This window comes from Phodopus roborovskii, unplaced genomic scaffold (genome assembly GCF_943737965.1).
Source record: "Phodopus roborovskii unplaced genomic scaffold, PHOROB, whole genome shotgun sequence".
Classification (NCBI taxonomy): Eukaryota; Metazoa; Chordata; class Mammalia; order Rodentia; family Cricetidae; genus Phodopus; species Phodopus roborovskii.
Window position 1 is genome coordinate 4,387,368 of NW_026126511.1, and position 121,896 is coordinate 4,509,263.

Here is a 121,896-nt window from a genome sequence, read left to right on the forward strand (position 1 = left end):
TGAGCACCGGCGTCAGCAGCCACTTGTTGAATCTTTCATCCATGGTCCCGCTCTCAGGCCGGCAGGTGGGGCGGCGGCGGCGGCAGCGGCGCGGCAGGGCGCCCGCTCGGAAGTTTCGGGGACTCCGGGGCGCGGCTCCGAGCCCGCCGCTCCTCCATGCCCCTGCCGCCGAGGAGCGCGGCTGGCTGGCTGGCTGCCCCGCCGCACTCCGGGGCTGGCGCAGCCGGGGCCTACGAGCGAGCGGAGCCGGGAAGACGGGCGCCGGCGGCGGCGTAGGGCTCCTCGGGATCCCCGGGGCGCCCGGCTCGAGCCGGCTCCTCTTGCGCCCGGGCGCGCGGCTCTCAGGCGACGCGGAGCAACCCGCCGCCGGCCGGCAGACGCTCAGACGCAGGGGCGCCGGGTTCGGGTCCCGCACCTGCCCGGGGCAGCTGCAGCGGCGAGCAGGGGAGCTGCATGAAGCTCGCCCAGGCGCGGGCCAAGGGCAAAGGCGCGGCCCGGCTCCCGCAGCGCCAGCCCTCCGTGTGCACCGCGCCCCGCGCCTTCGCCCGCCGGTGCCCGGGTGCCCGGAGCCCGCCGCAAGTTTGCAAAGCGGCCCCTGGGCGCCGGCGAGCAAGACGCCTCTGCGGAGCCGCCTCCCGGGCGAACCGCACTACTGCTCCGGGTCTGCCCGCCCAGGCGCAGGCAACGCGCGCACACTCGCTCCCGCGGGCTGGCACCGCCACAACCCGCCAGCCGGTGTGACTGGAGCCCTGCTACCCGCAGCACAAAAACCTGCCCTAGGTACGGAGCATGCGCCAAAGCCTTCCTCAGCCCCGGAGGAGTTTCCAGGGGAGGAGTCCGCGCCTCTGCGGGGCTCGCGGGAGGCAGCTGGGGGTGGGAGCCCTTCCTGCCTGGAGCCTGGAGATCTCAGCTGGCGGTGGAGGAGAACAGGCCCCACTGAGGGCGTTGCTAGCGATCATCTGATTCCTCTACATCGCAACGTTGGCCGCCTTCTCCGTGTGAGAGTGGACAGAAACCTGGCTGGTCTTGTTTGCAGGAATAACACCCCTAAGGCAGGAAGTCCCACACACACAGGGATTTGTCCTGTCCCTCCTCAGCATGGCCATGGCTCCAGACCTCATTTACTGTCTCCCCCAAGACATGATTCAAACTGATGCTCAAGTTTGTGGCAAGCCTTCCTTAGCGATTGATTTAGCAGGTCCAAGGCTACAACTTCATTCAACCAGCAACCTTTAAGTGCTTGCTGTGTAAAGGGCATTGCGTTTGCTGCATACTTTGTTTCCTTCACCACTAGGCCAGGCCAGCCTGCAGCCAAGGAGTGTAAGAGTCATCTCCCAAAACTCATCCTGACACACTGTGATTTCTTTAACGGTCAGGACAAACCTTTCCCAAGTGAAACATAAACGCCGTCTCTCCTCATCTGTTTCTCAACAAAGTCCTTCTTCGTCCACAGACGTGCTTAAATTTTTCATTTTTTCGAGGGGGTAAATTTTGAAGTTGCCCCAGAATCCAATCTTTGTTTGAACACAATTTATGACTTCAGATAATGGATGGACATGAAGGGCAGTTGTGTTGAAATTTGGGACAATCATATCCACCAGCTATGGTACTCCATGCTCTCGCATGGGCTCACCTTTCTTCCTGTCTCTCCTGGGGTGCTGTGTGGGATGTTATTTCTTCCTGAGAACGGTGCTGGAATCTTCTGTCACGTCCCCGTGTGGAACCATAGGTTAAAATCCAGATCTCTTTTGGGAATACTGACACTTGCTCATCAGAAGTTATTTTTATTGTTCTAGACAGGTGGAATTCTACCCAACAAACCGTTCCTCCTCTGCTTCCGGCTTTTAACAATTACAACACATGCCATACCATTCTTGATACTGTAGAAGTCTACATCTCTAAGAGGGGTGTTGGCTAAAATAAATCAGCTTCTCAAAAGCTTTCTGGACTCTATTTTCTCTCACTCAAGTTTAAAGTCTTATTAATCATCATCTACACTCTAAAACAAGAAACTGTTGCTTTTGAAAGAAGAGCCCAATAAAGCCCAGGAATTATTTCCAAAATCCATCGAGTTGACAGAGGGTTTCTTGTTTGTTCGTTTTTGTTTATTTTGCTATTAAGGCTTGGGAGATCATTGAAACAACGCATGTACAAGGTTTCAATTTCCAGAGCTACATTTTTCTTTTTTGAAGTTGTATGTGATGACCAGTATCTCAGCACCTCTGCTAGAGAAGCAGAAATGAGAGACAAACAGAGATCATCAGGACTCTGCTGGCCGTCAGCTTCGTCTACTTGTCAAGTTCCAGGCCAGTGATAGACTCAGTCTCAAATAAGAGGTGGATGGTATCTGAGGACAACATCCCAAGCTGTCCCCTGGCCTTCACATGCACAAACACACAAGAGCATGCTCACAAACTCACACACACATACACACACTCTCTCACACACTCACACACACACACATTCTCACAAACTCACACACACACTCACATACACACATTCATACTCACACACTCACACATTCACACACACACACTCTCTTCAGGTAAAAAGTCATTATGACTTTGTGCCTTTGTACACTATGTTATTGGGAAAATACCATATTTTCTAGAATACTGCTTTATAGCTCGTGGCTAAGTAGAGCCTTTATACCCAAACGGAGTGAGTGTTGGTGATAATTTACACAGTGGAAAAACACTTCCCTAGCCATCTTTTCCTTGGCTCCTCAGAACAGCACTCTAAGGAGATTAAACACGCACACACTCACACACACACACTTGCACACACACTCACACACACAATGGGTGAAGTCTCGTTTTAGAGACAGGAACCTGAACCAAGAAAAGTGAGGGAAAAACAAAGTCAAGTTGGAAGCTTCTGGTACCCTGAAGTCATTCAAATCGCCACCGATGTAATGCAGGAGACAGCAGCAACACAGCTCAGAATTCCCCCTCTCCCCTGCAGAACAATTCAGCTATCTTCCCTCTCCCTGTGGCTTGCTAAGCAAAACAGAGTCCTTCACACCCTGCAATGTTATAGTGTCTAGCCATAGTTCCCAGATAAACATGGGAAAGGCGGTTCCAATGGCGTCATTATTAAAACAGAACACTTAAGATAATTTCCAAAGAAAATGCTGTAAAAATACAACAGCTCAACAGCTGTGTTGTTGATGACTTACCTCTCCATAAGCACACATACCCTCATAACAGTGTTCAAAAACATGCTACAATGCTATAAAAGTCTTTTTTGTTGGTTTGTTTGTTATTGTTGTTTGTTGTCTTTGTTTTCAGTAAAATAGCTGATGGGGTACCACTGTTTTCTTGGGGTAATTGGAAGAAAATCAATGCATAGGTCGGAGGCAATTGAGGAGATAATTCAGGCATGTGCTGGGGAATTCATTTCTAATGATAGGTAACTTCCGTAGGGTGCACAGCTTTTCTGTCCCAAGTGTGATCTCTCTAGTACCACAGTAGAACGTGTTGTGAACCCAATCAAAGCTCTTAAACCACGCAATAAACAAGCTTCCTTATCTATAAGGGCAGACATCGCATTCTGCAGAAAATGAATAGAAACTTTCTAAAACTGAATGCTCTCCAGGTGAAAGGAAAAAAACATATTTGCATTCAGTCTACTATAGTTACTCCAGGATGACACCAGCTGGCAATTGTTTCTGGCTAACAGATTGCAGCTACTATGATTCCTACATAAATTATTAAAATAATAAAAGTAACATTTTTAAAAAACAGCTTCCTTCCACTTCCTCTGCAAGTCTAGCAATAAGTGTAACGCTTATTGCTGTGAGGCAAATTTTTTCACCTAATTTTATGCCTTAATAAGCTTTACTACAATTATCTTCTTGCCTGGTTCTTTATCCACCTTCACTTCATTTTCTCTTCATCCGTTCTTCCCAAATCCTCTCAGACCTGTTACCAGCATTGCACGATCCCCAACACACACACATCAAGCCAAACTTTTGATCAGAACAGTCCTCATTTAATCAAATGGTAGATAAAAATTGCATCGCAGCTTCTTCCTTTTCCCATTGGTAGAAGAAACTGCCTTTGAGGACACCCTGGAGAGATCAGAGATCCAGACAGTCCCAGAGAATAGTGTTGGATCCCCTGTGCTTGCAGGCGGGAATGCAGAGGTGAGCATGCCCTTCGATGCATGTGAAAAACAAAATAGATCACATCTCTGGTTGGCTGTATGAATCTCCCTTTCCAGAGTGAGTCGGGGGTGGAGACAGGAGGGCAGTCCTTCAGAGGACTAATGGTTCTTCCAGAAGAACTGGGTTTGATTTCCAGCGCCATATGATGTTTGCAAAAGTCCAGGAAATCTAACACCCACTGTCCTATGCAGGCACTGCAGACACAACTGTGCACACACACACACACACACACACACACACACACACACACGCCATTTTTAAAAGGGAATAAAGAATAAGAAGTGTTCTTGTCTCCTGAAATGATTTCTTCTTGATTTTGTAGACAAGCCTTGCCCCCAAGTCCCTTAGTTACACAGTTTGCAAGTAACACAAGTTTCTTCCTTAGGAAGTTATTAGAGGCATTTGGAGAGTCAGGAAAATTACAGGCAGAATTGTGATCTAGACTAAATTTATTCCAGTTCCCTATATCATTGTGACTTCGAGGCAACTCTGTCCCTGCATATTGCATTTCAGAATTCCTATTTATGTGAGTGGATAATATTTTTTTTTGGCTTTGTTGTATAACCTTCCTCACCCACCGTAGATAGCAGCCTGTCAGGGAAGCCTGGAAACTGTTATCTGTATGCATAATGTATGTTCATCAACTCAGTATAATGTAAGTAACGAACTAGTGTTTTCATGGTAGACGTGCAGTTATTTCTTCAACAAGAATTTGTTGAGCATTTACCATATTGCTTTGGATGCTTGAGCTACACCATGAAACAAGACCAATCAAGAGCTACATCCCAACAGAGGGAGAAGTGATGAAGAAATAGATGAAATTAATTCGTTTAATCCACAATATGCAACGATGTGCATATGTAATACATAAAGTGCCAGGAACATTTTGATACTTGGCTTACATTTGGAAGCAATGATAATACTGATGTTTACTCTCAAGAATTTAAATGCCAGAAAAATAAAAACAGTACAGAAGAAACTAGAAAGAGACTGGGAAATTGATCATATTAAGGCTGGTGGGATATTATAAAAGCTTAATTCTGAGAAGAGGGGAGAGTCGTGGAGGTATGTGAACCATCTATAAATAGTCAATCGGACTGTTTTATATTTTTGGGATAGTGGTCAAAAAAGAAACAGAAAGGCCAGTTAAGCAACCATTCCAGTAACCATAAGAGAGATGGCTCCGGTTAAGACTAGCAGAAGAGGCGGTGGCGGGTGAGACACAGGCCACTAGAGGATGGAACTGTCCCCAGTAGGGTGCCTACCAAGATCATTACAAATACTGGAGGAGACGCGATGAAGCCGATGTAAGGCGGAGAGCAGGCAGCGATTGCACTGGACAGGGGAAAGAGTATTGTTTCCTGCAGCTACTTCCTGAAGGAGCAGGATGCACCAGCCACACCAGACACCCACAAACAGCTTGCTGCACAGACCTCTGCGGTCAGGAAGAGTTTGGAACTTGGGAGGTGTTAGGTAGAGAAGGACACTGGGGAGGTGGGGGGGGGACACATCACCGGAAATATAAGAGTGAGGAGCTGCAGGCAAGCTCAAGGAGGAGATTGTTGGGAAAGCAGCAGACCCTGTTAAAAGTCAGTGGAGATGTCCAAGAAAGCAGTGATCAGGGCTTGGACCGCAGAGGTAAAAGTGAAGAAAGCAGTTTATCAAGTTACAAGTCCGCAGACCTGGGATGGGGAAGTGTGAATCCCCTCACTTCCCAACAACAGGACAGAAATTCCCTGGGGGTGGAGGGAAATGGAGCTATTGAACTTAAACTGAGGAGACATTTCTCCATCTTTGGGGCAGTCAATAGCTCCCTTTGGCTTTTGCCCAGATCTAAGCTGGAGGGACATGTAACGTTTTCCCACTGGCTGAGGGAACTATGATTCATGGGGTGCTTCTGTTTCTTATAGCCATGCCCCGAATCCCACCTGGATTCAGATGCCATTTTAGTTTTGCTGTTGTCGTTGTTGTGAAGAGACACCACGACCACTGTAATTCTTACAAATGAAAACATTTAATTTTGGTGGCTTCCATTTTCTGAGGTTTGGTTCATTGTCACGGTGTGACATGGTGGGGTACAGGCAGACACCTGGCTGGAGAAGTAGCCAGTGTCCTTCATCTTGACTGGCCGGCAACAGGAAGAAATCTGAGGTACCAGGTGTAGCTCAAGCATAGGAGACCTCAAAGCCCTCCTCCACAGCGACACTCACACAAGACCACACCTCCTAACAAGGCCACACTCCCTTTGAGTGGCCACTTTCTTTCAAACCCGCACAGGGGATACTCCCTATAACCTCAGCTGTGAGCCTTCCTTGGTGAACTGGGAAAGCTCTGCTAGCTTTTTCTGCTCTTTGATGGCCTGTTCTCAGGAACTCACTGGTAGAAAACTCTGTGATTTCCCTACCACCAGATGCAGCCCTCATCTTCACCAAACAATTTTTTTTTTAGCTTTAGAATACATAAAAACATTTATCATACTCCTTACACACAGGAACTAAAATGTGTTTACTTTAACCTTTACCATGTTTTCCTTAGAATATATTACCACAATAGAGTTTGAGTTAAAGAGCACACGTGACTAAGTGTGGATAAAGAGACTATCTAAACTTCTCTCAAATTGTGCTGGTCTAGTCTTAATAACATTGAGCGAATGCTTATTTTCCACTATAACCTGAAATTTGGTGCAATATATATATATATATTGCACCATATACATACATATATACACATACATACATACACACACACACACGCACGCACGCACACACACACACACACACACACACACACACACACACATATATATATAATACGTGCTTCAAAAAATTGGCCATGGTTGTGCAGGGGCTATATTGATATTGATCTCCTCTGTATTAGTATACTGAAGAACCTAGCACATGAACAAATATTTGGAAAGGGCCTCCTTAGGTATTAAGAAAGCAGAAGAAGGTACTAACTCAGGGAAGAAAGGAAACCAGCTCAGGGCGGGGTGGGAGGGGACACAGATGACAACTAAGAACAAAGAGATGTAAGTGTGAAGAATCCATGGTGACTCCTACCACACTGTACGCCAAGTGTAACAAGAGAGTAATGGGACAGCAAATGCACACATCAGATAGCTCAGGGAACCTGGTAGCTGGAGGCCAGGTTTGAATTCTATATTAAAGATATAAGCAGGGTGGTTCTAATGCCGGGTAGCAAATCACACAGACAGCTCCGGAAGCATTTGTTGGCACAAAATAGCAAGAAAGCAATTGGTAGGGTCTAAAGGGGAAATGAGATATCAAAATAATCATACACTAGGAACAATAAATAAATAAATATGTAAATAAAGGATCGCAGGGATGGAGCCAGTAAGTGTTAGTGACGAAGTGTAAAGAAATAAGCAGAGGTAGAAGGCTATTGAAGGTGTCTCGGCATGTCCTGACTTGGAATGTTTCGCAGACACTGATGTCATTAATATGGATGGTAAAAACACGTATAGGATTAGGTGCAAAAAAAAAAAAATCAGTGTGGATAATTATTAGTTCTCTTAGCAAATTAAAATGTTTGCATTTTCCAAATGGGTTTGGGCTTCAAAATGTTTACATTTCATTTTAACAAAGAAAGCTTTGAAAGTACTCTTCAATTTTTCAGCAGCAAGACAGATAAACTTAGTTTAATTACAAGCTTGGGAAGGAAAAGTCTAGGTAGAAGCAGATTTTTGCAAAGACTATTTTCTCTCTCCTAATGTTTTTCAGGATGCCCCTCTCTAGTACACACATATAATCCATATATGTGGGTGTATATTTTCGATCACAAGAAATCAAAGATCTAAAGTGGCTTCTAAGGGATATATATTTGGACATTTGCTCTTTGCTCCATTAGCACGGTATTTCTCAACAGCACAGGAAGCAGATGGTCTGAAAGCTCCCCAAGGACAGATGTTAAGTAGGACTCTTACCTTGTTACAGCTACAGCACTCAGCAGAGAGATTCCTTTGCACCTAGTAGGCATCTGAGTAAACATTCCTCCTGACATGCCAAGAAGCAATTAGGGAAAGTAGCTTGGTGGATAAAGTGCTTGTCCTGCAATCCTGAGGACCTAAGTTTGATCCCTGGTACCCATGTCAAGCTGGAAGGCTTTTACAGGCACGGGCGATTCTCGTTCTGGGAGAGACAAGGTGGGAAAACAGGAAGGCCCATGGAGTTCACTGGTCAACCCATCTAGAGGGACTGGTGAACTGTAGAGTCAGCGAGTCTGAGGAAAAGTGAGAGAAAAGAAAAGGAAAATAAGATTATACAAGAAACAATGCTTTTAACTGAAGTTTTACAAGCTCCCTGCCAAGAGGTGCCTATCTACAGTTCTCACTCACATTTTATCTAAGGTGAAGTGATTTCGGATTTTCTGGGTAAATCTTTCCATGTGTTCTCACTACTGGTAACTGGCTCTTCAGTGTGACCTTTCCCTACCATTTAATCCCATGATCTTCAGGAAATGTTGATGAATTATACCACACAAAAGCAAAATTCTATTGTGTGTGTGTGTGTGTGTGTGTGTGTGTGTGTATGTATGTATGTATGTATATGAGAATATCTGCATTCATTGGCCAGTCACCTTGCCATGGAAGTATGTTAGTTATCTGACAAAAATAGTTTTGCTATCTAACAGTTACAAATGCAGAATATTATTATTTAATTTTTTTTGTTTTTATTATACGCTAAATGTTTTTTTTTTTTTTTAATCAATAGTTTAGTGTGACTAAACCTGGCCACTGAAACCCAAGTCAAAATCCTAAATACAGCCTCAGCACTGTGTACCCATTGTTTTTCAATTAATTAATTAATATAAGTATTTGTTTCTCAAGTCATGCTGTGAGATTCATGTTTTTTTATGCAATTAGTTCTTAATTGTTCTCCAGACACCCAAAGTCACTGCACTTTCTCTGCACAAAAAAGTCATTTCAGAGAAGCTGCTCCCTTGTGTCCCTCCCTCCACTGACGTAGAAATCTACTGAACATTCTGTCCTGCGAATTACCTTTGAGTGTTTAATGCTAGTTCTTCCAAATTATTGTTAGTTGAATGTTGTTCTAAGAGCTAGAACAGGATCTGGTGAGGACTAGGGGAGGCGGTCATCAGAGTTCTAGAGTCGGTTGTCATTATTTTCGGCTTGTGGGTGGTTTGCTTGAACTGGGTAGGGGACCATCCTGTGACCACATGAGCACGTCTCCATCTCTACCATCCTGTGAACATTTACCTTAGACACAGAAATGACGTAAAAATATCTCTTGCCTCTGACATAAGAAAATTGAGACATCTGATTTTGGGGAACTGCTGTGAGGAACTCGGTTTGCTAAATACATAGCAAGGTAGAGATGGAGGTGTGCTCGTGTGTTGGTGATGGCAGAGAGAGAACGAGACGTGCTCATGCGTTCACGGCTCTTTTCACTCTAGGGCCTAGAGTAGAGGCTATGTGCATAGACTCCATAATCAGCTCCCCTCCTCTGCATTTAATAACAATCCAGAGACCCCACCTATCAACATAGGTGTTCATCCATATGTCTGTGTGTGTGCACGGGCGCGCGCGCACGCACACACACACACACACACACACACAGAGAGAGAGAGAGAGAGAGAGACAGAGAGAGAGAGAGTTTCTCTGTTTAGACGCCTTCATTCAGGAAAACTGTGTTCTCTTCTGGGTAACTCAGTCTCCTCTTCCACACTCAGCTAAAATGTCTCTTCCAAAGAGAACCAGGTCCCTATTCCATACCAGGTTCATTATCTCCTCCAACGTTGCAGGTTACTAGAGCCGTAGGACTCTATTACCATAGTGCGTATTTAAGTTATCTTTATGTGACTCGCTCTTATGGGAACCTGTGACTTCTTTGCATGATGATGATTGCATTTGTTTGTTTCCATGTGTCTGTGTTTGGGCTTGAGCGTGCCATACTACAGGGGCCATTTGGTTACCTCTTTTGACCGGTGAATTCCAAGTACCAAGTTTTCCTGACCATTTATATGTGTGTTGATCCATCTGTAAAGGTCATAATCCCAGGGTGATGTCCAATGGCCACCAGTCTTCTCTCAGCCTACGGAATGTGCACGGAAGGTATGATTGGTGTGATATAGAACAGATGGTATGTTACAGTATGAGCTGACCTAAACAACCCCATTCTTTAAAAGCAAAATATCACCGCCAGCTGGCTTCAGAGAAAAAAGTTAGAGAGATACCTGTCTGCTGACCTTCAAGAAACTGGATACTGCCCACGGTGGGAGCCACAAGGCAAGGGGCTGAGACACCCGGAAGAAAACAGGGCCCAATCATCCACGTCAAGAAACTGAATTCTGCCTAACCCTGAATTATTGTAAGCAATTCTCTCAGCGCCTGCACACGTGAAATCAATCAAACTGAGACCTCGGTCTCAGCATTGAGAGACCCTAAGTAGAAAGACCAGGGACGTACCCCTATGGGACTATGAAGCAGTAAGTAGTTTTTAAAAGCCTGATTACTCTGATGGTCATTTGTTCTATTGCAATAGGAAACTATGTACTGAGTTAGTGCCACGTGTGCAATAAAACACGAGTTGCTTAATTGACGGTTCATTAGAATTAGCAAATAAGATTATTAAAAACAAGAAAAAGGAAGGGAGGAAAGGAACAGGAAGGGAAGAAGGGAGGAAAAGAGGGAGGGAAAAGTAAGGGGAAACAGGGCAGGGCAGAGAGGAAAAAGGGGGAAGAAATACACTGTCTAGGAGAGCAGGTGTTCCCCTGATTGATGGGCCTTGCTCGGCTGAAGGAGCGAGGCAGACATATTATGCTGGCTTCAATTAGTTTCTTTCTGATCATGTCTCCTAACTTCCATCCCATCCCTCATCCCTAATCTTCTGGTGACCCGTTTGTCATTTCTACCTTGACTCCAACTTGTCGGGGACGGGGGAGGGAGAGGCACAGCCCTAACAACTGTCAGCTGGTAGCTGGACTCAATGCTGCCAGCTAGGCCAACGTGTCTTCTCGTTGAATATAAATGACATTATACTGTAGTAACATCATCTGGGCGCTCTCTGCAATTACAAACAAGACAGGGACAGGACCACGTCGTAAACACCATCATAAACATAACAGGAATGTAAAGGTCAAAACAGAAGCACCATGGAGTGTGTGAACTACTCCGCAGTCATGAACTCCGAAGAGTTCTTCATGAACCTCAGATGCAATTCTGTATCAGTAGAGACATTAAATTACTTGGGGGTGTCAATGTAAACCACTGCTTCTTTGAGTTCTCCCCCAAATAGCTTGTCACCTTCGAATCTTATCCTATGACCTTCATAACTGCTTGTCTCGAGACGATCCTTCTGGAGAGCAGCAAGAAATAAATCGGTCTTTGTCTTAGTGTGCCCCTGGTGGCTCCTGCCTTGTCCGGCTTCTACACAGCTGGGGGTATCTATGTTCCTCTTACAAACAATGCCATGGATGAACAGCTCATTCTTGGGACCTGTCAGTCAAAGTATCTGACTCAAAGGGTTGGCGTCTAATAGTCAAGTGCCCTCATCTCCAATGGGAACACTTGAGGCTTGTCTAGAGCCGGCTTTCTCTGTCTACTCGTAGGGCTGACTTGATATCAAGTCAGAGCGATACTGATTTGATCATAAATCGCTGTGTAATTTCTGCTTTTCTTACTCCTCTCTCTACCCAACTCCTCCTCCCCATTTCTACTCCCTAAGGTCCAAAGGTACAGATCTTGTTTGGGCTCTGGCTCGCCTTTGTTCAGATATTTTGAGAAGGGCAGAGGCAGAAGTTCCTTGAGTAAACAAATGTCTGACTACATAAAGCATGTAAATTTGGGTTGGGGCCAAGGGCTAGAGTGTAGTGGCTATTGGTTTTATTTAAAACAAAAACGTAATGTACCTATGGGCTATGCTAAGAATAAAGGCATAATAGAATCCAACAAATAAGTGTGGCTAATAGGATATATGGTTGAGGTAGAGTTAGATTTGATTGACAGTCCAAGGTTTGTTCCAGGAAAACACCACACCGAGGAGGAAGCTCTTGGGGACTGGTACAAAGAGTCTTTGGGTGTTGCTTGCTCTGAACCTGAAATTCTCACCTTTTGGTAAGCGATGCCCTTTGTATTTAGGACAACTGCTAGATTCCATGCCACGCTCCAGGGTTATTAAATGAGAATCTCGGGCACAGGGAACAATGTGATGCAATGTGTCAGAGGTGAGGATCACTGCCTAAACAATTCCAGCCTTCTTCCTTGTCCCATGGCTGCCTAGCTCCTCCTTTGTGTGGAACATCCAAGCACCTGCAGGCAGACGGTGATATGATAGCCAGCTTCTTTAAAGGTCAGTGTTAAGATAGCCAACCTGAGGCGGCTCCTTTAAGGGTCAGTGTAACGACTTTGTTCATGATGGATAACAGCACCATGCTTTGTAACAATGTTAAGTTCTCAACATGAAGAGATGGTGTGTCCCTCAGAATTGGATATGTACTTCTAGTACGCCATGACCCCTCCCTGCTTTCTTAAAGAGCTACCGCTGATATATCCACTTCACTGTGGACACTCCCAGTCATCCTCCACAATTTTCCTTTCCTTTGGGTTTGCATTAGTACCTAGTTTAGGGCTGACCATCAACAGAGACCTCTTACACAACAGAATGCCCCCTGACTTTCAAATGGCTTCTCCTTATCGTCAGTCCCTCCTTCATCCAGCACCACGCTGAAGCGGGGATCACGTGTACAGTTCCAAAATGACTTGAGCTCCCCCTCCTACCTCCTACCAGAGGTTCCCAAGGCCCCATCCTCATCCCTTCCGGCTTCCACCAAATGCCTGCCCTGCCTATCTGTCAACGCTACTGCCCAGGCCTCCCTACCTCTGGCACCATGTTTGAGAATTGTTTCAGCGTAAAGCCCTAAAGCAATGTGCACAGAGGAAGCCTGCTTGTGTGTGATCATTAATACCCTTGTGCTGTGTTCTGAGACGAGGTCTGAGCCCCTGTCCACAGCCACTCCACCTCACCCTCTTCCTCTGCCTGGATCATGCCACCTTCTTCCCTTGAGCTACATATTCCTCATAAAGGACGATGAATGAGCACCCCCGTGTGGTCTGGGGTCAAGCTGACTGCAGCTCCCTGCAAAAAGCAGCCTATTTCCCAACATTTACGTTTTGTCTTTAAAAACTTCGTGCTAATGCGCCATCTCATTCCACAAAACACTTGGACAACATTTCCACGGGCTATAAGATGTTTTCTGCCTGCACTTTGGGCTATAAGATGTTTTCTGCCTGCACTTTGTATTAAAAAGGATACTCGAGGATTGCCTCTGTCGCCTGGTTTTTCATGATCCTGGACGCTCTGCCACTCTGCTGTGAGCCTGTTTCACAAGCAGGCTACGCGCACACACTGTATGTTCCTTGTTGGTACTAATCATTTCACATACACAAAGAAATGTTTATAACACACAAGTAGAGTTTCTAAAATCTAGCACCCAGCTTAAGAGACAGCCCTTCCAGCTCAGAGTGTGCTGCTCAGAGAGCGTTTGTGCTTACATTTTCTGTCTTTCTGCTCTCTCTCGCTCTCGCTCTCTCTCTCTTTCTCTCTCTCTCGCTCTCGCTCTCGCTCTCTCTCTCGCTCTCTCTCTTTCTCTCTCTCTCTCTGGCTTGCTTTGCAGTGCTGGGGAGTCAGATCCCTTCTCTGTTTCTCAATCTCCTGTGCAGTTGTGCAGGCCTGGCCGTAGATAGGGATCCACAAGTGCTACACCCCTGAGCTGTCCCTAGCCCAGCTTTCAGTCCCTCTGCCTTCTGTGTGGTTTTAAAACTACACACGTGTCTTGTCTTTCAACAACACATCATTTTGTTTAATCTTCTTAAACTTGTGTGAGCGGAGTCAGTGGAAGCCCTTCTACCCGCTCGCCTGAACTCTGCCTTTCACTAAGCCATGTGGGCATTTGTAGATATTATTCATTTGTTTCCTTTGGAGTCTCATTATGTCTTTCAGACAGTGTCTCAAATCTGAATTTATTCATCTTTTTTTTTCTTCACAGAGGACACAGAGACAATAAGAAAGCTAAGAAACAAAAATACAAAAGCATAAGGAGCCATTCTTTCTGAAGTAGAGGGCTGTTAACTACTTCTAATTACCAAGTCTGATTACATATATTTCTTAGTTCTCAAATAATTAGCATTGGACAATTCTTTGAGGGGGAAAAAAAGAGCAACATTAACCCTGTCCTGTGCACATTCTCTAAAGTCACTTTTTTCCTGTTGTTTTATTTTGTGAATACATGCGAACCTGTAATAACTTATTTACTGAAATGAAGACTTGTATCCCTGGAGGTGTCCAGGGTTTCCCATGTGGCTGATGAAATGTGCAACTTTAGTTTCCAGTGTTGTACTATGGAAACAAAACTTTACCCACAAAGGAGCTTTTAAACAAAACCTATGTATTAGATAAAGTACAAGAGAAAGAAAAAACAAGCAAACAACAAAAAGGATGCTGCATTTGATGAGAGAAATGTGCATTGTCCCGTGGATACTGCGTGAGCATCCTCTAAGTGTGAGGCAGACTTTGAGTAGGCTTTAGTGGAGTGCACAGTGAGGAGGACTGGACTCCCACCTAGGAAGAGCCTGCACACGTCCTGCATAGGAAAAGACTTGCAGGCAGAGCCTATCATTTTCCCTCTTAAATTTTCTGGGATTGCCTACGGGAGGCCCCTGCAAGATAGGGCCCATAAACATTCCATCGAGAATGGGATGGAGCCTATGAGCCCTGCCTGTCCCCAAGAATATATGAGCGATTGACATTTGCTGGGAGGGAGGGAATTCTCCTCTGCGGTGTAGCCATCCACGAGTTGTCCAAGCTCCTATAACTGCAAGTGGCACTTGGTTCCTTTGTTTCTGTCAGTGCCCCATTTGGCTAAGTGTGTGGCTTATTGATGTCTTTTCAGGAAAAGTTCACAGAACATCTACCCACTCGTGGGCTGTGGGTGATGAGAGACTTGGAGGAATGACAAATTGCAGAAGTAGAAACTAGAAAGAGAAAGACTTCAACCCAAAAAGTCAGAGAAGGCTCGGAGAGAAAGGAAGCATCCAGGCTCTGGAAGAGTAAGAGGGTTCTACTCATCAGGTAGCACGGAGGTTCTGGTAGCCGCTAAAGCAGAGATGCACAGGCTCAGAGTTAGGAAGGGGAGACGAAAGGTTCTGAAACTGATGCATCCTCTCGTTGGCTACAATACACAATTTGGAGGACAGAAGAAGGATGGCATTATAAAATAACTGTCAAACTGCTTGTCTTGTGTTCCAGTGGCTCAGCTTTTCCTCCAGATAGACCCAGCCACTCATGTTGATAATAAATAAATTACAGGTACATACACACATGCATGCATATCTTCACACATGTACATGTGTGTGCACACACCCACATATGTGCATACACACACCGTCCTGTTGTTCAGTAGTTCAGTTGGAATTTAAGACAAGACAGCAACATCCTGCATCCTCTACCAATATTTCCTGTAAATGCGTATGACATTGCTGTGCCCTGTCTCCGGAAATCCCAAATATCAGTTAGCTCTGGACATTTCAACGCCCCTCCTCCCTGTCCATTCCCTTTGCCTGTGCACTGCTGGCCACTGCCTCTCTACCCTATTCCCTGTTTCCGGATGTTTTCTTCCAAGTGTGTCCTCTCTGTAACATCAAGATCTACCTGGCTCCCAACTGTTCTGTTTTTCTCCTGAGCTGCAAAGGAGCCCTAGTATATTCAGCCAACACAAATAAACAGGGGGGGGGGGGGGTGGATACAATGGAGAATAGGAGAGGAGAAAGGAAAGAAGAGGAGGAAAATGAAGGGGATAAAAGAAGGCCCTTCCCTAAAAATGGTGTTGGGGGCCAGAATGTACTACAGAGCAAACAAAGCATCGCATTTACACTTTCATCAGAACCAGTCTTTAAACCACATTCCGTTCCAGCCACAACTGGAACACTGGGGAAATGTAAAGAAACTCAAGCCATCAGGGCCCTCGACACACTGATTCATATTCACTTACGTTGCTATCTTTCCCTGTTATCTGACTTCAACTTTAAATCCCCCAACGGTCACCTCTACTATCTTTCTAGGTTTGTTAACTTGTCTTTGAGATTGGGTTTATTTTATTTTATGTGTCTGTGTGTCATATGTGCTCCTGGTGAGCGCAGATTCCCTTAGAGGCCAGGCGGGGCGCCAGATATCTTGGAACTGGAGTTGTGAGCCCATAGGTGCCAGGAACTGAATACAGGTTTTTGGGCAAGGGCAGCAAATGGTTTTAATTGCTAAGCTGTGTCTCCAGACCACATTCCATTTTGTTATGCCCCGTTCCCAATGCCTCTGCTGCCTGTTAATTTCAGCCACATGCATCGCTTCTTGTTGACTTTCCCCTTGGGTGAAGTAGTCAGGCAGACTATGTTTTGAACATTCATGGGTCAACCTGCACAATGAAAACACAGAGCACATAAAACAGCTGTCAACAACTCTACAAATTCTGTCTCTTGGATTGAGACCACAGGATGCACCTGCAGATAAATGTTATTGTGTCTTTTTCCCCCTTTGCACGTACCTATTAAGCAAAGAGATATTGTAGCCATTGATTGCTACAAAGTCTGCTAATAACCAACGGCATCAGGTGCATGCAAGTAGAAGATGCTTAAGCACAACCAGCTGCTGCCAGGAACCATCCCCCAGAGCCTCTCCACCCTGATTCTTTACTCTTACAAATACAGGAGACAAGAAAAGTCGGTGCAGAACTAATGTAAAACCCAGGGGGCAGAAAGTAATAGGAAACTCCACCACTTAAGCCTCCTGGATCTCTGGAGAAAATCACTTCTAAATAATTACACTACATTTTATTAGCATCATCTCCTCCACAGCCAAGAAACACATTTTTGTTTTTATTTATTTCTTTTTACTAATAAACAAAAGAGAAACCAGAAATAGTAAAATTAAAAGAGCAAAGCTTGCATTATGTGTGGATTAGATCACAGTCAATCTTTTTTTTTTTCTTTCTTTCTTTCTTTTTCCTCCCTAAAATCACTCACTAAAGAATCAATGCAACTATTTGGAAATAAGTAATTCACAAATTCAAGCGTTTTCTAAATTAACAAATTCTAGACAGCTGCCATGGAAGTCTTCTCTCTGTTGCTTCTCACAATTGCTTCTAGTTTTGTTTTGTTAGAATATTTTACTGAGCACACTTACAGGAGCAATGGCTGTGAAGTAACTACAGCACTGTGTGCATTTCAACATCGCTTATAAACATTTCTTGGCAGCTGCCATTCCTAAAACGCCATTCACCGGCACAACTTGAATTATTAAGAATACCAATGACATCTTGGAATTTGAGGATCGCCGATTAACGGGGTCTTTTTAGGGGATGAGAAGGAGGGAGAGAGTATGTGTTTACATTCCCTGACGGAAGAAAAGTGGTTTTAGGTGATTGGAGTAAGATCTGAAGAAAAAAAGAATTAATAGGATCTTGATGGAAACTGTTAATCCATACAGAAATATTCTCTCTCTAGGAGAGGATCTGGGTCCTGTGCTATTTGGATATACTTAAAGTATCTACAGGACGAGTAAATGAACCAATGGGAGGTACCCTCATTCAGATCACAAGTAGTAACAGCAATTTAAAAGTGACCATGAGCGCGGGAGAGTTGGACAGGGGTTGGGAAGAATGGGAGGGGTGTGGTGGCGGTGCTCACAGATGAAATTCCAAAATCAAAAAAAAAAAAAATCCATTAGAAGGGTGACCATAACCGAGGTCCAGTGTTTACCTCGAGTTTACAACAAGGCTCAAGACAACCACTCTCTAGCCTGTGTACCTTTGGCAGTAGTTCTTGGAAGTAAGCCCTGCAAGGAGATGACAGTGATCTTAGATGCAGGACACTCTGTGTATCTGTGTTCTTCTGCTTCTTGCTTGGTTGGTTTGGTGTGGGAGCAAAGGAGAGTAGTGGGATGTGGTTATCATTTTTATTCTACTGAAAGCAACCCATGTGACAATGCTGGAATCTAACCCAGGTCCTCTGGAAGAGCAACCAGTGTAGCCACCGAGCCCTCTCTCCAGCCCTAACACTTTTTCATTGGACCCTTGGTTGATATAACAGGGCTGATGCCAAAGGCACGCGGGCTAGGTAAAGATGCTATCGAGCCTGACTGAAAAATTTGAGATAAATACTGTGAAGCACATCCGTGCATTCTTCCAAGCAGTGTCTTTTTAAAAGCAAACCCTTCAGCATTTCTCTCTTTCAATTTCATTTTCCACGTAGATGCCATGAATGCTTCCAAGGTTATTAAATACAATGAGGCAGTGGCTCCAAGATCCAACTCCAATGCACAAACTGACTTAGCAGAGCCCATTCTCTGTGGAGAGATACCATGCCCAGCCTAGATACAGGGGTGTTGGGGTGGAGAGGTACCTTGGTCCTGCTTCAACTAGATAATGGAACAGACTTAATAGACTTCCTAGGGGAGGCCTTACCCTCTCTGAGGAGCAGAAGGGTGGAGGGAAAAGAGTATAGGGGAATGGGAGGAGAGGAGGGGAACTTGGATTGGAATGTAAAAAATAAATTAAAAAAGGAGAATTTAAAAAAAAAAGACATAGTAGTCTCTGTGTTTGAACTATTCTGTAAGGAATGTTAAGAATCAGATTATCTTAAACTTTTGTCTCATTTGCTAGTAGATCACTTCAGCAAAATATTCACATTGAAACAAACTTGTTTAGAAATTAAATCCTTCTTTGCCCCCAACATATACTATTCGGAGTAGAATTCGAGCCATTAGCAAAGAACTTGTTTGATCTTCAGACTTAAATATTCACACATAATCCTGTTTATCCTATTTGCATTTCAAATAATTAATTTGCATAGCTCCTAAACTGAATGTCTTTTTATTAATTTTTAATTACTTTTAATTGTGGTAGGATGTACATAACATGAAATTGGTCTGGTCTTGAGTAAGTCCCTTGACCTCTTCTGTTTCTAGGAGCTCATTAACAGAATTTGAAACTGGTGATTACAGTCTAACTTTTCACACTCAGGGGTGTGGATTAATCAGGATTTCTACATAATATGTAGGTTTTGAGGACTCATCTTTGGAGGTTAAGAAAGCTCTCAAACATTTGCTTTGGGATATTACGTAGCTATCTTAAGACAGCAGATATGGCTGCTGCACAAAATGCAACAGATGTGTCCAGATGTTTGAAAGAATCCACACTGCTTGAGACATTACCACATCACAGTAAATAGCTTCGCGTGTCCATCATGTCCCATCAACAACCCCACTCCTGGTTCTGATTTATTCTCATGCTGGACTGCAAAGAACACAGAGCTGATCTGCTTCACGCTCCAGGGAAATAAGGAGAGTGTGAAGTTTAGCCATCCGTCCTCAGGAAGATCAGAGAACCAGGCACAACATAGACACTGTATTTTATTTTTTCATGTTTGTTTTCTGTTAAGTCTGCAGAGACTAGCCATGGCTCTGATGGATAGGCATCAGGGAAGAAGATGCCAGCAGGACATGCCCCCTGGGAAACCGGAAGTGAAGAATCCTCACTTGCTCCTAGGTACTTGCTGACAGATCCTTAGCGATCCTGCTGTAATATCTTCAGCCGTGTCTCTATAATCTTCTGTGCCTTCTGTGACTCTATTGCTCTTCCTTGGTGGCCCATGGCTTCAGGTGACGTTCCTTTTCCTGCTTATAAGAACACCATTTGTGTTATGTACTAGATAAGGACCCAAACTGGTAACCTCGTCTACACTTGGTAACGCCTGGAAAGGTTCTGCTTTCAAATCCAGTTCAGAATGTCTTTCAGCGGGAATGCCGTTTTTCTCATCATGGAGAGCGACCTGGAAGGGTGTCCTGCAACGGCACTGGTAACTGGCTCACGTAGCTGCGACCTCATAGAAAAGAGCCTGCGGAGAACTTCTGACGTTTAGGTTGCACAATCTGAAATCTTCTGGGGACAGAGCCTCAATGAGAGATTGCCTGGACCAGGTTGGACTGCGGGCACGTCTGTGAGTGGTTTTAATTGGGCTACTGAGGTGGAAAGGCTCGCCCTGAATGCGGAAGCATTGTTTCCTGGGCTGGGACCTCAACTACGAATGGAAAAAAAAAAAAAAAAATGAGCATTTGCTCCTCTTTTCTCTGACTTCCCTAAGTTGTCCATCGTCGGGGCATTTTGTCAAAGTAATAGCAGTTACTTTGTTCCCCTGGTAACATCGTGGGCTTCTTCTTTTAAAGTAGCTCAGCTCCAGGCACTGACTGCTCAGCCTTCTCTAGTAGAATATGATTGTTCTGATGAATGTGGAACTCTTGCAATGTGCACAGAGCACTCAAGGCTGTTGTTTCTACGTCTCCTGAAAGTTGACCAATGAGAGAAACCTCAGTATGTGACGGCTCATCCCGCGCATCTGCCATCGACAAGGAAGAGGATTCAAGACAGCCTCAGGCACACCATCACCTAGTCACTTTGATTGACACGGGACCCCGTGCATGTGCGAGAGAAGACCTGTCAGTTTAATATACCAAGAAAACTCTGAAATATGCAATAAAAATTACACAACGTGGAGATTTGTCCAATAACCTAAAGATGGAAATTGCGGAAGTTATACATACGACAAATCCAGTCTGCCAGAGGTAAACAGAGAGGTAAATATGACATACAATTCAATGGTTCATAACTATCTGCATGTTAGTGTTCCTTAGGGAATCATAATTTTTAATTACCTGATTATACACATTTAAATTTGCATATATATTATTCTATTAGTTCAGCTTTAAAGACTATGTATGTAGTATATATATATATACATATATATTTATAATATGAGAAACATTTTAATGTGTATGTGTCTAATTATAATTGAACACAAGGGAACCCATAATGATTTAATAAAAGGAAGAAAAAAATCAAAAGCCCAAAGCAATAAATCCATTTTAATTATGTGTGCTGTCTTGTGGCTACAGATTTTATATACATATCCACTCATGTGTGCCTTTTATATTTTCTGTCAATTTTAAAGCTGCTTCTTTGATGTTTTATAATTATGTCTACATGCAAATCACCACAGTTGAGAATTTTGCGTCCGTGTATTAATGCAGAGGATATAAGATGCTCATTTGCACTATTGAAAGTAATTTTTAGATATTTGTCACGGTTGTGTTCATTGTGAATGGTCTCGTCGACCCTGTGATTAAATCCCTGTAACTTAAATACTCTTATTTAAAATCATGAAAATGATATGTTGTTATACAGACCCAATATTTTTTGAGGAGAAAGTATCTAACTGATGAAGGACTCTTTCGCCTAGCAATTTGGGATGCTATAATCAGAGCGTGGTTCATTGTATTTCTTGAATTATAAATCAAATACTGATTGCCTCATAATGTTCAGTTTTAACTACAAGTAAAATGGGGTTTTTGTCTTAGTGCATTTGAAATGCATGAGAATTTGTTTCTAATAGAAGTGTAAGACTCAATCCTGATTTGCTTAAAGCTGAGTATAATATTAAAACTTAGTCAATGTGTCCCTTCCTGAGCCTTCTGGAAATTCTGCGCCCATAAATTGCGGAGATGGGTCCAAAAGTAGCAAACAGAAGGGTTTTACTGCCTGCTTTTGCTTAAGTCTGGTGTGGGCTCCATTTATCCATGGCATGAGAGAGCCACCTACAGAAAGTTAAGAAAAAACTCTCCTACGGTAAGAACACGAAGGCTCCTAGTGGATGTTTGTGGAGAAAGAACGCTCATTGGTAATAATTTGGACACTGTACCGCATGCAGCATGAGCTTGGAATAAACAGGAACAGGGGAAGTTAACTCTTCAGATGGTTGTAAGATTACCTTCTCATAGGATTAAGTAGCAACAATGACATTGGCCATGGATATACACACTGCAAGCACTGGATCCACACCGTTCACGGCCCTAGCTCATCTTTGAATTCGTTGGCTCCATGATCTGGGTGATGGCTAATTTTATGTGTCAACTTTTCTGAGTTAAGGATGCCCAGGTAGCTAGAAAAGTATTTCTGGGCGTTTCTGGAGAAGACTGTCTTTTAGACTGAGAGAAGAAGACACACATTCTTTAACCTCCATGAAACCACAAACCAGTGTCTCTTCCGGCAATTACTCAAGGGCTAGATGGATAGATATCACTCTCGGGGCCTATGTAATACTAGTCAACAGAAGGCATGGCTAGGCTTCTGAGGAGTACCTCAGGCTTTCCTGCGTGCTTTTGAAGAGAAACCCACGATTATTATCCCAGAGCCACATGTCTAGCTCTCCACACCATCATGGAGTCCTCAGAAACCCCTCAAGCTCAGTGTCACCACCTGGAAGAGGCCGCAGGCCGGTGGGTCGTCACTCTTACCTTAACCCTTCCCGTACCCTTCCGCCAGACTCCTAACCCTTGAATTTTGTCTACCTCCTGGAAACATTGCCTCTGAAACTCAGTTTGTGCAACACTGAGCTCACCCCCATCCCCCTGAACCCTGTTCCAGACCCTTCGTGAGTGGGCTACATTTCCCGGGTTGTGCCTCATCGTCACCCTAATTCTGCTTTGCTTGCTTCTTACCCTCCGGCCTGTACCATTTCTTACCTGAGTTATGGACATCAGTTACTCTTCATGGAATGGGCTCTCAGCTGTGATTGGTAATTAATCTACCTCCCACGGTACACCACCTTACCACCTTAGGAAGTGGCACAGAAGTGTGGCTCAAAAACTAACAGTAAATGTATTATGCGAGCGGGCAGGTAAGCAGAGAGAGGGGCATTCACAGACAGGAAGGTTAGGAGTGACGTGCCTTTCGTTGATCTTGGAAAAGGTCACATGATATCGGAGGTATGAAAAATTCGCTGAGACATGTAAATTGAAGGTAGGGCTTTCCTGTATTTTTTTTTCCTTCAATAAGAAGTTAGTTAAATTTTAAGTGATTATCTAGCTGTCCTTCATATCAGGATTGGGCAGCTGCTTCGGGTCTTTGTAAGCATGGCCATAACACTGCTTGAATTGTGTTATGGTCTAAACTGTTCACCATAAACCACCAGAAGAAATCCTCAATCCTTCTTATTTATCATTGGCAGTTGGGATCTACTGATTTGATGTTTGCAGATGTGATAATGTGCCACCGTCACCACTGAACACTTCCTCTTCCGATGCCCACTCTTTTGCCGCCACACGAGGCAGTTTAGCAAGACGGAGAGACAGACAGAGACATTGTGGGGCCTAAAGCATCAGTAGGCTGAGGCAGGCTCAACTGTGTGCCCGCTGGAGGGACTGTCCGATGCTCCGAGCCTGGCTGCTTTAGAGACTAAGCAGAAGCCAAACACTTACATATAGATCCAGACAAGGCAGCCGAGAAATGGGTAGGAGAGAGACAGCTCCTGAATCAATGGCAGAAGAGATTCTGACATTTCAAATTAAAGTGACCTCAGACATAAATTTAGGTAAGAATATGGTTTAAAACTCCAAGCAGGATTTAATACCAAGTCCCCACCAATGGTCCCACCAGTTTGGGAAATTTATGAAGAGAGACGTCTGCTACATGAACATTAAGCGTTGATATGGAACTTAAAGACCAGTTTAGGGAACACCTTTTAGTTAACTATGAAACTGGTGAACGTCCAGAATGGATATACAATGCAATCCACTACAAGTTATGATAGGTAACAAAATATGACAATAAATTGTAACTGTAGGTTTTCAAATGCCATGGCTGCTGTAAGCTAGGTATGCAGAAAGTGTATTAAGTGATGATTTTGGTGAATGTAATGTCATCAATTATTATGAATTTTATACCAGTTAGAAGTTCATCTAAATCTGTGCAATTACATTGGTTTTTATTTTCACAGCAGATCTCTAAGTCTCCATAAAGTGGCACAGTGGCGCTTTTATCTTCATCACTGTCCTATTTGTTAATGTGATCATGAAATGCACTAAAATACGAAAGTCCCTAGTCCCTGATTCAATTAGCAACATTTCAGGGCATTTATTACCCTGGACGATTTTTAACATACCATTAGACCTTTTAAAAAAACAAAACAAACATTTGAGACAGAGCCACCCTGTCTAGCCCTATCACTGGGTATTTGTTTGCCAATACTGGTGGTTAAAATTGTCAACTTGATGCAACACAGACTCATTTGAGATGAGAGTAACAGTTCAGAGATCCTTCCAGTCAGACAGGGTTAGAGGCAAGTCCGTGAAGAACTGCCTCCAGTCAACGTAGGAGGGCTCAGCTCACTGGCGACAGCCCATTGCAGAGCAGGTGATTCTGAACTATGTAAGAAAACTAGCTAACTTTAGGACAGTTTGGGAGTCACAAGTGCATTCCTTCAGTTCCTGCTTCAAGTTCCTGCTTGAGATCATGCCCCGGCTTCCCTCATCTGGAGGTGAGAGAGGGAGTCAACCTTTCCCTCCCCTCAGTTGCTTTTGGTCAGAATTTTCTCACAACATGATCAAACTATAGCGTGCACCCATTGCCTGGCCTCTCTGAGATGTTCCTAAGACCTGCGGATTCCTAGACTTGCTATACAAGTTGACTCTCTTTAGAGGGTTGCATCTGAGATGTTCTGAATGCCATATGATTTCAAATGAAAATTCCCGGAGGTATGAGATTAAAAAGGCCAGTTTAGACGGAGGCGGGACAGCCTTGTGGGAGGGAGCAGACCACTAAAACCAAAGATACTGTGTAAGGACAAGCAGCCTGGCCCACAGGGGGAAGCATGCAGAAAACCAGGATCATAAAAAGGCGACCGGCACCCTCGTCTCCTGTGCTGTGGTAACTGGGAGGGGCGAGTGGCCTTTGGGCAGAGCACACAGTCTGTCAAACAGAGCTGAGCAGCTCTAGGTTATCGTCTAGAATTCACTCACAGTGAATTAAAAACGGATGGCATCAGACCAACAGGGAGAGACAAAACAGTACAAAGGAAGTGAGAGCCGCCACCAAAAATGATCGCAGGACCTCAAAACGGAGACGAAAACCAGTGAAAAGGTGGATGGAGTCGGCTGACCTTGTAAAATCTCTCGCCGTCTCTCCATCCCTGCACCCCACTCTGACATCTCCAACTCGCACGGCAAGGGAGGTACAAATCCCCTCTGATGTGGCCCTGGCACTGCCCCTGTCCTTGGTCACATCCTGTCCCTTCATCTGGGCTGAAATAGAAGATGAGGAGAACAGGAAGAATGAATTGTGCTGATATTCCTTTAGCTAGCCAAGAATAATGGAGCTTTGGCTTTTGAAGTGGAACACATTGTTATTGTTGTTCACATCAACTGCTGGGTCGGGAGACTTTTAAAAAAAATGACATTCACTGGTGTAAATCTTCTCGTCTCATAATATTTGATATAACTTAATTTTAGACATGGTTTTTAGCACATCCAGCTGCAAATATAACAGAGCCAAGATAATGATTCAACAATAAATGCTGACAGTTTCTTCTTTAGGATTATAGTACTATCTGAAGTAAAGGCCCTTCTTTTTTATTGAATTTTATAAAAAATATTTTTATTTTACATATCGATCCCAGTTCCCTATTGCTCCCTCCCTCCCTCCTTCCCTCCCTCCCCCCACCACCCTCCCCTACCCTCCCCCCTTTTTGTGCAACAGGGTTCCTCTGTTCCTGGAACTCACTCTGTAGACCAGGTTGACCTTGAACTCAGAAATCCACCTGCCTCTGCCTCCTGAGTGTTCCGTTACAGACACGCACCACCACCCTCAGGCATCAAGGCCCTTCTATTTTTTTTTTTTTAATTTTACATACCAACTCCACCATTCTCCCGCCTTCCCTTTAGCCCTCCCCACCCCCCCACCCCCATTACACTACACATTCACTCCCTTGGAGAGTCAATGAAGTCTGGCATATACTAAGTTGGTGCAGGACCAATCCCCTCCCCCTGTGTCAAGGCTGAGCAAATAGCAAATGGGCTCTAAAAAGCCAGTTCATACACCAGGGATAGATCCTGGTCCCACTGCCAGCCCTCCCCAAAAACAGCTCAAGCCACATAGCTGTCACCCACATTCAGATTCCCCAGCTGTCAGTCCAGAGTCTGTGAATTCCTAGGGACAGAGAAGGAGAGCAATAAAAGAGGTATCTTGGTAGAGGGAGCCATTATGGGTTTTGGGAGAAGCCTGGTGCTAGGGAAATTCACAGAAATCCACAAGGATGACGCCAGCTAAGACTCCTAACAATAGTGGGAGAGGGTGTGTGAATGGGCCTTCCCCTATAATCAGATTAGTGACTACCTTAATTGTCATCATGGAATGGACATCAGGTAACTGATGGTCTCAGATGAGATCCACAGCCAAGCACTGGGCTGAGGTGTAGTTCGGTTGAAGAGAGGGAGGAGCCAGGGGCGATCCAGACTGATAAAGGCCCTTCTTAATTGCAACTGCATCTTCAAGCAGTTAGCACTGACTTTCTCCAACAAATTAAACTCATATTATACTACTTATTTTAAGCTAGAAGATATTTACTTGTAGCAGACAATCCTTTTACTGATGTTGCCTTCCAAATGGTCTTTGATCTTCTAGAATCTCAATCCATGCCTTCTTTCCAGACTGTCTCTTAAAAAAGATACTTAAAGAAGAATGTATAAATGAGTTTTGACATGAGTCTCTACCTCCCTGCTGTGTTTCTTAATCATACAATCCCAATCTTGTCCAGGGAGTGAGAGAAAATATCCCAGCTGTATCTGTTTCCCAGGACTTGCCTGGGGAGAAGTGATCATGGAGCATTGAACTAGTTAGCAAACACTGAACTAGTTAGTTAGCAAGCCTTCTGGGGAAAGTTGTATTAAACATAATCAGCTCAGTTAGGCATCCAAGTTTTATCTTTTGCTTTGGATCTTCCTTCTCCATCCAGGAACATACTAAGGATGTCTAGAGATACAGCCACCAGCGATGAGGAGGAGGTTAAAACCCACTCCTTAAACATGGCCAACAAAAAGCTATCACTTTGAAATTCCATAAAAACATATCTAGTTTGGTCAGGACAAGAGTAAGAATATCTCACTAGCTAAAGCTATTCCTTATATAATTATTAGAAAAGGCCTATCTGGTCAACTGGGAAGTTAATTCTCTTTTTCATTACTGGGATTTAGCCCAGGGCTTCATGTTGGCTAGAAAAGACCTCTGTACCAGTGAGCTGTATTTCCAATCCTCCATTGAAGCTATTGTTACAAGCAGTTTTCCTGCCAGCCTGGTCCCACAGCCGCGCCAGCCCTAAATAACACACAGAGACGCTGTATTAGAAATAAAGTGGCTGTCCTGTTACTAGTGTTTCTTATTGTCTAGCTCTGTCTTAAATATTAACACATTTCTATCAATCTAAGTGTTTCCACATGGCCTTATCTTACTAGAGAGAGGATCTAGAGTTCTGCTCTCTCAAGTCTCTACATCTTGAATCTCTGCCTACCTCTCCCTGAATCATTCTTGCCTCCTAGTCCCACCTATCTTGCTTTCCTATTGGCCAACAATGCTTTATTCATTAACCAGTATGAGAAACATATTTACATAATGGCATCTTACATCAAGCTATTCTTTAGGAAGTGTTCAGAAATGGCTGAAAGACACTTAAGTAAGTGCTCAACATCCTTAGCCATCAGGGAAATGCAAATCAAAACAACTCTGAGATACCATCTTACTCCTGCCAGAATGGCTAAAATCAGAAACACCAAAGTCAGCTTATGCTGGAGAGAAAGGGGAACACTCCACCACTGCTGGTGGGAGTGTGAACTCATACAGCCACTTTGGAGATCAGTCTGGTGTTTCCTCAGGAAAATGAGAATCAGTCTACCTCAAGACCCGGTAATTCCACTCTTAGGCATATAGCAAAAAGATGCACATTCATATAATAAGAACATCTGTTCAACTATGTTCATAGCAGTGATATTTGTAATAGCCAGAACCTAGAAGCAACCTAGATGCCCCTCAACCAAAGAATGGATGGAGAAAATGTGGTACATTCACACAGTGGAGTACTACTAAGCAGAAAGACACAATGGAATCCCGAAATTCTGAAATTCACAAGGAAATGGATGGAACTAGAAGAAACCATTCTGAGTGAGGTAACCCAGTCACAAAAAGACCAGCATGGTATGTACTCACTCATATATGGTTTTTAGACATGGAGAAAAGGATCGCCAGCCTACAATTCACACCGCCAGAAAAGCTGGGAAACAAGACATGCATGGTCCTCTGGAAACGGGAAGGGGACAAGATCTCCTGAGAAAATTGGGAGCATAGAGGGAGGGGAGAGGTGGGCATGAGGGAACAGGAGGATTGAGACAGGGAAAGAACGGAGGAGAACAAGAAGAGATACCATAAGAGAGGGAACCATTATAGATTTAAGGAGAAGTCTGGCACTAGGGAAATGCCCAGAGATCTAGAAGGATGAACTGAACTAACAATCTAAGAGGAGAGGCTGCTCCCTTAAATGCCCTCCCATGATAATGAGATTGATGACTACCTTAAACACCATCCTAGAGCCTTCATCTAGTAGCTGATGGAAGCAGAAGCAGACACCCACAGCTAAACACTGAGCCAAACTCCTGGAATCCAGTTGTAGAGAGGGAGGAATGATGGGCAAAGGGATCAAGACCAGGCTGGAGAAACCCACAGAAACAGATGACCTGAATAAGGGGGAACTCATGGACCCCAGTCTGATAGCTGGGAAACCAGAATAGGACTAACCCATCCTGAACGTGGTGTTTGTTAGGAGGACTGGGCAGTCTATGGGGCCTCTGGCAGTGGATCAATATTTATCCCTAGTGTACAAATGGACTTTGGGAGCCCATTCCACACAGAGGGACACTCTCTCAGCCTAGGCACACGGGGGAGGGCCTGAGCCCTGCTCCAAATGATATGACAGACTTTGAAGACTCCCCATGGAAGGCCTCACCCTCCCTGGGGAGCAGAAAGGGGATAGGCTGGGGTTTGGGGGGGGGGACAGGGGATGATGGGAAAGTGAGGGAGTGGGATTGACATGTGAAACAACTTTGTTTCAAATTTAAAGAAAAAAGTGTCAACTAAAGTCAGTCTTTTAAGTATCATCTTCAGAGATGAAGCAGAAGGGGGACAAAGGTCACTATCTTGTACTTCCTCCATTATGGAAAGAAGTATTGTCTTCAATTCAGAACTACTTAGCTGCTTAAAAAAAATAACCTTGATCATCTCGAAGATTAAAATTAAAGGCACAGTGAGATATCAGCTCACTTTTGAGCGGATACAGAAAAATTGGAGCCCTTGTGCATTCACTCACTCCCTTTCGGTGCGAACGTGAAGCAGTATGATCACTCAAGAGATCAGTGTGGCGGTTCCTCAAAAATCTAAAAGTAGAATCCCCTGTGAGGTCCATCAACTCCACTTTGAGATGGTCCCAAACAACTGACGGCAGGATCTTGAGGAGATATTTCTATGCTCAGATCCACGTCAGAGTTTTAACAAGTATTAAAATGAGGGAGAAACTCAAGTTTCCATGGAAGGATGAACCGACAAAATGTCACGGCATGACAGCAGAATATTGGTCAGCCCCAAACATGAAAGGAGTTCTGGAACATGCTAGGGCATGGGGAAAGCTTTAGGGAGTTAGGCTAGAGTAAAGCAGTCATGGGATGCTTGTATGATTTTATTCATGTGGTTACCGGGAGTCGTCAACAGAAAAAAAAAAAAAGAGGTTGGGGAAGGGTTATCAAAGTGGCAAGATGGGAAATCTTTGAGAGCCGTTGCATAACAGTGGGAATCTGCTCAACAACATCTACTATAAAAATTACCAATTTTATCTTACAAGTATTTTGCCACCAAAGATGGTTTGGACTCACTAGCTATGGGCAATGTAGTGGTTTAATACCGAATTCCAGGTTCTCAGATCAACAAAATGATTAATCTGAAAATGTACTGTAGTTCATAGCCACTCATTGCTATGTTAGAGTCACTGAAGAGAACTGCCAAGACAGGGGCTGGGTAGCTCAGTAGTAAAACTCATGCTCAGCATGCACAAAGCGCTGGTTCAGTGCCTGGGACTCAAAGCACACAAATGGAAGCTGGAGTTACACGTGTGTAGCTTATCAAGTCAAGTGTGGACTTGCTGGCCCTTAAAAAACTCTACACCATTATTCATCTGCTTATGATTTTGACATAATCTTGCCTAGAGAGGAGATATGACAAATTCTCTAACTTTATGAAACCTCCCCAACTGGAATAAGGTGTAAGGATGCTTTTGTGTATGTAAAATATTCCAATTAAAACTTGAGAATGGGGCCTACTTTACAACAAAGGATGTCTGAAAAAACAAAACAGGACATTTGAAAAAAACTTCATTGAAACCCTGAGACTTCATTTATGCTCAGAGATTAAGATTCTTCTTATCTGACTTTATTCTCAACACAGTACCACTATAACCAATAAATGCGCATAGCCCACTCAGCACCTTAAGAGGAATCCAGGATGATTTATCCCATGAAGCACGTTTCTTCTTATAAAGAACTCATTAATCACCTCTTCCACATATAATGAAAACTGCTATCAATTTTTCTCTCATAGTACCCTGAAGTGACTAACCTGGAATTGCATTTCCCTAAAAAAGAGAAAACGCTGAAGTATAACTATGTCTCTGAAGTGTGTACAGCTAGCTCATGGCCAGTCTCTACCAAGGGCTTATCAATTCTTAGAGCTTATTGATCAAATTTTATAACTTACTGATTTTAGAATCCTTAGCTACTTTGCTGACGGAAGAATGCTCCCTTGGTTCTTTTTCTGTCTGCAAATGGTAATTACTTACAGGAGGAAACCTGGAGGTCACCCAGTATCTGCAGAAATAAGCCTAGAGATGACCACTGTGGGGAGATGTTCTAAATTCACTTAAATTTCTGGGAAAACACCTTAAGAGATAGAATGTGTAAGTACATGAATAGTAAGTGAGTTCAGTTTTCCCCAAAGTTAAGTAGTGTGCCCACTTCTCCCGGATGCGTCCTACCGAGTTTTATTAGTGTCTGGCTGTCTGGCTGGTACAGCAAGTCGAGTAATTTTGTTTTTGTTTTTTGTTTTTTTTTTTTAAGTAAAGATTGGCATTGTCTGAGATGTGCTCGCATCTAAGGCTCTTCCTAACATTTCCCTTTTTTCTATCCCACAGTTTCAGCCAAATATTGAGAATTAAAAAAAAAAATACACGTAAATGATTCACAGTCTACCTTTTCTGGGCATTTCTTCAGAACATGGCCTTGTATGGAAAACTAAACTCATGAGGGTAAATAGAATGTTGTCTCTGCCTCTCAGGGTCTGTCTGTCTGTCTCTCCCTCCCTCTCCCTCTCTCCTCCCAGTATTGGCTTGTGAACAGATGGGACACACCCACAGCGCTGTACAGGGATGGAGAGCAAGGGCTCTGCGGCCCCCCTGAGCTGCTTCTCCGCTCTTCCTCCCATCCATTGCGGGTGTTGATCAGCTGCCATCGTTTACAGCAGCGGAGCTAAGTGCACAGGATTCACCTGGGCGTCCCGAGGGGCTGGCAGTAAGGAACACCCTTCCCGCATCCAACTTGCCAGGACGGGCTCCGGGTTGTGACAGCCACCGGAGCCCACCGAACCCTCAGCTCGGGCGCGGTCCAGCCCGAGAGCGGCGAAAGCCTGACACCCACAGGCTGCGCCCGGCTCTCCAGCGCTGCACGGGAGTGGCCCGCGGCTTTAGAAGATATTTTTCACGCTTGGTGCCACACACCCAGGTGATGCTGGGCGGGAAGTCTGCCCTCAGCGCCTCCACCCTTGCAGTGTGGGTCACCCGGGAGTCCTTGACTCCCGAGCCCGGGGCGTCTCCTGTCACCGTCACGGGCTGCAGGGGCACGGGCTGCGCACGCAGCGAGCGTCCCAGGCCTGCAATCCCGGGACCCCTGACCCGGGCCGGCCGAGTTCCCGAGCTGCGGCGTCGGCCGGCGGGGTCTCCCCACACCGATCCCCCCCCCCCCAGGACCTCGCCGGCCACGCATGCGCACGATCGCGACCCGCCGGGTAACGGACCGCGGCTCGCCGACCGGAAGTGGGCCGGGCGCACGGGGAGCGGCGGACTGCAGCGCGGCGGCTCGCGCTGACCTCTGCGCGCCATGGCGCGGGCCGGAGCCGCGGCGGAGCTGCGGCCGCTCCTGCGCTCGGTGGCCGTGCTGTGCCTCGCCCTCCTGGGCGCCACGGCGGCGGCGGCGTCCAAGGCGGTGATCGCACGCTTGGCTGCCAAGTGGCCCGAGACCCCGGCGCTGCTGGAGGCCAGGTGGGTCCCCTGGGGCGTGGCGGGCGGGGGGGGGACCCTGGCATCTCCTTAGACGACCCCCGCGGCCAGGTGCTGCTCAGATGCCGCGTCCCCTCGGACCGACCGCGGTCCTCCCTGCTCAGGCCCCGCGCCACGCGGATGCCTGGTCCCCTGCACCCCAGCGTCCCCCAAGATCTGCCGCCCTTTGGGACTCCGCTGTCTCCGAGGCCCCAGGCTCCCCGCGCAGAGTCCCTCGGCGTCGGCCCCAGCGCCCCTGGCCCCTAGGACCTAGGGTCCCCTCGGATCTGGCGTCCCTTGGCGGCTCCCATTAGGTGGCTTCTTGCTCCCTGGGTGTCCCCGGGCACCTGGGGCATCACTGCTTCATGGCTGGGGCACACAACTCTGCCACCCACTCGCCCACCACCCCTTCCCTCCCGCTTAGGATTTTAAAAACTTCTCCCTCTCAGTTCGTATCCCTGCGCGTCTTACTGACACGCAAGGCGGGGTGTGGCGTTTAATGCGAGCACTCTGCAAAGTTCTGGCTGGATGATTGCGTAACTTTTGTAGTTACGTTTTTGTTTTGTAGCTCAGCTCTTCAGATGTACCCCAGCCCTTATGTGTGGGTGTGTGGGTGCGCGTGCACACACACACACACACACACACACAGAGAGAGAGAGAGAGAGAGAGAGAGAGAGAGAGAGAGAGAGAGAGAGAGAGAGCGCCTCGTCCCGGGGGATTTGTTACTTATTCTATGTACTTACCTTGCAGACATATGTACCAGAGTTTGCCCTTCCATGCTCTGGTAAACAGGAGTAGAATGTTGCCTCTTGTGGCTCCTGGTAGCAAGTCTTTGTAATCCTTGCTGAAGATCATACATTCATGGGTTTGAGACCAGCCTGAGGCTACAAAAGGGATACTTTGTCTCAATTTTTAAATAAAGTTTTGTAACTGCTTTTATGTATTTACAAAACATCCTCACCACACAATATTACATTCTATTTATTTTGTTATAAGCAGCAATTTTTATTAAATGCATTATTATAGCTTCCTCTAATCCACAGTGTCTCCTAGGAGTGAGTAGACCTGGTTGATCCCACACTTAGTTCCCAGCAGCCAAATTTCTTTTTTAAATTGTTAGTTGCACTGTCTTCGTTTTACTTTTTGCATGCCCCAGATTATCATAGCTGTAGAATGTTCCTTAAAGCCTTTCACAACCCAGTCTGGTTCCGATTTGCCACCCTTGTTACTTGTGGTGTGTTAAATGGGATTACCACTAAAATATGTACACATCCTACCCAACCCCATATCTGCAAATGGCACTTTCATGTGTGTTTGCAAGACTGAGAACGTTAGGGCATTTTTAGCTAATCTTGGTGGGTCCCAAACCCATTGTCAAAAGACACAGATTAAAGTACTTAAGGAGAGACCCAGATAAAAATACTTAAGGAGAAGACAGCCAGAGAGTGAAGTTAAACAGCCTCCAGTCACAGAACACCTGGGCCACTCAAACTAGCAGGGGCATTGTGTGTGTTCCAGAGCCTTCAGAAGGGGCACTGCAGTGCCAGCACCTTGATGTTGGACGTATGGCCTCTGGAGTCATGAAGGATAAGTCTATATTGTTTGAAGCCACAAGGTTTGGGGCAGTTTACTACAAGAGCAATGGGAAATTTTGGTATCAAAAAGTGGGATTTCAATGAATCAATATCCCGAAAGTATAAGAAGTGACTGTGGAGTTGGCTAAAAGAATCTGAGAAATGTAGGAAAGGTCTATGCAACCTTGAAGAGACCATCGACACAATGGTAGGGATTCTGGTGTAGGAAAGGTCTATGCAACCTTGAAGAGGCCATCAACACAATGGTAGGGATTCTGGTGAGGACTCAAGAGTGTGGGAGACCTAGATGCTGTTATTTTGGAGAACAATGGCCTCGAACAAGATATTGATTAAAATGTGGATATTGAAAGTAGTTCTGGGAAAGGGTCAAAAGGCTGTATTATTTGAAGCAAGAAAAAAAAAAGCTGAGTCTTGTTATATACTGACAGTACTTGCTAATTTAGGTTCGACCATTTGTGATCACCGACTTGGAAGCAATGGACTTGGACAGTTACCTGGGGAGATTTTCAAGCATTGACCCCCGTTGCTCTTTGTTGCATAGGTTGCAGAATGAGGAGAGACATAAATTAGGGGAAGACGAGACAACACTTTGTTATCTGGAATTTCTCTGCCCATTTATATTGGACAGGATGGGAAAATTAAGAAACATGTGAGTTGTGCTAGAGAGCTGGCCAAGGGGTCAGGTCAGCAGCTGAGTTAACACCTTCTGCTGAATGCAGGCAGGTGATTCCTGGATTCAGCTGAAACTGGTATAGAGATAACAATTCTAGAACACTTCCAAAGATGTCTAGAGCAGTGTTGTACTGAGAAGAATAAGTATAATCGAGTTCTGTCTTACTGATGGGTCATACTTTTACCTATGGCTACCCAGTGCAAGTTGAGCATCCCAAATCTGAATCCTAAATGGTCTGAAACCCCAAATTTTGTAGTGTCAGCACTACTCCAAAGTGGAAAATTCTACACCTGACCTCACGGGACAGAATCAAAACACACGTGAAGTAAAAATATTGTATAAAGTTACCTTCAGGTTATATGCATATGAAAGAAATGTATTACATGTTTAGACTCCGCCTCTTCCCCAGAATAAGCATGTTGCATATGCAAATATTCCCAAACCTATAAAAATGTGAGCTGCTTATGGCTTCAGGTATATTCAAGTTATGAATTGCTGACATCAGATGTTTCGTATTTAAAATTCTGTACCACCCCTAACTTTTGTCATATCCTATTTAGTATTGCTTCTACTTTTAAATCTTGAGGTTTTTTTATTCTTAAAAGTCATCAAAACTGACATTTTAAAGGTGCTTTTTATGATCTTCTATACTGGAATAAATAATAGTTCATTATATCTGAAAGGTCTTAAATGACTTGGACTTTTTTTTTTTCTTGAAAAGTTGAAGACTATTTGGGCTTTAAGCCTAAAGACCTCATACAGTGTAACAGTTTCATGTTCATTTTTATATTAGTATTTCGTGTTAAGTAATATCTATGTAAATAAACAGTTAAATTATCATTCTGGCTTTAGAACTACTTTGTTTTTTTTATATAATAATAATGTTATTCTTTTAAAAATTCACATATCTAGACAATGAATTTTTGACCATATCTATCCCCTTTCCCCCCCCCCAAATCCTTCTGGAGTCCCCCCCCACCCACGCTCTCTCATTGTAAAGAAAATTAGCCCGCTGAGTATAATTAGTGCTACTAATACATGCATGGGAGTTTGGCCATCTGCCTGAGCTTGACCGGCCTACCAGGAGGAGCAAGATCCTGAAGAAAGCTGGTTCTCCTCCCTTCAGAAGCCCTCAGTTATCTGCCCGAGGCTGGGGCCTCGGGAGCCCCATTCTTATTCACGCTGGAAAGCTGGCCAGCTTGATGTTGTATGGTTTTATGCAGGCAGCCATAGCTGCTGTGTTTGAGTTCAGTGGTCCTGTGTCCAGAAGTGGGTGTCACAGTGCTCCTCCGCCCCCCTCCTCCTCTTCATTCCTCAGTGTCCCCCAACTCTAAGGGAAGTGATGATACAGCCCATCAAGAGACGGGTACCCACAGACGCTTAACTCCGTGTACTCTGACCAGTTTTCACCACTGTATGAACTTCCATTCACAGAAGCAACAGCCTGGGATGTAAAGGAAGTGTTTAGAAGGCAGGTGGACACTATGACCATTTAGCAAAGCAATAGTGAGTTCTCTCCTAGGGCCTGTAACACCCCCCACCCCCAAGGTTTATAGTGGCAGACGTGAGTTTCCTCCTGTGGAGAGGGCCTGAAATCCAATCCTAAAACAGTTCATTTACTCCCTAACATCCATGCCACTGCTGAAACAGGGCTCATCATTGCGGTGTGGAGAGATCGACGGCGGTTAAGACTCTGGATGAGTTTTCTCCTCAAACAGCCGGCAGTTTGATTTCTCCATGTATTGTGATCAAAGTCTTTGGTATCTTCAGCAATAGGGTCATATATATGACATACAGTATTTACAGTACCAGTTTTGCTGATGAACAAACAATAGGTGATTTTTTCCCCATTTACTATTTACCGTTTATGCTCTTATGTATTACCTTAGGTGTATTTCTGGTAGAGAGAAAAACAAATTATACATTTCTCTCTCTCTCTCTTTTTTTTTTTTTTTTTTTTTTTTTCGAGACAGGGTTTTTCTGTGTTACTTTGGAACCTGTTCTAGAACTTGCTCTGTAGACCAGGCTGGCCTCAAACTCAGAGATCCGCCTGCCTCTGCCTCCCAAGTTCTGGGATTAAAGGTGTGCGCCACCACTGCCTGGCCAAAATTATACATTTCTAAGTTTTCAATAATGATGAGGAAAAGCCATAAGTAATATATGTGTATATATATATTATAATCTTTTAGCATATGAGTATATACATAATTACCTCAAGTGAGAATTTCAATTTATTTTCATAATGTGTTATAGCAAATGGATATCAGTAATTTAGCATTAGTTTCAGAAATTTTGTAATAAAGTGTTATTTTGTTCTACAGTGTAATTTATAGTATGTAAACTAATTTTTGTTTTCATTTTATTCATGGGTTAACAGTGAATTTATGGCAGAAGAAAGTAATGAAAAGTTTTGGCAGTTTGTCGAAACTGTAAGAGAATTAGCGGTTTATAAGCAAACAGGTAAGTGATGTACAAATTTTAACTTGAGATTTATGTTTGTATGCATGCATTAGATATGTTTTAAGTGGGAATAATTGAATATGAATGCTGATTGCATCAGTAACCCTGAACATTACATCTGAAGCTTGGGCATGTAGCTCTGTTGGTACAGTTCTCCCCTAGAACACAGGAAGCCCTGTATTGGATCACCAGCATTGCCAACGAAACGCGGCATTCATGATGCGGAAGGAGAAGTTCAGGGTCATCCTTGGCTATACACTGAGTTACCTGTCAATCTGGGCTGCTCGAGACTATCTCAAAACAAAGAAAGAAAAAGGCCTAGATACCCACTCAGTGGGTTCAAGGCCAGGGAGAGGCCTTGTTCCAAAAGTGAAGGTGGAAACTGAGAACTAACACGTGAGGCTGTGTTACATACTTGAGGACATTAAACCCCGAGGAACATCAGTGAAGAGCTGACTGCACTGGCTCGCATATGTTAGGTTCCAGCAGAGAGGTAAAACAGCGGCCTGCCCTTCACTTGCTGAGCAAAACTTCCATTGTTTCAGTAGCATACGATAGCCTAACTCCTTTATTTTGTTAGTTATAAAGTACAGACATGTACATTCTATTTCCTAACTTTTATTCTTTGGCGATTTCACACGTGTATTCGTGAATTTCAGCTATTGTCATTCCATCCTTGTTCCATTCCCCCCCCCATTCTACCCCTGAGTCCCCCCCACCCCATTCCCCCACCCCATTCTACCCCTGAGTCCCCCCCCCGCTCCATTCTACCCCTGAGTCCCCCCGCCCCATTCTACCCCTGAGTCCCCCCCCACCCCATTCTACCCCTGAGTCCCCCCCCGCCCCATTCTACCCCTGAGTCCCCCCCCAACCCGCCCCATTCTACCCCTGAGTCCCCCCCCAACCCGCCCCATTCTACCCCCTGAGTCCCCCCCCGCCCCATTCTACCCCTGAGTCCCCCCCATTCTACCCCTGAGTCCCCCCCACCCCATTCTACCCCTGAGTCCCCCCCACCCCATTCTACCCCTGAGTCCCCCCCACCCCATTCTACCCCTGAGTCCCCCCCATTCTACCCTTGAGTCCCCCCCGCCCCATTCTACCCCTGAGTCCCCCCCACCCCATTCTACCCCTGAGTCCCCCCCCGCCCCATTCTACCCCTGAGTCCCCCCCTGCCCCATTCTACCCTGAGTTGTCCCCCTCCTCCCCTCCCCCCCCCGCCTTGTTCTCCATGTGTGAGGCACTGCACGGTGGGTTTAATGCATGTAACCAGTGGCTTCAAAGGTGCTGTCCCTGACTGGGCGGTTGTCCATGGAGAAAGTGACACAGACCGCTTCTTTCCCGCTGATGTCCCTTGGCACTCCTGGGCCGCCTTCCTCTTTGTACTGCCCTTCTCTCCTGCCTCCCCTACCCCCAGATTAAATGGCTGTTGTCTCCCAAAGGGAGTTAGAGAGTTTTTCTCCGTGTGCTCCGTCTCCAGACAAATTAGATACTTCATGATGAAAGTCGGGTTTGAATTGTTTCCCGGAGCATTTTGTGAACATGCTGAGTACACTTGGCTCACTGACCAAGTTTGGTGTCCTTTATATTACCAGTCATATCATGCTTGCTTGACTGTTCTCCACTCCCCTTACCTGCATATTGGATCTATAACTCAGCTGTGTAATAACCCACAACTTTGGAATGTATTGAAGTGCATATAGATTACAAATAGGTTTGAAAGGCAAGATTAGTTTAACCTCATCTTTTGTTGATTGCTCAGAAAACACTGAAACAGACAAAATAATTTTTTTCTTTAGCACCTTACCTAAACTTAACATATGATGATTCAGAATTGATTCAATTACACCAGAGGTGGAACACACCTGCCAACATAATGGATGTAAAATGCTAACATCTTTTTCTCTTTGTAGAGTCAGATTACTCTTACTACAACCTAATCCTGAAGAAAGCTGGGCAATTTTTAGACAATATACACATCAACCTCTTAAAGTTTGCTTTCTCTATAAGGGCATACTCTCCAACTATTCAGATGTTTCAACAGGTAATAAATAAATAAATAAATAAATAAATAAATAAATAAATAAATAAATAAATAAAACCCAAGCAGAACTTACCGAGGATACACAGTATAATATATGTTTATGTTGATCCATTTAGTGAACATCGTTGACTCAGTGTTCTACAAATATATATTTCATATTTCATTCCATAACCTGTTGGTGATTTTACCACCTTTGCTGTAATTGATTATAACTGCAAAAAGAGTACTGTGTATTTGGAGTTAGGAAAGCATGAAGACACATTGCCAGTGAAAATTTTATAGAAATTTTTCAAAAACTTGCATGCATATATCTCCTAGGAAAAAAGTGTATTTTATCAAATATTTCTTAAATTCTATTCACAGAAAATATTTTATATTAATTAGAACAGTAACTTATAGTAAAAGATGAGTTATTTCGAGCACCGTAACAGCTAAGACTTAGAACTGTATCGTAATGATGAGCGACAGTGACAGCATCGTATTTGGCATTCAGGTTGCTGCTGCTGAACCTCCGCCGGATGGATGCAGTGCGTTTGTGGTTATACACGGGAAGTGCACCTGTAAAACTAAGGAGATTAAAAAGCTGCTGAACAAGGCTGCTTCGAGGTACAGTAATGCAACAGAGGGGCGCTTTGTGGGGAAGAGAATAGGGATAGAAAACTTAATGCTCCAGTATTCAAGGATGTCTGTTCCCTTTTCTATTAGTGTTTGCATAAAGCTTTTTATGTCTTAGCCCATTTTAAGGACAAGAAAAAAAGAAAAAACCCATGTTGCAGGTAATTTTGAGGAACTAGGGGTGTTTTCAATTAGAAATGTGTGAGGAGGACTCTGCCATCCCTTCCTTCCTTGCTCACACCGTGCACATCTATGTGATGCTGTGTGTCTGAAGTCCTGTGTAAAAAAACGCTTCCCGATTGTGGCCTAAAGCATTAATTACTTTCTATGGAATCTGAGCATTTCTTGGCCTAGTCTTATTAATCCGTTTGGTTTCTTTTTGATTGTATCTTCAGAAACCGGAAAGGTTAAGTTAGTGATAGCAACTAATTTTACACATAAGGGTAGAATTAGCTAGAAACCGTGTGTGGGCCACGAGTGGCCGGGACATGTGCAGAAAGGCTGTACAGATCTACAGGGCCCTTGTCCCTAAACCTCCTCAAGGCTTTCCTCCAGGGGTCTTGGCAATAAACACTGACTTTTGATGATGGTGAGCCATTCATGGTCTTTTAAATGTTTGGGAACTATTTTCAGGGAATATGAACTATAGAGAAATTTTATTCTCATTAAATATAAATTAAAGTGTTTTTAATGGTCAAAACAAATTTCTTCTTTTTCCGTTTGTTTTCCTATTTGTCATTGTGTAGATTATGTATTTCCATAGCAGAAGTATAAACTAGCATGGTGTATGTATGTCTGATATGCTGTTGACTCTCACTGCTTTTGAAAGTCTGTATTATTTTCATTTTAGGCCCAGGCCTTACCTATTTGAAAAAGATCATAAGTTTCCCACAGGCACTGAGAACTTACCAGTGATTATTCTCTATGCAGAAATTGGTACAAGAGAATTTGCTGAATTTCACAGAGTGTTGTCTAAGAAGTCTAAAAATGGTAAAATTGTATATGTCCTCCGCCATTATATTAAGGTACATACTTTGTGTTGTTGTTGGTTGGTTGGTTGTTTTACCAGGATTAGTCATTTTGTGCTAGTCTGTTCTTTTCTGGCCCAGATACAGGTTTATCGATTTTATTCATCTTCTGCGTAGAAGAAGCCACTTTGGTTTCTTAATTCTCTTTCTACTTCAGCAGTACGCATTGTGCTCCAACCCACAGCTGCGTTCCTTTACCTTCTTCAGAGATGAGTCTTCTTGCCCATGCTGGTTCCTTTGAGTGACCCTTGGGCTTCTGGGTGATCTATTTCCTCTGTTACTGCCACAAACATTTACTGTTATGTATCTTTGCAAACTGGTTTAGTTGATCTAAAGTACTTTACAGCATCCTATTCTAGGGAGGTATGAGCAGAGCCTGGGATGCACCAGACACGTCCTCCATGTCTTAGGACGCTAAAGCCCAAGAGAATATTGAGTTTTTCTAAGAATTACATTTAAACAAGGAAGAAAACCAGAGAACGCTGGTACCGAGGCCATCTGTAGGCTGGTCTGTCCCATTAATCATATATTATTAAAGTGTTTTCCAGTGCGCCTCACTACCGTCATTTATAAACTTATATCTAGCAACTAAAGCTTGTTTAAAAATCTTAATTTTTTTGGTAAACTAGAGCATAGAAATTTTAATAGTTAACACAAAGATTTTATATATATATATGTATATGTATATGTATAGCTCAAAAGCATAGGTTCACTGGATGTATATGATTTGTGAATATTAACATATCTAATTCTTCATGTACCTCTATGCTAAGTATTTACAAAGCAGGAAGCAGAAATAGTCCCTTTTCCAGAAGCCTACATTTTAGTTGCAGGAGGGGAATAACCCACAGGACTATTATGTTAGATAATAAAGTGTTTCAATAAAAATATGAAAATAAAAGAGGGTCAAATGATGGGACTAGAGTATGCATACAAAGCATCTGTGTAGCTGATTTTCCTTAAACTAGTAATTCTGATTCATTTTCCTTTCTTTGCCAGAGTAGATGCATATTCACCAATAGCAGCAGCACACTGTGGGTATAATTCTCTGTTGAGTGGAGCAGATCATCAATAAAGAGAAAATTGATGTAGGAGATAAAAAGCACACACTTATCTTGTGTTCACCCTGCTAATGTGGTCCATAGAAGATGTGCCTATATCTTTTGAGGATCTGTCTTAAGCATCCTCTGAATAATATAAGGAAAAATATACTCTATGGGGTCATGTTAGCCATGAGGGTGTTCTGTACCATTAAATTGTGGCCTTGTACTTAATGGGTGACACCTCATACACTCAAGCTATAATGTAGATTGAGTCAACCTGTGATTTTATGAAAATAGACTCCCTAATGCTTCCTTTTGAGAAGATGCCTTTTGTGGGGCAAAGAAGAGATAGAAATGTGAAGATTTGTCTTAGCCGTCTTGACCTATGAGATTTTCACCTTACATATACAAGCTTCTTAAACTGTATACTCCAATTTTGATTTTAGTATATTCCAAAAGGAGAAAGTACATTCAAATTTAATAAACATTTGTTGTATTATCCAGGAGCCAATAACATTTTAATGCCAATTATAGAAAATAGTTATGTGTTTCCTACATGACATCTGACAAGGACATGTGGCATTATGACTTCAGTGTTCTAAGAGGTGTTTAGAACATCTTCAACCTTTTCATACCAGTGTAACTATAAATAACTCCATCTTTAATTGCAGTGTTCCTAAGATACTAGAAAATTAAACTTAGTGTGAGCAGCCGGAGTTTATTCATACATGTTCTTATTTGGAAATAAAACAGGCCAAGAGACACACACTTTGCTGATAAATTTGGTTTTAAAGCTAAGCAAGACATGAGGAAAGAGAAAGGATAGAAAAGGGTTTTCTTCCCTTTAGTCTACCCTTACACGCCTCTCCGTCAAAGTCACATGGCTTCTCCTAAGAATCTAGTGCATTCACAGTCATTAAAATTAGTTTTCCTACCCCTGGAAAAAAGCCAAATGATGATGGTTACCGCATGGCAGATGGGAATGCCAGATAAGAAGGAAGAAAACTTAGCTTTCTAAAAGTCAGTTGTATTCGTCTGCATTGCCTTATTTACTGGAGGACTCTCTGGACATACACATTTTACATTGCTTCCTTCCCTAGATGGAGGAAAATTAGTACTAAAATTCCAGTAATAGAGATATTGCAGATAGCTCCGGTGTGGTCAAGTATAGCCACTAATTACTTTGTGGCATTTGGAATATTTTAGTCATTGAGACACCTGACGAAAGAGCTAAGCAGGGTTTCCAGGGCCCTGAGCACAGGCAGTTTTATTGTCTGCCTGTCTGTCTGTCTGTCTCTAGTCTCTGCTTTTCACTATTTACTTCTGCTTGCTCTCTGATTGTTCTGGAACTAGCCACCCAGTGCGTCAGAAGCAAGTCTTGTGGAGCTGACTGAAGGAAGCTCACTCCTGTTGAGACCTCGATGCACTGCATCCTCTGTTAACTCATTGTCGATTCCAGTGCTTAAAGCTGTTTGTGTTGTGTTGGGCGGGGGGCTAGCCCGGTGCCTGAGTGCTGGCCCAGCCTGGGCTCCAGCCTCCGCCCCGGCCACACGCACACGCACAGGCACGCATGTGTGCCTGCAGTATCAGCACATCTCTACAGTGCCCTCATATGTCATGGTGCTAAGTCTAACACACGATACCTAACTGTCTCCTGTTTCTCTAACATGAATGACTGCGACAGAAGCCAAGCTCAAGGAAAATGCTCTTATCTGGCTATGGAGTGGAGCTGGCCATTAAAGATACCGAATACAAAGCGCTGGACGATACCCAAATTAAAAGTAAGATATTCAGTGTCTAAATAAGGCTGCTTTTCTGATCTTTGGAATTTTCATTCGTGTAAAGGGTGTCTTTGTCACAGCCACTCCCCCCCCCCCAGCACAGCCTCCTCTCAGTCCCCATCTGCTTCTCCCTGGGTTTATATAACCGACTGAGTCCATCCATCCCGTTACTGCACCCGGGTAAATGCCATCCACTGGCGTAAGATGGGCGGGCAGCTTACCAATAACCATCCCCTTCATAGAAAAGCGACCCCCCCCCAGCAAGCCATCAACTACCAATAGCTAGCTCTCAGACAGGTGAGGCATGCTGGAAAATTTTACTAACTGCATCTTGTGAAGGCTTCAGTGAGTTCATGTGTGTGACAGCCATGTCATGTACAGAGGTCAGGATGTCATAGCACGCCTTCTCATCTTCCGCCCCTCAATGCCCCCCAAGTAAAGTTTGCGGGGCCTTGAGGGGCGGGGCTTTGATATAGGTATTTCATTTGTAGGAGAGCATTCTTTTTTGCTTGCTTGCTTGTTTTGGTTTTTCTCTGTGGCTTTGGAGCCTGTCCTGTCCTCACTCTGTAGACCAGGCTGGCCTCGAAGTCATAGAGATCCCCCTGTCTCTGCCTCCCCAGTGCTGGGATTAGAGGGAGCAGCACCACCTCCTTCCTGTCTTCAAAGAGCATTCTTTGGAAACAAAAAAAAAAAAAAAAAAAAACAGCTTTATTAGTTTTTTTTTTTTTTTTTTTGCGAATTCTGTGGAGTATGTTTTGATTTTATTCATCTCATCCTCCCAGACACACACCCCTCTCTACCCACCCGAATTTGTGTCTTCTTAAAAAACAAAATCACGTAGAGCCTGTGCCTCCTTTATCCTTGGGTGTGTGGCCTTCTAGTGAGTGTCACCGCTTACCAGTGGTGTGTCTTTAAAGAAAGACTCTTCCTTTCCCAGCAGCTCCCCTCAGCATGGAGTCCTAGTTCTCATTCCTGTGCCTCTGCTGAGGACGCCATTGTTCTTTGAGCCCTTGAGCAGAGTGTCTTTCTAAGATCCCTTGGCTACCTGTAAGATTGCTTGAATTGTGCAAAACCTCACATTTGTCAGGGTATGGGTCTGCCATCAGACATAAAGGTATAAACCAGGACTTCTTGTGGGGCCTTTGTCTTTTCAGTTTGGTTTATACAATAGATCTGTAAAGATATTCACATGCCATTCATTGTGCTCATGCAGTATTTTTACCATCTAAGCCCATTTTTAAAAATATTACACATTTATTTAAGATTATAGTATATACACACATGCACTTAGGCTATCCTTGTGCGTGAAACATAAGCAATGTAGAACAAACAGAGCTCATTTGACTGCGAGTGTTCTATGCTCTTTGCCCAGCCTACAAATACTCATTTTCTTTCCCATTAACGTAGCCGTGACTGATGCCACTACAGAAAAGGAGACTGAAGACGATGAAGTCCAAGGATTTCTCTTCGGGAAGCTAAAGTGAGTCTGCACAGAATGATGTTGGTTTGATTGTGCACCTTTGCTCTGAAAGTAGGTAGTTTGATATACTGTTGTTACATGCTCTTTTTACACCCTGTCCTAGTTTGAGTTTCTGTTGTTGGGATGAAACGCAGTGATCAAAAGCTAGGCGGGGAGGAAAGGGCTTCTTTGGCTCACACTTTCACAGTGTAGTCATCATGGAAGGAAGTCAGGACTGGAACTCAGGTGGGTCAGGGACTTGGATGCAGGACCTGACTCAGAGGGGGTGAAGGAGAGATGCTTGCTGGCTTGCTCAGCCTGCTTTCTTATTGAACCCAGGACCACCAGCCTAGGGATGACACCACCCACAGTGGACTGAGCCCTATTCCATCAATCACTGATTAATGGGATTAAGAAAATGCCCTACATCTGGACTTTATAAAGGCGTTTCCTCAGCTGAGGCTCCCTCCTCTCAGATAACCCAAGTTTGTGTCAAACTGACATAAAGCTAACAGGTGCACATTCCATTTTATGTGCATACTGTCTGTCATCTTTATTGTTAAAGAATTTACCGACAGTTAATGCCAAAAAGCTAGAGAAAGTAAACATGGAAAACAAAAAAATAAAATAATCATTACTTCCACGACTAGGAGATAACTGTCACCGCCATAATGTTTTGGCATTTCCTTTCCAACCTTCCTGCACATATTTTATAGATATTAGTTTACACAGTGGAACTGTGTTGTGCACCTGCTTTTCCAACATACTGGGAGAGAACTTGTCCCTCTGAATTAGCGTTAACATTATTTCCTCTTATTTCCACCGAGTGTTTTTATGTACACACTCATGTACGGCTCCAGCTTTACTTGGCACAACTTTCACAAAAAATGTCAAGATATTTGTACTTTTTAAATTTTTATACACATCTATAAATTTTCCTTCTAAAATTTGCTAAATATATGCACTAACTTGTGAATGTATCTGTTTCTTAGAACTATCCTAACAATATACCATTTTTAAAAATTTTTGTCAGAGAATGAAATGAATCTTTATAATTATTTCACTGGACTGATGTTATATAATTTGAATTCACGAATAGTCAGCAATGAACAGTCTGTTGCAAGGACTGGCTTCTTTTCGTGTATTTATCAGACTTTGAGCTTCCTCTCAGCAGTCAAGGCAGGGGCACATTCTTGCCCAAATGGCTAGCTTTTGTGATAAAGAAAGCAAACCTCACACAGAGGTTCTTTGCTGCCTCTCATCCTTCTCTGGAGTAGATTGCTGCTGTCAGGAGCACATGTGTCCCCTGTCAAGAGAAGCCCTAGATCATTAAATACATTAAATGCCATAGCTGTAGATCTTCGAAGTGTTTGAAGACCATCTATCTATCTAACTATATCTCTGTATCTCCTTAAAAACATACCTAACATGGCTATGTTTGACTGTTACAGATGACTGTTAATCTGTACTTTTAGTTATACATTAAATTTTTAAATAAGATATGTAAACACAATGCCTTAAGCAAGAGTAGAAACATCCATACAGTATAACAAAATTAACCTCAAATTTGTTTCAATATACAAAGATCCACACCAATGTAAAATATTTTAAGATTAGTAGTTGCTTTTTCAGTTTAAAAGTTCTGCCTACAATACACTGGCTTCTATCAATAAGTAACTGTGAGCCTAAGAGAAAGAATTCTAATTAAGACAGAGAGGATGCTACATGTTGATTTCATGAGCAGTGCAATAAAGGCAATGTTATACGGTGTGTGTAGTAAAATGCCATATGAGTGTATTAGTGTTTGGTCCTCTAAAGGCTGCTTATTTACGTTTACACTGGACAAAGTTACCTTACTTGAGCTTGTTATGTAGGTCAGAGGCGAAACTTTAAAGAACTAGAACAAACTCCAAGACTATAGGAGAAGAATCTCTTGGGTGAAGTTTGCCGTAGGAAGCCTTATCTGTCTTTAGTTGTGACTTTGTTTTAAAACAGAAGGCAGTGAAATAAAACAGTGTAACAGTGGGTGACTCTTACTGTCTCCCCTTCATCTTTTACAGTAGTGTTACACTTGAGAACCTACCCCTCCAGGCCTTCTGCTTCACGTATTTTAAAAGAAGACATATTTATCTTCCCCTTCAGGTCCAGGGACTATAGCCGGATCACAGTGCATTAGCTTAATTCTGAGTGACTGGCTTATTTCTAATTACAGGAAAGAATTTCGAAAGTATATTGTTTGTACCATAATTTGTGGTAAATGCTGGCAATTAACATTACTTAATATTCTGATGCAGAGAAATATACTCAGATCTTAAAGATAATCTGACAGTTTTCCAAAAGTACCTGATTGAGAGCGGCAAACAAACGACACCTTTGAAAGTCTGGGAGCTACAAGGTACAGTCCTTTGAATGCGTTTGATGTTTCTCTTTGGTAAACGACCTCTCTTTTAGTAAATAAACTTTAATCAGACATTATTTGTTACTTTATAAATAGCCATAGTTATGAGAAGAATATAAATTCGGTTACTTTGTGGACATATGATTTTAATTAAACATCAAGTCATAGCTTAAAAATTATGTGCAATGGGTATTTGGTAACTGCGAGCCCATTTTCTTCCTCAAACTCTAAGCCCCACCTTGGAGGCTGTGATGCTGATTTAGAAGGTGGTGTAATGGCTCACGCCTGCAATTTTGACTCTTCAGAGGGGGAGGCAAGAGGACTAATGTAAGTTTAAGGCCAGAGAGGTGACACAGAGCCTTCTAGATCAACCTGAGCCACAATGTACGACTTTGCTGCAAAGAATCTATGTATACCAGTCTATCACTTCCTCCACGATAGGGTGGCCAAAGTCCCACGCACACTCCGTTAACACTAATTAAACTCAGTCACATGCAACAGAGGCCCAAGGCAAAGGGACACTGCTTAAGGAAAAGCGGTCCAGTGGAGAGGGGAGGGGTGAGAGTCAGTGATGGGTAAAGACAATTAAAGATTTGTTTATGTATGTATTTTATGTATTTTAAGTTTTCTATTGCCATATACGTCTCCGTGCCAGAAGAGGGCACCAGATCCCACTACAGATGGTTGCGAGCCACCCTGTGGTTGCTGGGAATTGAACTCAGAACTGCTTAAAGATCAGCCAGTGCTCTTAACTGCTGAGCAATCTCTCCAGCCCCAACAATTAAATTAATTTATACATGGATAAAACTGTCAAGAATAATAAGTTTTTAAAATTATAAATCCACAATCCTCAAAAAACTCCTGTTAAATTAGGAGAATCCAGAACCAAATTTTACTTTTCTTTTAGACAAAAAAGTGAAGTGTGTGTGTGTGTGTGAGTGTGTGTGTGTGTGAGTGTGTGTGTGTGAGTGTGTGTGTGTGAGTGTGTGTGTGTGTGTGTGTGTGAGTGTGTGTGTGAGTGTGTGTGTGAGTGTGTGTGTATGTGTGTGTATGTGTGTGAGTGTGTGTATGTGTGTGTGTGGTGTGTGTGTGTGTGGTGTGTGTGAGTGTGTGAGTGTGTGTGTTGTGTGTGTGTGAGTGTGTGTGTGTGTGAGTGTCTGTGTGTGTGTGTGAGTGTGTGTGTGTGTGGTGTGTGTATGTGTATGTGAGTGTGAGTATGTATGTGTGTGTGTGTGTGTGTGTGTGTGTGTGGTGTGTGTGGGGGGGGAGGGGTGTGAATCCAGGTTGTCACGCTAGGCAACACATAGTTTTTCCCACTGAGTTATTTCACTGGCACTACTATTGAAATTTTAGCCTCAGACAATATTGTGTTTCTCTGACAAATTTTTAAAATAATTATCGAGTGAGAGCACAATAGCTATGAACCTAGCAATTTTAGTGACCAAGATTTCATTGTATTAAACTTTACTCCCTCTTCAGTTTGTAATTTTCCTTTTTTGGTGTTTGGAATGGTTTAATGGGCATGAGCATGTGTCATGTGACTTTCATCATGTCTTTCACATGCATTTTTATTATAATAGCTTTATAGAGATAACAAATTTATGTACTATACAATTTGCCCCTCTGAGATGTAATGTTCAGTGGATTTTAATGCATTTTCAGAATTCTGCAGCAGTTGTTACCACAGGCAAGTTCCGAGTATTTCCATCACCCCAGAAACCATATTTCACACTCACTAACAATTTTTCCCTTACTTTCTCCAATCCCTGCCTAGAGGTGGGGTTCCTTTCTAACAATTAAAGGCTACTACTCAGGATTCTCTTGACAAAGTAGCATATATAACACAAAACTATTTTACTTTTATCAGAGCCTTTTCATATAAGCTATCCTGTTTCACTTTCACGGTGAGCTTCTGAAGATGTGGTCCTTTCCCACTTTATATAAAAAAGAATGTACTAGATTGATATGCTAAGTGAAGGATTTTAGTCCACACTAATTATTAATACTGTATCGAATACAAGTTTAAGTTTACTAAGAGACTTTTGCAGATCATATTTTAAAACTATAGTAATAGAATGTGAAAGTTAACTTAAGGCTCTGTGACCTAACTGCCTGATAACAAGTGTTGAGTCAGTTACTCAGGACCTCGTTACTTTATAGGACATCAGTCAACAGGATGAGATATTGTAAACACATACTTGCCATAGACTCAAACTGAAGAAATCTTTGAAACAATACACGCTTCTCTTTCTGGACTGCTGTTAGAACAGGGACCACTATTAATGAACACTGATAGTTTCCCTGTGGTATTAGAACTAGAAACAATTGAGTAGGCTGAGGAAATTATAATGAACATCAGTTCAGCTACTCCCTGAGATAGCTGGAGTTTAAACTCTAGTTACTTAGACTGTGCCCTCCCCTGGGAGATTGCCTAATAGCACATTTATACAGGCTTTGCCTCCAGTTGATTCAAATCTGCACACAGAGAGCATGGGAACATAAGTAGCCTTGTTACTTCAAAGTGGCCTCCTTAACCACTCTGTGAGAAATCTGGGTTCTCCGTAGTGAAATGTTACAAAGCATCATGATTAAGTAACAAAAGAATCTTGAAAATAATGAGACGGAGTTCATTGTTTCTAACATGTTTGAAAGTGATTCCTGTAATGGAGCTATCATTTCAGGAAAAATAATGCTAACTATAAATTTTAGTTTTATTTCAGGAAAAGTAAATGATATCTAGAGATAGAATTAATGAATTCATCCTCTTTAGTAATTAATTACCTTAATGATTGGCTCCTGGAGCTCCTCTTTTCCCTTTGCTTTTCTTTTTCTTTCTTTGTTACTTTGTTTTTAGGAGAGGAGAGGCGGGGCATGAACCCAGGAACTTTCGTGTGAGCAGCAAGCACTCTGCTGCAGGGCTGTATTCCGAGGCTGTTACTCTTTAAATACCTTTGTTCCTCGGCTGTTTCATGCCTGTATAAAATGAGCTGTAGACATTTTCACTCCTTCCCACCGAAGCCCTCCTTTTCCCAGGAGGCTCTCCTCCTCCTGTGGGTGCATGCCCCTACCCCTGCATGTAATTAGGGCTCTTTGCATATGCAAGGGTGATACTACTTACTGGATCATGGCCACCTCACCAGTGGCTACGCCACTGAAGACTCCTCAATAACGGGTAATGTGCCTTATTACTCTTTCCATCAAAGCCTTTGCCACATACTTCACTCAACCTAAGGAGAGAGAAAACAGCCTCACATTTTTATGGCAGAAGCCATAAAACTGTTTATGTTTGCCCGTGTCTCTTGTGATCTATTTTAATTTGTGGAAAACAGGTAAGTACTAAATAGCTCATTCGTAACAGTCTAAGTCATACCCTAATTTAACTTAAGGGGGAAGCTTTTGATGTAAAACTTTTAAAAGTGCTAAATACAACACAGTTACCATATACGTGAATATGTGGGAAACCGTTGAAGAAAACGGCTATATTGAATAGAGAAGTCTAAATCTGAAACATTACGGTAGATTCACCAGTGATTTCTATTTTTTTTCTTCTAGATCTTAGTTTTCAAGCAGCCTCTCAAATAGTGTCCACTCCTGTTTATGATGCCATAAAATTAATGAAAGATATTTCACAGAACTTCCCCATAAAAGCCAGGTATGTTAAGCTCTGTTTGTATGGCTATAAGTAGGTCTCTTCCTATGAGCGGACTGTGATGTGAGGACGGCAATTCTACTTTTCCAAGGGTCAGGGCTTTTCATTATGTTTAGTTTTTATTAGAGTAAAATATTGTATCATATATGCATGTGTATTATACCACAAAGACAACTATTAAATTAGAGGCTAAAGGAAAAGGAAAAACTATTTTATTTTTAAAACAATCTTATTTTACATACCAATTTCTATCCCACAGCTCCCCCCACCACCCCCCATCCATTCCTCAGAGGGGCGTCTAGGTTGTTTCCATGTTCTGGCTACTACAAATAATGCTGCTATGAACACTGTTGAGCAGGTGTCCTTGTGGTATGAGTGTGTATCCTTTGGGTACATGCCCAAGAGTGGAATTGGTTGGTCTTGAGGTAGACTGATTCCCATTTTCCTGAGGAACCAACATACTGATTTCCAAAGTGGCTGTACAAGTTTGCACTCCCACCAGCAGTGGAGGAATGTTCCCCTTTCTCCACATCCTCTCCAGCATAAGCTGTCCTCAGTTTTTTGTTTTGTTTTGTTTTTTGTTTTTATCTTAGACATTCTGATAAGTATAAGATGGTATCTCAGAGTGGAGTCATTTTGATTTGCGTTTCCCTGATAGCTAAGGATCTTGAGCAATTTCTTAAGTGCCTTTTGGCCATTCGAGATTCCTCTGTTGAGAATTCTGTTTAGCTCTGTAGCCCATTTTTAAGTTGGCTTATTTTGTATTTTAATGTCTAGTTTTCTTTGTTTTTGTTTTTGTTTTTTTAAATTCTTCGTATATTTGGGCATCAGCCCTCTGTCAAATGTGGGGTTACTGAAAATCTTTTCCCATTCTGTAGGCTGCCATTTTGTCTTGTTGAGTATGTCTTTTGGCTTACCGAAGCTTCTCAGTTTCAGGAGGTTGCATTAATTAATTGTTGATCTCACTGTCTGTGTTACCGGTGTTATATTCAGGAAGTGGTTTCCTGTACCACTGCATTCAAAACAATTTTCCACTTTCTTTTCTATCAGGTTCAGTGTGAGTGGATTTATGTTCAGGGCTTTGATCCACTCGGACTTGAGTTTTGTGCATGAGGATAGATATGGATCTATTTGCATTCTTCTACATGTCAGCATCCAGATATGCCAGCACCATTTGTTCAAGATGGTTTCCTTTTTCATTGTATAATTTTAACTTCTTTGTCAAAACTCAGGTGTTCATAGGTGTGTGGATTATTACAAGGTCTTCAGTTTGATTCCATTGATCCAGGTTTGTGTTTTTATGCCAATACCAAGCTGTTTTTATTACTGTAGCTCTATAGCAGAGCTGGAAGTCAGGGATGGTGATGCTTCTGGAAGTTACTTTTTCTGTACAGGATTGTTTTGGCTTCCCTGGTTTTTTTTTTTTTGTTGTTGTTGTTGTTTTTTTGTTTTGTTTTTTTGTTTTTGTTTTTCCATATGAAGTTGAATTTGTTCTTTTGAGATCTGTGAAGAATTGTGTTGGGACTTTGATGGGGATTGCATTGAATCTGTAGATTGCTTTTGGCAAGATTGCCATTTTTACTATGTTGATCCTACCTATCCAAGAGCATGGGAGATCTTTCCATTTTCTGATATCTTCTTCAATTTCTTTCTTCAAAGACTTAAAGGTCTTGTCGTACAGGTTTTTCACTTTAGTTAGAATTATCCCAAGTCATTTTATGTTACTTGTGGCTATTGTAAAGAGTGTTGTTTTTCTGATTTCTTTCTCAGTCCATTTATCATTTGCAAGTTAGAAGGGCTACTGATTTTTTTTTCTTTTTCTTTTTGTTAATGTTGTATCCTGACACATTACTGAATATGTTTATTAGTCTAGGCATAGAGTTTTTTGGGTCACTTATATAAACTATAATATCATCTGCAAATAGTGAAAGTTCGACACCTTCCCTTCCAATTTGTATCCCCATGATCTCCTTTTGTTTTCTTACTGTTTTGGCTAGAACTTCAAGTACTATCATGAATAGATATGGAGAGAGAGGGCAGCCTTGTCTTGTTCCTGATTTCATTGGGTTCAGTTTGAGTTTCTGTCTGTTGGCTCACTGTATACTGACTTTTTCATGGTTAGGTATGTTCCCATTATCCCAGATCTCTCCAAGACCTTTCTCATGAGTCTTCATTCCATGTGAAAGGAATGCAATGTGAAGTAAATACAGTGCTTTTGTCAAGTTAGGCTGTGGAAATAACCTCTTGATGCATTGGACAATAAGTATTTTACATTGAATTAATGATTATTCTTAACACTTGAGGAAGAATTAATTCTATTCATTTTATTAAATAATGTATTTATTTTCTCAGATCTCTGACAAGGATCGCAGTAAATGAACTAATGAGAAAAGAAATACAGGAAAATCAAAAGGTTTGCTTGAATTTCTCAAAATGTTTTTATTTACCTACCATACTAATTCACTTTTTCTCACATTTATAATCAGAGGTTTCTCTCCTCCCAGCCAGTTCCCAAATAACCACTCAGAAGCTTAATATTATTTATAAATGCTTGGCTGATGTCTCAGGATTACTACTAGCTAACTCTTAGATTTAAATGAACCCATTGCTATTAATCTGTGCATTGTCATGTGGCCGTGGTATTAGCAGTCTGCTGGCATCTTGCTTTTTGGGTGGCTGGGTAGCATCTCCCAGAGTCTACCTTCTCCTGTATCTCTGCTTGGATTTCCTGCCTAGCTATATTCTGTCCTGCCATAGGCCAAAGAGAGCAACACGTGTTCACATCATACAGAAAGACAACCCACAACATTTTTCCCTTTCTCTCTAATAAAAAAAAGGAAGGTTTTCATTTTAGCATAGTAAAATTACATATAACATAAAGTTATCAAGTGAAAATTACATTTACAATATCTAGTCTAGTCTACTTGTATTTGACAAAATTAAAGAAATTATCATCTATTCTATCTTTGCGAGTATACAGTTTCATATCTAATTTATCTTTTATCATAACAGAGGAAAACTATAATTAACCTAGTCTTCAACCCATCAAAGACCCCAGACGGATATGATACTACCTAAATAAACAGAAAATTCATTGCAAGCAACTTCCAAAACTCTAGAAATGGCAGACATCTGGCTGCCCTTTTTATTTTAATAAAAAGCAAGTGTTAGTGCTTTTTTTGTTGTTGAAATAGTTCAAAAAGAGAAGATGAGGGTTTTTTGGTGGAGTAACACTGGTCATGTGGACCACCCTACAGAGCAGACCCTGTGCTCACTAGCCCCAGCAAACAAAACAGACTCCACAGTTTATGGGTTTTGGTGGTGGTTTGGTTTGGTTGGGTTTGGAATTTTTTGTCTTTGGGGCTTTGTTGTAGTTGCTCATTTGTTTTGATTGGGGAGGGTAGAGTTTTGTTTGAGAGAAAGGACATGAGGCTGGGCAGTAGGGAGCTGGAGAGAATCTAGGAGGAATTGGGGGAGGGGAAGAATATGATCAAATATATTATTTGAAATCTTTTTAAAAAGTCAGTAGGCAAAAAAATAGTTGAGGTGTTACATTCTTCTACTTTGTAACAGATGTGCACATCCTGCAGTCTGGCTGCTTCATAGCAGCTCATACATTCCTTCTGACTCCAGACTCTGCCTCTGTAGGCTTTCTCTCCTCACAACATAACACAGTTAATTTGTTTTTATTACCAGCTCAGGGGCTTAGAGGGAATAAACTAGTGTTAGACTACAATAGCAGTCTTAATATCCAATAACAAGTAAGACATAGTTGATCAGTAGCTTGGTAAGATTATTCCAAGTGGTCTGTTAACGTTTAAATATCAAATTATGCTAATTGTGTTAGTACTTATGGTTGTATGTTAATAGTTCTGATGCTGGTTGTAGCCTAGCTCCATTCTGTGTAATGGTTTCTCTTGTAAGAAACATAATTCCACCTCGTGGGGGCAGGGCAAACAGAAAAGATGTTGTGAAGTCTCTGTCACTGGTATTAGGGCACCGCAGTGTCCAGAAAACCAGCTGGTTTTCAGGGTTAAGATGACAGCCACAGCTTGAGATGTCTTGTCTGTGTTCAGAGACAGCAGCCGAGAATGTTCATAACCACACTGATCCTCATTCAAGCTTTGCCGAGTACTTGAACAGGCTGGCATGCATCTCATGGACTAGGACCTTGTCACGTGGCCATCGCTAGCTGCAAGGGAAGCTAGAAACGTTAGCGGAGAACTGGGGAGGGAGAGGCCAGGTTTGCGTGCATGCTAGTCCAGTCAGCAGTTTTAATGGTGAGAACTAGCTAAATTGTTGTGTCCCCTTTCGTAACTTTGCTAATTGTGTGTTTTGAGCGTTCCTTTCTATGATTTGTTTTTGTTAGATCACCTTCAGTAAGACAGGAGGCAAGCTAGGGAAGGAGAGGAAAAGGAAATTCCAGGTGTCAGAGCTCCAGGGGCTGGAAGATTTCATTAGATTAAAGAGATGTTATGGGCAGACTGGATCTCTGTTCTGTCCAGGGAATGGTTCATGATAGCCATCCTTGAAATTTTAAATGAGGGGAGACTTTTAAGGATAGAGTAGGCAAAGTAGAAGCAAACAATAGCCAGCAGAGGGAGTTAGAGATGGGTCAGTGGATAAGAGAACATACTGCCCTTGCAGGCTGCCTGGGTTCTATCCCCAGCCCCCCAGTTCTGACTGCTCACAGCCACCTGTAAGTGCAGGTCTAGGGGATCTAACCCCCTCTTCTGGCTTACACAGGCAACCCATACCCATGCGCATATACAGAAACACGCACACACACACACACACACACACACACACACACACACACACATCTGTCTGGGTGCTTCCAATGCCCTTTCAGCATCACCAATCACCAAAGGGATGGCTTCAAAGCGAGCCTCTGAAAGGCGAGGCAGTAACCCTCAGAGACGAGAGGGAAGAAAAGATGTCGGGGGTGAGAGCTGTGGTGCAGGTGGCTGTTTGAGAACGAGACGGATTGCTCTAACTAATCCAATTGCACATCCAATGCGAATGCGACTTTTTAAACAGTCTTCAAGCTCAGAAATCCAAGTTAGTTTTGCCTGTTTTACTCTGAAAGAGTACCCCCTGGTAATATCTGTCCAAGAAAGTCCAGATCATTCGTATTTGACAAATCTAGAAGGTGAAACTGGATGATCAGTGTAAAGCTGAGGATGGAACAGCAACAGGCTTTTTGTAGCTAACCAGACCCTGCTCAGCAGAGGTAAAACGCCATGCAGAATTCACATGTGCGCTTGAAGAAAAGACCTTGAAAGCCTATTGAAGACGAGAGGCGGCAGAAAGTGATGACTCAGACTGAAGGTGCACTCAAGTGGACATCCCCGCCCAAGAAGGTGACTTGGAATCACAGCCTCTGGGAAGGCACAGGAAGCCATTTCACAAGGGAGAAGTACAATTTCAAGGACACTGGGGGACAGACCTTGTAGGAAATGCCATATAAAACACAATGGAGAAGAGTGAGAAATGGAAAGAAAATAAAATAGAAATGAGGTGTGCAGATCAGAGGAAAACGTGAGTACACGGCCCTTAAAGGAAGTCTGATAAACCTTACGTAAGAGTTCCTGAGATGGAAAAGTGGAAAATGAACGATAGAAACGTTTACACTCAGTTAAGCCGTGCGCCATGTTGGAGCCGGGGTGCAGGCTGCCTGTGGGAACCTTGTCTGGGTTTGTGGTCCCACTGCAGCCAGGAGGCGTGCTGGAGGTCCAAGCTGTGTTGGAAACCATCCGGAGGCCCGTGGTCTGTGATTCCTCTTCCTGAAGAACAAGGAGGCTCCTTCTGCTGTGACATTGATGCCATTAGATGCACAGCTGAGAGGGAGGGACATGGAAAACCTCTGTGACAACCCTTATCCCCACCCCCACCCCCAGAAAAACAGCTTAGACTGAATGTGGAGTTTAAATGAGTCCACGAGACCCAAGATGAGTGATAATAAGGTGTTTATTAGGGAAGCGCTTACACATATAATAGTAAATAACCGCTAGGTCTTCCAGCACCAGAAGATGCAGTCTCGGCCCATGCGATGCTCTCTGCAGCCCAACAGATGGAGCCAGCCCCTCTTCTGCCTTATAAGGGGTCACATCTGCACACCTGAAGCCACGCCCAAAGGGTGTGGCCACCACCACAAGTTCCCTGGCAAGGCAAGATGCCACTGCAATTCCTCTTTTTGTCTAAATAAGAGGGTTTTAAGCTTGGCACAAAAGTATATGCACTGATAACAAATATCAAGTATAGTCTAGGAGAAGGAAAGGTAAAAACACACACAAAGTTAGACTACAACCAGCAAGAACAACATTAAGCAAGAACACATCCTAAATGTCCAGTCCCAGGGTGAAGGCACAGAACAGAGAACTCGGAGGTGGGGGACTGTTCTGGAGATGCTGAGGTATGGTTCTCCATGGCCCCTGGTGGTTTGTGGGAAGGCAGGGACACAGCTCTATTGACCGTTCTCCAGAGTGTATAGATAAGACAAATTGGACACTTTTCCTATTTTTTTTTTTTTTTGGAGGGGTCACAATGCATGGAGGGCAAAGATGGAGGGACTCTTAGGCAAGTCTAACCTGAAGGTCCCAGAGAATCAATGCGGAGTGGAGACTGCAATCAGAATGTTTTCTAAAACAAAAGGACCCAAACGTGTATATGGAAAGGTGCCCTGTGTGGCTGGAAGATTGGCCAAGAGTGAACAGACAAGGCTTAGGCCGTTGCTGGCACAGATTGTTGGTACAATGAAGGACAGACTACACACGACAGCAGTCCCCTCCAAAGAGCACTTAGCGTGGAAGATGTCCCACGTGTGCACTACTGAAGGTGAGCACCGTGTCTTTCCGGTCCACATGCACACCCAGCTACACGGAAGGCTGCACATGAAGAATCCAGGGAGTTACTAAGGAGGCAGTTCAGGCGGTGCAAGTCCTTGCATTTGATCCCTGCATCGCCACGCGCACACACATGCACAGGCAGCGACATGTGTTCATGCACACATATGAAAAGGGAAAGCTCACTCCCAGAAGCACTGTCTGAGGCATTCTTAAGAACTTTCTTGAAGCCGTAACTAACTGAAAGACACTGCAGCCACATACCTGGCTGTAGTCCCTATTCAAGAACCAACCCTGTACATGTTCGATGCACTGTAGTAGGACTAAAATATTAACCACCACTGTGGCTAACTGTTGTTTTGTTTCCTTTCAAGGACCTACGAGATAGATTTGATATTAAGCCAGGTGATGCTCGTCTATTTGTAAACGGCCTTCTTGTTGACATGGATGTTTATGATCCTTTTAGGTAAGTATTAGATTATTAATCTAAATCATGATTTGTGTAAAGATAAATGTTTTCCTGGATTTAGTACTTGTCAAAATGCGCAACCAAATAACTTAAAGATTAAGCAAATATTTTGACGCAGAATTGTACACAGAATGGTTTGACGCAGAATGGTTTTAATTAGATATTTTGATACATGTATATAATGATTAGCATTTCTGTCACCTCAAACATAATTTCTTCAAATTCAGAACATTAAAATCATGTCTTCTCTGTGTTTTGAAATATATTGTAAATTGTTGTCAGTTTACTATAGTAAGTGTAGTCCCCTGATTTCTGCAGTAAAACATTGGTCCTTGCCGTACCCTGGTAGTCTTCTCCATCCCTCCCCCATTCTCTTACACGCAATGTTTCTTACTGTGTTCTTCCACAATGTACCAAACATTAGGTTTAGACTGTCAGTGGGACAACTATTGGAAAGGGGCTCTCTCATGCTTGGTAGTGGGGTTTGTGTTAGTGTATGGCTTTGGGGGGCTTACTGTATATCTTAACAGTTACCTAATTTAATTTTGTTTAGATATACAACTACTATATACCTTCAAGCATTAAATCTCTCGACTTACAACCATCAAAGCACTGCACTTTTAGTCTTAAAGTAGTATCATGCTGTAATTAGTTTCTTAGCCTTAGTTATTCACTAGACTTCAAATTCTACCCAGGCAACTTACTTGAGCTTATTGATCAACCACTGAACTTTCAGCCTGGGGTAGCTCCTGCAACATGGAATATAATATTTGTTGAATGTAATTTTAGCATTGAATTGGTTTCAAAATGTTGAAATTAAATTTAAAATACTAATTTTTGAAATAAAATCTAAATGTTAATGTTAACCTGCCTTCCACACTCATGCATTGAAGTATTTTAGATATGCTGAAATCAGAAGGAAAACTGATGAGTGGCCTTAAAAATCTTGGGCTCAGTGATGAAGATATGGGGAAATTTTTGAAATTAAGCTTACCTGTTTGGAACTATGACTACGTCTTAGATATTCGGCACCCTTCAATCGTGGTAAGTGCTCATGCTTATCCCTTCCCCTAAAGCCTTTGAGATGTTTAAAGCATTTTAAGTATGGACATTTTTAGCGTAAAACCAAGCTATATTGTTAAGGGTTATTGATCAGTTGCTTGGCTTCTATTTTATCATATCTAGTGGTGTGATTCAATTTCACATTTGCCATTGGAGTCTTCTCTGTGTCGTTGCCTTGTCAGTCCCAAGCTGTTGGCCAACGTTTAGTTCCTCCTGCATGTCTCTGCTGTTCTGTTGTTTATTTCATTTACCTGTGTGTAGATCTTTAATAGTGTTGTCTGTCTCTTGCTTTTAAATCATACTGCTTTGCTTTCCCGAGTTCCTTAGGGTGAAAGTTATATAACCGACTTGAGATCATCACTTTTTAATGCAGGTACATATAGCTGTAAATAACCCTCTGGATTTCGTAATGAAAAAATAATCCTGATGATGGTTTTTTTTCTTTGTTAAGATTATTATAATTCCTCTATAAAGATATGGTATGTTATATAGATTTTCATATGTTGAAATGTTTTCATTTGTGGGCGAAATCCTACTTGATCATAATAGTTATTGAACTACAGAATCTGTTTCAAAGAGTCCTCTAAATAAACTTGTGATTTTTTTTTTTTACTCATTGATTATTTAACATTAATTGTTTAGTTTCTACATATTTGTGATGTTCCTAAAATTGTCTTTCTAATTTTAAACTCACGTCACGGTGAAGTTGCATGGTTTGTATCATTTTAATTTTGTAGATCTGCTGAGACTTCCTTTTTGTGCTGAGATCATGTATTTATCCTACAGAGTGCCGCGTGTGTACTTGAGAAGAATGTGCACTGGTAGTGTTGGAGGAAAGATACTTTTAGCCGGTTTATAGTGTTCAAACCTTACCTCTTTGCTATTCTCTCTGGTTGTTCTGACTACTATTAAAAGTGAGACAATTACATCTTTATATTGTCTGTTAAGTTAACTTAGAAGTCTGCTATAGAGTGCAGAAAAACTAAACTCTTCTGGCCCAGTAAGCACATTCCTCCTGTACCATCACATACCAACTAATACACACAACTAAAAATAAAACAAAAAATCTGTATGTTTTCACCTGTGATTTAGTGCAACAACAACAAAAAAAAAATCTAAATTTGAAAGTGCCGTAACTATTATGTTACTGTAGCTTTAACAAGTTTCTGGGTTCTTTTCCAGTGGATTAACGACTTAGAAAATGGTGGTTTGTATATTACTTGGCCTTCAAGTTGCTGGGAATTTCTGAAACCAGTGTTACATGGAAAAGTTCCATCCATAAGGCGTAATTTTCATAATCTGGTGAGTTTTTTTTTATTATTTTACTTGTTATACCTTGTTTTATGACGATAACATTCTGTTTTGATTTCCTTGCAACTGACTAGTTAGCATGTCAAGGGTGAGGAAGTACTCCCCTGAGACAACCAGCTGGGTGTGGCCTGGCCATCTGAAGGGGTGGTCAGAAGCCAGGATTTTCATGTAGCTTTATAGAATGATTATTTGTATATCATTTCAATGGAATTTATAACTTTAATGCTATATTTTAAAGTTTATAGTCAGGAAAAATAGATAAATACAAATTTTTCATAAATATTCATTGGTTCATTACTACAATTCTAAATAGTCAAACAAGCTTTTGGGATTTTGAAGTGTGTAGAGAAACACCTCAGAGTGTAAAGTGTCTGTTTGTGTGATTGTGTTTTGCCTACGAAGTCTGTATCTTATTATTTCCTTTAAGCTCTTCAGAAAGTTATAATCATTCAATGTTTTTAAATTTTCACAGAGCGCCATTGGGCATGTGACATGAGGCATCTCACTGTTGGGAAATAAATACACTTTACATTGTGGGTCCACCAAGAATGTCTTTAATCTTCTCAGGGTTCCATGCATAATTATATCACTGTGTAACTATCATAAATCTTCATAAATTATGAAATTCTTGCCTATTCAAGGCAGATTTTTTTTTGAAATCTTATACCTTGAATTTTATGCTTTAAATTTCTGAAATTAGAACACATTTCAAATTCATGAAAATTCTAAAGTCTACTAGTAATAACTATGTTCATTCTTGTAGGTTCTGTTTATTGATCCTGCTCAGGAATACACCGCAGACTTTATACGTTTGGCAGAGTTTTACTATCACAATGAAATTCCTCTTAGGTAATTGTAACTTGGTATTATTAAACTCAACCTGGTGATGCTTATGCTATGTGCAGAGATGATGGGTGTGGCAGTTTACATCAGCAGTCTCACACTGGAACAGACACTGGACCCTGGACACGTGGCTGGGTGTGAAGTGTCCTACACCCTTGTGGTAGACTTTGTTAGTCAAAGCTTAACAGTATTCTTATATGTATGTATGTATGTATGTATGTATGCATGTATGCATGCATGCATGTATGTATATATATATATATATATGTGTGTGTGTATGTTGCTGTCTGGGGAAATATATGGTCACTCTGGAAATTTATAATTGCCACTAGAGTGTGATTGACATTTGGCAGGACTGTAATAGCTGTGGGGATGTGGATGAATAGGCATTATAATTAAACTTTTCAAATAATATTTCCCTTTCCATATCTAATATATTTCCTCCATGTAGATGTCACAGTATAATACTTTAAGTGGTGATTTATTGTTATTTGAGAGATAATTGTAACATTACTTACTTGATCGTCCTCTTTGCCCAGAATCGGTTTTGTGTTCATTCTGAATGTGGATAATGAAGTTGATGGAGCAGTGGATGCTGGAGTCGCTCTTTGGCGAGCTTTCAATTATATTGAAGAAAACTATGATGTATCAGAAGCATTTATCTCCATGATACATGTGAGTTTATGCACTAGATAGTTTTTCTGGATAAATAATTTTCTTGTGTCGTTATATTTACTATTATTACATCATTTTAAGTATATGAAAATATTCCTGGAAATTAGTACAGATAAATTTGATTCCCCAACAGTAAAATATATGCCATTGTTCTAATTTTATAAGCAGGCAACTGAGCCTCTACCAGAGTATATCCATTTACTTAGAATAAGTTACCTTGTAAGAAATTAAGTTGTATGTGTCTGAACTTAGAGAAAACATAACAGAATATGTTTTTTGAGGAATCCTGAGCTATGTTTTGAATAAAGACTTAGTGCAGTGATTTAGAGCCTCTAAAGCAGTGGTTCTCAACCTCCCTAAGGCTGTGACCCTTTAACACAGTTCCCCGTGCTACCCTGGCCATACAATTACGGTGTTGCTACTTCATAACTTGACTTTCCCTACTGTTATAAATCATAATGTAAATACCAGATATTCAGGATATCTGATGTGTGACCCCCCTCCCCCCACGGGGTCAGAAGCCACAGATTGAGAACCTCCGCTCTAAATGATTCAAATATAATAGACTCTTCCTAAACAGTTTCATAGGGTGAGATCACTGAGTGACAGACAGCTGTTTGAAAGATAATGCTATGTTTGGAAAGATACTATAAAGTCAGAAATCACTAAGAACCCGATTATGGGGAAATAACAAATCAGAATGTTTTGTAAACAGTTTTAGTACAGTCTGTAGACTGGCTCACAGTTAGCTTTTATGCTACTTTGTGCTAAAAGTGCTGTTGTCTGAGAGTTAGTAGCCTGCTGATCATCACAGAAGATCATTAAGATACAAGTGATGATTAAATGTCCCGCTAGGGGAACAGTGTTCGCTGAGAGGTAGTCCTATGTAATAACATGCGCCGGTAATAAATCTACCTTAACTTTACTAACTCACTGGCTGCTAGAGGGTTTATATAAGACTTGGTCGAAATTCACTTAGACATTGATTAATATCCATCTATATTGTTTTAAATGGATTCCTACTATATTACAAACCGAAACAAGATTTATACTGAGAAAAGTCACAAATTGCTAAGAATCTTATTAAAAGAATCCATATTGTTAAAACATAACTGAGAAAGTAAGACCTTTACCAATACTGAACCTATTGTATAATCATGTTGTATCAGAAGCTAATGTCTCTTGTAGTTGGTGCCCATCACTTGCATTTGTCACTGTTCGTCAGTGCCCAACTGTAACTCCATCACTGTGGCGGGGTGGCGACAAGAAGATGCCAGGCGCTTGCTGACCTGCCGGCCCAGCCAAAAGAGTGAGCTCTAGGTTCAGTGTACACAAGGAAAGGAAGATTTTCCAAAGCCAGTTTTGGCTGACCAAGAGCCCAGCTTCCAGATCTCCTCCAGGGTCATAAAAAGACCTCAGAGTAGCAAGGGCTTAGGAAAAAAGTCTTATCTGAGAGTTGCTAGACTTCTCTATCTGATGGAAAAATAAGGACTTGCTTTCTGGTGGTAACCTAAGAAAAAAGGAATGGGACATGCTTTCCTGAAGGTGACCTCCCTCTCTCTCTCTCTCTCTCTCTCTCTCTCTCTCTCTCTCTCTCAAGATATAATGCTGTTAGCCTGTTACCAGCATTTCTTATTGGCTAGCTCTGTCTTAAATATTAACCCATTTCTATTAATCTAAGTATTTCCACGTGGTCTCATCTTACCAGAGAGTAGGGCTGGCATTCTGCTCTCTCCAGTCTCTACATGTTGACTCCTCCTTACTCCTTCCTCTTTCCTCCTTGTCTGCTAGTCCCTCCTATCTTCCTTTCCTATTGGCCAACAGTGCTTTATTCATTAACCAATAAGAGAAACGTATTTACAGGATGACATCTCCCATCATCTTTTCTGTTTAAATAAAAAGAAGGGGTTTAACATAGTAAAACATATAACAAAACAGTTATTAAATAAGAACCACAGTTAACAATATTTAGTCCATTAACATTTAGCAAGATTTAAAGAAAATATTCCATCATCTATCCTAGCTTTGTGAGTCTAAAGTCCTATATGTAATTTATCTTTAATCCTAACTAAGGAAAACTATAACCATAACTATCTGTCTTCAATTCCTTCAAAGACCACAGAAGGATAATATATAAACTGTAGAAATGACAGAGACAACTCACTGCCTGGCCAGTCACCCAAAGTTCTTCTGTAATGTTCCATCTTCAGCCCATAGGCCATAGTATGTCTGGCAGACTCCTAAGCAAAGCAGGAAACTTTAAACTGTCCACCTGTATTGGCAGTTTGTCAGTCACTTTTCTCTGTGTCCTGCAGACTGTCTGGCAGATTCTTCCATGAAGCAGGAACTCTATAGCAATGTCCATCTTGTATCAGCAGTCACTTTCCTGTGGGTCCTGCATGCCCAGTTTATATAGCATAAAGTCAAACAGTCCACGTGGTCTCATCTTACCAGAGGGAGGGGCTGGCGTTCTGCTCTCTCCGTCCTCCATGTTGAATCTCAGGTGACCTTCTCTGTACTTCTACTTAAGTAATCTCTCTTTCTTGACAATCTCACCACAGTTACATCTCTCTCTTTGCATGATCTAACCCTCTCCTGCACAGTTACATATTTCTGTATTCAGTCATGACATCTCTTCACATCCTGCTACATCTCTCTCCTTGCATCTTCTTGGTTTCTCACCCTGACCTCTCCACAGCCACTCTCGCTCCGCAACACCACAGCCAAACCCTGGACAATTACAGGTACGCTTTCAGGGCCCAACCCATTCTCAAAACACGAGATAAGCCATGTCCTTTCTCTTGGGCTAGGGATGCCATTTTGACTGGCCAGTGAGTAACATTTGGCCACGTACTTAGCTCTTTCCCAGACAGTAAATGACATTGGAATTCAAGATTTAACAATAACAGTTAATTAGCTAGACCTTGAGTGGGAGGAAGTACGACCAGACTAAAGTAGCTTCAAGCTCTGACCCTCAATCAGCAACCAACACCACCTGGGAAAATGACCTCATGTATTTGTCTCCAGGGGCAACCAGCCTGCTTTGAATTTGCTGTGGGGTGTAAAGTTAGCTTGTCTGTGTAAAAGGCCATCTTTGTGACTGATAATCCTATGTCAGTCTGATTAATGTAACATATCCTAATATTATATTCTATTTACCAGAATTACACAGTTTAAGCAGAAATCATCTTCCTGACTCTCCACAGCTATATGTGTGCCCAACAAGTGTGAGACACACCAGGAAAGAACCCCACAGCTGTTTGTATTAGGGCGGTATAGTTACAGCGCCTGAGAAACAACGCAACAGGAAGCATACATCCGGTGACTTGTTAAACACTGGCTGTCCGTCACTGCTGTGCGTTCCCATGGCCTCTTGCCACCAGCCTCTGTCAGCACTCTGTCAGTCTCTGGCATCCACATGTGCCCACATGTGCACGCTCACCCACACAGATATGTGTACATACCTGTTTATGGCGCACACGGCTTTTAGAAGGAAAGACGAGTAAGGTGACCGGTATGCGGGTGCACTTAGAGCATGTGAGGACAGGGAAGATAAGAGAGGACCCAGCAATGAGGCACTTAGTGGAGAGCAGTAAGAAGTGAAATGAAACAGTTCTGAAATATCATTTATAAAAGTTATACAGTGTTTTAAATAGTTACTAAAGGTAATGTCTGATGTAAGTGATCTGTCTACCTGTATGTAATGTGCTTGTTTATTATCCTTAGAATTAAACCACAGGGACATGCAACTGTAGCTTGATAGAGTACACTCCTAAGTTCTGCCCAGCACTGCAGAATCAGATAGGGTACCTGCCTGTGGGCCAGCACTAAGGGAGGCAAAAGGCATTACTTGGAGGTCATCCTTAGCTACATGGTGAACTTGAGGCCAACCCAGAGGTACCTGCGACCCTGTTTCGCAATCAACAAACTAAAAGAATTTACAAGACATGTTCTTTATTTTGTAAACATCAATTATATTCTTAGAGAAAGAAAACTAATTGCTATAAAAAGAAATATATCTCTGTTTCCACAGATGTACCAAAAAGTGAAGGGCCATCGTGTACTCTCTGTGGACAACGTGAAGAGTGTGCTTCAGAATAAAGCCCCTTATGCTGACATTTTGGATATTTTGGGGACCAGTTCCAAATATGACAAAGGGAGATCGGTAAGATTGGACGTTGTACAAAGGGAGATGCCAGGCACAGAGCGCCACAGCACAGTCCCGCCATGTGGGGTCTACGTCACTGGGCTCCTAGCTGCAGAGTAGAAAGGCAAGAGGTTGTGGGGAGAATTAGTGGAGTGAAACGTTCCCACTAGGCCAGAAGAATACAGTGAGGAGGTTAAACATGAGGGTGATTGTGACCCCACACATTTCATGCTCGAAATGACTAATGTGGGTTCTAAGATCTCTCCCCACAAAAACACAAGTGAAAGATATTTCAGCTTCTTTTTTAATTTTATTTTTTACATATGAGTGCTCTGTCTGCATGTACATCTGGAGGCCAGAAGGCGGAACAGATTCCATTATAGAGGGTTGTGAGCTGTCGTGTGGTTGCTGGGAATTGAACTCACGACCTGTGGAAGAGCAGGCAGCTCTCTTAGCTACCGAGCCATCTCACTAGCCCCAATTTCAGCTTTTTTGAATGTGGTATTTGAGATGCCTGTGAACTTCCATGTATGTGAAATGATGCATTGAAAATGTTTGGCTAAGGCCAAAAGAGACATATAGTCTAAAAGTATAGAATTATGCCATTTGTTTGTCTTTGGTAACTAATAATTTGGAATACATGGGTTGCTTAATTAGAAGTTGTAGACTGTAGGGGAAAGGCAGGCCTGGGGGATGGCACAGTTGGTAAAGTGTCTGCCCTGCAAGCATGGGGACCTGAGTTCAGATCCCCCGATCGCATATTAAGAAATAAAAAGCTGAGGATGGTGGCGTATGCCTGGGAGAGCAAGGTCCCTGGGGCTTAACTGGTCAACCATCCATCCAAACTGATGACCTTCTGGGCCAATGAGAGGCCCTGCCTCAAACATTTTCCAGGACAAGTATAAAGCAATTGAGATAAGATATCCAGCATTAATTTCTGATCTCCATACTCATGCGCCTGTGCTCACACATATACGCATAGCACACGAACACTCACGTATGTGCACACACATACACACAAACATGGACACCACAGGCATGTGTCTGCCTAGAGGATTCCCATGAACATGCAGTCAAAGCATCTAAAAGGAAGCCTATCGCGTCCCTTGTTACCCCATACCCTTTCCTCCATCATGCTCTGCAGATGAGATGACATCACTGTTCGCAGACCACCTCTGCTGGAAGTGTGGCAGGCGACCTGAACATTTGATTTCCTCTTTGAGTCAGTTCTGCCTGTTAAATATCCCTGGCAATCGTTCTTGTTCGCTGCCACACCATTCTGGTTCTCAAGTGGCTTCCCACACAACTGCAGCTCATTGTCCCAGTGTTGCTGCTGTGTTCTCTTTGAAATTAGTAATATGACCATACGTTTGTCACTGAACCTTACACTGCTGTGGCTGTGGTTAAGAGCTCAGGCTCTTGGTCAGACAGATCTGGGTGCAGTTGAAGTTCTAATATAGGATAGCCTTTCATTGGAAATGACTTACTCTGCATCTGTCCCACCACATGCTTCATGCTGGATAGCCACAAGGTTTAGAATCCAAAAACATTGATCATGATTCAGCATTTAGATCTTCAGTAAAAATTATGATAGAGTCTGAAAATACTCCAAAATCTAAACCCTTCTGATCCTATATCAGAAAAGGAGCAGTTACGGTGTATGTAGTTTCTTAGCCTACATGTGCCATGCCACATGAATGAATTGTTCAAAAGGTGAAAGGCAAGCCCCGGGGACTCCGACTAAATGCCTCTGACGACAGAGCTGACAGTTCTGCACCCTGTGTGTCACACCGATAGTTGTCGCCATCGCCCAAATGCCACATTCTCGCTTCCCTTCCAGCTCTTGCTCTGCTGTCCCGTCTGTCCGTTGGACTGTCCTTCTCCATCTTGCTCTGCTGCCCCGTCCTTCCGTTGGACTGTCCTTCTCCATCTTGCTCTGCTGTGCCGTCTGTCCGTTGGACTGTCCTTCTCCATCTTGCTCTGCTGTCCTGTCTGTCCGTTGGACTGTCCTTCTCCATCTTGCTCTGCTGCCCCGTCCTTCCGTTGGACTGTCCTTCTCCATCTTGCTCTGCTGTCCCGTCTGTCCGTTGGACTGTCCTTCTCCATCTTGCTCTGCTGTCCCGTCTGTCTGTTGGACTGTCCTTCTCCATCTTGCTCTGCTGTCCCGTCCTTCCGTTGGACTGTCGTCTTTCTCCATTTTGTCTTCCTGGAAAACGTTTATTCGTCTATGGCTTTCAATGTCATTGTCTAACAAAAGCCTTTACTTATCCCTTCCTGTCCATGCTCAAACTTGTTAAATGACCCTTTTCTGGACCCCTTGTAGCCTTGCTTTAATTTGTAAGCATCCAGTGAACCTGTTGAGGAATGGTCATCGGTTGTATTTTCACCATGGGCGATGTAATTCTCATGGACTGAGTCAAGGTGTGTTTATTGCAGAAGTGCAGAATGAAATAGTTTGTAGTATGGATAAGTGTTTTGGTGTTAAGTAAATATCATACTGAACATCAAGGATCAACAAGACCATCACTGTTTTGTAAAGAACTTCTGGGACAGCCAAAAAAAAAAAAAATGTGTTTGTGAATTGTCTGTGAGCCTCCTGCTAACAACAGAGTTCATTGCAGCAGAGATAAACGCCTAAAGTATTCGCAAGCTAATGCTTGGCAGGAGACACTCTCTGGTCCTTGCTATATGAAGGTAGGTAGCTTTCTTTTGCATGCATGGGCATAAATAACAAAATTGACAGTTTTTCCCATGACATAAAAGCAGAGAACTGTTTCTGTTTCATTTCTCAAGTAGCTGTGTTTTATTTAACCCCTGGTATCTCTAATAAATAGGCGGGAACAAGCTTTTATAAGATGACTGGCCTCGATGCTTTGCCTCAAGCTCTGTATAATGGGGAACCCATTGACCTCACCGAGATGGACACCGAAGGACTGAAAGGAGCCATTCTGGAAAAAATGGTGGATGCAGTTGTATACCTACAGAGGAATGTCGTTATGGTAGGTATGCATTTATAAGAAAATAGCATGAACTATAGTTACAATATGTTGAAAATTCTTTAAATATTTTTTTTTAATTTTTATGTGTGTTCGTGCTTTTCCTGAATATGTCTGTGTGATGGTGCTAGATCCTCTGTAGCTGGAGTTACAGACAGTTGTGAGCTGCCATGTGGGTGCTGAGAATCAAACCCAGGTCCTCTGGAAGAGCAACCAGTGCTTGCTCTTCAAGTGTTGACTCACCTCTCCAGCCCTTATATTGAAAACTTTAATGGTATAAGATGAATGAAATTTTTCATCTTGATCATTTAATAATTAAATTAGGTAGAATATTTATAATTTTATAAGAAAGCTTACTATACATGTTTTTAAATTTTATTTTAAACCAAGTATATTTACATGAATTACATAACAATGTGCATATACATTATCCACATTAATAAAGTGAAATTTTCCTATTTTAGGGAACATTAAATGATGAAATCAATGCAATTGATTTCCTGATGGATAAGAATAATGTTGTGCCTCGTTTAAATTCTCTGATTTTGCACACTGAACCACAGTACCTTAATTTATTATCTTCATCAGGTAAATAACCATTCTTACATTGTCATAGAAATGCTTATTGTGGATGATTCAGTAACAAGTTTTAAATATTTCTTATTTCAGTGACTGCTGATATTGAGGATTTCTCTACTTTCTCTTTCTTGGATTCACAAGATAAGAGTGCTGTGATTGCACAAAGCATGCATTATTTAACCCAAGAAGGTAATGAGCACAGTTTTCTGTAATTTGTTCCTAAAGTAATAAAAAAAAAACATTAGAAAGGCAGGTGGTTAACAGATGTCACTCTGCTCCTATTTTTGAATAGGCCTTGGACTTCAGTCCAAGTCAGTTTATAATTTGTTACAATATAATATTTGTTAGAACTGGGGGAATGTCCCTCTTAGCCTCATTAATCATGTATGTAACAGGAGTTCAATAGTGGCTCTTTTATTTTTTATAAAAGTATGATGACCCATTTTTACTATGTGAAGTAAGTAATACAACCTATTTAAATCTATTTTAATGGGTCCATGAGTGAAAATGAAATTTCTGTATTAGATGAGATGATAGTGTTTCCACTTATAAGTCAACAAAATCGATTTCTTGCTGAAGTTGAGGATCGCATCTGGAAAAGGAGAGCCCAAGGCAGTAAGGCGTTGAGAGGTTAGAAAGAGGCCTGCTGCTGGACCACAGGTTTGTCAAGGAGCAGATGGACACTCAAGTAGATGAATAGACCGTGTTTACCGTAGGTTTTCGTGGTCTGATCTGTTTCGTTTTTTTCTCTTTTATTTTAATTGAAATGGAACTTTCCATATAAGATATTCTGATCATGATTTTGCATCCCCCAAATCCTCCCAGGCCTCCCCACCTACCCTGATCCTCACCCTTTCTTCATCTTTCTCATTAGAAAATAAACAGGAGGGTTTCTTTTTCTTTTTAAGATCAAAAAAAGGAAAAGAATATAAAATAAAACAGATGGATCTGAATAGAACGAAACAAACATGAGAAACAAAGAGCCAAAGAGAAAAACACAAGAAACAATATAGATTCAGAAACACACATACTGGCATGTGCAGAATCCCCTAAAAATACAAAATCAGAAACTGTAACATATACGAAAAGTATCTATAATATAAGGGGAGGGAAAGGAAGAAAAAATGCCCAATCAAAGCATTACGAGACCAAAAACAAACAAACAAAAAACCAAGAAAAACCCTCTAAAACTACCATTGGGTTTGTTTTGTGTTGGACATCTAGTGCTGTGCACGGGGCCTGACCTTAAGAGTGCTGTATGTACGCAGTGAGACACCTTTGGGAGCAACTAACTTTTCCTTGTGAGTGGTTATCATTTAGAGACAGCTTCTGAGTTTGGGATTTGAGCTTGTATGTTTACTTCTACTCTCAGCTCTGGATACCAGGAGGACCACACCATGCTGGCTCAGTCTGTGACTTCCTATGCTCATCGGTCCTACCGTTTTAAATGCCTTGTTTTCTCTGAGTTCTTCGTTCCTTTTGGGTTTTTTTTCTTAGATGTTTAATCTGATAAAAGAATACAGTCTCTCCTAAGGTGGATTATCCCCAGCTCCTCTCCTATAGAGTTCCCTGTATTCCAAGGTCTTCCTCGGTCTGCTGATGCCTGGCTGTGGGTCTCTGTGTTTGTTTCCATCATATTGCAGAAGGTTTCTCTGATGATATCTCAGCAAAACACTGATGTTTCTAGATGCTATGACTACAACCGTGATGAGCATGTGTGGGCAAGTGTCCATGTGATAACATGAAGCTTATATAGAGGGTATGTCCAGAAGTGGTAGAGCTGGCTCTCGAGGTGGACAGGTTCCCAGCTTCCTGAGGAACAACTGCGCTGGCCTCCACAGTGGCTGGACAAGTTTGCCCTCCTACCCGCCACGGATGAGTGCTTGACTGCTGACGGGTAGAGGGTGGCATCTCCAAGTGGTTTCGATTTGTATTTCCCTGATTACTAAACATATCTGTACTGGTTATTAAGCTGAGTTGTTTTGTTGGTAATATAATTTTTGAGCTCTTTATAATATTTTGAATATTAGCCTTCTCTCATATGTGTAGGTGGTAAAAATCTATTGCCATTCTGTAGGCTGCCACTGTAGGCTGTCCAAACAATGGTGTCCTTTGCCTTAAAGAAGCTTTCAGTTAATTTTTTTTATTGTTGTTAATTTTTTATCTTAGTGCCTATGCTGATGCTGTTCTGTTCAGAAAGGTTTCTCCTGTGCCAATGAATTCAAGGTTATTCCCAACTTTCTCTTTTGTTGGGTTCAATATATCTTGTTTTCTGTTGAGGTCTTTGATCCAATTGGACTTGAGTTTTGTGCATATTGATAAGTATGTACCTGTTTGGATTCTTCTACAATGTAGGCATTAGGTATTTTCGTTCTTTCTTTCTTTCTTTCTTTATTTTATATAACCAAGTCCATTTAAATGAAAACATACATTTATAGACAATCTTTGGGAATTTGGGCATTGGATGGGAGCCATTAGTTTTACTAGGAACATTTATTAGAGATGCTGTCATTAAACCAGTGTGTTTCTGGCTTCTTTATCAAAACTCTGGTGTTCACAGGTATATGGATTTATGTTTGGGTGTTCAGTTCTGTTGGTTTGGTTTTTGTTGTTGGTGGTGGTTTGGTTTGGTTTGTTTCTGGTTTTTCAAGACAGGGTTTCTCTGTGTAACAGCCCTGACTTTCCGGGAACTCACTTTGTAGACCAGGGTGTTCTGGAATTCACAGAGATCTACCAGCTTTTGCCTCTGTATCCCAAATGCTCAGATTAAAGGCTTGTACCAGCACCTCTTGGAGCTGGATGTCCAATTCTACTCCATTGATCATTTTCTGTTTGGTTTGGTTTGGTTTTTTGTGCGAAAACCATGCTGTTTACTAAAGCTTTGTAGTACAATTTGGGGTTTGGGTTGATAATACCCCCCCCCCGCAACCCTTGCAATTCTTTTATTAGTCAGGATTGCTTTAGCAGAGGTTGTAAGAGGTAAATTTATACCTTAGAGACTTAAAGAAAGCAAAGACAGGCAACTTTCCAAAATTCTGGAGATTGAATCTGAATTTCACCTCCTTTAAAAAATGCAACATGTGATAAAACCTAGTATATTTCCATCCTAATGGTGGCACACTGGGTCCTTGGCAGTGTCAAGAGTCAGACACCAGGTTGGGTTATTTCAAAAAGTCTCTGGATATTATTCCAAATTAGCCTAAAGTACCCAATTTCATTAAATCTCTTCCAAATTAAAGGAGTGTTGGCTGAAAATTTTATATTATCATTCTAGATTTATCATGAATATGGACTCACATAACTCTGAGGATTCAACACTGGGAACCCTTCTTAGCTTAGGACATCACTGCACTACTAACAGTGGCTTCCAGTGGCTGTGGAGGTCAGCCCCCACCCAGCCCCACCCAGAGCACAGAGTAGGTTCGGGAGGATCTTGATGGCTGTCTGTGAAACCAGAGTCATCCTTTTTAATTTCTCTCATTTATAAAGCTATTTTACTATAAATAGTACTTAGTGTGAAAATAACTGTAGTTTCATGTACATACATACACATATATATACATATATACATACGTATATATACATATATACGTATGTATATATGTATATATACGTATATATATACATATATATATGTATTATTGCCTCAGTTTTTTTTCTAATAATCATTTTGAATTAGTCACCTGGTCTAAAAAAACAGTCAATTATTTTGTGAGTTTCATTGGCAGCCCTGAAAGTAACCTTTTGTGTGCTGTGTACTGATGAAATATATAATCATTTAACCGTGGCATCAGAATTGAAAATGGGGCTTAGAGAGAGCTCAGCCCATTGTGTCACCAAAGCGTGAGGACCTTAGTTTATCCCCAGGACCCACTGTTGTGCCTCACCTTGCAATCCCAGCTCTGTGGGGAGAGAGACAGATAGATCCTTGGTGATCCCCGGCTAACCTGCCTCGTCTAATTGGTGGTTTCTATGATGGAGGGAAGGAGGGGGGAGGGAGAGAGGGAGAGACAGGGAGAGAGGGAGAGACTCTGTCTCAAAAAGAGATAAATTGCACCTCTGAAACACATGAGGTTATCCCCTGAGTATTAGGCATGCATCTATGTGTGCACGCACATACAGACGTGTGCCCACATACACACACAAGAAAAATGGCTTCTCCCTCTGGATTTCAGATTTTCACAGTCTACAAATAGAGATTAAATAATGATAACCCAAAACCACTATTGCTGTTTTCTATATTCATTACAAATATCTTCAGATGTGTAACAAACAAATAACACCCCCCCCCCAAGAGAAGCCCAAACACATAGCAAAGGCAGTCTGGCTTCGCAAGGCGGGGACTGGGAGAGACAGAAGGGCCCCTCCCCTGCTGGAAATGCAGAGACCGCCCCCACATAGTGCTCTGTCCCTTCTCCTCCTTTACTCTGTGAGTCTGCATGTGTGTGAAATGTATGTACTGACATACTCAAATCGGGAGGGACAGAGCCAGTATACAGTGCTACTTTTGGATGACTTTAAGATGGTTATTTTGTGGGACTTTCTAACAAGAAAATTTCTTTTCCCTTTAGTTTGAGTTTAGAAAAATTAATTTTCCTCTGCTTTTTGAAAATTTCAGACGATGTAATATATGCGGTCACTCTGTGGATTATTGCCGATTTCGACATGCCTTCTGGGAGAAAACTGCTTTCCAAGGCTCTAGAGCACATGGTGAGTGCACTCTCCTCCCGAATGGCCATGCTGGGCATTGAGGTTGTTTGGTCAAGGAGACCAGGTCAGGAATTAGCATTCTAAGCTCCACTTAAAACAGGTAACTGCCCTGCCCTGCCCGGAACAGCCTGCTTGTGTGCAGTGAGCTCAAGTCTGTGTTACTAACAAGGGCTGGAAAGGGCAGCTTTTGTCACATAGTTAGTACTTTCTCTCCCAGATCACTTAGGAAAACGTCATCAGCTTATCTTACCAAAACTACTGAGAGTTATATTAACCTTAATTCTTTTTTTAAAGTAATTGTAAGCCAATTGTTAGGAGGATTGATTTCTGTATTTCGAGCTACTTTCTAAATGCACATCTGTATTTCTGAGGCAACATGTATGTCTATATTTTAAAAATTAAGAAACAAGTCAAAATGTTTTATGAAATTTTTATATTACCTCATTATAAGTTTATTGCTATATCGCAAATTATTACAAAACCCAACGATTTATCTCGCCTGATTCTGTAGCTCCATAACTCACGAGCATCTTAGATAAAAGGTTATGGGTTAAGCCACTCAGGATGATTTGCCTTCAGCTGTGCTGTCTGAGCTCTTAGCAGGAACTGAGTATTGGTCCTATTGGCAAATGGACAAAATGCTTCCTTCCATTGCCAAATAAACATACGTGTGTGTGTGTGTTGTTGTTGTTGTTGTTGTTGTTTAAAAATGTTCACAGCATGGTAGCTGGCTGGCTCTAGAATAGGAGGTAAAAAGACAAGGGCAAAAATTACAATGCAGTCATGAAATAATCTCCAAAGTTTCCACGTGAGCAAAGCTTACATGAACTCAGAGACTGAGACAATGTACAGGGCCGGCATGGCCTACATCAGATCCTCTGTGTGCGTGTGGTATGGCTTCAAGTTGAGTGTTTTTATTGATGTGAATTGAATTGAATCTGTAGTTTGCACTGGTAAGGTGGCCATATTTACATTAACCCTACAAATCCATGAGCATAGGAGGATTTCCCATTTTCTTCAAGTTCTTTCTTTGATGTCTTACAGTTTTTATCATACAAGTCTTCCACTCACTTGGTTAGAGCTACCCCAAGATAGTTTATATTACCTGAGTCTATTGTGAAAAGCATTGTTTCTCTGGTTTCTTTCTCAGTCCATTTGTCATTTGTACATAGCAGGGCTACTGATTTTTGTATATTAACTTTGTATCCAGCTACATTTCTGAAAGTATTTATTGGTTGTAGGGATTTTTTGGTGGAATTCTTAGAATCACTTGTATATACTGTCATATCATCTGCAAACAATGATAGTTTGGCTTCTTCCCTTTATCTCCTTCAGTTTCCTTCTTGCTCTAGCTAAGACTTCAGGTATTATACTGAGTATGGAGAGGGTGGTCAACCTTGACTTATCCCTGATTTCAGTTCAGTTTCTCTCTACTTAGGTTGATGTTGGCTGTGGCCTAGACTTACCATGGAGGGGGTGAGATTTAGTCCCAGCCATTCTCTGCATCTAATGACATGATGATGTGATCTTTCAGTTTGTTTATATGGTAGATTGTATTTGTCAGTTTAGGTATGTTGAACCATCCTTGCATCTCTGACATGAAACCTATTCAATCATGGTGGATGATCTTTTAGATGTGTTCTTAGATTTGGTTTGCAACTATTTTATTGAGAAATTGCATCTATGTTCATACATGAAATTGGTCTGTAATTTTCCTTGTTGGGACTTAATGTGATTTGTGTATCAGGGTAACTGTAGCCTCATAAAATTAATTGGGCAATGTTTCTATTTGTCAAATAATTTGAGGACTATTGGCATTAACTTTTCTTTGAAAGTCTGGTAAAATTCTGTGCTAAAACCATCTGAATTCCAGGCTATTTTTAGTAGTTAGACTTTTAATTACTGATTCTATTTCACTGAGTACTGTAGGTCTGTTTAAGTTGATTATCTGATCTTGATTTAACTTTGCTAACTAGTATATGTGGAGCAAATCATCCATTCCTTTAGATTTTTCCACCTTGGTGGAGTACACATTTTTAAAGTATGTCCTTATGGTTCTCTGGATTTCCTTGGTGTCTGTTGTTATGTCCTTTCCATTTCTGATTTTATCACTTTGGATATTCTTGCTGTGCCTTTTAGTTAATTTGAATAAGTATTTAATGATCTTCAAAATAACCAACTCTTTGTTTCATTGATTCTTTATATTGTTTTTTGTTTATTTATGTTTTAGTGATTTCAGCCCTGAGTTTATTTCTTTCCATCTGCTCCTTTTGGATGTGTTCCTTCTTTTTGTCATAGAGCTTTCAGGTGTGCTGTTAAGTTACTAGTATGAGATCTCTCCAATATTTTTATGTAGGCACTTAGGGCTTTGAACTTGCCTCCTAGAACAGCCTTCATTGTGCCTCATGAGCTTGGGTATGTTGTATACTCATTTTCATTCAATTCTAGAAAGTCTGTTGACCTATTTTTTATTCAATAGAGTGTTGTTCAGTTTCCGTGAGTGTGTAAGCCTCTTGTTATTTCTGTTGTTGATATCTTGCTTTAATGCATGGTGGTCGGATAGGATGCAGGGTGTTACTTCAGTGTCTTCTATCTGTTGAGACTTGCTTTATATTCAAGTATGTGGAGAAAATTCACGAGGTGCGGAGAAGAAAGTATATTCTTTTGTGTTTGGGTGAAATGTCTATAAATATGTTGGGCCCATGTGGTTTATAACGTCTGTTGGTTCCGGTATTTCTGTTTAGTTTTTGTCTGGATGACCTGTCCATTAGTGAGAATCCCATATTGAAGTCTCCCACTATCCGGGTGTGACGATCAATATGTGATGTAAGCTGTATTAGCATTCCTTTTACAAACATGGATGCCCTTGTGTTTGGGACACAGATGTCAGGAATTGCAGTGTCATCTTGGTGGATTTTTCCTTTGAGTATGTAGCGTCCTTTACCATCTCTTCTGATTAGTGTTGGTTTGAAGGCTATTTTGTTAGATATTAAAATGGCTACAGCAGCTTGCTTTCCTTAGGTCCATTTGCTTGGAGAATTTTTTTTGCATCCTTTTACCCTGAGATGATATTTGTGTTTGATATTAAGATGTGTTTCTTGGAAGAAGCAGAAGGATGAATCCTGTTTCCACATCTGTTCTGTTACTCTGTCTTTTGATTGGGGATTTGAGACCATGGTATTGAGAGATATCAATGACCAGTCTTTGTTAATTCTTGTTATTTTGGTGGTGGCGATGGCGGTGGCTGGTAGTGTGTGAGCCTTTCCTCTACTTTCATTGCTGGCCTGGGATTATTTATTTTCTGAGTGTAACATCTTTAGGTTGGATTTTTTTTTCCTTCTAGCACCTTCCATATAGCTTGATTTATAGATGGATACTGTTTAAGTTTGGTTTTTATCATAGAATGTCTTTTGCTTCTCCATCTATCATGATTGAAAATCTTGCTGGGTATAGTAGCCTGGGCTGGCATCTGTGGTCTCTTGGTATCTGCAGCAACGCCTGCCCAGGTTCTTCTGGCTTTGAGAGCCCCTGCTGAGAAGTCTGGTGTCATTCTAACTCAGTGGTTCTCAACCTTCCTAATAATGTTGCAACCCTTCAATACAGTTCTTCAAGTTGTGGTGACCCCCAACCGTAAAAGTATTTTTTTTTCTTTTCTTTTCTCTTCTTTTCTTTTTTGGTCATATAATTTTTACTTTTATTGAAAATAGACTCTTTCCTTATACAATACACCCTGAATACAATTTTCCTCCTTGTTCCTCCTCACTGCACCTCCAGGCTCGAATGTTCGCTTTCTGTCTCTTATTAGGAAAGAACAGGCTTCGAAGAGATAGCAGATAAAGATAACAAAACACAATAAAATTTTAAAGTTGTATTGGACAAGGCAACCCAACAGAAGAAAAATGGCTCCAACAAAAGTCATAAGAATCAGAGACCCATTTGTTCACACACTCAGTTGTCCCACAAAAACTCTAAGCTGAATACCACAAGATACTTGCCAAGCCTCCGATGCAGCCGTGTGTTGGTCCCATGCTTGATGTTCAGTCTCTGTGAGTTCAGGTGAGCTTTGCTCAGCTGACTTAGTGTCCTGTTTTTCCTGGCTCTTTCCACCTCCTCTTACATAGGGTTCCCTGAAGCTCTGTGGAGAGGGATTTAAAATGATTGCAGTGAGTGCAAGTTGGGTTCAACCATTTAAAGTTGTGTAGATTTCACTGTGGAGGCAAACCCTGTTTAAACAGAAGAGGGTTAGAAAGACTGGGTCTCTCACCATCAGTCACACTGGAGGAGAGCTGGGGAAGGCTACCTTGAGAGTCGTTATACTCAAAAGATCTGTGGTTTAAGAATTTTTTAATTTAATTTTTTTATTTAATTTATTATTTTACATGTCGATCCCAGTTCCCTCTCCCTTCCTCCCTTTTACCCTCTCTGCCCTCTCACATGCACTCTAACCACCCTCCCCTCCCATCCCCCCACCCCAATTCCATATTTAGGGGAATGCCATCCAGTTGGGGTCATGTAGATCTGTCAGGTCATGTGAAGTACGGACTGGGGCTTCTCTCCTGTTTCTAGGTTAAGGGTGTATCCCTCCATGGGGGATGTGTCTGCAAGGTCCTTTTGTGCACCAGGGATACATCCTGGCTCCACTATCTGAGGTCCCTTAGACTGCTCAGTCCTTCTGGCTGAGACCCATATTCAGGGGGTCTGAGTCAGTCCCATGCTGGATTCCCAGCTATCAGTGTGGGGGGCCGTTAGCTCCTCCTTGTTCAGGGCAGCTGTCTCTATGTTTCTGCCGCCTGGTCTTGTCCTCTCCATCTGCGTCTGGATTCTAGTTTGACTCAGTGTTTAGGTATGGGTGTCCATAAAAGTATTTTCATTGAAACTTCATAACTGCAATTTTGCTGCCGTTGTGAATCATGATGTACATGTCTGTCTGTTATGAATCATGATGTACATGTCTGTCTGTTATGCAGGACATCCGTATGTGACCCCTGTGAAAGGGTGGTTCAACACCCAAAGGGTTCACAACCTGCAGGTTGAAAACCATTGTTCTAATATGCTTTTATATGTTATTGGGTATTTTCCCCAATGAGAATTGCAGCCTAGATGAGGCATGAGAAAAATATCTCCAATCAGCCCATGTGAAGATTATGGAGGGCTTTAGATATGAAATGAATAAATCTCTTAAAGAAATCACAGAAGAAAATTTCCCTAATGTAAAGAAGGTGCAAATGTATCAAGGTACAAAAAGTATACAGAACACCCAGAAGACTGGACCAGAAAAGAAATTTCTCACAACACACAACAATAAAAAAATAAACATAGAAAACAAAGCTCTTAATGTTACAAGCTGTGGGGGGTGGAGACCTTAACAAAGCCATGAGTAGGGGGAGGGAGGTTAGGGGGAGAGGGTCCCTGTGATCCCCTGGAGATGAGGACAAAGGGAGCCTGCACAGGTGTTCTGCACAGGTGTCTGCTAGGATAAACTCAGGATTGGATTTGGAAGAGCTGAGGGAGAGGTAAGGATTTGCATGCAGACTTTACACTTCCCTGACTGATGTGAAAAAGAATTTAATTATCAAAAAATTTAAATATGTGATTTAGGTGTGTCAAAAGAGAAAACGTATTCACACGGCTGCCATTGCCTCAACCTGAGGACCTTAAAGGATGCTATCTAAGAGGTCATAACTGACCCTGTGGGCATATACATTATTAGGATAAATTTTTCTGCTATAATAGGTTGCTATTAGGTCTTTTTATAATCGTAAGAATTATAACAAGAAATTAAAGTGTAATGAATATACCATTTATACTAGCATTAAAATTACCAAATACTAGAAACCAGTGTAACAAAGTTTAATACAAACATCCTGTGTGAATGGGAGACTATACTGTGGTCATTAATCAATATTGTAAAGGTGCCATTTCTACCATAATTGATATGTAGCCTTATTACAGTTCCAATAGGGGCATCCATATTATTTGAAATTGTCACACTAATTCACTAATTTAAGAAAATATTCTAAGGACCAAGAATACTAAAATACTCATAAACAGAGAAATGGACAATAATTAGGTTATTACTGTCAAGACCTTTTTTAATGTCTACATAATTTAAAATAATTTTTTTTCTTAACTCAAACAGAAAAGAGAAAATCAGAAGGAAATAAAGATATCAGAAACAGATAAAGTTAGCCTGTGAGACAGTAAGAATAGTCCTCATCTCTCCACATTTGACATCATATAAAATCCACTCCAGGTGATGGGAAATAGCCTCACACATAAAAACAAAAACAATGCCTTCCTGTGAAGATCATCTTTATGACTTCAAAGCAACAGTTTCTAAAATAGACAATAAAGCCTAGTGACATCCGTTAAAACTATTAATACATTGAACTAGTGTAAATTAAAATTAAATACAAATTACTTTTTGCCAAACCTCGGCATGGAGTCCAAGCCACAGAGCGAGCAAACATGGCTGCACTGTGTTATCTGTTGAGCTGTGAACATCAAACATGTACACAACCCGTCAAAAAAAACCTAATTTTCAAAAATCCTGGAAGCAGAGCAGAGAATGGAGGCAGGAGTTGCCACTGACATGGCGGTGGATGCTTAGTGCCGTTGGTGATGAGCGGGAAAGGAAGGGAGACCCTTCCTTAATGCACTGATGACTTAAATTTAAATGACGGGGAAAGGTGCATGGCCTTTGATATAATAAACACCGATGTGCTGTTGCTGGAAGCGGTAACTCATGCAGATATTTTGTAAGTCATTTGGCTGCTTCAAATATTGAAGTTCTAAAAACATTGGTAAGAGAGCACAGAATTTCACTTGCTATGTTAACCCACCTATGTGAAATTTGAAGATGGTTAAGCGTTTACTGTTAGAAATGTCGGGACTAACATAGGGACCAGGAAGATTGAGTTGAGGGAGGAATAGAGGAGAACAAGAAAAGAGATGCCATAATAGAGAGAGCCTTTATAGGTTTGAAGAGAAATCTGACTCTAGAGAAATGCCCAGAGACCTACAAGGGTGACCCCCCAACTAACAATCTGAGCAACAATGGAGAGGCTACCTTAAATGCCCTTCCCTGATAATGAGACTGATAACTAACTTATGTGGCATCCTAGAGTCTTCATCCAAGAGCTGATGGAAGCAGAAGCAGACACCCACAGCTAAACACTGAGCCGAACTCCTGGAATCCAATTACAGGGAGGGAGGAGTGATAAAAAAAAAAATGGGGTCAAGACCAGGCTACAGAAACCCACAGAGACACAGAGACTGCTGAACTGAACAAGGGGGAGTTCATGGACCCCCAGACTGATAGCTGGGAAACCAGCATTGTACCCACTCAGACCTGTAGTGAGATACTCACTTTGTCCACACCTGCAGCACAGACCACGCCCATTGCGGGTGGGGACCGGGGCTGACATGACCTGGGGGAACGAAGGCTGAGGAGGGGGCCCTGGGAGCTCTCTTGCTTGTAGCACCAGGACAGGAGAGCATCCCCCGGCATCCTTGGGACCAGGAACCTGCTGGTGTTCATCTGTCTATGTTGTGAGTTATTTCTCCCTGAATAAACATCTGTTCAGCCTATTTGTTTCTCCTGATCCTTATTTAACCACAATACAGACCGCCCCCTGAACATAGGTCTCAGTTAGAAGGCCTGGGCAGTCTAAGGGACCTCAGACAGTGGAACCAGGATGTATTCCTGGTGCATGAAAGGACTTTGGGAGCACATCCCCATGGAGGGATACTCCCTTAACCTAGAGACAGGAGGGAGGGCCTAGTCCCTACTCCAAATGACTTGACAGGTTTAGATGACCCCTCATGGAAGGCATCACCCTCCCTGTAGAGTGGGGGAAAATGGGATGGGGAGGGTCGGGAGTCTCATGGGAGGGAGGGAGGAAGAGGGAACTGGGATCAGTATGTAAAATTAGAAAAATTATATATTCATAATACATATATATATACATATATGCATGCATACATAAAGAGATGTAGGGACTCAGAAATAAAACTTACTGGTATAAATTTTGGGTGACGGGGCTAGCTGTCTGGGTCACTGACAGTGCTGATTTCTTCACCTGCATAGTTCATGGTCGAATTCACTAAATATTAAATTTGTATTTTGTATATTTTATGGATTTTTTTATACAGTCACAAAGTGACTAAATGTTTTACTACCAAAGACTCTTTATACTAAAGAAATGGGTATGGTTACTAAATGGTGGTCTCTGTGGCTGTTGTGGTGATAATTACTCATTTGTGTGATCATCATGGAAAGTCCAACCGTAAAAAGAGGTGTAAGTAAGGTCAGCAAACTGTAAAAGCTGTCTCAGGTAACGGTCTTCTGTTCTCAATGTGCCTTACAGGAAACAAGTGTTCATACTCGGTTGGGGATCATTTATAATCCCACATCAAAGATAAATGAAGAAAACACAGTAATTTCTAGAGGAATTCTGGCAGCTTTTCTTACACATAAAAACAGCCTTTTGAGAAGATTTCTCAGAGAACTGGCAAAAGAAGAAACCGCTGAAGCAATTTATTCTGGAGAGAAAATTAAAACATTCCTTCATATGGTCAGTAAAATAATGGTGTGTGAGCGAGTGTGTGCATGCGTGCGTGCATGTGTGTGTCACACATTTCAAAACCCTAATTTATATACTTAAAGAACCATACTACTGAAAAATATTGACAAGTATAAGAAGTTGGGACTAATGCATGGCTGTCCCCTAGAGCATGATGGGAGTTTGCAGGCCGAGAAGAAATCGGGGTTGAGAAAGCCTGGGGATTCTGTCTGTAAGATGGCAGCCACTGGCTACGTATGACCAGCATACACTTAAAATATGGATTTTGTTTCCAGTCATGCTGTGGCCATGGTTACCATATTGAATGGTGTGATGGAAATTTCTGTCATGATAGGAGTGCATGGCAATGCGCTCAAACTTGAGCACATTAAGGCCTTCTAGCTGTGCACAAACAACATACCAAGATGAGTTGTATATGTGTTACAGTCTGGCAGGACTGATCGGGAGGAGCTGTATAACAACTTCTTCTGATTGATTTTCCACGGATATCCTCACCTTTTTTGCCAAGAAGTATGCTCAGTATTTCATTGCTTAAATAGAGTTATTAAATTGGTCTTCTGTGATTTGTACACTGGGGCAAGATGGAGTATTTCTATTTTAAACACTACTCTTTGAGAGCATCAAACGTGAGATACTAAGTTCAGGATTTAATAAACATTTCATTTCTTTAACGTTAAATTTTAGTTAAACATTATAATGATCTACAAATCTCCCTTAAATGGTCAAATAATGAAAACTTTATAACTATATGTACTGTTAACAAGATTTAATGGTTTTGTGAGTGATTTGACAAAAGAAAATTATACCTTTAAAATGTTGCTTCAGAAGAAAATATTTTATTCACAATTTGCATAATTTTATTAATATTAATGTGAGGTTTGTATACATTAATTGTATACTGCTACTTTGTCATTTTATTCATTTTTAATAGTTTCATCATTTTTAACTTGTTTTTTTTCTATTTTTTGTTTGTTTTCTTTTTTAACTTGTACCTTAGGAGATGGATAACAATGCTTTTGAGAAAAAATATAACACTGTTGGAGTAAATATTTTCCTCACCCACCATTTATTCTGTCAAGATGTACTTAAATTACAACCTGGCAAAATTGGTATTGTCAGCAACGGGAAAGTAAGTAGAAGTCACTTTTTAGGGTTTAATGGATACTGGCGCTGTGAACAGAGACCCCACAGGGCAGTGTGACATACACAGTTCATGGGTGGCACTCATGTATTACATGCCAGTCAGAGCTCAGGGTAAATAAAATGGGTCAGGAACCCACCACGGCTTCCCTGGCCGTGGTAACGCCATCCTTCCCTCAGTTACGGAAAGCAGAGGGTTCTCCGTGCACCCAGCTTTAGCGTATTGTAATGACATGTGTGTTGTAGCTCTACCCCGTGACACCTTTGAGACATCAGTGCTGTGGAAGGTGTACAAAGCACATCACCACGTCCTCTCCCCTCTGCCTCAGTGTTTTTATGTTACGTGAAGGCTAGTTTTTGCACACCCTCGAGTATGCGTGTATAGATTTTCACATGCTGATAGTCCTTTACAAGCTATAAACATGTACAGACCTCCAGACCTCTATGGTTAGCTAATGGCAGTCTCCATTCTCTGACCTTGAGACAGGCTCTATTTATGGAAGCAAGACTTCACCACAGCAGGGCTGTGGACACACATGCACTGGTGGCTGCACATAGGTCAGCCCCGTGTTCTACAGCAGGGCTGTGGATACACATGTAATAGCGGTACATGTGATAGCCCCCTCTGAAAATGCTCATGGTCGTACAGTTGATAGTGGTAGCATAGTAAACATGGGAAAAGAGAATTTTCCTGAATGTCTCCATGAAAATAGCCAACAATAAAACAATAAACTAAAACTTAAACCTTTAAGTTCTTAGGACCTTTACATGAAGAGCTCTACATAGAAGATTTTCACTTGATTGAAAAGATAACATTTAGTAATTCAGTAGAGAAAATTAAAGACATTGTTGAAAATATGGAAATCAACTCAAAACAGTAAGTATTTAAAGGTAATGGAGCAACTCATTTCAGAATTTAGTGTTTTACATTATTTTCTTTTAAAGGTAGAAAGCGTTTGACTATTTAGACAAGATACATAATAGAAGTCATAAAGGTGATAATCAGCCATACATTTACCTGCCGTCACTTAACTCTGAGGCCAGTGTTTGTGTCCTGTAAGTCATTCTTTCTCTGGTTCGTGTTCACCTAGCTGTGCCTCTGCGTTCACAAGAGGAGCCATTTTCATAAAGACTGTGGCTCAGGTCTCGTCTTGTGTTTTTCATTTAAACTCTGGCTCCAGCTGTAAAGACCCCTTTGTGTTTATCGTGTGAGTGCCTTGCCTTTCCAGAGAATGTGGTCACAGTCTGTGTCCTGTGTAGTTTACTTCTGTGAGGGGGACCGACAGCTGTGTGTAGGGACAGGGCATCCCTCTCTCGCTGGAGTCTCACACACCGCTTCTCTGTTTCCATAGCATGAGTGATCTTGTGATGAAAATAGACGCACTTGTATCTCCGCTGCCCATGCGTGCCTCTCAGGGTGTCACACTGCTCAGGGAGAGCCACAGGTAACCCTCTCACAATGTCTGACTGTTCCTACGATGGATGAGTTCATGCATTCTCTCTTCGTGTCGTGCATTATTTCCATTTCATTTACAGCATAGTAAAAACTAAAGGTTCCTGTTCAGTACAATTACAACTAGCAACATAAAGAAAAAAATCTACAGCATAGCTCAGTAGTAGAGGATGTGTTTGCCTTGCATGCATGAGGCCGTGTTTGGTCCCTAGTATCACATTATTAACACACACATACTTCACACACACACCACAGCACACCACACCACACCACACACATAGATGTCACACCACATGGCACACACACACACACCACAAATCCAATTGAAGAGCTTAGTGAATAAAAACACATTTAGGATGTAAAGTTTTAAGTTATACTTACCATGATATTTATTTTTCAGTATTATTAGGAACAAGCATCTTTGATCATTACAAATGATACTGTGATAAGGGGTGCCCTTCTGTTTGCTATGAATGTGTTGCTTTTATTGGCTGATGAATAAAGTTGCTTCTGCCAATGGCCAGGCAAAATATAGCTAGGCAGGAAATCCAGACAAAGACGGCAGAGAGAGAGAAGTACAGCAGTCGGGCAGATGCCCTGTAGCTACTGAAGGAGCAACATGCCGGAGCATCACCAGGAAGCCACGGCCTGTGGCAATACATAGATGAGTAGAAAAGGGTTAATTTATAAGCGAGAGCTAGCCAGTAATAGGGCTGAGCCATTGGCCAAACAAAGATACTTTAATATTGAGCCTTAGAGTGTTATTTTGCAAGCGGCCGCAGGTACCCAGTGGGGGAGAGAGACTGGTCCAGAGGGACCAGATGAAACAGAGTAAAGTGTCCAGCTACAATAGTGTTTATTTTCAGTGTGTGAAATTCCCATCTCTGCAGGAGTCCTACTTAATGTAAGATCCATAAGATGCCTTCACACTACGTTATCTACAACTGCTTTCAAACAGATAGTATTTCACATTAGCTTTTTAATTTGTGTGGGAGACATTTATTTGATGCCGGATCTTATTCTGTAGGGTGGCCTCAAGCTTGCTGTGTAGCTGGTCTTGAGATCACGAGCCTCTTCCTCATCCTCCTCGGTGCTGTGCTGGTAACTGTGCAGCTCCACACTCAGTTAGGAAAGCTGTCTTTAATCTGTGGTGTGATGCGTGTAGTTAAATGATGTCATTGGAACTAAAACACAGTACAGCCCTGAAGAATCAGCAGTTGTGTGGGGGAAGTTAACGTAGCAGGGAACAGATGCATAGTGGGACCAATTACCTCACAATGGAGCCTTACGACAACCAATTTCTACAGGTGCTACAATATGACAGTTATTTGTAAGGTTTCATGTTTCAATAACTGATGAGCATCCCTTTCTCACTCAAGAGCCCTTCTGCAGCAGACATAACTACCACCCCTGTAGCTGCACTTGGGTGCACTTGCTTTGTGAGCCTCTTTGTACTGTTACACAACTCTTCCCTCATCCAAGAAAATGCACATGACTAGTGTGAAAGCAGTCATCAAGCTAGCGTGGTCTATGATAACATGCATGTTCGTGACCATCTCCCACCGGACACTTTCCCGTTTCCCTTTAAGGTTAGTCTGTCTCCTAGTTTATGATTTAGATCAATGGGAACAGACAGGAAAGGATGAGCAGGAGGTAAAGAGAGGAGGCTGGGTCCAAATAAATTACCATACTGAGTACGTGTTTGCTCCCTACTCCCTGTATTATCTGTTGATTTTTTACAATACCGGGTGTGTAAAAGTACAAAGTAGTTAATTCTCAGATCTTAGGAAAATATAGTCACCTAACACAAAAACTACCAGACCTTTTGCTGTGGTAGTCTTATTCTTCATTGTGTATTTTAATTGCATATTTATAAAGTACTTCATTTTCTCAGATTCTTTATTACTTTACAATGTGACGCCCACAAATTTCAAATTTGCATTTTATTACATAGCCAGAATTTCTCAACTTTGAGGGAAAGCAAGCAACTCATAAGAATGTACATAGCTAAGGTCACATTTACGGATATATTTTATAAGCTTGACCTACCTTGTTTATCTTACTTTCTCTTGTTCTAGTGTGATAAAGATAAATCCTCCAGAGAATGATCTGTTCTTTGATGTCGTTGCTATTGTGGATCCTTTGACAAGAGAGGCTCAGAAGATGGCACAGCTATTGGTTGTAAGATCATAGAAATTAGACCAAACCTTTTCAACTTGAGACTTAAATATTCATGACTGTATTAAGTATAAGGAAGTGTTTGTGCTCTTCTGAGATCTTTATGTCACCTGATGTTTTAAGCACACACACGCCCACATACATACATGTATGAAGTATGTGCACTTCAGTGTAGGATAGTGTGGTGATATCTTGTTTGTACAAATAAAGCATCTCTGAGGATCAGAGAGAGAGAGCAAGGCACAGCTTACCTCTCCAGCTTCCCAGGTCATAAGAGAGCAAGTTCCTGCTTCCTCCTGCCTATAATCCTGTCTCCGCGCCGCCATCTCACTTCCTGTCTGCGTGTAGACCTCCAGACCTCTATGGTTTGCTAATAGCAAGCTCCATCCTCTGACCTTCACAAGGCTGTATTCATACAAATGAGATTTCACCACATACCCCTTTTTTGCCTAAAAATAAAAATAAGTTATGACTAATATCACCACAGGATAGTAGAGCGGTGCACAAGTGTTGGGTGCTGCTGTAGGCTGAGCTGCTGCTCCCTCCCAAGTCCATGTTGTGGCACATGAGGTACGCTTTGATGAATTCCAAACCCTGCCTGGTGGGACCTTCAGGTGGTAAAGCTATATGACGTCACCAGGAAGGGACCCTATTGTAGCGTATGTGGAAGACATAAACTCTGTATCTCTCCCATTATCTCTCCATCCTCCATCACACAGAGGTCAGGTAACTATAGTAACATGGCAGCTGCCAAATAAATAGACCTAAATCTTGGACTTCCCAGCCTTCAGGATGTGAGAAAAGAGTCTCTGTAGTTGAATGCACTCGTCTGTGACATTGTACTAGGACAGCCTGAGCAAATCAATGCAGCTTCCTCCCGTGTCGTGAATGGTGCGTCTCGGAGAAGCTGATGCTCACTTTTATTCAGTGAGATGTAAAGGGCAGGAAGTGGTTCTACCCAACAGATGAGCTCAGGGAAGGAAGAACAGAGAGGCTGTGCCTGTACATTTGGTGCCTATATAGCAAGGGCCAAAATAACAGACTCTTCATCAAGGAGAAGCTACTGTGTCATCTCGCAGTCGAGCATGAAAGGTGCTGAAGATTGTCGAATAACCCAAGATCACTTGTTAAAATTCTGGACACTGCCCGGCAGCCTTTCATAAGGATGAAAGTAGACGACGCCTGGCGTTCTGGCATGTGTCTGTAGTCCTAACAGTCAAGACATAGAGGCACAAAGATGGCGGGTGTATGGCCGTGCTGGGCTGCACAGCCATACCCTGCCTGAGACAGGCGGGTGGAGGGAGGGAGTGCGGGAGAAACAAAGGGGGGGGGAGGAGGGGGTGTTTGGGAAATGTTCTCAACTACAGGTAACTACGGAATGCTGAGGATAGGAGAAATAGGAAAGAACACACCAATGTGTTACCCAAATGATCAGCCCTGAAAACACACAGTAACACAATGAACTGAGCACGTTGTTTTTCTGTGTGTGTGTGTGTGTGTGTGTGTGTGTGTGTGTGTGTGTGTGTGTGTGTAGAGTGTGTGTGTGTGTGTGTGTGTGTGTGTAGAGTGTGTGTGTGTAACCAAGAGGAAATGAGGTCATGAATTTGAAAGAGAACAGGTGTGTAGAGGAGCAGACATGGGAGGGAGGGAAGGGAAAGCGATGTGATTATAGAACAATCTCAAAAGTGCTAAACAAAAAGCTAATGCTCTCAGAATTGGAAATGCCTCTGACTGTTGGCTTCCCTTGAGAAAAGGCCAAAGTTGTGATCGTAAATCTAATAAGTAATCTGATAATCGGGGGCTGACACTGCTGTATTCCACCAGAGTCCCACGCTGTAGCTTTCTCAGACAGTAGACCACATCAAGGGAATCTATTGCAAATGATTTTTATAGGTGTACTTATTGATGAGGTGATAATCTTAGACATTGATGCTGTTTCCCTACCGAGTATGAGCGGTGCAAAGCTCATGGCTGTTTCAACATTCTTTCTTAGCATTTGTAAATCCTTCATGTGTGAACTTCTTGAAATACAGTGCCCAAATTATCTTTGATTTTTAATGTACAACTTCCTTGTTCCCATAAAGAGGCATTACTCAGGAAAAAAATTATTTTACCTTTAAAACCCCCATCAAGGCAGAATTTATAAATTATAAATGTAAAATTATAGAGATAAGAGAGAGGAATTGCACTTTACTGCTTGTATTTCCGAGGTTTTTTTTTTTTTTAACTTTAGGGAATAATATACTTATAAAATAACATCATATACATTGGCTGTAGTCTCTAGCTTCTCTGTCACCCTGTAGTCAGATGGCTGACTCAACTGTTCAGAGTTGGTGAAATGTGGGCTAGTCATCCAGTGACCCTTGTGGTAGCAAATAGGAGTGACAGAATGGAAGTTAAACTCAAAGCTCTTAATGTCCGATGTGTTCTAATTCCTCAGGAAGTCTGCATTCTTCGTGTTCCGTGTACATCCCCCCCTTTGTCCACAGCCTTTGTTGGTTAATAGCTTTTGAATCACCTGTTCTTTGTTGTCTGTGCAGAGATGGTGAATAAGATTTGCTCCCACGTCTTGTTGATTTAATGACAAGTAAGAGGAAAGAAAGGGTAGGTCATCTGTGAATGGCCTAGAACTGTCTAAATTTATTAAGATACGGGGTGAAATTCTAAAAAGATGAGGGCACCCTAGGCAAACCAAGGTTCTAGTAATGACATCGCATTCCCTTCGATGCTAAGGAAACTGAAAAACCCGGGAAGTGATTGTAAATGGGTGACTAGGAGCTTACGGCGGGGCGCTGAACTCACTTGTCTGAATGTCGACATCTGTAGCTCCCTGTGTGCTTGGGCAGGTAAGTCTCTGTGCAGCATCTAAGAGTATGTGGAGATGTGACGTGCGTCACGTATGTGACGTATTGCCATCCATGTCAGATGTGACGATGAGTGGTAGGTAATATTTGCTCAGTAACTGCGAGCCGTTGTGTTATTTGAAAGTCAAATATGGGTGTTTCTAATAGGTGCTGGGCAAGATTGTAAACACAAGGATAACGCTGTTCATGAACTGTAGGAGCAAGCTTTCCGAAGCCCCCTTAGGAAGGTAAGTGGGCCGCATCGCCATCGCTCAGTCCTGAAGGACTGGAGGATGCACGAAGGGAGCTCTGTCATGGACTAACCCTGTGTGTGAGCCGAACTTCAGCAGGAAGCTGAAACAACCCTACTCAGTACATCTTTCCCCTTACTGCAGGAACTGTATGGATTCTGTTTATACGTGTTCTTAGAGAGTTGACTTGGTATTTATTGAGACGTTAACAAGGGGGACTCAGTGACTTCAAAAACTTTGGGGTTAACCACATTGTAGGCACTTTTTTCAGACCCATGTTTCATGATGTTCTTCCTTACATCATGGTGTTCACTGTTAGGGGGCAAGCAGAAAGCACACTACCTTTATTTTTAGCCTAAAGTCCATCTTCCTAAAGAACAGCCAGAGTAGCAGTGCAGAACTCACCATGTGAGTGCAGAACTGAGTCATTCGTATGCTCTTGCTATTGGCTCACACTGTCCTTAAGTAATGACTCAGTCTTAGTGTGATCGTATTGAAGAATGAGGCTAAAATACAGTAACACTGCAGTTATTAATGATCTATTAGCATTTAACTCCATCCCGTTGGTTTGGTTTTAATTGAACTTGAAGTTGGCATCAGAATTTCCCCTTGAACTTTGGTTATTTTCTAGCCTTTCATTTCTCCGCTTTGTAGTGTGGCGGGAGCTCACAAAATGCTAGAATGTAGACTTGAGCAAACGTGAAGGGTACAGAACGGGCACAGTTGGATTGTAGACTCTAACTCAGATATGTTTTAAGGAAATTCTAAGTATTTTCACTAAGGAGAGGAAAAATATATAATACAACACATAGACATATAAAATGGTCTCAACTCCTATGGCACACGGGATGTATTTAATTATGATAGTCATGTTTATTAAGTCATTTGCAGTTTTAAGTTATTTGGGGAATAGATAATCACTTTAACTTTAGTCACACTCTTTTTATGTTTTATTAACAGCTTTTACCGTTTTGTTCTGGAACCAGAACTGATGTCAGGGGCCAACAATAGTCCTTCTGGTGGACCAGTGGCAAAATTCCTGGACGTCCCAGAATCATACCTGCTAACCCTCAACATGATCACTCCAGAGGGATGGTTGGTAGAAACCGTACAGAGCAACTGCGACCTTGATAATATCAACTTAAAAGATGTAAGTTATTATGGGATGTCGTGGAAAGAGAAAAGAGCAATATTACTAAATCCCTGTCTATTAAAACTGTAGTCAGTGCGCAACCACACATGGATCCTAAATTTTTCATATACCTCTAGGCCTCAGTGTGGTCTTCTTCCTTGATTTTTATGTTTGCTTCACTTATAAAACCAACTCCTCGTTTCCAGGTTCATAAATTAACGAGGGCCTTTGGGGGTCCAGCCCCACGTTCCTCGTCAGGGCTCAGGTCAGCTGCTGCGGCAAGTAAAAGGAACTTGTGGTGTCTGAGGACGCACGCACCCTCTCACGCGGTGCTGTTCCGGTCACGTCTCTTTATTGTCTGTCTCCATTCGAACTCTCCTGTCCTCCTGGATTCTTCTCCTCTAGCCTACTTTTACAGGAGGCCTGGAGCAGTAAAAAAATTGCAAGTGTTAACTCATTGGTCAAAAGCACATTCCTAGGATAAGCAGTAAGTATCTGAGCCATTCGCCATGGCAACCAGGGTTTCAAAGTTAACAGTGTGGCCAGAGTCAGGTGGCAAGGTGCCCAGTGACGAACTTTGAGAATCAAGTCTGTTGCCAGGGAGACTTGGCAAGGGAGGAGCCGGCAAGTCTTTCTTAAGGTGCTTTGTGTAGTAACCTTGTTTGGACGTCTGCGGCTCTGACCTGCGGCTCTGACCTGGTGCATAGCTGTGAAGCTTTAAACTTACGATCTATTTACAAAAAGCTTTTAGTCTACTTTGAACTTGCTCTGGGCTAATCGTATGTAGTTTGCCTTAGACTGAGGAGAAATTTCTTATTTTCTGATTTTAGTCTAAGTAAAAGGAACAAAGCAGCTTTTAGTGCCTCGCAGTCCCAGTGATGCAAAGATCTAGTTATGAAGCACAATCCTGGTATATTTTCTGTATATCACAATTATACAACCAGTGAGAAGTCATCTTCCCAATCATCCACAGGTGTATGTGTGCCCAATAGATGGAATATTTTCATTAGATAAACACACAGCGGTGGAGATACACCCACAGCTGTTCCTAGAGAAGAACTAAAAATAGTCACATGAGAGAAATCACAGCTACAGCAGCCGGTGTTCAGAGTCAGTGGTCCTGGTACCCTGCTAGACAGCATTATCTGCATCACAGTCCGGTGGGTCAGCACCTGAAATATCAGTCACTATATGCTGTCTACTTCCACAGCCGCTGACAATAAATGTCCTCACGATTTTCATTGCCATACGCCACTGTCTCAGGAAGACTGAGATCAACCATGTGGGAAGTTTGGAGGTGTGCCTATGATGGTTGTGATTGACGGTACTCAGAGCACCTACTTTGCATAGGAAGTTTAACTTCCAGAAGTTTCATGCAGAACACTTTTGAGGCACCTGGCTCATAGCTAGCAAAATGGACCTTAATAAAATTAAGGTAGAAAACAGGGAACAGAACTTGATGGCCTATAGGCTAAACACACCTGCTCCCCATCCCTTGCAGTGTAGATTCTGGCTAGTAGACAGGGAGGCCTCCTTCCCTCCTCTTGGCCATTGTCCATGGGAGAGATGCATGGAGCAGGAGAGCATGAAGAGAAAGGTTCAGAGGAGAAATTTGGGAAAGTAAAATCCTGTTGTCCTCCTGACCACTGAGGTCACCTGATAGAAGCTATGGGAGTCTCATAACAGAATAAATAGTGTGAATTACCAGGATAACTTCCAAGATCCCAAGTGTTTTCAGTGGCACAGTTAATATCTCAGAAATAAAAGTGCTGCCGCCTGGTGACAGTCTTGTCGTGCTTGCTGAGTGCAGGTCAGTCGAACCCTTCCGGCAGTGAGCAGCAAATCCCGTGACCTTTTCAGAACTGCATAGATGAGCAGCAGCTGTGGCTGCAGTTAGCTAACAAGGTCCTGTGTCTTCATAGAAGCAGTGAGTGAGATGGCACTTTAGAATCTCTAGAATCTGTAACAGTCGCCTACCTTGCTGGCTCTGTTTACCATTGTATAATGGAGTTAGCATTTAAAGTATCTGTAGCAATCCCACAGATTTTCCAGTAATGTGTATGCCCATTTACTGGAGCAGAAAGGAGAGTTAGGCAAAGAGCAGAAATAAAATGGGCTGACCATGGGTGCACACTTGAAGCCTCAGCGCTTTGAAGGCTGTGGGAGAAGAACTAGTTGAAGCTCCCAGCTGGCCTGCACAGCAAGAGACTCGGAAGTGGCGGGAGCACTTGTGTATAAACATTTACTTCTTAAGAACTGTTGTCTATAATTGTAGTGCTTAAGAGGACAAAAAGAAAACTTGGTTTCCACCAAGTTCCTCCTCCAGAAACCCTTCATGTAAATGAGTTGCTGTAAGGGTTTTGTCTATACATAGTAAATGAAGCTCATCCCCTAGAACAGCAGCAATTCACGAATAATTCAGAATCTTAAAGTGGACTGAGCAAATGCTCTTTGCAAAGAGCTTGTTACATCTCCGGACTCAGAGAAGTTCCCACACCATTCTGATCGCTTCTGAGATAGTTACACCAAAGAAAACTGTGCAATGTGAATGTTCCCAAATATTACTGAAAATACTTCTAAGGTATTATAGTAGCATTGAAACCCTCCTGTGTGAAATACTTCAAAGATGAACAGCATCTAGTATGTTTTGCTTAGCAGATTTTTCAAACTGAAAAGTCATGTACCATTTGATTGCATTCATACTTTGATTGTGCTGTACATTTGAGGGAGAAAAGGGTCTATAACTAAAATATAATACTTACAACAGAAGGAAATGTATAAACAGTTGAAATGCCCACGCCTTTTAAAACTACGTTTATGAATAGCAGACACTCGGGTACACACCTAGTTGTCTCCTGGGGAGTCAGAGCAGAAGATAGTGAGTTTAAAGCCAGGAGAGTGCAAGCCCTGAGTGAGACAGTGTCCCAGAAAGGGTGATAGAGACACTGATCTCGAGAAAACCGTGCTCCATAAAAATGTAAGCGGTATGTTTGAATAAACCCATAAAAATTCACATGTGTTCATGTTTATAAGACTGTTTCATCTGTATATGTTTTCTCTTCTTTCTACTTTGTTTTGCTATGGGAAGGGTAATTTTTAATTTTTTAAATAAATGACAACTAGCTGTAATTAAACAATGGGCATCAATTATTTTTCATTCCAAGACAGCCAGTAGGGGGTAACATGACTTTTCTTGCCCAATTTGAAATGATTGCTGTAGTAGAAAATAGCAAGTCATAACTTTTGTTTTGTTTTTTTTAATAATTATTCCACCTAAGTATTGAGAGACCTGTGAATATTGTTCATTGTAGACCACCCATCCAGGCACACTGCCTTCCTAATTGGTGTTACTGGCTCGTGTATCATGAAATTAGGAAAGAACCAGTATGGGAAAGAAAAAATTAGCCATGATCTTTTCTCTTGAAGGGGTTGGTGAGTCATCGGTTTGCTCATGTGTGAAAGGCTTGAAGTCATAAACCAAAGTATATTGTTTTATTTTAGGATCACACTCTTATTCATTACAACATCTGTATTCTTATGATTCTTAATACCCAAGCGGTACTGTCTTCCTCCACAGACTGGGGGGATTGCCACCGCCGAGTATGAGCTAGAGTATCTGCTACTTGAAGGACATTGCTTTGATAGGACAACAGAACAGCCCCCTCAGGGCCTGCAGCTTACGCTGGGGACAAAGCACAACCCTGCTGTAGTGGACACAATAGTGATGGCCAACCTTGTAAGTATTCTGAGTATTTAATTAATGCTGTTTAACATTTTGGTGAAATCCCCTAAGTTTTCCTAGTAGTGAAGATAAACTAATTGCTACTTTTAAATGGCTGATAGAAAGCAAAATTGACTCGCTTTAAGATTTATCTTTAGGTGTGTGTATGTGTCTGTATGAATGTCTGCCCTGTGTATGGACATGCATAGACAGCAGAGGATGGTGTCCTCCTGCTGGGGCTCTAGGCGGTTGTGAGCGGCCCAGCATATGTGCCTGGAATCAAACTGCAGCCTGCAGCCGTGTCCTTTACCACTGAAGCATCCCTCCAGTTCCCTAAAGTTGAATTAGTTGCATATAAAAATGGAAAGAATTGAGTCAGGCATGCTGAAATCCTGTCTTAAAACAGGGAAAAATCATACTTTTAAAATATGATTTATAGCTTATTGTAAAATCTCCTTCCTTGGAGTTAATTTGTAGGATTTTCTCTTGTTCACACTAAATGCTTTCTTGGCTACTTTATAAAGAATCTTTAATGAATAGTTGTATGTTCTTATTCACATAATTGAATAGTTTCCCCCTTTCATTCTCAAAGGGTTATTTTCAATTAAAAGCAAACCCAGGGGCATGGATACTGAAATTACGTGAAGGAAAATCTGAAGATATTTATGAAATAGTTGGGTGAGTTATCCAAACCATTTTAAAATTTATTTTCCCTGCCTCCTCTCCTCCAAGCCCCTCCCCTTGCCCTTTGATTTTCCTCCTCCTCTCTCTTCATGTATGTAAGCCAGCCATGGCATACCAAGCTGTAGTGAGACTGGGCACCTCCTCTCCTATTAAGGCTGGATGATTCAACCCAGTAGGAGAGAAGGGAAGGGTCCCAAAAGCAGGGGTCAGAGACAGCCCCCGCTCCCACTGTTAGGAGCCCTGCAAGAGGGTCCAGCCACACAACCCTAACATAGGTACCCAGGGCCCAGGTCAGGCCCGTGCGAGCTCTCTGGTTGGTGGCTCAGTCTCTGAGCACCTGTGATCCCAGGTCAGTGGATTCTGTGGGTTTCTTGTGGTGTCCTTGGCTTCTCTGGTTCCCATAACCCTCCCCCCCCCTTCCACAGGATTCTCCAACCTCTGCCTACTGCTTGGCTGTGGGTCTCTGCATCTGTCTGCTTCAATCAGTTGCTGGTTGAGGCCTCTCAGATGACACCTCGACTAGGCAGTGATGTATGAATATAGCAGAATATCGATAGGACTCACTTCATTGACTTCCAAAGCACTTTTAGAGCTTTACGTGTGAATAACGGTTTAGTGTTACATAGCAGATCGTCTCGATATGGCAATTAAAAGCCTCAAAACACTCATTAGTTCTAGTGTGCAAGATGATGGAAAGTGAGTTCTCAGGACTCAGCCACCCCAGAGGATTTTAACGTCTGTCCGTGCACAGTGGTGAGGTCCTAACACATGACTGTACCCACACATACATAAAAGCAGACGCATTGATGGAGGAGGGTAGGAAGGACAGCTCCCTGTAACTGTTAGCAGCATGGTCTTGGGAAATCCTCCACTTGCTGTACTAAGAAGTAAGCACAGCTTCGCTCTGAACCCCAAAATCAAGCCCACCCCAGCACACCTAACCCTGAGAAGCCCTAGGGGCATGGGGCTTTAAGCTGAACCCCAAAACTTCGCCTCTAGGCCTTGTTGTCATCTAGACCGATCTGGCATCCTCAGCATTTACATCTGCCCACTGTGAGGCCTGCTCAAGTGTTTTCAAAGAGAAATGGGAAGCCACATTGGTTTTTCTTTTCCCACTCTCTCTAAAAATTTTAAATTTTATATTTAGAATTCTAGGAAAAAGAAATTAAAATAATTCTTTCCTGACACATGGTGATTTCTTCCATTTTGTAGTAAGAGACTTAACTGACATACAATAGCTTCTCAAACCTTACTGAGAATATAAATTAATTGGATGATTTCTTTTTCTCCTGCTTTAATTCCTTGGCAGTGAAGTCCGTTTTCTCTACTTTGCTTATCTGTTTCCTCGAATTGTTGAGTGTACCTGTGTCTGGTGGCGATAACTGTTCAGCATTATTGATGAGCTCTGCTGGAGCCGTGGCACAGGCCCAGACCAGCAAGGCTCAGTTTGCATTTGGATAATAGTAGCACCATCCAGAGATGATGGTTCTGTGGCCCTAGAAAGAACTTCAAGTAGTGCCAGGATGGAGGAGTTCATCATCGCCCTCCTCTGCAGCCTGAGGCAGGTGTCTCCTCTACAGCTGTCTGCTGTGGAGCTGGCCCAGTGGCTAAAGGTTATTTTAAAGGTGACATTTGAGGTGTGTACATGGGAACACTTTTAGTTTCCTGGTGAACAACTGTTGGACGGGACCCTGCTGTCTGCTGTGGTTTGAGCAGGGAAGCTGAAGTCAGAGTGACTCAAAGGCCTGAGCTGGTCATATTCATGCCGGGATCCCCACGTGCTCCTGTAAGAAAATCATTAAGATCCACACCGATCTTAATAACATGGAAGGAGGCTATTAACAGGACCCGCAGGCCCTTCCGCTCTGACAGACTTCAGTGTTACTGTATACGTAGTTTTCATGACGACTCCCTGAGTACGTAGAGAGCATCAGAGAGCATCGTTCCTCAGTTCAGGGACCATGGTAGTTTGACAGCTTTGCTGTGTAAGCAGTGAGCCGCCCGCCTGCCTGTCAGGTATGTGGGGCCCTGCTCAGGTAGGACGGGCTCAACGGCAGGGTACTTCCCACTCCTCTACAGTCCAAAACTCCCCCCCTCTACAGTCCAAAACACTCCCCCCTCTACAGTCCAAAACACTCCCCCCTCTACAGTCCAAAACACTCCCCCCTCTACAGTCCAAAACACTCCCCCCTCTACAGTCCAAAACACTCCCCCCTCTACAGTCCAAAACACTCCCCCCTCTACAGTCCAAAACACTCCCCCCTCTACAGTCCAAAACACTCCCCCCTCTACAGTCCAAAACACTCCCCCCTCTACAGTCCAAAACACTCCCCCCTCTACAGTCCAAAACACTCCCCCCTCTACAGTCCAAAACACTCCCCCCTCTACAGTCCAAAACACTCAAGTCTAGGATCCTCTCTGGTTTCTACTCTCAGTGCAGTATGTTGCCAGCGCTTGTCACATGACGGGGTTGTAAGTGCCTCAAGATCATTTTAATAATACTGAAATAAGCTGAGTTAAACACTTCATTACAATATTTTGGTATATATAAATTGACTATTTTATACAAAAATTATTGTAAAGGAATGATTTATGTCATCAAAATTGTAGTCTGTTGTTGAATAAATTATGGCATTTGTGCTCTTCTCTTTTAGGCATGAAGGAACGGACTCAGAGACCGATGTGGGAGATGTCATAGTTGTGCTGAACACTTTCAAGAGTAAGATCCTGAAGGTTGAGGTATGAGCACCCACAGCTCTTCGGGCTTTAATACCTCTTGTCTTCTTAATTTGTTCTCTAAAATTTTGCTTTGTAGCTCAGTGAAAAGACAGAAATTTTAAGGTTATGAAACGTTCCTTAAGGAAAGGAATGTTTTTTTTTTTTTTTTTTGTCTTGTTTTGGTTTCAGATTTCATTATATTAGATCCCTCACTATACCTGTAACCGGATATGCTGTAGACCAGGCTCTAGAGATGACTTGGGACACAGGTTGAAAACATAGTCCTGGATAGAGAGAGACGGGGAACGGGTGTTTGTTGTTCTTGAGACAGGGTCTCATTATGTAGCAGCTGCCCCAGAACTTGCTGTATAGACAAGTTGCCCTCAAACTCAGAGATCCACCTGCCTCTGTCGCCTGAGTCCTTTCTCTGTCTTTCCCCCCCCCACACACACACACACCTCACAGCCTCGATATGACTTGCTTTCGGCTAGAAAGCAATTTTAACACAATTTTTTAAAGATTCGTTGTTCTTAATTGTAATGTCTGTTTGGTGATGGGGCTGTGTGCGTGTGAGTGCAGGGTTTGAGCATCACACCCCTGGAGTTAGAGAGAGCAGCACCTTCTTCTGAGAAGCTGCCCTGAGGTTTCTGTTTTCAACTCTGATAGCTTTATCCTTGTGTATCCAAAGAGGAGGGGAGGGGAAGGGAGGGGAGGGGGGGAGGATGAGGAGGAGGGGAGGGGAGGGGAAGGAGGGGGGTAGGAAGGGGAAAAGAGAGAGAATTTTTAAACCATGGCAAGCCTAGTTCCTCTTTTGAACAAACCCTCCTTCTTAAAACTAGTAAAGCTGGCTAAAATACTGAAGAACCGACAATAACAAACACAGAGGCATGAAGGGAGATAGAGTGACAAGGGTTTCCCAGAAACACCATATGCCCTGCAACATTTGCGTTTAATTAAAACTCCAAACCCACGTAAAACAATAATTTCTTTAAGACAGTTTTATCAGCATAAGAGTGAAATATAATGAATTATGTCTCATCAGCCCAGATTGTGTCAAGAATATTCCAGGGAATTCTTTGAATTGATACTAAACTAGTTCCTGATAGATATGATAAACAGATATCTGGCAGAAAGAATACATCTCAGGAATAAGATGACAGTAAACTACAAATCTCATTTTTCAAGGTTAGAAGCCAGCACATGATAAAAGATAAATACACAAAACCACCAGAAACAAAAAAAAAAAAAAACAGGCACATTCAGGTCAGATTCTGGACATGAGAATTCTTGATAAAGACTCTAAAATAATTGTGTTTAAATAACTAAGCACCCTTGAAATAGGACCCTGTTATTGTTTTTGTTTGTTGTTTGTTTGTTGTTTAAGTACATAGCTGGGTGGCACACCTTTAACCCTCCTAGCACTCTGGAACAGAGGCAGCAAAAACCAACAACAACAAAACGTGCATAGCAGATTTGGGTATGTATATAGCACTAGGGTGGGTTTTTATTTTTTTAAAGAACCTTTGAAGCTGGACAGTACCAAGTGTAAGAATTCGGTGGCTGGGGAGGAGAGATGCTCAGGAGTTAAGGGCGCTGGCTGCTCCTGCAGAGAGCTGGGCTCTGTGTCCAGCAGCACATTAGTTGGTCTCACTGTGTAACTAATCAGTTAAATCTCTCTCTATGCCACATCATCCAGGTAAAGAAAAAGTCAGGCAAAATTACGGAAGACATCCTTGCAGATAAACATGAAAATAAAGGCATGTGGGAGTCGATTAAAAGGTAATTATGAATAATTAATGACAAAATACTTTAAGGACGGAACTTTATTGGTCAAGGAGGAAAGCCTGCGGGGTGACTAAGGTCTGAGTAAATAAGGCACAGACCCTCTCTACCCGCATCCCTACAGAGACACATAAAAGATAACCCGGGAACGAGGCTGATGGCGTTAGAGGGAGAGAAGGGGGAGCAGTCAGAACGGCATCACAAGTGTGAGGTTGCCAAGGAATTACTTTTTAAAAGGACATGGAGCTGTGAACTGCTGTTCAAACCTGAGTGTGGGGGCATATCCCCAACTGGGGGGCCCTCGGGGGAGACGGTGGAGTGTGGCCAGGGTCCCTTCTCCGGGAAAGATGGTGTTCGGAGTTGTAGTGAAGGTACCTGGTTACATGAAGAAACACGAGGTAGTGCAGCGTGGCTGTGACTTTGAACACCATGGGGTGTTTGTGAGTCACTGTTAATCTTAAAAGAGGGTTTGGGGTGCAGGTCAGTACTAGGGTGTTTCCTAGCATGTGCGAAGCTCTGGGTTCCATCTCCAGCACCGCATAAAGGGGGAAGAGGGCAAAAGGGGAGAGGAGGTTTGGCTCCTGTATGTGTAATCCATTAACACAAGGCACTACATGAGTGGGCATTTGAGAGGCACGGTCCGCAGACTGTCTTCATCTCCTAATTCTACGATTTCTTTGCCTCCTGTGTTTCCGGAGATAAAGATAAAGGTTGATGCTCCACAGACAGAAATGACCTCTTTCCATATAACACCTACAAACACAGAGTAGGCAACAGACGAGGCATAAACTGGGCCGAGTCCAAAATGATGGAGTGCTTTTGACTACAGAACAATAAAATCTATTTAGGCTGCTCAATTGATTCGGCTTAAAGTTTCAGACAACTCTCAAAGTTATTTATCTCAGCTTCAAACTCCTGCCTGAGTTCCCGCCACGACTTCCTTCAAAGATGAACTGTGGCCTGGGCAGGGTTAGCCAAACAAACCTCTCCTTCCTGAAGTCTTCTGTTATGATGTCTTCACAGAAACAGAAAGGAGCTAGACTATATCCACACCTGTAAAGCGGGTCTCCAGCAAACAAGTGTGTTTGTGTTTGCTGTCCGTTCTCCCTTCCCCTGCCAGATATGAGTTTGTGATTTAGGGGAACAGTTCTTCCTCCCTTTCGCTCTGTGAGGCCCACGTGGGACAGGCGTGTCCCAGGCTTCACGGGGAACAGCGTATTACCCAATGTGGGCAGACACAGGGCTCAGTTCAGTCTGGGAAATCTGTGGTGGCCGGGCCTGGGCGGATCAGCTATGGAACTTTCGTAGTACTATCCATGCAGCAACTCAGAGAATTGCAAAACTAAAGCACATAGGAATTCAACAGAATAACCAACCAAATGGAAAAGAGTCCAGGAGAAGGCCCAGTTGTTCACACACCCAGGGTCCCCATAAGAGCACTAAAGTGGGAGTCATAAACACGGGCACTGGCACTGACCCGAGCAGCCCGTGTTCCGTCACTAACACTCTGGCTCAAGAGATGCTGTTTCTTTCCTCACTACCGGTCTGTGTAAGTTCCCATAGACCAGATGAGAACACAGTAGGCCACAAGTCACACGTGGTTCTCAGAAGAACTCTTGCAGTTCACAAACTCAAGGTTATTGCCACGTTAATATGGAGAAATTTTAATTATGTTCCATGTCCAAACAAAAGTCTATAGCCTCAAACAGTACCATCACATTTAATTTTAAATAGCTCATAATGTCACGATAAATATTCATTTACTATAACAGTTGGTATTTGTACATATTATTTTGATGTACACAGTTACAATATAGACTAAGAACCCACTGTCCTGTGCTTTTATTACAAGCTTCGCAAAAAGTCTCCATAAAGATGACGAAAAGGAGAATGACGTCCTAAACATCTTTTCAGTCGCTTCTGGCCATTTGTACGAACGTTTTCTACGGTGAGTATTTTCTGGTATTTTCAGGAAGTTATATACTTACACAATGCAGGGTTCAACAGATTGGAAGAGTGATCTACAAAAACGGAAAAAGCTTCCTTGACTCTTCGCTTTCTCCCACACCAGATCCAATAGATTATTTGTATTCCCCGCCAAGGAGTGTAAGAGAGCAAATGTATTGCTAATGTGAGTTCCTTTTGCCTAAGTATTAACAAGGTATACACTACTGTGCATCTTACTTTTTATGCGTAATTTTTAAATACATTTAAATTTCATTAGTTTGGTTTCATTCAGAAAACACGTTGTATGTAACAAGATGATGAATAAGGGTGAAATGTGTGTAGTTAATGTTTCCTTCCTCGTGAAGGAGTATCGTGCTCAGAGAGGAAGTCAGTGGGGAGGGAGGTGGGACTCAGGACCCAAAGGCTGTTTGTAAGAGTTTGAGGACGAATCACAGGGAACGCCTCAGACTATTTTCGTTACTGCGCTGGCGCATTAAAGAGTCCTTTCAGATGGCCTGCATCTGCTTCCCCGAGACGCCCAGACAAGAGCCGTCCTGTCCTGTGGAGGAGTTCGGGTGCTCAGGGCGGTCCTCTTTGTGGGTACCACCCGGCCACAGGACCAGAGCCAGACACTTGTTAGTAACAGAGACCGCTTCACGCTAGCTGTCGATAGCATTTCCACACCCTGTACATTTCATCTGGTGTTTGGTTCCACGCCCTTTCACATAGGACCATGATGCTTTCTGTCCTGCGGCACACCAAAACACCGGTGAAGTTCTGGTTTCTGAAGAACTATCTTTCGCCAACATTTAAAGTAAGCACGATGCTAGTTTACAGTGTGGCTGAAGTTTGGTACTAACCTCTTCGTTGTCATTGTAAGCTCTTAAAACAGTCCTTTTACAAAGTCAGCCTCTTAAACCGTATACTTGTCCAAATTACAAGTTTGGATTTAAAAATATTCACTATTCTTAACCAGTTTATAAAAATTCTGTGTAATTTTTTTAAAGAGGAATTTAAAGAAAAGAGAACAAAAGGGTAAACCCTTAAGTCAACTCAAAACCAGAATGATTAATAGCTTTTTATAATTTAAATTTGATGAAAATATGTAAATTTTTCAATTAAGATAATTTGATTCTGTCACATTTTCATAAATATTTAAGCATTAGTAATATCAAGAAAATATGAACTTGCCTTAAAGTTCAGAGTTCCTGCTCCAGGCTCGTGTGCAGCCCCGGCCTTCCTCCCCTAGTCAGGGACGCTGATTATGAACACCTGAGGTTGAAACCCCAGCAGCCCTACCTCAGGCCAGCCCCACTATGCTTGAGGAACGGCCTGTCTCTCACCATCAGCATTCCTGTGTGCATTTGGCAATAGAAAATATAAATGAAAATGAACGTATAATGATAGACAAAATCTTCTTTTATAATTTTTAATTTAAATTTGAAACAAGCTTGTTTTACATGTCATTCCCAGTTCCCTCTCCCTCCCCTCCTCCCCTGCCCTCCCCAACCCCCTATCCCATCCTCTTTCTGCTCCCCAAGGAGGGTGAGGTCTTCCATGGGGAGTCTTTAGTCTTCAAAGTCTGTCACATCATTTGGAGCAGGGCCTAGGCCCTCCCCCATGTGTCTAGGCTAAGGGACTATTCCTCTGTGTGGAATGGGCTCCCAAAGTCCGTTCATATACTAGGGATAAATACTGATCCACTACCAGAGGCCCCATAGACTGCCCAGTCCTCCCAACTAACACCCACATTTAGGGGGTCTGGGTCAGTCCTATGCTGGTTTACCAGCCATCAGTCTGGGGTGCATGAGCTCCCCTTGTTCAGGTCAGCAGTTTCTGTGGGTTTTTCCAGCCTGGTCTTGGCCCCTTTGCTCATCACTCTTCCATGTCTGTAACTGGATTCCAGGAGTTTGGCTCAGTGTTGAGCTGTGGGTGTCTGCTTCTGCTTCCATCAACACTGGATGAAGGCTCTAGGATGGCATGTAAAGGAGTCATCAGTCTCATTATCGAGGAAGAGCATTTAAGGGAGCCTCTCCAGTATTGCTCAGATTCTTAGTTGGGGTCAACTTGTAGATCTCTGGGCATTTCCCTAGTGCCAGATTTCTCTCTAAACCTAAAATGTCTCCCTCCATTATGGTGTCTCTCTTCTTGTTCCCCTCTATTCTTTCCCTGACTCAATCTTCCTGCTCCCCCATGCCTCTGTGTTAGGTCATTTCTGTCATTCGAGGATGTGTACACACTGAGGAAACCATTTAGTCATGATTCAGTTGTGCATAACTTAGAAAATAACCATGTTGTCAAGGGACCCATGACTCTATTTCTAACTCTACACGAAGATGCTAAATCAGCTATCAGACTGACACTCAGATCTGTTTAAAGTTACTTGAATGGCCATCAGTGTCAAACATGAAACTCCTGCAGATGCCGTTTGTCAATTGCATGCCACTTTGTGCTTCCCCACGCTGCAGCTTTGATCTTCCTCACTAGTCCGTGTATGTAGACATATCCATAACTGTGGTTAGGGGCTGTTGTTTATAGGTGCTTAGTCAGTAAGCATGCAAATTCATACGTACATGTATTTTATATAGTTGCGTGTACTTACACCTCCGTGATAGTGAGCACTTCAGTTCCTCTCCGGTGAGATGATGTCTGCACGCATGGTTTTGGAAGTGTCCCGTGGTTTGGTCCCAGCTTTGACACCAGTTGTGGTGACAGTGTGTCCCAGTGTGAGCACATCGCAGAGGAAGCCAGTTCTCCTCGTCTTGTTTTGGAAAACAAAGGAAAAGAAGAGAAGCTAGGGTCCCAGTGCCCCTTTGAGGGTACCTTCACCCCCCCCCCGTGACCTGTCTCCTGGAGGTTCTGCCACCTCCAAGTAGTGCTAAGGGGCTGCAGGCTGAGACTGGAGATGCTCTCGGACAGCGGCACGCGAGGGTGCTAAGGTGGTACTTAGGCATTTCCAATTCGCTTATAATAATCTCATAGTAAACGCCATCTCGTGTATTGTTGATTCGGTTTGTGTGTTTAGGAGGTAATTCCTCACATGGCTCAGGAGTATGGATTCCAATATGAACTCGTCCAATATAAGTGGCCCCGTTGGCTCCATCAACAGACTGAGAAGCAACGAATCATCTGGGGTTACAAAATTCTTTTCCTGGATGTCCTTTTTCCACTAGCAGTGGACAAAATCATATTTGTTGATGCTGACCAGGTAATAATAATTATTTTTAATAACAAAGTATGTTCTCCCTCTAACTGAATATGAACATGAGGATTTACATCGTCCACTTGTTATCATTGCTACTTCATAAACAGACAAGACATGATAGTAATGTATTCATGATGACCTTAAGTTTAAACGCAAATCTGACAGAGCATGGCCAGAGGTAAAAGTGTGCTGAGCTTGACAGATTCTAATGACATAGCTGGTTTTTGTGGTTATTGTTGGTTTTTTTTTTTGGGGGGGGGGCAGGTCAAAATAAGACATGCCTGGATTAGTCATTGTAAAAATAGTTACATGAATGTGTGTGGATATGATCTGGGTTTCTTTTTAACTGGCTGTTTCTTCTTGTTGGAAATATTTGTGGTTGCACACAACCCTTCTCTCTTTGTTGAGCCCTCAACAGCTTGGTTTAACACTTACAGGCTCTACATTTAGCTAGAAAAAACTAAAGGCCACCTCAACTTCAAAATTGTTACATACAAATGTTATGGCATTTTCCTTTACTTATTTCAGTATCCTTATAATCACCAGTCATGAAAATATATTTGAAAAATTACAGAATTTCAAGTAGTACCAATACTAAGTATAAATGTATATAAACTATGCATGTAAGAATTTACTTACATATTGAGGACAAAAGGTCCTTTTCAAGTTCTGCATTAGAATTTGCTTACACTCACTGAGTGTGGTGACATTTGTTTCTAAGTACAGCACTTGAAAGACAGGGGCGGGAGAGCAAGGGGTTCAAAGCCAGCCTGAGGCACACGAGAAGGGAAGGAAGAACTGACTTCCTCTCCTGTGCTACGGTTTTGTTCCAAGTTAATTCCAGCTATCATAAGAAAACCCTAAAGCAGGAAAATCAAGTGTACTGATAAGTAAGCACTGCCAAAAACAGACAGCGAGATCATTTCTTGGGCCAGAGAAAAGGCTCTTGCCACGCTCGAGGCGAACATGACCTGATAATTCCCGGAAGCCATGGAAAAGAGCAAGGAGGGGAAACCTACAAAGCTGTCCTCTGAGCTCGCCCCTGCTCAGGCCGAGGCGTGTGTGCCCAAAGGTATGCACACACGCATGCATGCATGCATGAACGCACACAAACACACACTCAGGCCAAGGCATGTATATCCAACTGTATGTATAAACACATGCACACACATGCATGCTTGCACACACATGAGCACACACGCACAAACATGAACATGCATGCATACACACATGCGCTCACACACTTTTTTCTTTTTATATTTTTTTCTTATTTTACATATCGATCCCAGTTCCCTCTCCTTCCCTCCCTCCCTCCTTCCCTCCCTCCTTCCCTCCCTCTCTCCCTCCCTCCCTTCCATGCCCTCCACCCCTCCCATCCCATCCCCCCCCACTGCACAGGTGATGCCTTCCAGGAGGGATTATGAAAATCTGACAAGTCATTTGGAGTAGGGACTAGGCCCTGTCTCCTGCCTCTAGGTTTAAGAGAGTTTCCCTCCATGGGGGATGTGCCTGCAAGGTCCTTTTGTGCACCAGGGATACATCCTGGTTCCACTGTCTGAGGTTTATTCCTAGCTCTTACAGGTTGACTCAGGGGATCCAGTGTCCCCTCCTGGCCTCTACAGATAGTGCACACACGTGTTCCACAGATGTAACAATCATCACACTCCTTTCTTTTTAAAAAGAAAGAAAAAGGGAAGTTAAAGCATATTCGCATTGTCAGTTAAGCTACTTTTTGACTGTTTGAGACAGAGTTTCTTTGTATAACAGCCCTGGTTGTCCTGGAACTCGCTCTGTGGACCAGGCTGGCCTCAAACACATAAAGACCCACCTGCCTCTGCCTCCCGAGTGCTGGGTTAAGGTGTGAGCCACCATACCTGACTCTTAAGCTACTTTTCAAGTCAAGACTTTTTCTTGGGGCTGAAGAGATGGCTCAGTGGTTAAGAGCACTGATTGCTCTTCAAGAGGACTTGAGTTCAATTCCCAGCAAACACATGATGGCTCGTTACCATCTGTAATAGGATCTGATGAGCTCTTCTGGTGTACAGGCATCATACATAGAGATGGAGCGTGGACGGAGATTCTGTCCACCTGGTCCCATAGCTGGTCAGCCCCAAATAAACACACAGAGACTTACATCAGTTATAAACTGTTTGGTCCTTCACTCAGGCTTCTCACTGGCTAGCTCTCCCTTAATTATTAACCCATAACTATTAATCTATGCATTTCCACATGGCCTTATCTTATGAGGAAATGCCCAGCATGACCTGTCTTCCTGGTAGCTACATGGCATCTCTCTGGTGACTCCTCTCTCCATCCTCTCCCTCTCCCCATCTCATAGCCCCGCCCATACTTCCTGCCTGGCTACTGGACAATCAGAGTTTTATTCATCAACCAGTAAGAGAAGCATGCATACAGGAGGACATTTCCCCCATCAATGGAGCACTCATACATATAAAATAAATTTATTATCTTTTAAAGACTTTATGATTCTAATTAATATTTTTCCAATATTAATTAATATGTTCAGGAACTAAGAGTTATATGCTTTTGTGATAGTTAATTCCTTCCCAAAATGTGTGTTACACAAACTAGTTTGCTTATATAAGCGACATAACTAGGTATTTCATTGAAAAGGCCACAATTGTGTAGGCCTCTGAGAACAAGAAAAAATGAGCATTTAGTAAAGTCATGTTGTATGACAATGGTATGAGGAGACGCACCTTTCTACATACATGTGCAGTAAAGTAGCAACTTGCAATTTACGTTGAAAGAGCTTGTGATATTTTACAATGTGCACTGTACAGAGACACTGTTTTCATTACTTAGATTGTGAGACATGACCTAAAAGAACTTCGAGATTTTGATCTGGGCGGAGCTCCTTACGGATATACTCCATTCTGTGACAGCCGCACTGACATGGACGGTTACCGGTTCTGGAAAACGGGGTACTGGGCATCACATCTTGTGAAGAGGAAATACCATATTAGGTAAGACTGACTGTGGTATTCGTTCACTGTCTGTGGAGGTCCCTGCTGTGATGAGCTTTAAGGCATGAGCTGGTAGAGTTTTCACAGGGTCGGTATCCTGTTTTGTAGCCATGGAAACTGTCTCAGTTTCCTTTTCCAGCCCTTGGGTGAACCAGGAGTTAAGACCGAATGACACAGTTCAGGACCTTCAGGACCATGCACTATCTGCCGTAAGATGGGAGTTTTGTTAGTCAATAACAAAGTGCAGACACCGACTCCTAACAGTTACCGGTCTGTAGGGCTATGAGTTTCACGAAAACTTGCAAATGTTTAAGATGGCCTGAAGTATATATGTCCTGCCATAGTTAGAGCAAAACTCAAACTCTTTGGAAATACCAGAACACTGGACTCCATTTATGGGAGAAATATGTGTTAGGTGCTGATGTCTGTCCTACTTTGCTTTCTGTTACAATAAACACTGTGACCGAAAGTTTCCTGAGGAGAAAAGGATCTGTTGCATTCTGGTGCTTACAGACCATCTTAATGGGAAGTCTGGGCGGGAACGCAAGGCCGGAACCCAGAGACAAGAATGAAGCAGAGAGCAGAGGGAAAGCATTGATTCCAGTTTGCTCTGTGCAGCTGCTGATTTCTTATACAGCCCAAAACCGCCTGCCCAGGGTTCACACCACCCCCGGGGGCTGGGCTCTTCTCCATCAATCATTAGTCATGAAAATGTCCCACAGGCTTGTCTACAGGCTAATCTGATGGAGGCAATCATTTTCTTAACTGGTTCCCTCTTCCCAAAGGACTCTAGCATGTGTTCATATGACAACAAAACTAACCATCACAGCAGCCTCTACAGAGAGTACCATTGCTATTCACAGTCACAGGGAACAAACCAGCCTCTACAGAGATTACCATCGCTATTCACAGTCACAGGGAACAAACCAGCCTCTACAGAGAGTACCATCGCTATTCACAGTCACAGGGAACAAACCAGCCTCTACAGAGAGTACCATCGCTATTCACAGTCACAGGGAACAAACCAGCCTCTACAGAGATTACCATTGCTACACACAGTCATGGGGGAAAGCCACACATGCACCACAGATGACTAAGGACTGTTCCTTTTTCCAGTGCCTTGTATGTGGTAGATCTCAAGAAGTTCCGGAGGATTTCAGCAGGTGATAGGCTTCGGGGCCGGTACCAAGCTCTTAGCCAAGATCCGAATAGTCTTTCAAACCTAGATCAGGTGAGTGCAATGACAAATTCTAACGAGTAAATGTACCTGTATGAATAAACTCTTTCAATATCCTCCATACACATAACATTGTTTCTTTACAGCTGCTTTTTCAGCCTATGCATATGTTTAAATTTCAAGCTCGATATTTATTGCTCTAACAGCGTTCTCACTCTCACATGCAAACCGCCCGCCTCATTTGGCCACCCTCTTCCCTTCTTGTTTCTTCTTGGCATGGCTCTTTCACAGACCCGCCTCCCTCTCCCATCATCTCTGCTGATCTTCAAGAAAACGCTCTGTCCTGTGCTCCCTGAAGACACTGAGAGGCACCTCTTCCCTCACATCCCTTTAAACTATTCATTCTTTCCCAAAACAGTTGGGATAATATAAGCAGATGTGAAAGACGGTGCAGCTCACACCCCTCACCATTTCTGTCTCCTAAACCCACTCAGACTCACTTAGCTGGCGTGCCTCATGTACCCTGCAAGTGCCACACACTCTCCTAAGACCTAAAACCACAGCAGACAAAGCAAACTGTCCAGAGAGCCTGGGTTAGGCTCCCAGCACCGACAGCAGTGGCTCACAGCTGTCTGTGTGTCCAGTTGTCTCTTCCAGCCTCAGCAGGCACACGGACACCTGAAGTACACTTACATACACAGAGACAAGGCACTTACTCATCAGTAAAAATAAACAGGTTTAAAATTCGAAAAACAAACATACGTGACAAGGACAGGTACTGGCAAGCACTAATCATGGCTATGGCATTCCGGTGAGTAGAGAAGGTGAGGCCACACACTGCAGGGCACTGGGGTGACATTCGCACATGCTCCCACACATCCCTGATTCTGGATGTATCTCTAGGTCATGAGTTCATACATAGCATGACCCTAATTCTTAGGTTAAATTAAGCATGCCGAGCTTAACATATGGAGACATCTCAACTTTGCTGAATTTTTATGATATAGTTAAAGTCTAAGTGACAACTGATTTCAATCTCTGGCATACTAATTTGTTTTCTGTAGGATCTTCCCAACAATATGATTTACCAAGTTGCCATTAAGTCTCTTCCTCAAGACTGGCTGTGGTGTGAAACCTGGTGCGACGATGAATCTAAACACAGAGCCAAAACAATTGATCTGGTGAGTGAGCGTCTCTGTTCTCATTTGTATATGAGCATATACCAAAAAAAGTTCACACTTAAATCCATGGTTTTACATGGCACACACATGCTATAACTACACTTCTTCTTTTGCTTAGTCTCTTATAAATTAAGTAAGAAGCTGTGTTCAGGGGTCCCCAAGAGTACCCTCAGGTTTGCTGATTTGTAAAGGATAGATAGATAGATAGATAGATAGATAGATAGATAGATAGATAACCCATGGCAACATTCAAAAGAAAGTGCAAATGGAATGTGTGGGACCTACAAATGGAATGTGTGGGACCTAGGGACGCTGTGAAAAAGAGAACACACCTGTGAACCATTAGCATAGGATGAGAAAGCTCTGTGCTAATGACACAGAAAACATTTTCATTCAATTAGTAGATGAGGTCGAGCTTTCTGTCCAGTTCAAGAGACATTTAGGATGCCAAGTAGACAAGACCAAAGGAGAATGTCTCCATAGTAAATTATAGTTAAGACTCTATGATCTACAGCTGTGAGAGGCAATCAGCAGCTCAGTTGTAAAGACCAGCCCATCAGAAGAAAAGTGAATTCTCAGCAGTTGCTCAAAAACCATGAACGCTTGGAGTGATCCTTTCAAACTCTGAAAGACCACAGCTGCCAAGCCAGAGTTGCAAACCCATCAAAACCAAAGGAAGAAGAAAGCTTTTCTGCTATCTCCCCACTAAGCAGTCTACTATTGAGGAGGGTAAACAGGACTGTGCAGTGCGTCTTGACCCGAAGTCCTTCTGGAAGAGTGGTGATGGGTCTACATCCATGTGTGAGCAGAGCTTTCAGTTTTAGGTCACGGGTTTCCTATAGCAGTGCTGCACACAGAGAAAGGATGGGGGACATGAATTTGGGTGTTTAGACAAATCACCTCTCCCTCAGAAACACTTAAAAAGTAAGGAACATGGTCTCAAGAGACAACCAAGTGGTTAAGACAGCAGAAAGCTTCGGCATTCTGTGCCAAAGTACCGCAAGGATGGTCTCTAGCTGATAAGTGGCTAATACTGTCCACATGGCGCTCAGGGCTACTGACTTCCAAGATCCTACCTACCAGGATGGCCCATTAAGTCCCACTCACAGTGTTCAACCACATTTCTAGCCCCAAGTCCCAAAGTGTAACACACTTCCTCCACAAAATACATGTCTTAGTTAGGGTTTCTATTGCAATGAAGAGACACCATGACCACAGCAACTCTTATAAAGAAAGTGTTTAATTGTGGTGGCTCCCTTACAGTTCAGAGGTTCAGTCCATTATCATCATGGTGGGCCATGACAGTGTGCAGGCAAACACGTTGCTAGAGAAGTAGCTGAGACCTACTTCCTGCAGGCAACAGGAAGTAGACTCACTGTCACACTGAGTGAAGCTTGAATAAAAGAGACCTCAAAGCCCACCCCTACAGTCATACACCTTCTCCAACAGGGACACACCTCTAATCTTTCACAAATGGTTCCATAGACTAGAACCAAGTATTCAAGGGTATGAGCCTATGGGGGCCATTGTCATTCAAACCACCACAGGACCTTAGTAAAGAGAGAGCAAAGACCTTAGAAAATGCAGGATACCACTGAGCTGTCAGTCAGCATGCTTTTAAAAGCATGGCAGAAATGGGCTGAGTCATGGGAGGGGCATGTTCTGCTATGCCAGGCTGGCCCAGCCACAAGGTGTCCCCTTCCTCCTCTGTTTCCATCACACCTCACTTGGCTCTCCCAGGCTAAGGTGAGAGGTAACAGGGAGGCAGAGCCCAGTCTGACATCCCTGCCTCCTGCAAGGGCGTTCTCAGAACTGCTGCTCTGGGCTCCCCGCCCTCTCTGCAGTGCCCAGCTCCTGATCTCCTCTGTCTGGAAACTGTAATACTCTGACTACATGATTGTGTCCGTGGTGTCTGCATCCAGACTTGGGTCTCCCCGCTGTTGCAATCTCCATTGAAAGAGACTGCAGGGTAAAGCAGGGCGGGCAGTCTTCATGAGGCGAGAACAGGCGAGAGCCAGAGGGACATCTGGAGGTGTTTCGTGCGCATTTATAGTCTGAGCAGTTTTAGACCTCCTGTTGTGTGCGGTCAGTCTCCTTTGGAGCAGAAGAGGACACAGCGATGCGATGTATTCCGTAGAGCTGTCAGTTCTGAGACCGCTCAGCAGGAGGTGAGTCTGGGTTGTCTAGCCCATTGTCTCACAGGTTGCTGACTAGAACGGAGTGGGCAGGGCAGGTCTACTCACCCAGTGAACAGTGGGGCTAAGTGTGTTTTCCGTAACTGTACCACATCATGTGAGCCCTAGAGACATACCGAAGGTCTCGGGTATTTCCCTTATTTCTCCTGAAATGTGGTTTTTTTGTTTGTTTGCTTGATTGTTTTGTTTTTCCTGTTTTACTCACACATTCTGTTTGAACTTTTAGTGCAATAATCCCAAAACAAAAGAACCCAAACTAGAAGCTGCTGCAAGGATTGTCCCAGAATGGGTCAAATATGATACAGAGATAAGAAAATTATTAGATCATCTTGAAAATAAGAAAAATGCAAGTAAGTGATTACCTGCATGTGAGACATACGCTGCGTTAATGAGGTCAGGGGCCTGCATGTGACACATGTGTTAATGAGGTCAGGGGCCTGCGTGTGACACGTGTGTTAATGAGGTCAGGATGCGTCAAAGGTCAAAGACTTCCTGGAGTCACTACAGGACACTTAGTAGTCTATTAGGAAAGTGTATGATTTGATTAAGAATTCCACTTTAGGTGCTGGAGAGAAGGCTCAGCAAGTCAGTGCACTTGCTGCTCTTACAGAGGGCGGCTCAGCAAGTCAGTGCACTTGCTGCTCTTACAGAGGGCCCGGTGCAAGCCCCAGCATCCACATGTGGTCCACAACCAACCCCAGTTCCAGGGGATGTGAGCTTCCATGAACACCAGGCATGGTGCACATGCACATACACACAAACACACACACTCACATAGATACACACATACTCACACACACACACATAGACACACACACATCATACACACACACATAGACACACACACACATCATACACACACAAACACACACAACAGACTCACATACTCACACACACAAACACACACAAATACACACACGGGCACACATAATCACATGTACACACTCACATGTGCACACACACACTATATACGCACACATACACACTCACACACATTCACACACTCACACATTCACACACACTCACAAATGCAACACAGAACACATAAAGTTAAATAATCAAATTTAAATTGTTTTAAAGAGTTTCATTTTACATAGGCTAAGCTCACAAATTTTTTAGTAAAATGTACACACTCATTACATGTTTTAGTGGCTTTTTCTGAAACATTCAAGCACATTAAGATAGAGAATACAGCTTTAATTCCAATCTCTATATAAATGAAGAGTATAACATGATTTTAGGAAGCATGTCTTTATTAAAACACAGAGGTTAAAAATAGAGGAACTTTTATCTCTAAGATTATACTGCATTTCCCAAATGTGAAAGCCCTCAAAATTAATTTTAAAATGTGTTTGATAGCTTGCTTACAAGAAACCCTTCCGTCCTCCCTTGGGAACTGCCGTTTATAACATAGACGCCCTCCTTCCTGCTCTTAGTGTCTTCAGGCATGAGCTGATGTGTTGGACTTGATTTTCTTCATTTATCTTGCGTAAAACGTTGCCATTGCTTTGAAATTTTATCACTGGATATATTCATTCAGCACTGTGTTTGTCTCCCTAAGACTTTATTCACTTCATCCGGGGTACCCAGTGTTTGCTGTGTGGTTGCTTATAATACTCTTATTTTTATGTCTTCTTGTCTTACGGTCCATCCCCAGGCAGGCCCTCCCCACTTTTCCCTCCTTCCTTTTCCCCGATCCACTCCTCCTCCATTCCCCTTCAAAAATAAGCTGGCCTCCCAGGAATACCAACCAAACGCAGCCTAATAATTTTCAATAAAACGACACAAACCCCCATATCAAGGCTGGGCAAGGCAACACAGTAGGAGGAAGAGTCCTATGAATAGGAAAAATAGAGGCAGCTCCCTCTCCCACTGTTAGGAGCCCCACACACCCCAAGGGAAACAGGAAACTTGTCTGCAGAGGGCCCAGCTCAGCCGGGCAAGCTCCGTGATTGCTGCTCCAGTCGCTGAGCCCCACGAGGCCTGCTGAGTTGCTCCTGTGCACGCTGTTCCTCTGGCTCCTACAGTCCTTTCTCCCATCTTTGGTTATGTGAACTTTGACCCATGTCTGGCTGTGGGCCTGTGCATCTGCTCCCATCAGCTGCACCTCTGGCTCCCATCGCCTCTCTGGCGATGATTGGGCCACACATAGACAACAGTCTATGAGGGTCTCTGGGCCATGCGGCCTCTGGGTCCCGGCCATCCAGGCAGTGTCTGGCATGGGCTCCCTCCTGTGGTGTGGGTCTCAAGCTGGACCAGTCATGATTGGCTGCTCCCACAAGTCCTGTGCCATCCTTGCCCCAGCCCATCTGGCCGACACATAGACCCTGGCTGCAGTAGGACCACAAACCCAGAATGGTCCTTGCCAGAAGCTTGGGCTCAGGTGTCACCAAGGCCCCAGGTGGCAGCCCAGACCACTGAGATAGGTGTGACCCAGCAGCTCATGGTCCCCACACCTACATGGCCATGGGTGGTGGCCCGGGTCCGGGCCCCAGGCAGCCGCATGGCCTTTGGTGATAACAGGAGCAGCAGCCATGCACACAGACCCTGGCTTGAGTAGGGCCATGGACCCAGACATGGCCCCCTGCTGCAACTCAGGCCTGGACATCACCGGCCACCTCAGCAGCCTGTTCCTCGCGGCCTTGCCTTCGTTCCGCCTCTTTCCACAGTGCATGAACCAGCCCCCTCCTTTCTCTCCCATTTCTCCACCGTATTTGCTCATCATAATGGCTCCTGCTGTTGGCCTATGGGTGTCTTCCACCAACCTGAGCTGTGAGGACCCAGGCAGGCCTGAGGCTGTCTTCAGCCAGCCTGGGCCATAAATGACATCAATTTTTTCTTTCTTCTTTTTTTTTTTAACAGCTGAGTAGTACTCCAATGTGTAAGTGTGCCTTATTTTCTGTGTCATTCTTTGGTTGAGGGACATCTAGGTTATTTCCCATTGCTGGCTATTAGGAATAGACCTGTTATAAACGTAGTTGAACAAGCGCTCTTGGGGTATGACGGAACCGCCTTTGGGTATATGCCCAGGAATGGTAATGCCGGGTCTTGAGGTAGATGGATTACCAGTTTTCTAAGGAACTGCCATACTGGTTTCCATCCTGTCTGTACACGTGTGCACTCCCACCAGCAATGGAGGAGTGTTCCCCTTGCTCCACATCCTCTCCAGCATGAGCTGGCATTGTTTTGGTTTTGTTGTTGGTGGTGTTGTTTTATTTCAGCCATTCTGAATGGTGTAACATGGAATCTCAGAGCTGTTTTGATTTTCATTTCCCTGATGGCTAAAGATGTTGCACATTTCTTTAAGTATTACTTGGTCATTTGAGTTTCCTACATTGAGAATTCTCTTTTTAGATCTGTACCACAGTTTTAATTGAATTATTTGGTCTGCTGATACATAATTTCTTGAATTCTTTGTTTATGTTCGATGGTTGCATGTAGGATTAATGAAAATTGTTTCCATCCCATAGGCTGCCCTTTTGTCCTATTGACAGTATCCTTTGCCTGACAGACGCTTTTCAGTTTCATGGTGTCCCATTTTGGTGTTTTCTTCAGGAAGTTGTCTCCTATGCCAATATATTCCCCCTTCTCTTCTATGAGGCCCAATGTAACTGGGTTTATGTTGGGGGTCATTGACCCACTTGGGCTTGAGTTTTGTGCAAGGGGAAAATGGGAATGTATTTGCATTCGTCTACATGCCAACACCCAGCTAGACGAGCACCATCTGTTATAAATGCTTTCTTTTTTCCATTGTGTATTTCTGGTTTCTTTATCAAAAATCAGAGGTCCATATGTGTGTGGATTTATGTCCAAGTTTTTATTTGATTCCATTGATAAATGGCTGTTTTATACTAATAATGTGGTTTTTATTACTATAGCTCTACAGTAGAGCTTGAAGTCAGGGATGGTGATAACCTCCAGAAGTTCTTTAATTGGCCAGGATTATATTGGCTATCCTGGTTTTTTTTGTTTGTTTGTTTGTTTGTTTTTCATATGCAGTTGAGTGTTATCCTTTCAAAGTCTGTAAAGAATCGTGTTGGGATTTTGGTTGGGATTATGTTTAATCTGTAGATTTGACTTGGTAGGATGGCCATTTTTGCTGTATTAAGTCTACATATCCAAGAGCATGGGAGATTTTTTCATCTTCTGATATCTTCTTGCATTTCTTTCTTCAAAGACTTGAAGTTTTTGTCATGCAAGCTTTCACTTGCATGGTTAGAGTTACCACAGGATGTTTTATAGTATTTGTGGCTATTGTGAAAGATGTTGTTTACCTAATTTCTTTCTCAGTCTGTATCTCATTTGTATATAGGAAGGCCATTAAATTTTTTCAGTCGATCATGTATCCAGATACTTTGCTGAAGGGGTTTATCAGTTGAGTTCCTTCGTAGAATTTTTCAGGTCACTTATATATATTATCATATCTTTGGTGAATGATTAGATTTTGACTTCTTCCTTTCCAGTTTGCATCCCCTTGACCTTCAGATGTCTTATTGCTCTAGATAGAATTTCAAGTACTATATTGAGTAGGTATGGAGAGAGGACAGCCTTGTTTTGTTCCTGATTTTAGTGTAATTACTTTGACTTTTTCTCTATTTAATTTGATGTTAGTTATAGGTTTGGTGTAAATTGCCCTTATTATGTTTAGGTATGTCCCTAATCTCTTCAAATATTTTTATGATCCAGTGTTGGATTTTGTTAAAGGCTTTTTCAGCATCTAAAGGCATGATTGTGTGTGTGTGTGTGTGTTTTAAGATTTATTTAGTTTCAAAATAACTTGTGAAAACTTGTGTAACAACCATTCGTCTGTTTTCTTTAGAGTCCTTTTAGTTGTAAGCTTTGCGCATACACAAATATCTATGGGCATACACAAATATCTATGGATACTGCAATAATACTCCCTGAATTGAGTACAGTAATGTGATGTGTTTGTGTTTAGAACCGGGCTAGACTGTGGTGATGAGTGACAGCCACCTACAGCAGTGGCTCTTCTGGCTCCAAATTGCAGCCTGGATAGTAAAATGAATCACTTTGACTTTCAAGACTCTAGTCATGAAGGAGCGTGTTGGATGGGCCTGCGTCTTCAACTCTCTGTGCCAAGACAGGTGTTTATAGAGGGATGGAGGCTGTGCTGCATTGGACGTAGGAAACTCTTGCAGAGGCTGAGAGTCCTACAAATTCTGTTGGCCAGTGGGATTTTATAATATTTGATTTTGATGAATATTATTCTGTTTGGTTTGCGAACAGATAACAGTCTGTGCTCTTCCTGGTGTGTTCATCTATTTGAGTTAGACAGAAAATGGAAAATATAATTACTTTATATGGCATCATTAAAAAAAAAAGGATCTATTTATTATGTACAGGCTGTTCTGCCTGCATGTATGCCCGCAGGCCAGAAGAGGGCATCAAATCTCATTATAGATGGCTGTGAGCTCCCATGTGGGTGCTGGGAATTAAACTCAGGACCTCTGGAAGAGCAGCCAGTGCTCTTAACTGCTGAGTCATCTCTCCAGCCCAGAACCTGTGGTTTTCTTCTTTCAGTTTGTTTATATGGTGGATTACACTGACAGTTTTTATATGGTGAACCACCCCTGCATCTATGGGATGAAGCTTATTTGATCATAGTGAATGATCTTTTTAATGTGGACTTGGGTTCAGTCTGCAAGTATTTTGTTGAGTGTGTTTGCACATATGTTCATGCAGGAGATTGGTCTGTAATTCTCTTTTTGTTGAGTCTGTGTGGTTTGGTTATCAGGGAAACTATGGCCTCATAAGATGAATTGGGCAATGTTTCTATTTCTTCGCTTCCATTTTGTGGAATGATTTTAGAAGTGTTGGTATTATCTCTCCTTTGAAAGCCTGGTAGAATTCTGTACTAAAATCATCTGCCCCTGATGCTTTTGTTGTTGTTGTTGGGAGGCTCAATATTTGCTTCTATTTCCTTAGGGTTTATAAGTCAAATTAAGTTGTTTATATGGTCTTGATTTAACTTTGGTAAGCAGTATCTATCCAGAAAATTTTCCATTTCTTTTAGATTTCCCAATTTTGTGGAGTACGGGTGTTTAAAGCATGACCTGAAATGTATGTCTGGATTTCCTCAGTGTCTATTTTTATGTTTCCCTTTTGTTTCTGGTTTTGTTAATTTGGATGTTCTATGTTTCTTTTGTGGTGCTGAGATGTGTGAGTGTCTTCAGCCAGCCCAGGCTGCATATCTGTATTCTTAAAGACCTCTGTCTAATATCATTTATCTTAAAGCACATTAAGTTTTAAAGCACATTAAGTTTTAATCCTAATCCTACGTCATATTTGTTTATATAGTATTTTAATGTTTATTTCACAAAATGCTATTTGTGTGTTTATATATGTGTATGTGTGTGTGTGTGTGTGTGTGTGTTTCTTGTTCTCGTAGACTTGTGTACATTAATGCATAGAATGGGTACCCAAATGTATAGAGCTAGCCCCACACTGAATGACAACATATAGAGAATAAATTAATGAGTCTGTCAATTTGACTTTTTTATGTATCTCATTCCTTAATGAGATTTTAGGCTAATTTTATGTTCTGAGATTTCAAAAACTCAACTTTTCTTTCCCTACAGTTTCTGCACATGATGAACTCTAGCACTGGTTTCCAGAAGATAAAATATGATGAAATCTGCCACCTGCTGGGGATTTGTGAAACTGCTAAAACTAGGCCATGTCATTCATATATTGACATACTTTTTATAAACTTTATTTAAAGTACTTGTAAAGTTTTAAAATAAACTTAATTTATGTGCTTAATAGATTATTTCTTTTTATGGTTGCTTAAGATGTTGTTGTTGTTGTTTTTAACCAGTTAGTTTGATGTTGTCAAATGTCCTAGAAGGTCTTTGAAAATCCTCCCTGGTCTACCATCAGCATCTCTTCAGCTTTAAGTTCCTTCATATGTCCTTATTCACAGCATGCATTTAAAATTACAGAAATTCATGCTTTATAAGAGAAGGGACTCATGGCTTTCTCTATTAAAAACAAGCTAATTTTATACTATAACTATCATTTTTTAAATGGAAGTAATGTTGCACTATATTTATCTTAAATGATAGGTTTTAATCTCATGCTGTGTTTACATTGTTCTAAATGTTTCTATTTCATAAAATGACATGCATATCCACAAATGTATATGTTTTTTTAAGACTGGATATTTTTGTAGAAATTAAATAAAGGATGTAAACTGGGTAGTCCTATAGAAACTAAGTAAAAGATTGTCACTGCTGTGTTTAACTAGATAAATAGTAAACATTTTTTAACTATTCAAATAATCTATACTTATAGCATCTTGGGACTAGAACATTCTTCAGTGTCATTTAACTCTCATCCTCCAAAGTGTGATCAGGATGTCCAGCCTGTGGCCCGCCTGCATTCATCCCAGGGGTGTTACCAGTGAAGCCGAGCACTTCTGGAGATGCAGCCTCAGGCTGCAGTATGAGAAGGCTGGACACCTCTGATAGGTCTGTGGCAACCATGGACGCCTGGCTGCTTAGAAGGCTCTCCAGATTCTTCTGAGAACGCAGTGGCTCTAGTGGCTGCCTAGTGCTCCCGGCACCCCTTCAGGATTCTATCAGGTGGGTTCGCCTCCTGTGAAATGAGGAACCTCTCCCTCCAGAGACAGGTTTGTATACAAATCTTGATGACCTTTAGATCTTCAGAATTAGAAAATCCACTATATCTGACAGTATATCCTAGAAAATGTGAAAAATACTCATGCTCATCAGCTTTCCGTTGCTGTGACAAAATACCGAAGGGCAGAACGTTATGGAAGAAAGGTCTGTTCTCTGGGTTTCAGTCACTTATCCGCACTGCTCTGGGCTCGCGAGAGCACAGTATAAGCACCCGAGACGTGTTCACCAAACCTGAACAGTCCACTCACTCCAATTAAGAT

The 121,896-nt window shown here is 42.5% G+C and overlaps 2 protein-coding genes across 2 annotated transcripts in view; one reads left to right on the forward strand and one right to left on the reverse strand.

Annotated features, from left to right (window-relative positions):
* Positions 1-799, reverse strand: part of Hs6st3 (heparan sulfate 6-O-sulfotransferase 3) — a 629,358-nt gene extending 628,559 nt beyond the window's left edge. The window contains exon 1 of the mRNA XM_051195219.1: positions 1-799. This exon is cut by the window's left edge and continues 658 nt beyond it. Coding sequence (XP_051051176.1) covers positions 1-43 — 43 coding nt within the window. The 5' untranslated portion in view covers positions 44-799.
* A 31,379-nt stretch (positions 800-32,178) lies between these two features.
* Uggt2 (UDP-glucose glycoprotein glucosyltransferase 2) lies at positions 32,179-120,665 on the forward strand. Its single transcript, XM_051195220.1, has 39 exons — positions 32,179-32,420; positions 37,063-37,145; positions 39,056-39,186; positions 39,680-39,792; positions 40,652-40,826; positions 43,557-43,653; positions 45,061-45,133; positions 47,407-47,507; positions 51,063-51,162; positions 53,512-53,572; positions 58,379-58,470; positions 59,367-59,517; positions 60,718-60,837; positions 61,610-61,695; positions 62,229-62,364; positions 66,398-66,529; positions 69,346-69,510; positions 69,972-70,095; positions 70,177-70,275; positions 74,705-74,796; positions 83,166-83,372; positions 84,379-84,510; positions 85,274-85,398; positions 85,874-85,966; positions 88,053-88,155; positions 91,164-91,243; positions 92,207-92,396; positions 95,956-96,114; positions 96,692-96,777; positions 99,438-99,522; positions 101,198-101,280; positions 103,136-103,231; positions 103,960-104,044; positions 106,256-106,438; positions 109,262-109,422; positions 110,539-110,653; positions 111,664-111,780; positions 114,202-114,325; positions 120,575-120,665. The coding sequence occupies exons 1-39, from the start codon at positions 32,260-32,262 to the stop codon at positions 120,595-120,597; spliced, it is 4,539 nt and encodes a 1,512-aa protein (XP_051051177.1). The 5' UTR covers positions 32,179-32,259; the 3' UTR covers positions 120,598-120,665.
* Positions 120,666-121,896: the final 1,231 nt, after the last annotated feature.

Bases quoted from the DNA above. Each gene is read 5' to 3' on its own strand.
- Uggt2 (XM_051195220.1), top strand. From the start codon at position 32,260: ATGGCGCGGGCCGGAGCCGCGGCGGAGCTGCGGCCGCTCCTGCGCTCG. The intron at 91,244-92,206 runs GTAAGTGGGCCG...TTTTATTAACAG, and splicing joins TCCGAAGCCCCCTTAGGAAG to CTTTTACCGTTTTGTTCTGG. The intron at 101,281-103,135 runs GTAATTATGAAT...TTTTATTACAAG, and splicing joins ATGTGGGAGTCGATTAAAAG to CTTCGCAAAAAGTCTCCATA.